Source organism: Gossypium raimondii, chromosome 3 (assembly GCF_025698545.1).
Source record: "Gossypium raimondii isolate GPD5lz chromosome 3, ASM2569854v1, whole genome shotgun sequence".
Classification (NCBI taxonomy): domain Eukaryota; kingdom Viridiplantae; phylum Streptophyta; class Magnoliopsida; order Malvales; family Malvaceae; genus Gossypium; species Gossypium raimondii.
In genome coordinates this window covers 8,583,080-8,727,258 of record NC_068567.1, presented here as the reverse complement: position 1 = coordinate 8,727,258, position 144,179 = coordinate 8,583,080, and the positions used below count along the sequence as shown (strand labels likewise).

The following is a 144,179-nucleotide window of genomic DNA, read 5'->3' as shown; positions in this document are numbered from 1 at the left end:
ATAAATGTCGCAATAACAAATAACAATAATAAATACGACAATTTTATAGAAATAAGATAGACAAATAAATAAACAAAATTTTAAAAAACAATGACATGCAAAGTATCAAATAAATGAGCAAAATAAAAAAATGAAAACATAAATCAACAAACATATAAAAATGAAGAAAAGAAAGTACATAATATATACATTGAAATTATGGAAAAAATATAAAATTTATATAAAAATATATTTATATATAATACATTCATGAGAATAAAGAAAAATATACATATAGAAATTATAAAATATGGATAGAAAGTATAATATATATATACGTACATATATATATATATATATAAGTTAATAAATATATAGATCATAAAGATAATGATTACATATATATATATATAGAAATTATAAAATATGTATAGAAAATATAATATATATATATATACGTACATATATATATATAAGGTAATAAATATATAAATCATAAAAATAATAATTACATATATAAACTTAAAAAAGGAAAAAGAAAATATTTTGAAATTAATTAATTCTAAAAAATGACTAATTTTAAAATGTGATAAAAAAACTAGGGCAAATTCGCAAATAATTGAAGTCTCAAGGACCATATTGAACGCGCAAAGAATGCAGAGGGGCTAGAAAGGAAATTGTCCCTTCTCTTCTAAACGACGCCGTTCAAATTAGACCAAATTGAAATAAAAATAAATAAAAGGGTAAATTAAAAAATAAAAAAATTTAATTACAAAAACATTAAAAGGCGGAGGGGCTAAATAAAATAAATAAATAAAATTCGCAGTGGTATCACCTTCTACTTTTTTTAAAATCATAAATAAGTAAAAAATAATCGAAAGAAAAAAAATAGTAAGCCACCTTTAAAAAACTGCCAATCGTTCTCTTTTTTTATTCCTCCTTTTTTTTTTTACAATGAAGGGAAAGGCCTCTATTTATAGTTGAGCCTCCCCAAATCCAATGGTATAGATCAATTACATCAACGGCTGAGATTAAAGGGTATCTACAAATTAAATCTCTAAGATTACAAAATCATATCTTCTAAGATTGCATATCATATCTAAGATTATATATCATATCTAAGATTGCATATCATACCTAAGATTATATATTATATCTAAGATTGCATATCATATCTAAGATTGCAAATCCCTGAAGATTATGTTTCCATAAGCTTGTAGATGGACCTTCAACCTTTTCAAGTAATGGGCAATTCCGATTGGGTCAAATGATATTACTTTGGGTTTTTTTTTGTGAGCCCGGGCTAAAATTGGGTATTACAGGCCTAATTCAAATTGAAGATGATTGAACCGTTTGGATGATTAAATTATCCCATACTTGGATGCTGCCGGATTTGGCACAACAGTATTGATCCGAGTGTTAGACTTGAGAGTGGACTTAATATCCGCCTTGGTTAAGCGGTGGCGCTCGAAGACCTACACTTTTCATCTGTCGTATGGGGAGTGCACCATCACATTAGAAGACGTCGTGATTTAACTCAGACTCCCAGTTGAGGGGATACAGTCACAAGTCCAAGTAAAGTGACCGGCCCTTCGGCCCTTTGCTACCAGTTGCTTGGACGCTTACCCGGTGATGGGGAAGCAAGATTTACCACTTTGAAATTTTCGTGGTTGAAAGAAAAACTCCAAGCGTTATTGAATAATACCACTGGGTCTAAACTGATGCGCGTTGCTCAAGCTAATAGAGGGTACTAATGTCAGGCACAAATCAAAATAAAATCCACATTATGTCCTTCCCTTTATTGAACGATTTGTACAATGCTCGGTCTTATAGTTAGCTTTTAGTGGTATTGGCGACGATGTATTGTGAGCTTTGTCGAGAGACAAAACATAAGACACGAGATATCAACGGCTACCTGATACTACTGCAGTTTTGGGCTCTGTACAGGATGTCATTTCTAACATCAATGAGTCGCCAACCACACGTATGGCCACTTGTAAATATGTAAAATAAAATCTGAAAACTTATTCAATATAAAGCTTTTTATTTGTGGCCACTTGCTAAAATTTGGGCTTTGTTTTGCAAATGGTTTATGTCCCTGGGTATTGGGAAATCCAAGAGACTCATGGTATACCGCTAGATGATTGAGGCGTACTCTGGGAACAATGTAATATATTTTTTAAATTAGAATAATTTTATTAGACTTAATTAGTTTGAACATGTTATTTGACTTATATAATTATCAAAATTCAAAATATTGTATAGTTCATTTGGATGCCTTATTCTGGTGCAGACGTTGTGGCTGTCATTCCACCACAAATTCATTAGCATACACTTGTGTGGACTATCAAAGCACCAGTGCTGAAATTTTCAATGGTGGAGTGGCACAATGGTGATCGGATTCTAAGACAGTCTGTGTGCATACAACATGTGTCGAATGTTCCACATAGATTCGACAATGCCCACACGATTAACAAAATGGGAAAAGAATGAAAGAATTAGGCAATCGAACATCAACAATATATTGCTTTGTGGAACGCCTAGCACGACAGAAGGCCTCAATTGGTCATGTATGTTTAACTTCATGCCTTTAGTGGAGTACCAGCTTTGGTACATGGAGCATGGGTTGCCATATTTATATGGTGAGCAATTGATGATAGTTTCAGAACACTTGCGTCGATGAGGGTCTCAACAAGTAAGATCGAGTGAACCACACCGTCGCCGAGGTCATTAGTCTCGTGTAGCCTAAATTTTTGGGAAGTCTGAACCACAACCTTTGAGGTCCCAAAGCTACGTATATCATGTGGAGATGGGTGATTGCAATTCAACTTATCAACAACCACAATCATCAATAATAGAGGATATGTTTGGCTCGGTACCCCCGTATTTGCAATACTCCACCCTTTGTTGATCCGACATACAATTTTACTAGTTTCTTGAATTCTCCTCAAGGAACGTCAAATGATGAGTATGCCAGTTTGGGTGAGGATGATATGGACCACGAAGTTGCACCCCGACGCCGGCGGAGGCCACTGCAATGTTTCACCCTACGGGCAAGTCCTGGTTCTCGAGAATTTTGATATTTGTAAATTTTATAAGATAAAATAATTTGTAATACGCCGCAATTATAATTTTTTGTACTTGTTTTTTCTAAATTTTGTGATGAATTTTTCAAAGCATTGAGTATTTACAATATTTTCATATAAAAATCATAGAAAATTATAATTTCATATAAAAATTTCCACATTATCAAATATTACAATATTTTCATATAAGAAATAATAATAAAATTATAATTTCATAGAAAAATTTTCACTTTATCAATTGTTACAATATTTTCATATAAGAAATAATAAAAAAATCATATAAAAAATTATAATGAAAAAATTATAATTTCATATGAAAAATTTCACCTAATGAAAAATTACAATATTCACGAGTATTTAAAAAATTAATTTTTAAATAACAAATTAACGTCAAAGAATGATAAAATTAAAAATATTGGTAGTACGATGGACATTGGGTACATTATTTTAGCTTCCTCCGATCATGAAGATTGACCAGCATGGTAGTTACGATATGGGCAATTGTTTCAACCGTGTATCTGACGTCCATGTCACCACAAATCCTAGTCATTTGTAGTCGTCTTTTGGGTACCCTACGTAGTCTTTGGTCTGGCAGCAACTCGAATACAAGCTGAGGCACTTCCCAAGTTGAGACATCCTGCAGTACGAGAAACTCGTTCCTCCAAATACGCAATGTGTGTTTAGGTGTGTACATCTCATTGATATATTATTCAACATTCAGATTGGCGGACGCATATGCTGCTTGGACATGCGCACACGGATTTCGAAGGGTCTAGAACCTCCTGCACTCATACCACCTACTTTGGAGATCAATTCCATTGGACCTAGTCGGGGGACCTCCACGCAATGACCAATGTACTCTTGCACCTAGAAAGTTTTCATGTTCCGGGAATATATTTCTGCATTCATCAACTTTTCCTTCTGAGTGTTGACTTTCATGACTTTCTAAACCTCCTCCACATACACGTGTCCTGCCTTTATTTGATTCACTTGTTTTAGCCCCATTCTTGGCATCAATGTTACCAGCCTGTAGAATGTAGCTGAAAAAACAATTGAAATTGGCAATGACGTGTACGTTTCAAGACAGAGTTAACTGCCTTTACAAGGTTAGTCGTCATATAACCATATCGATACCCGTCACCGTAACTTTGAGCCTATTGCCATGGCTCCATACTACCTAACCACTACAGTAAACGACCCTCTCCATTTCAGCCTTCAACCTCGTTAGCCTATGCCTGAATCGGTGTGGTTCCAGCTCATACCTTGCGTATGTATTCCAATATGACATGTTACCATTCATTTTAGTAAAGTGGTTCAAAAAATTTTAAAAAATTAAAAACATAATTTTTTACCCATGTTCATGATTTTTTTATGCTATTTTTTATTCTTCTACTTTCGATAGAAGTTGATGGTGATGTGGTGGATGCAGTACATGAACCTCTACGAAATCTCATAACGCCTAATCACAACAACTAGTCCATTTAATCTGTTAGATATGATGCAAATGTTGTCTTATTTGACAACATGCTTCTGCAAGTTCGTAAGGAAAAATTTCCACGATTTGAAGTTCTCCGACTCCACGATGATAAAGTCTATTGGTTGTACATTTCGATTACCATCTTGTGCAACTACAATCAGGAGTATCTGCGTATATTTATCATAAAGTTAGGTACCATTAACTTGCACCAGTGGCTTGAAGTGGGAGAATGCCCTTACACATGGATCGAACATCCAGAACAAGCGGTGGAAAATTCTTTTCCTTGATTGTAGTTCGCCATCCATGCCCTTGCAAGGTAACGTGTGCAAATCAACAACAATACCTGTCATGTACTTCCGCATTGTAGATATCCACCCCTGAAGTTTGTTGTATGATGTATCTCAGTCACAGGACAATTGTTCCACAACCATCTATATTGCCCACCATGCTTTCTTGTACGACACCCTGTACTGGAACCAAGCTTGCATGTCAGCAATAAGAACCGATACAGAAATGATGCGCATGTCTTTTACCAACGACATGATGCAATCGTAGATTGTTTTCGCATCCAGTTTGTGGTGGTCTTGCGTCATACGTGCAGCTTTACATGTATGGGACCCTTCTAGTCTTCAGATTGTCCACATTTGAGTCTTCTATATTAATGCAGTCCGAACCCGCCAATTGCACCCTTCTTTAACCTTTCAACATTCCCAAACATATAAAGTCGGTGTAGACTTCGCCACTTTACAATTCAATGACACCTTCATGTTGTACCACTTAATTGCAAATACACAGTCTGCCTTGTTGTCGAATTGTTGCCCTACGAACAACTCTCTAGAATTTGAATCTGTTACCAAGCGGTGAGTAGGTATTACATTTGGGTACTTGGGGAACTCGGGTGCAAGCATCGCATTAGGTTCTATGCTCAACATGTGGGCCCAAGGGTCTTTCATTATAACTATACCAAGACTCGGGTTCCTAACTAAAAGGGGTGTACATCTCAACCCCCATTCGTGCCTTCATCATCGATATCATTCGGGACCTCATCCAGATCGAGGTTACTGTATTCTTCACCATCATGATAAGAATCATCATTATTATTGGAGCTTTTTTCACCATCTGTGTTGGTGGCCATCACCTCTGGATATCTCTAGACAAAGACCCTGAATAAGGTTGTTATATGAACTTCTACCATAGTTTGGACTTTCGGGCCTTTGCGATGTCTGCCTACATGCTAACTGATCTTTCCATCTGATATTAAGATCAAATTCAAATTGGGCATTTTGACTTATTGGAGTAAAAATTTGAACGGACTCGGGATTGGCTAACTCAGCAAATAACTCAACTGGTATTGGGTTATCTATCCTTATCGAGCAATACATCGAGATCATAGTGCCCAGGTTATCATCATCTACAAGTTCCATCTTCGTCAATTTTGAAGGACTGAGGAAACTGGAAACTTGTAGAATAATCTTGACATCATCTTCTTACAACGGAAAGCTATTTTCGCATTGATCTTTAGTTTCAGTTCTTCTAGTATTATAGTCTTATTGAATCTCAATCCCTACTTTCTGGCGAGCTTGAAATGCACATCCTTCTTCAGTATTTTGTAGAATTGATCCATTGAAAAGAACGTATACAAACAACATTTGGTTATTCATCTTCAACAAAATTTGTTTTCTCTTCAACTAAACACAAATCTTTCCTTCTTTTTTTCTTTCCCTTTTAAACAGCTAGAGCAACCAAAACTGGATCATATATAGCCTGGTGGTGCTGAAAATTAAAAAGCCAACACAAAAGAAATTACCAATTTCTGAACATTGGTGCCGAGAACAAATAAAATTTCAAAATAAAAACATCGGTGCCGCTAAGGAGAAAGCCAACACAAAAAAGACAATTTTTTTCAATTTTTTGACACCGATGCCGATGCCGACAACGAGAACATCGACATCGGAAAAGTGAATGCTAACACCTATTATTTTTTTTTAAATCCTAGAATACGAGTATGTTTTCACATATATGGGGGAAAATACATATCGGTGGCAACGATCACTTGCCAACACCAAAAAATAAATTTTTAATGGACCGGGCAATCATGGGGCAATGATTGGGGGATGATGGGGGTTGGTGCTAGTGGTTAGATGGTCGGCACCTAGGTGCACTATAGAAAATAAGTCATTTTCGTACAAGATTTTGCACCTGAGTCATTTTAATAAATAATCATTATTTTTGAGTCAATTTTGAAAAAAAAGCCTTAAAATTAATATTTGAAGAATTTTGCTTTTGTTTAAAAATTCAATTGATTCTAAAGTTAATAAAATTTAATATAATTATACGATGTGGAAAAAAATCTCAAATAAAGAAATAATATTTACATAAAAGAAGTTTTTATTTACAAAAGAGATGAAAAAAAAATCATTACTTCTAATTACCCTTTTCCACAAACATCAACCAACAGAAATTGGAGGATGCTTGTTGGTGGAGTTTTAAGAAGGACAAGTCCAAATGCCAAGTCTTGCTCCAGTTTTGTTAGATGGTTTGTGTGTTTATTTTTCTCCTTTAGTATGTATCTTACTTTGAGAACCTACCCTTCTTTGATCAATTTCAAGTAGTTTGCATTTAAAGAGTTAAACAAGTGATTGTCGTTAAATGATCAGGTCAAGAAATGTACCACGAGCAGTACATCCATTTCAACTATTAGTTTTCAGATACCTAGATTTTTCGCTAAACGCAACCCCTTCATGAACACCTTAGAGCTTTGATCGTACGCTCTACAACATACTTATTTTTTTAACATAAAGGCTTGAATTCAACTATCCTTTTCATCTCGCACTAAACCTCCAACAAAAGTCAACCTTGAATGAGCTTTTACTACTCTATCCGTTTTCAAAATGCAAACTCCTGCAGGTGGTTTATTCCATTGAACCATTATGGTCTTCTTATGATTTTAGTAATAGATGGATGCATGGCCTTGTGAATATACTTTGCAAATTTAGAAGCATATTCAAATGTCTTTATGGTATTGTTAATTATCTATTAAATATTATCTCATTCATACCCTATGGCAACTAAAGTTGCACCATAACAATCTCCCTACAATTACACATCAACCAAACTTTGAAAGGCATTGAAAAAAAGTCACGTTGTTTATTGTCCACTCGGAGTACCAGCCAAATCTCCCAAGCTACCAAACAAGTTTTAAAAGTTAGTTCTACAAATTCCTCTGTGTGCCTACACAGTTGTATAACTCAATCACACCAAGAGTGGGTGAATTGACTATTAAAAACTTTTCAAGAAAGATGACAAATAAAAATTGACACAATAATTTATAGTGGTTCAATCCCAATTGCCTATATCAACTACCTTAGCTCTTAACAACTAATGATTTCTCAAATCCACTAATATAGAATCTTTTAAGGATAAATACTATCTTTTGAATAGATAAAGTCACCTCCCCTTGAAGTTTTCCACCCAAAACCTTAAGTGACCTCTCAAAAATATGAAAAATGAAATTAAAAAAGGAATGCCTCTCAAAGGCTGATATACAATGATCAAGCTCACTCAAACAAATTACAATGCTTAGAATAATGAATGAGAATTAAACCATAAGTGTGGACAAGAGAAACATGAGAATTACAAATAAAAGATTGGATTTCTGCATCATAAGCTTTGCAAACTTGTTTCTTGTCTTCTTCTTGATTTTATTGAGCTTTATTTATACATTCTCATTGATTTCTAACCTTCTGGAGTAGTTAGAGGGAAAATTAAGTCGTTGCAGACATTTAATCGGGTATGAAATGCAATTGCAAGGGCCTATGGTTTGATACCTATATTACAAGTTTCAATAACTTGCTTAAATAAAATGATCATTAGAGTTGTAGTTACTGGACCCTGAGGTTGTGTTCAATACCTCTTACTTTGGGATCTAATTCTTCTTCATTTGGGGTTTGATACCCCTAAGTGTCCAAAAATCAAATTGGCTTCTTAAGTTTCGGACCACATGAGATCTAGGTCCAATACATAGGCTTATGTATCAACACTTATCCCCAAGGGGTTTGATACCCTTGAAGGTACTGACTTCTTGTGTTCTGATACCCTTAAGTGTTCAAGACCACAACCCAAGTTATACCAAAATGAGCTTTAAAAGGATTTTTAGGAGCTTTTAATCTTCACAATTCTTTTAGGTGTTTAAACAATTTTTGAATTACTTAAAAAAAAACTTCTTAAGGTTTAACATGAGATTTAATAAAATTTGATTAAAGGAATATTTTTTATATCAAAATATTTGAAAATCAAAGCTAATAATCTCCTTTTTGTATAACAAAATATTTGAAAATTTCCTTTTAATTAGTCTCCTAAATCAAATTTATTTTCAAGTTAAAGCTCTCCTTTTCTAAAATAATTTTTGAAGACAAGTAATTTAATGGAATGTGTTGAATTTCAATAATATAGATTTGACTTTTGAAAAGTTAAATGAAATTTAACAAATTTTGTTTTTCATTTAGACAATGATATAAAATGTGAAATTGAAAAACATTGCCTAATCTAATTTTGAAATAAGATTTGCAAATTTTCTTGTGACTTATCCTCATGACTAATGATATATATATATAAATATAACATGTAGAGAAAAACTAAAACATAAAGAGAAGAATTAACCAAGTCTACTAATTTAATATGCATAAATATCCAACCAAAATATCCAAATAAATTAAATATCTACCAAGTAATCTAGCATCCAAGAAAACATGCACAAAAAGAACCATAAAGATTCTAACATAAATAGTCATTGCAAAAATCCATAAAACATATGCTTCAAACTTTTATCAGTCATCTATGTTAGAAAGAGGAAGAGGAGGATCTCATGAAGACAATCGAGCCAATTGCTCCTCCAAGCTCGTAATGCGACCATCAAAGTGAGTAGAGAAGGAATCAAATCGTGCATCAAAATAAGCAGTGATGGAATCCAATTGTGCATCAAAATGAGCAATGATGGAATCTAATTATGCATGAAAATGAGCACTAAGACCCTGCATAGAAGCATGAATTGAATCCAAAATGGTAGCAGTCCTAGGTGAGCATGGTCATTTGCGGACTCGTGATACTAGTATGGGGATAGGATGAATTTTATTAACTTAAATGTATTAAAGTTGTTGTTTTTAAGCTCAAAAGATCAGTTGACTTACAATGATTTTTTGGATGGGATCCAACCATTTTTGGGTTGAAATGTTTTCATAGAGTTCTAAGAGCTATCTCTTAGATTCCAAAATCACTTTAAATCACTCGATTTTGAATTCAAAAGCTCAAGTTATGACCATTTTAGTGAAGACTACACAAGTAAAATTTCTGAATCGAATTATTACGGGAATTGTAAGTTTCAAGCTTTAATTCGAGTTTAAATCATGTTGGATTCAATTTTAAGGCTTAATTTTGATTATATATGAGTTAAATATTGTATTTATTTGACTTTATATTATTATTTATTTATTCTGAATTTTAGGATATTTTTAAGTATTTTAAGTTATTTAAGAGTTTTGTGTTTCTTACATAAAAAGAAAATTTAGTTCCACTAGAACAACTTCTTGTTTAGGTTAATTAAAATTTCATTATACATAAGATTTTTATTTTGATTTAATTATCTAGCCTATATAAATGCCTCTTTAGTATTCATTAAACACACATTCACTAATAAAAGTTTCAACTCTTTGTGTATTCTCTCTTTGTGAGATTTCTCTTTTGCTCTTTTTAAAAGTAGATTTTCTTCTTGGTTTTCTATTTGAAGTCGTGGGAATCTCTTCACCTTCCAATTTATTAGGTGCTTCAACCTAGGGGGTTGGTTAGAGCCATTTGTGAAGCTTGTTGAAGTTTATTCTTCAAAGGGTTCATAGGACATCGACAGATCCCTGTCTTGAGACACAATGTTGAAATTTGACAAAAAGAGTTGGGATTCGAATCCTAACTACATTTGTAACCTCGTATAAGTCGTAAATATTTAGAATATGTTTAAGGTATATTCATTAATTTATTTATATGATTGTTTAAGAATGTATGGAAATATAATTGTGTGAATGTCACATTATATGTTATTTGTGGTGATTTAGTCTAAGTTGCTCTAGCAACGTAGTGTGATGCCACACATTCAGATTCGACGATCGGGTCAAATGTGAAGTGTCACGAACTTTTCATCACCAATGTTGTTTTTATTAAAACTTTGTTCTTCAAGGGGAACAATTTCTCCATCATCCATATTATTTTCATCACTTTTCATCGAATATTTTTCCATCTTCCACCTTTAATTTACATTTTCTTTCTTTGTTTATTGTTTTGAATCTTTATTCTTTGTTCTTGAATTTGTTTTCTTTTAGTTGTTTTATTGCTACTGATTTCATCTACCTCTTCTTGGCTTCCTTGTTGAGTTTCAGGGTGCTTATTTGCAAAGTTAGGGTTTTCCCTTTTTGATTCTGTTTTTCCCTTGTCCAAACAACTTGAATATGATCTTGGTCTGCGATACCTTTATCACCTCGTCATCATCACTACCAACATCTTGTTCTTCCTCTTATTCTCCTTACTATGAAGTGTCCTCTTGATGTGAAGCCTTTGGTTGTCCTTTGGTACACCTAAGTTGTAACACCCCTAACCCGTATCCAACGCCGAAACAGGGTTACAGAGCATTACCAGACTTATAAATCAAACAATCATACATTTCACATTCATTTCTCATTTTGTGCAAAAACCATTCAAATTCATTCTTATAGTCCATAATACGAGCCCTCGAGGCCTAAAATAGCCATTAAAAATGGTTCGAGACTAAACCGAGTACTCAAGGAATCTTTAGGAAAATATTAAATTTTTTTAGTGTAGGGGACACACGCCCGTGTGGCCAGGCTGTGTGTCTCAGGCCGTGTAGGCATTTGAAATGGGGCCATACGCCCGTGTCCCAACTAGTGAGCATTCTGACTTGGGTCACGCGGCCAGATCACACGCCCGTGTGCCAGGCCGTGTACCTTTCAAAATGACCTCACATGCCCGTATGCCAGGCTGTGTGAAAACTGGAGGGTATACTGACTTGTGCCACACGGCCAAGCCACACGCCCGTGTACTAGGCCGTGTGAAGCTACTGACTTGATTTCTAAGGAGGTTATAGGGGACACATGGCCGTGTCACCTAGCCGTGTAGACAAAAATAGGCTATTTTCTAAACCATATTTCTCACCCAAATTGGTACCAACCTACACACATCAATATGCATATAGCCATGGCATAAATAGGCATTCAAAACTAACCAATGTCAAGTTTATAACATGTAATAATATCACATACCATCATGATACATATAGGCACCTCAAATGGCCACTCATAATCATGCAAACTATGTCTCCAAATATACCTAATTGGTTAAACACATATATGCAATATTTGTGCCTAAAACTTAACATGTATGCCACTTATAAATCTCAACCATTTGGTACCCAAAATACCAATACACAACCAAGTCATTCACATAGCAAACATACATCATATACTATAAGGCTATTTACATATTTACATAACCAAATTCAAGCCAAATTAAATGGCTAAAACACAACAAAACATATGGGCTTCCAATAGCCAAAATACTTATAAATGCCATTTAACCTAAAATATAAAGTCAAAAGCACCAAAAATATCGTTTGATAGTGTGATGCGATCTCCGACAACTTCCAATCCGAACGAGCTTTTGAAACACTAAAAAAACATGGAAAAATACACAGTAAGCAATTAAGCTTAGTAAGTTATTATAACACAGAATTAAACTTACCATTTATCACCAATTTAGGTAAGTAACTCAAAGCATAACACAATTCAATTTGGCCAAAGCCTATCACATAATCAATAACCAAGTTAGCCATGTATTCATATAAAAACTGAGAATCATGTATGAATTCAACAATTATTAAATTCCATGTACATGTAACATCTATACCGTGTATCTGTATATCATATACAAATCATTTCCATGTAATACCTGTATTAGTTCGTATCGAACTTGTATAATCTCGTAATAACACTATGCCCGTTGAACCACTTAAAATATCATTAGATACACAGGTGGTACACACGAGGTGTACTGAACTGTAATCCGTCAATTCTTGTAAATCTATGCTCATACGAGCGATAAACGGTAAGCTCCTCCGAGTTGAATATCGATAAGCTCATACGAGTTGAGTATCGGTAAGCTCATAAGAGTTGGAATTGGTAACCCTGATGATATGTCATTTGTATCCTACGAATTCCTAAGGTTCAAACGAGGCTCGGTATTCTTCGCATGTCGTCAGTTAAGCGCTCGATCATTATACATAATGACTAAACCATTCACATACATATATTTCGATTAAAGCATATAAATGCGCAATTTAATTACACGAACTTACCTCAAACTCGTACGGAGAAATACGATCATTTAGTCCACGACTTTATCCTTTCCCCGATTTAATTCCGAATGTTGATTTTCTTGATCTATATAATAAAATTTAACTAATATAAGCATCACTCTATTCAATTCAATCTAAAATTCATATTATAGAAAAATTACCATTTTACCCCTATGCTTTTAACTTCTTTACAATTTAGTCCCTAGGCTCGTAAAATGAAATTCATGCAATTTCATCCACACCTAAGCCTAGACAAACTATATAGGTGCTTATAGTAGCCCATATATTTCCCAAATTCACACATTTACCACATAATTTTCATATTTCTCAAATTAATCCCTAATTGACAATTTCCAAAAAACGCACTTAACAAAAACTGTTTATTTAACAACAAAGATTCATTTTCTTCCATTAAAATACAAGAAAAACTAAAATTCTCTCATGGAAAAACCCTAGACTTTCAATCATTTTGCAAATTAATCCCCTAATTAGCTAGGTTAAGCTACAACGATTTCAAAAACATAAAAATCAACAAAAACGAACACCAAATTCACTTACATGCAAGAGATTTTTGTGGCTGAAATTTTCAAGCTCTCAAATCCCCTTAGTTGCTGAAATTTTTGGTGGAGAGATGCATGAAAGATGATGGCTTTTGTTTTATTTAATTTTTCATTTATTACCTAATTACCATTTTACCCTCACCTAACTTTAAAAATTACTCAATTTCTAAGCCACGTACATCCAATATCACCTTTAATGGTCTAATTATCATCTAAGGACCTCCACTTTAATGTTCTATAGCTATTTAACACTTTTAGCTAATAGAACACCACTTTCGCACTTTACGCGATTTAGTCATTTTTCACAAATTTAGCATACAAAAGGTAAATTTTCTTAACGAAATTTTTATACTATCATATTATCATGCTATATATATTTAAATAATATTAAAATAAATTTTTTGACTTCGGATTTGTGGTCCTGAAACCACTGTTCTAATTTCACTAAAAACGGGTTGTTACATAGGTACACTTAGAAACTCTTTTTTGAATGATAGGTACACCTAGTTAGCTTCCCAAATCCTCGATAATAGGAATGTTACAACTAGCACTCAAGTTATTACCTACCACAGTGTTGATGACTAACCCCGATGTCTCACTGAATTCATTTAAGAAATACTGAATCTTATTGACCGCCTCCAAACGTGCGAATGTTAAGAGTAAAAAATTGTGTAAATAAAATCTATATAATTAAAGTGTGGTATCTACAAGAGAACAAGTCAAATTATCATTAATTTTGTGTTACAACGGCACACCTATAAACATTTCGAGGATTGTATCCAATAGAGGTTGGATTAAATCTTAAAACATTGTCTACAGTAGCATATCCAAATAATAATCACTAAAAGTTATATTACGATGATTAATGCTAATACTTGATGTCATAAAGGAAAAATTAAAGTACTAAAACAAAATTGACAAGTGAAAAACTCTCGAATAACAAGCAAAAGATTAGCTCACTTCAGTGATTGCAATTAACTTCAAATTTTGGGTTTTTATTAGTGAATTAGTTATTAAGTAACCAAGATTACCTCGTGGCCGCTACTAATTGATTAACAAACCATTACTCACTTATCTGTCGACCTCACTTTCTTGACCGAGATAAATCAAGATTTACTCGACAAACTTATCTCTCGACCTTGTTTAACCTAAATTACTTCCTAGGGTTGTCAATCTTAGGGTTTAAGCACACATAAATTTATACCAACTAATTCGTATGAGAAACCTTCATTCTTTCGTTAATCACTCCAACATCCGCTTGTTAATCTCCCTAAAGAACTTAGCCACTCATCACTCAATAACCATCTTCGTTATAATTAAATTAAACATGCAAGAACACAAATTAAATTAAAATAACTAAAGATATAAATTGGTTTGTTTGAGACTTTTAATGTGCTCGGATCTGCGAAATCCTTTAACAGTTTTCGAGATTTTGTCATTTGAAAGAGAAACATAAAGGAAAATTATGAAAATACTAAATAATGAAGACTTGGACTCAAATTAAAATCCTAAATCTACTAATTAAACCCTAAAACGGCTTGGCCAAAAGCTCCCAAGCTTAACCTTTATTTAACTATATAGGAAAAGTTAACAGCCCAATTTACGTCAAATACAAGCCCTAATCACACTAAATATGAGTTGTGCAGACGAAAACAACCTTAATTATTTTTTCACCCGTCAGACCTGTGTCGCATCTCAGGCTTATGCCTGTCACAACACACAACATCGAATGTTAATTCTAGAATTGGCTTGGTTGTATTGCATCCCCGGAAGCTTGTGTTGCAGCTCGAATGTCATTCCTGATGCTTTTGGGCCTAAAATAGGTGTCTTACACTCTTAATGAAGCTCATTAAAACCACTTTAAGGCCGGTATTGGCCCAATAGGTCAATTAAATCGAAATATTGTGCGAAAATGCTTATTTTACAATAATTTAACTCTAAGCGAATAAAACAGAAAATGCAATAAAAGATACTAAAATAACTAGAAAACAAGCTCGTTAAGTGCTGAAAAGTTCCTAAACTGCCACTACGATTTGTGGTAGGTCAAACATCCCAACACTTATGTTGTTGCTTGTCCTCAAGCAAATGGAAAAGAAAACAAAAACAGACAGAATAAAAATCAAACGAAAAGAAAACACACAACTCAAATTAAAGTAGTTGAGCATGCTTCGTACACGAGATTGGATTGAAGCGACGACAGTAGGAGTATAATTCTAGCTAAATGCTTAAACGAATTACAATTTTCACATTCAAACATGCTAGTTCAATATATTACAAAGCAAATAAGTCAAAAGATATGTACGAGTATAACATTTACAGTTGAAGAATACAGATAGTTCGAATTCTAATTACTCAATTTCTTTTAGCAATGCTTTGAACTCTAATACAATATTTATAAGTACTAGGAAATCACAAGCATTTGTGCCAATATGAGCAGATTTTCTCAATTTCTCATATTTTCAATTTAATTGATCACTCTTACTGTCTTGGCTTTTATTTGTTCTATGCTTCTATCACTCGCTTTACTTTTAACCCTTACAATGCTTTTGTTCACACATTAATTTTTATTTTAAGGTACATACTTGCAAGAATTTTATACTTATTATATTGTACCATTTCAACAATCATGGATTTAATTACTAAGTATTCGAATTTAAACAACCTAGAATTCAACAAACATATATACCTACTCGTATATACCTATGTCATTTGGTAAATTTAACTCCTCTTTCTTATTTACAGTTAAACAAATTTAACTAACTAATCTAAACGAAAATAACGTAAAATCGTTCATTCTTAGGCTAAATTTATAGTTTAAGCAAACAACCTATATACATGCTCTTAATCAATCACTTGTATTTCTACAAGCTCAAGCAAAAACAAGATTTAAATTTTTTTAACTAAAAAATATTACAAAAATTAAAAAGAAACAACAATGAAAATTTTAAAAATTAAAAATTCTCTACCACCCCCACACTTTATTTGGCACATTGTCCCTAATGTGCACAAAATAAATTAAGGATCGGAATTACCCATTTTTGCATGACCGTGGCTTGATTTTTGTTGGGTCATCTTATCCTTTCCGGTTCAACTTCAAAATTTTTTGCTATTTGTAATATGGTGTTCCTACACTAAAAAATACATTTTATTCGTTAATTAAAACAAATAAAAATAAAATCTAACTAAAAGCAGAAAAATAAAAATCATCCAAGTCTAAAAAAATTATTCAGTCCCGTAATAAAAAAAATTTTCAATTTAGTTGGAGTCAAGCCTAGACTCCACAACCATCGACTCCTTCCCCTTGCCTCAATCTCAACCCACAGATATCTTGGTAGCCCCCTACCGAAAGATTTAGTTTAGCTTTGTTAGCTCGAACTGTGGATGTGGAGATCGTTTGTGGAAGGGAGTTCAAGCTAAAACATCGTCTCTTAGTCAAAGGTTGGAAAAGGGTTATAATCTTCATCATCTCCATAATTTTCATTATCATCATCAGCCTTCTCTTCCCCCCTCAGTCTTGTCGAATGGTGGGAAGGGTGCATACTTGTTGGGAGGTGGATTTGGCACTCGCGTACCAAATTGATGTGCATAGCCAATGCCAAACGGGGTCATCTCTTACATCCACCGGATTGCCCACTCCATATTCGACAAATCTGTCAATCCCATCAACAGAGGCTCATTAGCTTAACTTTTCCTTTTCTAGGTCGGTGGGATGTCCATCTTTTCCTTTCACTGTTGGTTTCACTCATTCACTTCTTCTCTTTGAAGGTCAATGAATTGACCGTACATATTGTTGTCAAGCACACTCCTCGATGATATGACGAATTTCTCAGTAGGTGCCATGGGAACCTTTGCCCACTTGCATAGGGTTGTCACTAAGTGAAGGATATACATTCCCCGCTTCTAGCCCCTAATGCATGTCAACATTGATTGGTATATCTACTGGCCCACACAAACCAACTTTTTCTGTAAAATCGAATTAAGCAAAACCGCTCTAAAGGCGGTGACATGAGAGACATTTTGAGTAACAGAGATGCGGGTGAAAATGAATTGCACCTATGGCCTGATTAAACTTGACAGGGTGTTGGTATTGGATTGGCGAGTCCACTCGCCATTCTCCTGTTGGATCTGGTGCCCTAAGTGTAGTATTTTTGTCAATACACACTTGTAATTTTTTCGAACAGATTGGTTAGTAAAACAAATTCATTGATTACATTAATATACTTTGTATAATTGTACTCACATGGTTTCTGCATGCAAAACAAAATAAAAGCAAATGTTGCTCATTGGTTGTTTAAATGTTTAATTAATACTAAGCGGTATTACGTGGTCGGGTCGTAGTACAGAAAGACAACTTGTATTAGTAGACGAACCTAAACATGTCCTTAGTCTAATCAGAAATGAGAAAATTGGTTGAAATACTAATAAGTTGACTATCAAGTCCAATTGGGGAGATATCTTATCTTGGGCATCGGAGCATATAACTCCCAAAAAATAGAGACATAGATATGACTAACTAGACTAACAGTACATCAGACAATACTCAAGCAGAATAGATCCTGAATTCGTTTATAGATTTATTCATTTGTGACGTACATAGTGTGACATACCTAAATGCTGAGTGGATAGTGGACTATGTATGCGTGACTCGTACATTTTGATGTAAGTAAAAACCTGAGTTTAAATAGATAAAGAACCAAAAGTTGGTGTGTTGGGTGGACAACTTCTGTAGTATGTAGCGTCATTCACAACAGTGGAATTCACAGCCCAAAACATGGGTAAATGATATCCTCTCTTTGACAATACATGGTTGACGAAAAGTAAACGTGGCCATGGGTCGTCTGTCTTTTTAATGGATGACTTGGTCACTATTTGATAATGGTTGACTTTTCATGAAGGAAGATCTAATGGTTACCATGAGATAAAATAGAATTATATTGGAAGAACGAATATTATCCAAAAGAGATTAAGGATATCCTATAAGGGTAACACACTTATGACTAGGTCATTGGACAAGCATTGAGTAGTTGCTTTCGTAATGGTATGTCGTAGGGGAGAGCTTAGTCACAATACTATAATGGAATAAATTTGTGACTAAATGAGTTTATAATTGATAGGTGAAAAGCATAAAATTAATTATAAATCATTTGAGCATAAACTACATATGTCCAATCAGTTCCTCTACTAGCTCATCGAAACCAGAAATGAATTGCGTGATTGAATAGAAATTGTAACATCTCGTTTTTTAGTGGTGTCAGGAACAGTGGTTTCAATACCAAAATTCTGGCTAGTAAGTCAATGTTTTCTTATTTATTATTGAAAGAGTTTCGACTATGTCTTATTAAAATTTTGGTTAAGAAATTTTATCATTTAGATAGTTAATTAGGTAAAAAGGATTAAATCGTAAAAGTTAAACAAGTTAGTTGTTATTAGTTATTAGTATTAAATGGCTTTAAAAACTTGATTTTATGACATTATATGGTAATTAGACCATAAATAGATATAGTGGACAATTTATGGTTATTAAATCATGAAATTTTAGTTAATTTTTAAGGGTAAAAAGGTAATTAAATTAAAACAAAAGAAAGAGATTGTCATCTTCCTCTTGTAAATTCTGAAATATTAAGGAGAAAAGAAATACCATTTAAGGAGCTTAACTTTTGGCTAGGTTATCTTCATTGCAGGGTGTGCATTTTGCAATCGTTTTTAGTAATTTTTATGTTTTTGATATCATTCCAACTAGGTTTAGCTAACCTGGGTGTTATTTTGAAAAATTGTTGAATGTTTTGATTTGTGCCATTATTGAATTTCTATGATTTTGCAGTTTTATGATGGTTTTGTTAGCTTGATATTTAAAAAATATTAATTTGTTAAGTAGTTTTGGTGATTTTGATGATTAGGGATTGAAATGTTAAATTTGTAAAAGTTCATAGAATTTTTTTTAATTGAGAAATTTATGGGCTGCTACAGAGTTATAGGATATTCAGCTAGCTTAATTTAAGCTTAATTGTGTTCAATTTGATATTTTCGGGTTTATGGACTAAAATGTTTAAAGGGTAAAGTTTGGGGGTAAATTTGTAAATGTGACTACAAGGACATAAATGCATAAATTGATTTCCTATTTGATTTGAATTGATTTAATTAAACTAAACTGTGCTTTATATCAAGAAACTCAGAGAGTGGAGGACGTACGAGGAAAAGGGAAAATCGTCAATTAGTCCCTATTAGTCGAATCAATTGACAGGTAAGTTCATACGGTTATTTTTTGTTAGAATTCCTTATTAAATGTTGCTAATGATATTTATATATTTTTGAAATTGTTGAAATGAATTTGGTTTACGTGAAATATACTGAATTCTTGAAATGATTTCGATGGATCGAGTAAAAGTTTCATACATGAGATTTCTAACTAAATTTCTGCTCTGGACCGAGCTCCTGCATGAGTTGTGAACTCGGATATACATGTGACTCAGATTTAGCCTAGACTGGTAATCCGTTGTTATTTTAAAGTTTAGCCTAGACTAGTAACCTAACATGTATGCATAGCCCTGGCTAAACTAGTTTTTCTGTAATGTCATTAATTTAGCCCGGACGGGTAACTTGACACATTATTTTGCATCTGATAAGCTCTTATGAGAATTATCTATTTTTGGACTTATATATTAAATACTTTTACAAAGATCCATCAGAAGGTAAAAGGCTATTTGATACGGAATTATTTCAATGAAATAAATGAATTATGAATTCTAAATATCCATACGTTTAAATGTTACTGCCTTGAAATCATTGAGATATGTTGTAATAAGGTTTAGGTTTGAATTGTTATGTGCAAATAGCTATTAAATGAATTTGGTAAGTTAATGTGTTAAATTGTGGAAGCTTACTAAGTAATTCACATACCTACTTTTGTTTTTATTTTTCTGTAGATTTTGAACTTTTAGATTGTGTTGAACGGATCATCGGGGCTCACACATATCATTGACTATCATCGGTAGATTTTGAAGTCTTGGTTGGTGGTTATATATGGCATGTTTATAGGTTGTTTATTTTGTGAATGTTTGGACATGTTTTGCACTTAGTTGCAAATGCTTATTTATGTAATGTTATTACATGTATTGTAAGTTTAGTTGCTTTGGAAATGTGTGATAAAGGTCAAGTGATTTGGTACTTAGGTTAATATATGGTATCAAGTTGTGATGATAATGTTGTTGGTTTTTTATGTTTGAATGGATGAAATGTATGAATTTGTTGACATTGAATGCAAATTTACTTGATAATTCAATTATGGTGTCAGTGAGGGCACATTGGTTTGGCACTTAGGCTGTATGATTTTGACATGTTTTAAACTTGTTTAAAGGTGTATTGATAGTATTTAAGGGTTGGTTTTAGGATTGGCTTGGTACCCAAGTGATTTATCAAATTTTCCTTCTTTTAGAAGCAATTTCCCGATCCTTTAGTGAAGAGTAAAATTCGTAAACTATTGCGCTAACTGCCAGTTTTTTCGAGGTTGAGCAAAATTTATGCCAATGGTGGAAATCCACCAACTCCCAAATGCTATCACAATCAGTTAACGCGGGATCAAACCCCTATTCTTGAATGAATGTTCAACCATTCATTTGCAAGTAATATCGTTCAATTTTTCGGGTCGTCGAAAAGGTTGACGTAAAAATTCACCGACGCCTCTTGAGTATGTCTCGCTTTGAAAGGTTCCATGTAACCAAACTTAATCAAGCAAAAATAAAAGAATAATGCCCAAACACATAACAAAGAATGAGATTGGAATGTCTAACCTTGAGTTATGAAGTCATTCGTGTTGGGTTGTTTTCCAATGTGTTGTACCTGTAAAAAGAGAATATGGAAGGAGAAGTGCGATGGCTCTAGGGATGTTAGGTCCTTTGAAAGTGATTGTTCAGGGCTGAAACCCTCTAATATATATAGGAAACCCAATGGGTCGAGCATAGATTCAAGCCAGAAATTGCAGAAAATTGATGTCGTGTCAGACATAGGGGTGTGTGTGTTGCGACATGCAACCCTAATATCCCATATTTTTTGTTCGAAGTGTTGTGTTGCGTCACGAGACTATGCGTGTCGTGACACAAACTTGGGATATTAAAAAAATTTTGGCTCGACATGGCTTGGGATTTACTCGACAAACTTATCTCTCGACCCTATTTAACCTAGATTCCTAGGGTTGTCAATCCTAGGGTTTAAGCACACATATATTTATACCAACTAATTCATATGGGAAACCTTCATTCTTCCATTAATCACTCGCATGTCCGCTCGTTAATCTCCCTGAAGAACTTAGCCACCCATCGATTCAATAACCATCTTCACCATAATTAAATTAACCATGCAAGAACACAAACTAAATTAAAAGTAGAAAAGATATAAATTGGTACATTTGAGACTCTTGATGTACTCAGATCTGTGAAATCCTTTAACTGTTATCGAGATATCGTCATTTGCAAAAGAAATGTAAATTGTTTGCAAGAGAAACATAAAGGAAAATTATGAAAAAACTAAATAAAGAAGTCTTGGACTTAAATCAAATCCAAGTCGAAGAATAAAAAACTAAAATTATTTTTAAAGAAAATAAAACTAAATTAAAATCCTAAATATAATAATTAAACCCTAAAATGGCTTTGCCAAAAGCTCCCAAGCTTAACCTATGTTTAACTATATATAAGCAAAGTTAGCAACCCAATTTAGGTAAAATACAAGCCTTAATCACACTCACTATGGGTTGTGCGAACGAAAACACCCTTAATTAATTTTTGCCTTCCGCCAAACCTGTGTCGTGACACACAACTTCGAATCTTAATTCTTGAATTTGCTCGATTCTGTTGCGACCCCAAAAGCTTGTGTTGCAGCTCGGCTGACATTCTTGATGTTTTTGGGCCTAAAAATAGGTGTCATGCACACTCAATGAAGCTCATTAAAACCACCTTAAGGCCAATATTGGCCCAATAGGTCAACTAACTAGAAAATATAGCCAAAAAAATGCTTATTTTGTAATAATTTAACTCTAAGCTAAGAAAACTGAAAATGTAATAAAAGATACTAAAATAGCTAGAAAATAAACTCGTTAAGTGTTGAAAAGTACCTAAATTGCCATTACGATTTGTGCCAGGTCACTTATCAACTTGGATAACCTAAGCCTTTGCAAATAAAACTAAATCATCAGCAAAAATAAGTGCATGAGTGTTGGGTAGTGGGTCTTCACATGAGATCTTAAAGAGCTTCCAGAGGTCACAGTCTTCTCGTTTTAAGATCATATACGAAATATTTTCCATAACCAAAAGAAAAAAACATAAGGTTATAATGGAACACCTTGGCATAAGCCTTTCTGTTGGAAAAATCGATTAAGAAAACAATGTCTCTAGCAAAACAGAAGTTTAAAGTTTTTTTCTTAAAATTAAGATTTGTGATATTTATTGTAACACCCCCAATCCGTATCCCTCGCCGGAATCGGGTTACGGAGCATTACCGAAGATTACAGATCAAACAGACAGAAATCTCAAACATTTTATGTCATCAAAACAAGTCATCAAAGCATCATTTTAATCCAAATTATAAACTCTCCAAAATAATTCTTATAACTTCATTTACAATCAAACCACAAAATAAATAATATTTAGACACTCTAGGTACATGCCGACACAAAGAAATAAACATCACCATATTTGAGTCCGGGATCGTTGTTGGATGCTGAATCAGCGATCAAACTTAGGTACTTAAATTGCGTACGGAAAATAAAACCGTACGCTGAGTAAAAACTCAATGGTATTTCCATAATCCAAATTTTTTTAAAAATAAAACAATAAAATATTTATAATAAAATGTTAAGCACAATTGAACATTTAAAACCACACAATACTCAATTGTCATCACTTGCTATATAATACCTTTCCATAATTTATTCACGTATCATTTAAATAATGGCACTATCCATTCCACAATCAATTTATGAATATATAACTCGTGTATTCCATTTATTTACAACATATTTCACATTCTATTTTTAGTTTACTGTCTCATATTCTTATCCCAAAGTAGATTTCATAGAACACACCGGATATACGGAACAAATACAGAGGTGGATTATATGCACTAATGAACAAAGAGCACTAAAGTGCTAAACAGAGAGCACAGATATGCTAAACGGAGAGCACTGTCGTGCTAGTAATCAAAGAGCACTAATGTGCTAATAATCAGAAAGCGCGCTAAAGTTCCTTAATGGCATGCCACTAATAAACCAGTAGTTCTAAATTTCGTCTACTTGGGCATTAAAACTGAATTTTATATATATATATAAAATCCAATTATCATATTTGCACAATTTCACATTTCCACATATATATATTCATAATATATATTCCAATTCAATTCAACCAATATAATTTCATCACATATCAAGACAATCTATTTCAATTGTAAAACACAATAATTCTCACCTCAATCACTTACTATAACATTTAATCAAAATACAACAATTAATAATTAGATTCGGATTATAAAAATACAGACTAGGAATTCCGAGCTATTCCTCGTCAACAATATTTTTCCCCTTTTTAGTCGAGAATTCCGGTACAATGCTAGCTTCGGAATTAAAACAATTAAAAATCATCAATACAACACCATTCAATCTCACATTAAATATTTCAATTTTTACTTAATATTTGCCTAAATTCCAATTTAATCCCTAAACCGAGACTAACTTTTATTCTCAAAACTAATTTCATATTTTCATTCCATTCCCACTTTAAACTAATTTAACTCTCTAATTTCACCATAAATCCCTAATTTTGAAATTCTCTCAATTTAGTACCTACTATTCAAAACTTATGTTTTATTTTACAAATCAACCATTTACTAACTCCTAACTTGAAATTCAATCAATTTAACCCCTAATTCATCAGTTAATTCAACATGAACAACATCTAAAATTTACTAACTTTCAAAATTTCAACTTAAATCAAGTAGTATTTTATTCTAGGATTCCAAAACATCAAAATTATAAGAAAATGGACTAATTTAACTTACCAAATTAAGCTTGGAACTTCAAAACCCCAATTTTCCTTTTCTTTCTTTCCTTCTTTCCTTCTCTGTTTTGTTTTTCAATTATGTTTCTTCCTTCTTTTCTATTTGTTTGTTTTTATTATATAATATAATATAATATATATATATATATACTTAACTTTTAAGTAATATTATTATATTATAATATATTTTAACTTTAGATTTTAAATAAATATAGCCTCAAATTTAAGTAATGGCGTAATTGCTTCTTTGATCCCTTTAATTTTTTCTATTTCATAATTAAACTTTCACAATCAATTTAATTTAGTCCTTTTATCTAATTAACCTTAATTAAGTCAAACTCACCTAATCAAAACCTAATTAACTACACAACTAGCTTTGTAAATATTTATAATAAATATTTACGAATCCGATTTATTGGAACGGAGTCCCGGGAATGCATTTTTTTAAAATCACATTTGACTCGTAAATATTAAATAATAATATTTACGAACTTACTCGTTGGATTTAGTGGCCTCGAACCACTATTTCCGACACTACTGAAAATCAGGTTGTTACATTTATAATAATAAACCTTAGATTAAATCAGTACTTGTCCTTTGAGCGACGCGTTCTAGGTCATTTCTTGGATTTCAACCAACAGATCTTGATAACTTTACCATAAATAATCTATGAGAAAATATATTTTTGAACTTCATTTTCAAACCAATTGATTTATTTTCATTTTTGAAATTCATATAATTCAAAAAATATAAATTCATTTTTCAAGTCATTTTGATTTTGGAGAAAACTACATTCATTTTCAAATGTTTCCATTTCTCCATTTTCATTTTCATTTTCATTTTCATTTTGGAGAAAATCATAATCATTTCAAAATGATTATCATTTCTCTATTTTCACCACTTCTATTTATTTTTGTTCATTTGATCCAACATGCAATTCATTTCTGGTTTCAAAGAGCTAGCGAAGGGACCGATTGGATATGTGCAATTATGGCTCAAATGATTTATAATTAAGTTCCAGGTTTTCGCCTACTAATTATAAACTCATTTAGTCACAAAATTATTCCATTATAGTATCGTGATTGAGCTCTCCCTAATGACATACCATTATGAAAACAACTCGATTAGTGCTCGTCCAATGACCTTGTCATAAGTGTGTTACCCTCATAGGATATTCTTAATTTCTTTGAGATAATATTCATTCTTTCAATATGATCCTATTTTATCTCGTGGTAACCATTACAGCTTTCTTCATGAAAAGTCAATTACCATCAAATAGTAATCAAGTCATTCATCACAAAGACGAATGACCTGTGGCCACGTTTACTTTTCATCAACCATGTAATATCAAAGAGAGGATATCATTTACCCATGTCTCGGAATATGAATTCTACTTTTGTGAATGACATTACATACTGCAAAAGTCGCATACCTAATGCACCAGCTTTCGGTTCCTTATCTATTTGAACTCAGGCTTTTACTTACATCAAAGTATACAAGTCGTGCATACATACACCGTCATCCACTTGGGATTTAGATATGTCACACTATGGACGTCACAATTTAATAAATACATAAACAAATCCATGATCTATTCTTCTTAGGTTATATCTGATGTACTGTCAGTCCAGTCAATCACATGTAACGCCCCAAAATTTCTAATTTCGTTATTGTGAAAATATGATACAAATATTTGTCAGCTTTAGTGGTTATGTATTCTGGGAGTGTTTGGGAGGTCCCAAGTTCAAGCCTTCGCTTGGGAAAATTTTGGTATTTTGAATGACTTAGGTCTTACTCTTGTTCAGTAGGCTTTTATTTGATTATTGGTAAAATTTATTAGAATGGGCCTGCTGGTCTAGTGGTTAAGCGGAGTGGTAGTGTGTTGGAGGTCTTGTGTTCGAGTCCTTGTGCAAGCAGGGGAATTAATTTTTGTTTGAGGCATGTGGCGTGGTGGAGTTCAAATTAAACTAGATTACGGAGTAGTTTTGTTTTAGTGGGTTAATAGGGAGTGTTTTTAGAAGATAATTGGGGAGAAGTTATCAAAATAAGATTTTCTTCTAATCAGTTTTCTATTTTCTTTTTTTTCCAACAAATTTTTTAACATTAGACTTTTGTTTCTCTGCTATGTCTTCTACCCTCTTGATCACTTTTGGTTTTTGTTCCCCTTTGCCCGAACCTTGTTTCTTCTCTTTCCCTTCTCTTTTCGTTTCTGTATTTTTTTCGAGTCATCTCTTTGGGTGTAACTTTCGACTTCATCTATTTCGGTGTTGTTCAAAGGTTTTAAGTGGATCTTCCAGTGTGTAGAGACAACTGGTTATCAAATTTGTCACGATTTTTGAAGGCTCGGGTTACTTTGCACAGTGAATCGATACCAGGTGTGTACCTGGAAGGCAGAAAATGAGATTCGGTGAAAAGATGAAATTTCTTGCTATCGAGAAATAAGATAAAATCATACGAAAAATTGTAGAGAAAGGAAATAAGGGTGTTATAAACTTTGAAATCAACATTCTGCACTAAAATAGTTTTAGACAGCAGCAGTAGTCTAAATTTGAAAAATCATCAAAAATAGTGGAAATTGAGTTAGAGGTTCAATAAAATATGAAATTAAATTTTACTGAGTCTAGTTTTTCATGGAAGAAATAGTGTAAGCAATGAAATTGTAAGTTATGAGATATAATGAATTTTATGAGACAATGTCAGAATGGTTTCGGGTTCCCCTATTCTGACTTTGGAAAATTATCAAAAATTGTAAAAAATAAATACTTAGGGGCTTAAATTTATACGTTTAAATCTTTAATGAGTCTATTTTCAAGAGAAACAAACAGAAACATCATTCAAATTTCGTACTATGAGATAAATAAGTTTTAGTAAGGAAAGGTTGAAGCTGTGAAATAGTAGAATAGGGATAACTTTGAAGATTTTACTATACTGATTTGATAAGCTATAAATTCTGAAAATTTTATGGTAGAAAGGTATTTGAGTCTTGTTTCGAAAACATCAAGCGGATCTTAATTTGGAATTCTGTAGATCAAGATATAAATAATTTAGTGACAATGACTGAAGTAGACAGCTCTGAATGATCATATAAGTAAATAGTAAAAACATATATGAATACTTAGCTAGCATGGGTTATATTAAAAATGGATCATACGGCTAAGGCCAATTTGGGTCGAGTGGGCCACACGGGCACACACGAATGTGTGGGCCCATTATTACCGAAATGATTCTAAGGTTGGTAAGCGCTACTTAGACCCCTAAATATGTGAAATTGACTGAATGATATTTGTACTGAGCATGTTAATATCTGAACTGAATATATGTACTGAAATTGCATAATAGCATATCATCTATGTTATGTTGCATTGCATTGGGTTGGGGTTGTTATTTGGAAGAAGTGTACTGAAAGGCTTTAAGCCTAATTTACTGGCAGCTCAGCGACAAACTACTAATTTGTGCCGCATTCGGTACTACTTGGAGTGTAGGGATGGGTGGGTTGATTATATCCCCACATGGAGTGTAGGGTTGGAAGGAGATGGTGTGTAGAGGCTGGATGGGTAGGATTTTGCTACTGCATAACTGTTACTGCTACTGATACTATGATGGGCTAAGGCCCTACTGCATTTTTGACATTGTACTGAGATGGGCTAAGGCCCAAACTGTCACTAATACTGAAAAGGGCTTAGGCCCAAGACTGTTCAACAGTGCACTGTGAACACTGATTGTTTGTTTGTTTCTGTAGGATTACACACTGAGTTTACGTAAACTCACCCTTTTTGTTTAATGTGCACAAGTAATCCCCAAACCTAGACGGTTCAGTGTGACGGAGGACTCAGTGGTGACCACAGTAATTTTTGGACTTCATGGTTTTCAATTTACGTCTTATAATTTAATTATTATTGATTATTTGGGTTGTAATTTAAGGACCCTCTGGGACTTTGGTTTTAAATTTTGAGTTTTTATTTATTTATTTTACTTTATGAATTTATACCTGCTGATCGTAGGAAATTCGGTTTTCAAAAAGTTAAAGTATTTTCTAAACGCATGATCACATAGACTGTTTTACTAAAGCTTTCGCAATGAGGGATGTTTCAAAACAAATGTTTTAAATGAATAAAGAAGTCTTCCTAAGTTCTAATAAAGGTTTACTAAAGATAATAACATGGAAATTTTCAACGTAACAACAAGGTTTCAAAAACACTATCATGTGATATTGCCAGATATGGCTATAACGTCTAGGCTGGGTTTGGGGTGTTACATCATATATATGTCTCTATCTTCTAGGAGTCATCTGCTCCGGTGCCCAAGACAAAGCATTTCCCCAATTGGACTTCATAGAAGGCATATTAGTCTTTCAATCGGTTTTCTCATTTCTGATTAGAATAAGGACATGTTTAAGTTCGTCTACTAATATAAGTTGTCTTTTCCTATTACGATTCGACCATATAAGACCACTTAGCATTAGTTAAACATTAGACAACTAGTGAGAAACATTTGCTTCTATTTTGCTTTGCGTGCAAAAACCATATGAGGAAAATTATACAAAGTATAGTAATGTAGTTAATGAATTTGTTTTATCAACCAATCTGTTCGAAAAAATTACAAGTGTACATAGACGAAAATACTACACTTAAGGCACCAGATCCAACAAGTATCAGTTTTACATGCAATTCGTTTTAGGCTATATCGAGTTAGCGGAGGGACCAATTGGATATATACAAATAATTTGTAATTAAGTACTGAGTTTTCACCTATTAATTACAATATTATTTAATTATAGAGTCATTCTATGAAAGTACCATGATTGAACTCTCCCTTATTCTATACCGTTACGAAAACCACTTAAAAAGTGCTTGTTCAATAACCTTGTCATAAGTGTTTTACCCTTATAGGATATCATTTATCTCTTTGGGTTAAGTATGTTCACCTAATGTGATCCTATTTTATCTCATGATAACTATTACATCTTTTTTCATGAAAAATTTAATTACTAACAAATAGTAATTAAATCATTTTTCCTAGACAAATGACTCGTGACCACGTTACTTTTCCATCTAACATGTAATGTCAATGAGAGGATACCATTTGCCTTTTATTGGGCTATGAATTCCACTATTGTAAATGTAGTTATGTCATGCAGAAGTGGTATACCCAACATACCAACTTTTAGCTTTTTAGTTATTTGAACGCATGCTTTTAATACATCAAAGTATATGAGCCATGCACACATAGACAGTTACTTACTCAGGATTGAGGTAAGCCACACTATGAACGTCACAAGTGAATTAATTCATAAACGGATCCATGATTAATTTAACTTGGGTGCTATCTAATGTATCATTAGTCCGAACAATAGCATCTATGTTTGTATCTTTTGGGAGTAAATCACTTTGATACCAAAGACAAAGTATCTACCCATTTTGACTCGATAGACAACATGATAATCCTTTAATCAATTTGCTCAATTTAGATTCATCGAACTATAGACATTTTATATTACTTACAAATACAAGTTGTCTTCTTACATTACGATTCGACCACGTAATGCAACTTAGTATTAGTTAAACCTTAGGTAACCAATGAGTTGATATTTGCTTGCATTTTACTTTGCGTGCAAAAATCATCAAGGACAAATACAAATGATATTAATGTGATTAACGAAACTTTATTTAAACCAATGTGTTTGAAAATTTTCATATACAAATGACAAATAAACTACACTTAGGGCACTAGATCCTAACACCTAAAGCTTGCAAAGTCCTTAGACAAAGTTCTAACCACCATTTCAATCTAGATGTTATAATCTAGTTCAACCCTATTGTCCTCCATTTCTGCAAAGAACCCGATAAGGAAAAATATATGTTCTTTGATTGGACTTCTAAGATTTTGCTCAATGTTCATCAAACTGGTTATCGCAAACTATTGAGCTAAGGCTACTTAGCCTTTGAATAAGTCCTCCAAATTTTTCACGACCCCTTTAACACTTTTATAGTTTTCATGTTGCTTTTGTAGAGTGATTCTAACAATTGCAAGTATATAGCAACAAGTTATTTCATTTAAGTCCTTCCTATGGGCTTCTGCCTCATGTTGGGCCTTATGAAGGCATGCTTCATCAAGCACAAACTTGTATTTTTTGTAGTTGTGAACAATGTGCAAGTTTTGCTTCCATTCCTTATAATTATTTTCGCTCAACTTGTTTTCAATTAGAATATTATTTAGAGGAGTTGATGTTATTTCGAATTGAAAATAAAATTTACCAAAAATTAATTATCTTTTTATTGAGAAAATATTCCAACCAGTTTTGCAATATACAAGATGCATTAAACATAATGCATGTTTCTTACATTAACCCTTGAAAAATATAAGCCATTGCAACAATAATTCTTGCACCCATTAAATTATGTTATCATGGGGTAATCATAATCAACTAGTAAGAACATGGATTTCATCCAATTAATATGAGAATCTAAACCATTATACACTACCACACATATTAATAATCATTTCACATTTTAAATATATCTTCATGGGAAGTTATTTAATTTAAATAATCTTGAGTGTATAATCGTTAACGCAACACCCATCATAAATATGTTCTCAATATGAGTCATCACGGGATGATCTCAACAAGAATCATATATGACTAGTTATTCTTTTAAAGGAAATCTCACCTAGTGAACCTACATGATAATATTTACCATAGGGTGTGACCAGGGTAAAACTGACTCGAAGTATTATCATGTTATCACTTAGAGACCATTGATAGAGACCATGAATCTTGTTTAGAGACCCTCTCCCACTCAATCTTTTAAAAATATGCAAGGTTTTTGAATTCAAGTTTCATGGATGAATGATTAAATGTAATAATAGGAGCAAGTGGCAGCTTTTCCTAATCTTTATAACATGCTTCATCATATATGCATGGGATGCTTATTGATTTCATTGGAATTTAATCATACAATATATCATCAATATCAAATCCATAATAGAAAATAAAATCGACTCAGACTAACTAAAAGTTTCCATGGTTCCATCCTAAGAAAAAGATGAATTGTAAAAATGTTACAAAGTTTTTCCAAAGCATACTTTGGGTCTTGAACTTTTCTGGATAGTCGACCATGCCACCAATCCTGCACACAAACTCATCTAATCTTGATTATAAATGTGTTTGTCATTATTTACTGAAAGTTTATGAAAAAAAACTTTTTAGTTTCTTTAGTTTTTGAATCTATTTCTCAAAATTTGTTCTTTTTGTGATGTTTGAAACTTTGATCATACAAAAAATCTAAAGTTTCGCAACAAACAGATTTCAAACACTAGACCAAAAACTCGTTAAGCCAAAATCTGAAGTTCCGAGAGAGGTGTGCCAATTTGCTCATTGAATATGTTTGAGGTGCTGGGTCTTTGTTCTAAATTTTGTTACAAGATTCCTAGTCCGTTGGCTCATAAGATTTTCTAATTACTGAAAATTAGAAAACCTACGTGAATATGATAGTCCACGGTATAATTATATATCCGAAAAACAACCTAAATACAATCAATCCAATTCTAAAAACCACAACTTTGGCAAAATTACATAATACAATAATTATATAATTAAGAAACATCCATTAACATATAAATACCTAAAACATGCTTAATATTAAGAATGCCACTTTCCATCAATTTAATCGAACAAGAAAAATATGAAATAATTTGGTAACTATTTATACTAATAGATATAGCACAACTTGACTTTGATACCAATTATTGAAAATATGTTATGAAAAATAGTTTTGTTGCAAATGGAATCCTAAAACTTTTCATAAAATCATACCTTAGTTATGATATTATTATTCACCAAATTTGATAGTTATGTTTTCAAGCTAGGGAGATAAGTTGAATCTTGGACCTAGATCTAAATCCTTCTAGCTTTCAATCAAATGATCTTCTCCGCTATTTTTGAACCCTCAAATGCTTAGAGTGTGGGCTCTATTTAAAGAACCGAACACAAGATGAAAATTGAGGCTTTTCAATAGGGAAAGTGGACTTTCCCTAGAGGAAATCCAAAACTAAAAAATTAAATCTCACAAATTTGAATTATAATTGCCAAGGAAAATACAATTCTAATCTCACAAATTTGAACTAAAAGTACTCACAAAAAATAGAATTTATTTGAGTTCAAAAAAATAACCCAAATAAAATTTTCACTAAAATTCATCAGAGTATCCTCATATATACGTGTTTATATTTCAACAACCCTTAGCCTCTATATATAGGGAAAAAATCACAAAAAGTTCTACTAGAATAGATAGAATGGGAAAATAATATTTCAATAAAAATTAGAGTTCTATTAGAACTCATTGGGAGGGACTAATCCATAAGTTAGGTAAACATGATTAATTACTTACTCAGTATTAGGGTAAGTCACACCATGAACATTAAAAGTGAATAAATTCATAAATGGATCCAAGATAAATTATACTTGGTTCTATTCTAATGTATTGTCAATCTAGACAATCTCGCATATGTTTCTATTTTCTGAAAGTCAACTGCTCTGATACGCAATATAATGTATCTCTCAAGTTAGACTAACCCTATGAGTCAATTGTTCATTTTTATTCCATAAACTATGAACAATTTAGATTACCTACTCATATAAGTTGTCTTCTCGCGTGATGCAACTTAATATTTGTTAAAACCTTAGGTAATCAATTAGCTAATATGTGTTCATTCATTTTTTTTTTCATGCAAAAATCATTTGAGGAAAATCAATCAAAGATATAATAAATTAATTATGGAATTTTATTTATCCAATCAGTTCGAAAATTATAAGTAGAATGATATAATCCTTGCATTAAGGGCATAAAATCCTAATAAAAGAACCTACCCATAAATAAGTTGGCAAGCTCATTTAAAAATGAATGGAGCCCCCCTTGGAGAGGAAAAATACCAATCGCCTGCATGGTCCCTTAAGGTCATCAAGAAGGCAAGACACTTCAATGCATTGAAGGTGCCTAGCATATTCATGTGGTTGTTGTAGTGTGCCAAATGCTCTTAGGGGTCATCTTTGGCAACATCAAAGTTGGAGACATGAACTCTCTTGCCACCTTTAGAGCCAAAGTCTTATTGGAATAGTCTCATTCAAATTCAACGGACTTGGTATTGCGAAAAGCTTCATTTTCTTTTCTGAGGGCTTGTATTTGATCTTAAGAAAAGTGAGCTAGTTATTAAGGATCTTGCATTTGTAACTGATATGGTGGGTTCATCGTTGGATTTCTATCAGACCTTGGTTTCCTCCACTTCCACTTGTTAAGAAAAGATTGTCCCTTTTACCTTTGGTTGGATTTTACTTTTAGAGGTTTTTGTTTACCCTGAGCTCTTTAATGATCTTCTCGTTTCGCAAGTTTACTTCCTGCTGTTGTTGGTAAAAAAGTTGCTATATAGATATATGTTTTTCAAGAATTATCATTTTCTCTTGCACTTTCATAAACTGGTATGAGCTAAAGTTAAGGTTTTGCAAAGTTTATTCACCATGAGGGGTATAAGGCTGGCTTTGTTAATTCAGTAATTAATATAATATCTAGGTGGGGGTATTGTGTATAGCTAACATAATGTGGATAATATAATCATACAGGTTATACGGATCGTAATGACGACTTGGTTGTGTCTTCTATTGGGAGAATTATTGTAGTGCATTAGAGAACTGTTAATCTTAGGTTGTTTGGGGTTGCGGTTGAGCTTGGGGGGCCTTGTTCTTGCTCATCTATATTTGCAAGGATTGTTCATGATGAAAATGTGAGTGAAAAAAGGATAGGGGACGAATTTGAAAAGATAGTTAACCTTAAGGGGGTGACGAGCCATGAAGAGAAGAGAAGGTGGTTGAGATATTGTTGAATTTGAGAGAAAGCTATTAAAGAATAATGAGGAAGAAGAAGAAGAAAACTCCCCTACTATGGAGCCAAAAGATGCATATATAAAGTTGACTCTTCTATGCCACGTGTCCTTCTGTAATAGACATGTTTGACGTTCAGTCATTCCTTGTTAGGGCAATGTCTCATTTGTGTGGTTGGGTTATTAGGGTAGTTAAGTGGCATATCCTTGGTCCCAGACGAAGCATGCACGATGCAAGATAAACCACTGGAAAAGCATGGTAGCAATGATATCTTTAATTGAGTATGTGTAACATATCTAAACATGACATTTTTCTCATTGAAAATTTTAATAAAAAAATCCTTAAATCTAATTTTCGAAAAGCAAAATTATAGTAATTAATCAAATATATATCTGAACTAATATTATACTTGTAATTATAAATATATTATATTTGTGATAGTGAAACTCTAAAAGAAATATAATCAGATATAAATACTATAATTTCGTTATACATGCCATCCAACCCTTATCAGCAATAGAGATCTTCACTTATTCGTCATTAGCCTATCATGTAATTTACATGTGAACAGTTATATTGAATTTTTAAGCTCTTTATATTTATATTGATAGCATAAGCCATGTGGAACAATACATCTATGAAATTTTCCTTCTTCCAATTATTTATTTTAACTAATTTTATTTTAAATATAAAATATTTAATAAAATTCCAAAATCAATCAAAACCCTCACTCAAAATATATTGAACATCTCGACTTTAATCAGTCTAGATAAAATTAAAGCATCCTCAACTAAAACATTTGTAATTTGATGTGATCGTATTCAAAACAATAATGATTGTAGTAAATAGTCAAACCCATCTCGACAAGACTGTGGGCTATCACTGATCACATTTCCAATTATTGCAAAGTATCTGAAGTACATAAAAAAAGCTATTATATTTATGAAAATTTCATTTTAACCCTTAAAAAAGTTTTTAATTTTCCTCTTTTTCTACAGCTTCTTAATCACACAGCATCTCCTTCGATTACAACATGGTAAGGATTCCTTTTAATTATTCAAATAAGAAAGAAAAATCTATCCATGATTCTATATGACATAATATATTAAAATTACTTCTCTCTTTATATTTCTTATTCAACCGGCTTTTGTGCATATTTAATTAATTATGTGGCTGACGATACTAAGCAGATATTTGTAACGGGTGGAATGTATACCTCAACCATAATAAACGTGCCAAACTTGAATTCTGTTTTTTAGTATACGTACCTGACCAGAGTTAGCATTAGCCTAAAGTTTAGAGGATAAATATAACATTAACCTAAAGAAACAACAAAGGTTTTCACCCTAAGATTTGGGTTATATTTGCTAAACCCTCCTCATCTTTTAATTTGTTTAAATTCATGCCATTACGTAGCTTTATATCAGGGTGGTTCTTATCATATCGATAATGGTTGTATCGGTGTATATTATTTTAGTCCTTAAGTAGTACCAAATAATTTAAATTTCATTTTGTTCAACATTTTCGATGTATTTTGACCTTTCATATAGTTATACTTATTTCAATCAATACTAACTTAATAAAGTGCGTAACAAGATTAGTACAAAATTTTATATTTTAAACCTTTTTTATCTTAAATCATTTTAAAACTACATTAAAACTTGAAATTATTAAGTTAATTATTAAACTACGTTATTTAACTTAATTAATAATTTTAAAACATATATTTGTATATAAATATGTATAATATAAATTATATAAATGTAATTGAATTATTTTTGCACATATATACAATATAATTTATTAAGAAACTAAAAATTAAACTATAAATATATATATATATGTGAAAACAAAAATATCAATAAACTTAAAATGATACATTAAAATAAGACACTGGTACATTAAAAACTACCTCGGTTTACATATAAACTTGAAGTGAAACCGGTAATTTAGGCCTGGTTAGGTGTAAGATTCAAGGATTGGTATTCATTTGGAATTTTCCTCAAGGCAGGCAAACAATTAAACCATGATGAGTAAATCCCAATCTCAAAGAACAAACAGTGAAGTAAAAATAATTCTACAGAAAACCCAGATAGATCAGCACGACATTTGATGATCTTTCAAATTTAATATAAATGAATCCTTTCATACTTCCATTTCACAACCAAAAGAAGTACCGGAAAAAGATAAAAATGGCTTATCTTTTATCTTTAAAAGCTTAGGAAAATGTTAGTCATGGCATGTTATACAGAAGATAGCTGAATAAAGAAACATCTAATGGCTAATGTAATGACCTGCCTAAGGTCACCATGTATCTGGTTGAGAGATGCATACAGGCCATAGGTTGCATACATTTATGAAAAACATATTTTCTTTAACGTCACTCGCAGATATTTGCTATATTAAAGCTATAGAAAGACTGTCAACAATACTAAGTTATAGATAATGGTAAAAGTACATTTATATTAAAGTGAATATGTAAGTGGCTCTTTCTTTTTACCATGCAAGAAGTCAAGATTCATGTGACCACTGGTCACTTTTCACACACCAAAAGCAGAGAGATAGAGAATATGGGTTTTTTTTTTTTTTTGACAAAAAGATAGCACCAAAACACATGCATTGACTATATCTCTTTTTACAACACCGAGTTTTTATGAGCTAGAAAAAGCTGTTGGCAGAAGGGAAAATTTATAAAACTTTATTCAGATGCTGAATGCCTACATGCAAACTAAGCTCTGATTTTTATTTGGCATTGTTCTTGAATCTATTTGTGGAACCCCTAGAATTGATGCATTTATACAATGATTGCAATATACAATATGGTAACACAGAAAAAAAAAATGAATGAATCTAAAGTGTAGGAAATATCAAGAGTTATAGGAGCTCTCACCCCTAGCCTCAAAGGCTCAGGAATAGATTAGCATCCCTTCATATCTCTCGGCTAGCCTATCCTGCATCAGAAAGCAAGCCTTTTGTTTAGAGAAATAAACAAAGCATATGTTTACGCAAGTATTGGACCCACTGCTGAAAAGACCCTGGACCCAAGACTTCTCATGGGGATGTGATAAAAATCAGGAAAAATGATTTGTTCTTAATAACCTTTCCCGCATGAGATCACCTAATTCCATGTTCCAATTTTCTATCTATTTCATCCAATCAGAATAGAATTCCATGTCATGACAAATGGTGATAGACGTTAGATAAAACACAGATCTGCTACTAGGGTATTTGATTTAGCATCAATTTCATCTACTTCAAAAAAAAAATCCACTTACCTTCATGTAATCCTCGATGCATGCCACAACACAAGATAGTTTGCAACCACCAAGTGTCTCACGTTAATTTCAGAAAAATCACCTTAAAACTTAATGGGGTTCAAATTCTCAATGGAAATATTAACCACCATTCAACCTATATATACTAATCCATGCTTCTACAAACAGATTCTCATTACTGCAACATAGACTGCTTCTCTTAAAGGCGTTTAATCTTGTTTCCTTACCTTATTCCTAGGTTCTAGTCAACTTCAACCATTCCTCCTCTCACCCTACATCTAGTAACTATGTGCAGCCAGCATTACTTTGTTTCCCTAGTATGCACCATGACATTTACAACTTGTGGTAGAAAGGACATACTTGTATTCCTGGACGAGAAAACATAGCAACCCACTCACCTGATCCAACTAATGGACTCATCCCAACATCAGTAGTCAAAATCCTCTGCTTCAACTTCCTCATTTTCAATTTCAGCATTGGTATAGATGAGTGCACGCTGTAGTTTCTTCGGACAAAATACCTCAACCTCAGCCATATATATGGCAGTAACAGGGCGGTGATCAGAAAGTTTTTGCTCAGTTCTCCTATAACTTAGTTGCCTCATTCCTTTACCACGTGAAAGGATGCGGTCACACCTGAAAGATGAGGTGCATTAAGAAAAAAGAACAAAAGAAATTCATCAGACAAAAAGAAACAACAAAGGATGGATCATGGATCTTATAATTGTCTTTAAGCATACCATGCAGGAATTCGTCTCCCAATCTTGGGATCTTCTCCGTAGTACTTCTTTGAATTTAACTCATATTTGTATGTTGGAGCAAAATTTAAAGCACCCTCAGACCATCCATCAAATGTACGACCTTTTTGCAGTTCTCGTACAAGCTGTCATGATAATATATTTAATAACTACACTAGCATCCTATCAACCTCCTTCAAAAGTTCATACTAAATAAGAAAACTGCAATGACCTAGACTTTGCGTAGGACAAGTAAACTACCTGGTCTCTCTCAATCAACTTGGACCACTCCCTCTTGGAGATGAAATCTCGTGCTTTATCATATGACAGGTTGAGTCGGTAATTTAAATCACCAAACCAAATTATTTTTCTGCTTGAAATGAAAAGGCGTCTCTGTTATATAATTAGGCAAATGATTGATGAGTAATATAAGTGTACACATCCAAAGAATGGTTTTCTGATTCCTGACCAAGCATAACATCTCATTAAATAAAGAAAAAAATAAGCATAAAATATATCTTTTCTTGGGAGGTACATTTAAATTAAGAATTTCTCCTAAGATTCTGCTTATAGGTACTAATATCCAAATTAATCCTTGTACAAGGGGCCCAATTATCAAACATGAATCATTTTTTCAGGGTTTAATATGCCACAAAGACTACATGTTCCAAGCATACAACATCTAAAATGATAGATGAGTAAACAACCACAAATTCACACTGCAAGTAGATATTAAAGCATACTCACTCATGATCATGAATGCTTTTGGGAAGTCCAATTGCAGAACGAGAATGAAAATGAGTTCTTCTAAGTATTTCATGCACATCAGAATTTCTTTTCAGTTCGTCTCCATCTTTTTCACCTGATGTCAGGTGGGTGCATATAAAACAAAAAAGTGTTTGATATATGGACATGCTGACTGATATAGATCCCTGGGGAAAAAAAAGGCCATGATATTAGATAAAGACGGCAGAATTGAATGACACCATGATCAACAGCTTCAAATTTTGACAAAGAATGTAGTAGTATGGTTCTAATAAATTGCTTCAATAATTACCACCGATAAGCAGAATTTACAAGACATGGAAGCAAAAAATCAGTGAGATATTGTAGATGCATGGTTTGGACTTACAGTAACCATAATATCTTATTCTTTGAAACTTTCTTTCAGTTCTTGTAGGGTGAAAGTGCCTACCAGGTCCCTCAAATTACTTACTCTATTAAATAGATCAATTTAATCTTATACTAGTAAAAAGAATAAAATAAGCCTAAATTTTAACCGAGTTAACATTACTATTTAAAAAATGACAAGAAATGGATTTGTCATTGGCAGTTCAACTCCAAATTAAAGTTTTCATTTGCAAACCATAAAAGCTTTAAAAATATCAACTTTGTTGAACAATAAATGATATTTTTTAAACAGTAAATGTTAACTTCGTTAAAATCTAGTCTTATTTTGTTCTTTTTAATAGAACAAGGACTAAATTGATTCATTTAATAGTAAAGGGACTAATTTGAACAGGTCCCTATAATACAGAGACTTGCTAGTTTCTTTCACCATTCTTGCAGGTATCACACTATCACTGCACAAGTAACTAGGTCGGTAAAGACTAGACATTCGATTGGAGTAACCCTGGGTTAAGTAGCAGAAATCTTGCATTGCTATCAGATCTTTGCAATGTCATAGATCATTTAGGTTTTGTAGGCTTCAATCTGAGATTGCTTAACCGTGGGTTCTTGCATTGACCCCTGTGGAGTATCTAAGTACCTACAATGACGAGTCATTTGCTGACACATGGGATTACCTAAATCACTAGTGAAAAAGGGCAGATGTAGCAACCCTATCTTCTACTTCAATTATCACTAAAAATGATTCATCACCAACTCACTGGCTACATGATCTTCCATACTCCCTCAAGGTTCATGTCTCAATCACCTACTTTCAAGTGTCCATGCTTCTAACGTGCCTTAATCTTCTTCTATGCTACGTTCCTCACTCCACTGCAAAGGCTGTCCTGTATATCCAGTTGTAGGATTACCTCATCCCTGACTATAGCCCCAATCAGTGAGTGGCCCTGGGGCAGTAGGGATTCATTCTCAAGGCACCAAGGCCACTTACTGAATCGACCCTATAAGAACTCCCTAAAATTATTAATAAGTGGGGTCTGATCTTCCTTAAAATTTATATTAAATTGCTAAATCCCTCGTACTTATCTCTGCTAGTTAGATCATTTAAAAAACATCTGAAAAAAATGCACAGGATTCTTACCCCAATAACAAAATCGACACTAACTTGCAAAGAAATAAAATTATGCTATTAAACACTACAAATCACATTTTCTGGATGCCATGCACTGAAAAATACCTACACCAATTACCAGCATCAAGAAATAAGAATAGTCTTCACAAGTCAGGCTCAAAGTTATAGTTGAGTTTACTGACATTTGACTTTTGATGCTAAGGGGGAACAATATTTGAGGTAAAAAAGTAATCAATTAGTTAAAAAGAAGTGCATCTGGCCAAGTTATAATCCTCGGATTCAGTTTATGGCACACCCCAGCTTAGCTACAAAGAGCCTAAATATTGAAGTGTATAATCTAAAAAATTACATGGACTACAGCATCACAATATACAAACTAAACTGTTCCATGAGGTGCTAACATGACCCAGAAAAAAACAAACATTCAATTTAAGACAAAAAAGAAAATTCCAAAAACAAGCATTACTGGTAGGAACATACCTTGTTACCAATGTAGCCCATTACACCAACACCAACAGTAGACACCTTCAAATTCTGAATATGCTTGCGCAAACTCCTACGGACCCAAATAGTGAGGAAAATTCCTACCATTTGCTTGCTAACTATTCTTACATATGAAGATCTTCTTTTCCGCTTCATGAGGGATTCAAGGTCAAGTTCTGCAAGCAAAGCTATTCCTGATGCCATGTCATTTATGGACCTGAAGGAACTATATGTTCGAAAAGACTTGGTTGCTCTAAAAGATTTGACTGATTTGAAAGAAGCTGGTCTGTCCAAAACATGCTGAGATAGCAAATTTAGTGGAGGTTCTGGCCAGCTCAAACCAATCCTTTCAGTCCCACTAAGAATTCTGGTTAATTTTCCATTTTGTTGAATCCCACTAAGCATTCTAGTAAATTTTGCATTTTGTTGACTGACTGGGGCTTCTACATTTTCAGCATAACCCTCCATCCGCAAGCAATTCAGTCTATCTAACTTCTTTGGAGAAGAAAATTGCCTTTGTAAATCCTGCTCCACCGGCACATCAAGTTTAGAACCATCATTACACTCTGAAACCCCAGAATTAGTGAACAATGTTTTACTTTCAGCTGCATTATTGAATTCATCAAAACCAAGGGGTTCTTCATCCAATGGATAAATTTCTTCACCAATATCACTATCACTTTCAAGGCTTATCTCCTCATCTAAATTCCGGACATCATCAGATGGCTCAAACTTTGATGGAGATGGAGGATCACTATAGCATTTTACTTTGGTAGCTGCAGGTCGAATTCTATTCAATGCTTCACGAATGATGTTTTCCCACTTTGGAACTGGGCGGCTATCTTCAGCACCAAATATATTCCCAGCATTTAATGGTACTATCTCCTGAAGACTGTAAAAATAAAGCAATTATCATATTTTAAGATGAACATAATAAAAAATCAAAGATAGGAATAACTGCTAAAAGCAAGATACACCAAATTCTGAGTTGACATGAACAAATTACAGGGATTTTCAGGTCAAGCTGATACAAACAACATGAAAGTTACCTAAAAACTTTTCCATGAAAACATTGCCTGTGGTTACAACATGATAAGGAAAGAAAACCAGCTCAAGTGTACAGCTAGAAAATGAAGAGAGTTTAAAATGCATCTCAGGAAAATACTTACCCTAACACATAGATGTCAGCAGGCTCATGGGTATCTATCCAGTCATCAATATCTAGGTCGTCAGGTGGAACCTTACCACCAACATTCCAGGTACCAACGCATATTCTGTTAATTGGATAGGACAAAATACAAGGTTTCGGAAACAACCCTTACAACAACCAAACTCCTTTGAGTTGCAAAAATAACACAACACGTTTAAGATTTATGCGTGAAATCAACAAGGGAGAGGCAGTGCACCTTATTTCCTTTGAGTCTATGTATTGTGCCCTAAAAGTCTCTGACTTTCGTCTCCTTCTCCTTATCCTTGTAATATTATCTGAACTCAAACAGAGGGAAAAGAGAACTTGAGTATGCAAGGAGTAAAGAAATCAAGAGAGCAGTTCATCCAACTCCCTGGATTGGAGATTCGTAAAGCCTCAAAAGATTACATTATAACATTCCAACATTAAGTCTCTGGTTGCAGGGAAATTTGATTAAAACTGAACAAGAGGGTAAAAAGTTCCCTCCTAAAAATTTACGGATAAATAGTAGTACCTGACTAATTAGTTTCACAGCATTTGAAAGGTAATTTGGTTGCAAATAATAAAGTTATGAGGTAAAACTTAAATATTTCTAGTCTTAAAACACTGGCTTAGTCAGATGCTATGAATAATTCCATTTTTATGTGGCCCTCATGTGTCCTTTTAAGTATTGTTAGAAGTGCACATCCGTATAGATAGCAACAAATTGGAAGGAAAAGCAAGAAGATAAACAAATAAATAAAATAAATTCTCCACCATCAATAACAAACCGTCATTAAAAAACTCTATCATGTTGATCAATTCTCTCCCAGCCAAATAAAAATAAATAAATAAAAACTTCCTTCACACATGATTCCATTTTTTGGATGCGCTTGGGTTTGGTTTTCTTTTTTGTACCACATTATAGTATCTAATTTTAGTACTATTGTTGTTTAAACACACCGCCCATTTAAAAGAGCCCCCTGGCTGCACATAAAAACAATGGAAGGGGCTGGTCTCGCGGGCCTGGGCATGGTTGCATTATCTTCTCTCAATTCTAGTTAAACTGAATAAGCTTTGTACTAAATCATCAACCATCTTATGTTGAAAAGAAACGTCAAACCTAATATCAGAAGCATTTCAGTTCGGCTGCTTCACAGACCAGCTGGTAATAAAACTGAATTTTGAATTTCTACGACCCAAATTTTCGGACTAGACGGTCCTCAAGTCTCGAGCGTCAATAAAATAGAAGATAACTTGGACCCAAATGATATAGCAAAATGAGAACTTCGACGTTAGTAATGGATCAAAATCATTACCATTTAGATCAGACGGCGGCTCCTCCTCTCTGCTCTCTTTAAACCTTGATACTCTTCCATGGCTACATTCAAAGAATTCTGCAAAACCCAATTCACATTTAGCCTCAAACCCCCCCCCCCAAAAAAAAGGTATTCCCACAACCAAAAACGAATCCTCAAAAACAACACAACACATAAAAACCACAAAAAAAATCTCATATTTCCTTACAGTCGCTGAGCCAGAGGAGCTGGCAGGGGCCTAAAATGGACAATTTTTCATTCAATAACTTTTAACTTATAAAATTTTAAATTAATAAAGTTAAAATTACACGTTAATTCAAAAATATAAAATTTTAGTTTAATATTTTTTAAAATTATAAAATTTAGAGTATTAAAATGGTGCTATCTTTAAAATATACAATTTAATTTTTCTGCCTCGCACACTGTTTCCTTTTTTAAAAAAAAACTGTGAAAAATCCAAATTTTGAAGAAAACGATGAAAGTTACCTTCGGTTTCAGAATCAGAACCAACGTCATCTTCTTCTTCAGTATCAGCGCTGTAATCGGAGCCTCTGGGAGTGATGTTCAGCAATTTCCTCATGAAAGCACTTGGCCAAAAGTGCTGTATGCAGAAGCAACAAAAACAGCAGATTTCAGCCCAACTTCTCTGTAAATCCTCTCTTAGATATCCCATATTTAAAAAAAAAAAAAAAAAAAAGAGCCTAAGATAAAGAAAAAAAAATACCTCTGAATGGTGTTTTGAACCTTGTCTCATGGCTGTGTATCCAAAAAATAAGTAAAGAAATGAAGAAAGAAGAAGATGAACAAAAAAAAACAACAATGGAAGCCAAAGTCAACTGGAAATAGGAAGAGGGAAAATAAATGAAAAGCAATAGGGGAAGGTCAGCAGTAACTACCTTTGGTGGGAAAATAAAAGTAGTGAGCTGGCCGGCTTTCAACTGATTATTACTACTAAAACTTTAGGTGTCAAATCTGTCAAAACTTCAAATTCTCTCAATCCAATTGGATAGGTTTTAAGCTTATACCAAAAAAAAAAAATTAATTAGCAAATGAATGTTTCTGGAATCTTCCGCGGTTATAGTGTAACGACAAACTACTCTCTTTTTCTTCTTTTTTTTGTAACGAATGACAAAATACTTTGATATTATGTACTTCTTATCCTTTCCTGTTATAAAACAAGTATATTTTTGTTTAATAAAATAATTTTAAGTGTTAAAGAAAATTAAATATATAATATCAATTTTACTGATTCAATTCCTTTTGATATTCAAAATTAAGAATAAAAAATCAGTTTTAAGTAAACATGTCATAGTGGAGATGTCAATAATGCTCAACTATCGATCTATTTCCTTTTTTTTCTTTTAACACTTTTTTTCAAAATAATCTCTCTTTTTCCAACACATAATAAAAAATATTATGAATTTGAATTTTGTAGTCTTTGATTCGTGACGGTGTAAACTAATATTGTGGTTGTGGAATCGGTCAGTTTGATCGATTTAATTTTTTAAAATTGAAGATCGACTTAATTAATCTCTCTTGAAGATTAATCAACAGTATAGCCGTCTCCTACATAAGTATCTTTTCCTCCATTTATATACGTATATATATATATATATACATTTGAAATACAATGTTAGATTTCATTTGCAGAAGAACAAGCAGTGTGTGACTGCTATGTAATGAGTGAATCAAATGTTAAGAAAAATGAAAATAAAGAATCGAAGAGATTCATACCTGTTTTGCTTGATGACTGAATCAACTTTGCTTCTGTAGAAGAAACAGAAAAGGAAAAACTGAAATTTCCAAGAAAATGAAACTTGATCTGCTTAGCACTTGCTCCTTAAAAGAGGCAAGTTTGAAGTTTCCTTAAGTTTCTGGGGAAAGGGGAAAAATATTGGATTTTTTTTACTTTTTCTCTGCAGCCAGAAGCAGAGCGTTTTACTTTCTCTTCGTATTTGGTTTATTCAAAGAGGAAAATTGTTTGGTTCTTCTTTGGCAGATCTGTCATTTATGCATGTTGCAAACACTTAGTAGCGGCTGTAAGCTGATCTCCATTCAATTTTTTTTTATATATCCGTATTTATTTTTTTATAAATAAAAAATAAAAATTTCTTCTTATAAAAATAAGATATAATAAATAATTAAACATATATTTTAAAATTAATTAGTAATAATATATGCAATATGTACCATATTAAAATAAAAATTATATGAAATTATGAGTAAAATAAATTTTAAATACATAAATATATCAAATTAAAAATATTAAATACACTATAATTATTTATCACGATATTATCATCAATCTTGATTTTATGTCGAGTTAACTAGTAACATCAACTCAATCAATAACATTGTCAATATATACATAAAAATATAGAAATAAAGAAAAAGAATTCATTACAAATTTGATCTTATAATTAAGTTAATATTAAAGTATTTAGCATATATTTACATAAAAATATTAAAACATAAAATAAAATAAAAGATAAAAACAAAATAAAATTATTATTAACAATAATTTTAAAAAATAAAATAAAATTAATGGCACATTATATTAATAGCAAGATTAAAGTCTTGAAAGCTTTTAAAATATTAAATTCGAGTCTTGTTTTACATATATTATATGTAAATTCTTAATTTATATTTTTAATTTATGCTTCACGTATTTATAAATTAAAAAATTATAGAATGTGGGTTTGAATAGTTTCTGATTAAAAAAATTTAAAGATATTTACTTGATATATTATTATTTTATCTATTTAAATATATAAAAATTAAACACAAAAATGAAGAACATGAAACAACATTAATTTATAATTTATATAGTTGGCTCTATGTTTATTTTTCTATAGCTTACAATTTTATTGTGGTAGTAAAAATATGTTCTGTAAGATAAATTTTAAAAGAAAAAATGAAAATATGTCTTACAAGATTTGTTTTACTATCACGTCAATAAAAAACTCTTCTCTTTTAAAAACAATATATACGAGTAAATTTTAAAATAACATTATGTATTCTCAAATTAAAAAAAAAATCAGTGATAAATCGCCCCAAGCTTGAACCTCTTTAATTTTAGCTGGATTCAACTCAATTACGTCTTAATCGTACGTCACTGTAGATATCGTGTTAAATATACTCTTTTTTTAAATAATAATAATTTTGCAATGATATTTTGAGAGGTTAAAAATATTTTGGAACCCACATTTCAATTTTCAAAGAGAACACATTAATTACATCAGTTGCTTGCTATGAATGGAAAATGAAAACTTCCAGACCCTTTCTTTGACAACCACAATGCATTTATTCATTATTAAAATAGTGTTAACAAAGACAACAAAATTATTTCTTTTTACAAAATAAAAATATTATTATAAATTTGTTTTATTTTTTATATTTTTATATAAAATTTATAAAATTAATTTAAGAATTCATAAAAGATCTAGAAAAGTACCCAACCGAGCCTCAATTTTACAATTTCAAGCACTCGTTTTTTTTTGTTTTTTATAAATATATTTTTATATAATATTTGGATAAATTACACTTAAGGTCAGTAAATTATTAATAATTTTACGTTTGATCACACAACTTTAAAAGTTATTGAATGATTATTGAATTATTCAAATGTCTTCAATTAAGTCATTGGGTTGTTAAAATTGTTGTTGTATGGTCTTTCTAATCACTTGTACCAATCGAAAGCTCTCATTCCCCTTCTATTCTACAATTAAGTTTTTTTTTTCATGAAATAACTTTGAACATCACAAATCTGCGAACCAAAATCCAAACAATTTCCTTATCCTGTCTCTGACATTGACCGTCAAACCAACATAGATCTAAGATACATTTTTCTACTCATTGATGTGGACTGATCCATCATACCAATCATTGAATCATTGCTTGAAACTTACTAGTCGAACTTTTTTAAAAAGAAACTTAACAGCTCAATGAAATAAATAAAAACTTTCAAATAATTCAATAACTTAAACGAAAACTTTCGAATAGTTTAGTAACCAGTTAAATGATCAAAATATATACTAATAATTTAGTAACCTTAAATGTAATTTACTCTAATATTTTATCTATACCACGATGTGTCATAATCTAATAAATATTGAAAAAAATGGAGTGGTTCATAATTTAAACTAAAATTGAATTTAATAGGAGCCTTATGTTTGAATGAAATATTGTCTTTTTCTTTTACAAATATCATATAATTTTCTATTAAGAGTTTTTTAGTAATTTTATTATAAGTTCGATCATATTTGTTATTTTTAATATAATGCCTAGAATTATCTACACCCACTCTAACCCATAAATAGGAGGATAATACATTTCATTGTACTCAAATTTATATCTTTCTACATTAATAATAATATTAATGTCTATTAAACTAATACTCAAAATATTTATTTTGACTTATCTTAATGCTATTGGACTTTGGAGTAATATTTGAAAGTAATAAAATTAAGCTATCATTGTTATCATTTCAATAAAAATATTATTATAATGAAATCAATCTTAAATTATAGATGGCATAACCATTATGCATATGAATCAAAAGACAAACGCTTCTCAATCCACCTGTATGTTCATGCCACCTGTGTACTCATTAATGACAATGTCCTCGTCATGATTGTCATTTGTCAACAAATATTATGATGTAGTTCTAAGGTTTAGTAAAAGTTTAAATAGTTCGATCATGAGGTGTCCAATCATATTATATAAATATTCACCGAAAACCTTATCTTGTCTTAGCTTATTTTTAAGCTCAAATTCTAGATGAAGTCCTTGTATTATAAATATCGCCTAAATATAAATTTAGTTTTTGTAAATCCGGTACCATTTGAACCGTAATGAACTTTTGGGCTCAGTACTCGTGCGTTCGTGATCATTCTTTTATTTTAGTTTTTATAAGTGGAAATTAGCTAAACTATTAAAACTTTAACGATATTAGCATGATAGCTTTTATGATAATTTATGTGTGTTTTATTGTTAATATAGATCATTTTAAATATTTATATAAATTTTAGATTTTAGTTAATGTTATAATAACTTTTAATAATTTCTTTGAATTTTAAAGGTCCATTGAACTTTTAATCTAAAACCCTGATTCAACTAAAGCTTAAAGGTAATTAAGAGCTAAAGTGATTAAAATAAATAAATTTTAAAGTGATAAAAGAAATAAATGTTAAAAGCTAAATTTATTATTATATATTTTCTTTTATAAATTTAATCCCTCTATTGTAATTTAATTACTTCAAAATTCCTAATTTCCAAAATATGTATTTCCAGTTTTGAGATAAACTTATTTTTCCTGTTAATTTTATCAAATAATTTTATATGATTTAAGAAAAAGGTTATAATTTGTCATGTATATCTGGACACTTTTTTTGTATAATTGAGTACAAGTTTTTGCTTATTGAAAATAATGAGAAAATGTATAATATTGTCCTGTAGTTTCGCAGACAATGTCAATGTATATATATAATATCACCGCATCAAATAAATTTACAACATTCACGAGAAAAAATAGCATAAGAATTGTCTAGAAGTAAGTTTATTCATGGGTCGAATCAAATAGTGGAAGGATTTAGGTAAAAATATAGACTTGAAAAATATGTTTGGATAAAAAATAAAGCTCGTTTTCTAAATAGGTTGGGCCTTGGGTAAGCTTTTTTGCTAGGCCCTGGCCCAACCTAAATTTGAAAAAAAAATGTTATTGTTTTTTCATTGTTTTACTATCATTTCGCTATTATGTTGCTATTGTTTTGTTGTTATTGTTTGAATATTGTATAATTCTTTTTTTTATTGTTATTTTTTGGATAAATATTTGTATTTTATCCAATAAGCAAAAAACCTGTTACAAAAAATAAGGAACAACAATGTTCTGTACAACAAACCAAATAATCAAAGAAAAACAAAAATCAGTTCAAACAAAGTTGCCTATTACAAGGATCCAAAGAATTAATAAGCCTTCCAGTAAGACAGTATCGGACCACTTCTCGAATTCTTGCTAACAGATGATCCACAGAAGTTGCAGGTCTACCAAATAATCTACCATTTCTTTTGCACCAAATAGAATGCACATAAGCATTCCAAGCCACCTTAAAAAGATATGAGATAAGGAACTTACCCTTAAGATGAGATATTGCCCAACATAGTTCTTGATCGCACGAGCCAACCATTCTCCTCATGCCACACAATTCCAAAAGTAACTGCCAAAGTCTGCAAGAATATTCACATTCAAAGAAGATATGATTTCGGGATTCAAGGCCAGAGGAACACAACAGAATACTCTTGTTTATCAAACCACACCACAAAAGGGCAATGGTTTGACACCGGGTTTTTTACATTAATATTATAAAAAAATAAAAAATATCCAAAATGTTATAAATTTTTTTATTTACCAAAATATATATAATTTTTTTATTTACCAAAATATAAAAAAAACAAAAAAAAGGAAAAAAAAACTGGTGATTTGGAGTTCCACAGGTGAAGGAACATCACATGACACCAAACAAGGGAACCCATTGGCGGCACCAAACAAGGGTTCCTCACATGGCACCACCTTGAATTTAAGGGTGGTCGGTTGGTGGGGGGAAGAAGGAGAGGGGAAGAAGAAGAAAGAAAGGAAGAAAGAAAAAGAAGGAAAAGGAAAGGAGAGGAAAGAAAGAAAAGAAGGAAAGAAAAGGAAAGGGAGGAAAGAAAGAAAATAAGGAAAGAAAAGGAAAGGAGAAGAGAAAAAAAGAAAGAAGAAGAAGAGGGAAGGAAGGAAGGAAAAAAAGAAAATAAGGTAATTTTATTATTAATTTAAGATTTTGTAATATTTGAGTGTTAAAAATAATGTTAAGTACATTTAACGTATTTTATTAATTTATTTAGGATATATAATTTTGAGATATATTTAGCATGAAAAAATTCATGTTATGTACATTATATGTTGATTAGAAATTTTTTATGAAATTGACTTAAGATGTTGAAATTAGTTTTGTTAGGAAAATAACATTAAAAGTAAAATGATAAAGAAATATATTTAAGAAAACATAAAATACGAAAAGAAAAACGAAAATTATATATTCACGAAAGTAAGAAAATGCGAAAAAATTATATTTTAATAAATTTTAAATATAATGCATTGAAAAAGTATAAAATTATAAAATTTAAAATGACGATATTTTTAAAATAATAAAATGCGGAGAGAAAAATACGAACAAATGGCCAAAATAATAGTGTATTACTAACTTTTAAAAATTTGAGAAATAGTTAATACAAATATTTTTAAAAAATGTAATGAAATAATATAAAGTAATAAAATAAAAATAAAAATATTTTTATTGAAAGTAATAAAATCGGAAAAAATACGAGCAAATGGCGGGGATAAGGATTTTTTCTTACACCAAATAAAAACCCGTTTTAGTAATTTTTTATTTTGGTAAATAAAATATATATATAATATTTTGGTATTTTTTAATATTTTATTATTTTGTAATGTTTTATTATGGGTTTTATAAAAATTAATATAAACAAATAAAAATTACCAAAATATTATAACTTTTTTTATTTACCAAAATATATATAATTTTTTATTTACCAAAATATATCAAAAAAGTAAAAAACAAAAAGAATAAAAAAGGAAAAAACACACTAAATTTATAAATTAATTTTACACTAAATACACTAAATAATACGAGTAAATGGAAGGGATAATGGTTTTTTTTACAGTAATTTAATTTTAAAAACACACTAACTTAATAAATTTAAAACATTATGTAAAATTATAAAATTAGAAATGAAGATATTTTTTAAAGTAATAAAATGCGGAGAAAAAAATACGAACAAATGGCCGAAGTAAGAGTTTTTTACTAACTTTTTTTTTCAACTTGCAGGCATCGCAATGGCTTCATTGATTAGCAGAAAAAGCCACATATCTGATGCGGTTAATAACGCGGTATGAGTTATTATTTATTAATCACAGGTTCTATTTATTTAAAAAGGATAGACGTACAAAGAAATAATGTTATCGTAAAATTTTTTCTGTAATTTAACACTATCAGGACTTGTACCGGGTTTTAAGGGGCCGTCTGAGTGTTTTGAAGAATACTCCGGATGCACGGTTGATGCCGTACTTAGAGCTAGCCAGATTTGGGTCCGTAACACAGATCCGGTACACCGTATTGCGCTTTGATTTATTATCTACGCTAGTGGAGCGGTGGCGCCCGGAGACCCACACTTTTCATTTTCCGTGCGGGGAGTGCACGGTGACCTTGGAGGATGTAGCGTTGTAGCTTGGGCTCCCAATTGACGGGAGTCCCGTAACGGGATTATCTGCATTTACCGATCCGGATGCACTTTGCTATCAGCTTCTAGGAGACTCGCCAGGGGACGGTGAGTCATATTTTTCGGGCGTATCATTTACATGGCTGAAAGCCAAGTATGGACAATTATCAGCGACAGCCACTGAAGGCGAGTTGATGTGCGCTGCTCGAGCGTACATCATGCATATCATAGGGGGAGAACTGATGCCTGATGCAAGCAACGACAAGGTGCATTTGATGTACTTGCCCCTGTTAGCTGACTTGTCCAGTGTTAGCTCCTATATCTGGGGCTCAGCTGTGCTAGTAGTCTTGTATCGAGAGCTTTGTCGGGCGACAGATCCGAAAGTTCGCGACATTGGCGGATGCCTCTCACTGCTGCTGCGATCTGGCGCCATGATCGATGCCATTTTGGCATCGGTTACACACCAACCGTATGTTTATCCACTGCTGAACAGGTGATAAAATATAACTTCTCGTTATTTGTAGTCATAATATATTGACTAATGTTACCAACCAACTCTAAACGCTATATTTGTTTTTTGTAGGTGGAGTGGTTGTCCGGGTATCGGGCAGTCGTACAATGTCCCGCTATACCGCCTCATGATTAAATAGTATGTCCGGGATGGGGTAAGATACTATTCTAATATTCATGCTATAGTCATATTCATGGCATCTTACTTTCTATATCTTACGCACACGTTATGACTAATTATAACCATGTTATTAATCATGCAGTTTATATGGACGCCATACCGAACGCCAGAAATTACCGCCGTGGTACCCTCGTCTGCGTACGTGCATTCGTACATATGGTGCACTAACGCACCAATTATAAATTTCAACATGGTCGAGTGGTATCACGGGGATCGGGTGCTACGGTAGTTTGGTGCAATCCAACCTATCCCGGATCCGCCGTGTGAGGTGGGAGAAGTGCACGGCAAGAATAAGAGAGGAAAATCGGTGATAGATTGAGGAATTAAGCACCGGAAATTTGTGGCGCTGTGGAATGATCGATTTCGTCGAAGACCTCAGACCGTTATGGCTACCGACTCGTAACCATCAGAAGAGTATATGCAATGGTACATTAGTTGCGGGAAGCCATATTTATACGGAGGCCAGTCGGTTGTAATCCCCCCGCACATGCAGCGACATGGGAGATCGTCCACATCGGCCGAGCATGATGCAGATCCCATGGCATATTATTCTCTGAAACCACCGGAGCCCGAGCAGGAGCCCCAGCCAGATCCGGAACAATCTAGATTTGTCGGTTCAGATAGCTATCATCCGGAATTGTCAGGCACTGACAATTTGCCGAGCTTCTCAGGGCCAGAATATGCATACGACTTTGAACTATTCGGATCCTACTCGTCCGGCCCATATCCGTAGCATTATGGGACTCCCTCAGGTGCATCAAGTTCGTCGCTGCCGAATGAGGGACCTGCTCAAAATGATTTCCTCCCTGTTTTTATTACACCACCACCTGCGCCAAATGATAATGTCGGTCGTCGCGGGCACCCAGAACGTGACCGTCGACCTCCGAATAGGTATACCCTTAGGACTACACCATCGAACCATCAATTTTAGGGGTGTATGGCACATGTTTGTACATTAACACGTTTGTACTTTTTTGTATCAATTAAATTATTCTAATTTAATTATTCTAGTTTCAGTTATTGTGGTTATTGTTCAATTTCTTTTTACCAATTTAATTATTTTAAAGTTGCATTATATTAAAGCTTAATTTAAGGTTATATGCCTCCATTTTCGATATAATATTAATAATTCCAAACGCCATATACTATTTTATAACTTAATTTGGATACAATGTAATCATAATCATTTGTATAGTTTTTTATCATTAAACATAAAAATTTTACAATATTAGGACCTAGTTGGTATACCAGGTCGACAATTGATGCTCTCAGTAACTCGAAATGTTTTCAGTCGTCGTGAATATATTTCTACATTCATTGACCTCTCCAACCGACGGTTTGCGACCATTGTATCCCTGACATGTTCAACAAACACGTGTCCCGCCTCAATCTGGTCGACTTGCTGCTGACCCATTCTTGGTATCAAAGTAGCCAGCCTGTAGAAAGTAGCAGAAAATACAGATGCAATCGGAAGATGACGTGTTTTTAACAAAACAGCGTTGATCCCCTCGACTAAGTTTGTGGTCATTTGGCCATAACGAAAGCCCTCGTCAAAACTTTGAACCCATTGCCACGGCTCCATTATGCCCAACCATTGTCGGAAAGATGTGTTTGTCTGCCCCTCCATGTCACTCTCAAGTCGGATCATTTTTTGCCGGAACATATGTGGTTCTAACTCATACGCTGCATACGTATTAAGAAAAATAAGTTCTAGTTACTCCATAACATGAAACATTACAACTTATATTGAAAATATAAGGTTATCATTTACCCATTGCCACGACTTGTCTCTTCCAGTCTGCGTTCTTATAATCTTTGTGGAAGTTAGCTGCAATGTGACGGATGTAGTAAACGGATCTCCACGGCACACCGAAACGCCTGATTGCTGCAATTAAACCCTTCCCTCTATCAGAGATGATGCAAATGTTATCGTTGCTAATAACATACCTCCGCAGGTTTGTGAGGAAGAATTTTCAAGACTCCATGTTCTCTTTATCTACAATAGCAAATGCTATCGGAGAACGCGTTTACATTGCCGTCTTGAAACCGCAAGAAGTAGGATCGTGTATATTTTCCATACGACCGGTCTCATCCACCGCACAAGTGGCTTTGCGGGGAAATGCCCACACATGGATCGAACGTCCAGAACATCCGATGGAAAATCCTTTTTGTCGGCTGTAACTGGTCATCCGGGCCGTAAAATGGCCTTGTTTGCAACTCAATCACAGTCCCCGGTACATACTCCCGCATAGCAGCTATCCAACCTTGAAGCTCGTTATACGATGAATCGTAATCTCCATACAGTTACTCCATCGCCATCTGTTTAGCAATCCATGCCTTCCGATATGAGACTCGATACTGGAATCGTACTTGCATTTCGGCAATCAGTACCGAAACTTTAATGGTCGGCATGTCCTTCACCATTTGCATTATACAAGTACAGATTGTTTTTGAATCAAGTTTTCCATGATCTTCTGTCATACGTGTTGATGTGCATGTATGAGGACCAACAAATTTTCGTATCTCCCACATCTAATAACTTTTAATGAATGCAGCTCGCATCTGCCAATTGCAGCCTTCCGCTGCCTTCCAACACTCCCCAACATATATTGTCGGAGTAGACACTGTGACTTTATAATCAACTGATATATTCATGCTGTACCGTTTGATGGCATATACGCACTCTTCTTTACAGCTGAATCTCTGGCCTATGAATAACTCCTCATCATCAGATGTTACGGCCAGTCCGTGATTATGAACTATTTCAGGGTACTCTGGAACTCAGCTACATACGCTGCGTCGGGGTCTATGAGTGACATGTGTAGCCCAGGATTATTGTGTATCAAAATATGCTGCATCTGCTCCCCGATCGAAGAAGCGTTAATGTCTTCATCGTCGATATCATCAGGTACATCGTCCACATCGGGATCACCATCACTATCGACCTCTTCATCCTAATGATCACCACCACCTTCTTCTTCGCAACCATAGTTGATTCACTATCAACGTATGATATTGGAGCCACCATCCGCGGTTCTTCAGCCCTGTCTTCTTCATCAGATGCATTTTGCTCCATACTGACTAACTCAGCAAATAAGTGAATCGGTGCATTCTTGTCACTCCCATTCCTACAGTAGAGATCGACCATTGTCTCAACGTCTTTGTCGTCTGCAAGTTCCATTTCGACGAATTTGACTGGATTTGTCGAAACTGGAAACTTGTAGAAAATATTTACTATCCTTCTCCCACAACGTCTTAAAATTTTTGCATTAATCCTTGCCTTCATTTCATCAAACGAGACATTTCTATTAAATCTCATTGCTATTTGTTGCTGACATTCAAATACACATCCAACACTTATTGTCAAGATGACTCCGTCGAAATAAACGCATACAAAAAACTTAGCATCCATCTTCAATATTTAATCTGTCAAAAAATAAACAAAATCTCTTAAAACATCTTGCACGGATAATAAATAACTTAAATAAAAAACTAATGTTTCAATATTCAATTTTGTACATGAAAGCCATTTAACCACTAATCCTAATAACTAACACAATAATAATATTAATAATTTTATATACAAAATAATACTAACTAAAATTATTAATAACTAACTACAAAATTAATACTAATTTTTACTAACAATAATACTAAGTAACATCTTAATAATAATAATAATAATAATAATAATAATAATAATAATAATAATAATAATACTATAAAATTTTTATTTTTTTTGTAATATTTTGATAATAAAACCCTAACTAAAACTATTAATTTGAGTTTTATTGATTTTAATCTTAATAACTAAACTAAAACAAAAAAATACAAATTATACAAAACAATAACAATAACATAATCAATTATTTTTAAAAATACCGATTTTTCCTCTCTCTCTCTCTCTTTTCTCTTTTTTTTCCATGACACCTCTTCTTTCTTTTTTTTTCTTGATTTTTCTTGTTTCAATTTGGATGAGTTCGTGTTTATAACACGAGTGGTGCCGCCAACAGGGAACCCTTGTTTGGTGCCGCCAACAGGGAACCCTTGTTTGGTGCCGCCAACAGGGTTCCCTTGTTTGGTGCCGCCAATAGTGTTCCCTTCACCCAGGGAACTGTTAAATCAGTCCAGGTTTTTTTTTCTGTTTTTTATTTTTTTTGTTTTTTGTTTTTTTTATAAATTTTTGGTAAATAAAAAAATTATATATTTTTTGGTAAATAAAAAAATTTTATAACATTTTGGATATTTTTTATTTTTTTTATAATGTTAATGTAAAAAACCCGTTTGACACCCCTAGAGCCAAAAACTCAGCATAAGAATAACAAAAATCCAACAACCGGGAAAAGTTAACAAGAACCTTATCAAACTTTTTGGCAACGAAATTGCTTTGCTGGAGATTAGATCATATGAAAGTAGGATCTACTGCTCCAAGATCAGCAACTTCAAGCAAGTTAACACTGTCCCTGAATTCTTTCATATTAGAAGTGCAACTCTGTGAACCATCAAACCTAGAACATTCTTTAGGCAAAAGAGTGACATTAAAGCCACCCCTAAGCAACCAAGCAGCATCACCAACAACCCTGCTAACCTCATATAAATGTAGAAGTATTTGATATATATATTTGCAATTGTTGATAAATCTATTTTCGAACTGTGCACAGTTCGACCACAAGGCCTGAACACACGACCGTGTGACCCTTATTTTCAGTTTTTTTATATTTTTCTGTTTGTTTCAAATTAGTCCCTAATTATTGACAAACTGATTTTAGGGTCTCATAAACTTGATTTAAGGCTCATTTTTGTATGAATGCCATGAATGATGATTAATGTATAATTTATATTTAAATTAATATTTGATTGGTTTTGTGATGGTATGAGATTTCTTATTTGACATAATACTCTGTAACCCTAATCCGACGACGTAGACGAGTTAGGGGTGTTACATTGCCATCTTGTAAGCTAGAGGAATCTGAAAGCTATGGTAACAAGTGTTGTTCATGACTAAATAGCTCCAATATCTAGGTGTTTTATTGGTCACTTATGATATTCAAGTAGCTAACATGATATCAATTATTAGTAGTTGATTAAATCAATGGTGCATAAGAAATCAATAATATATAAATAGTCACTTCTTGCCCTCGTTCAGGGGGTCTAGAGCGAATGTTAGATATCAATTATTTATTAATCTTAAACAAAAGTTACCGTGAAATTAAAGAAATGTTATAATAAGCCCCCCGATGGGGGTATGGGGGGTAACGCTCTTAATCGTAGTTAAAATGTTGTTATTACCCTCGTGTTTGCATGGTACATCTGAGTTACTATGAAGTTCCTATAAGCCTCCCCGAGAGAGGTATGGAGGGGTAACGTTCTTATGTGGGAATTGCCTAAGCCAAGTAGGGTTCTACGTTTAGTCCAAATAAAACGCGATTTATCGCGTTTTTACCCCTTTTAAGTAAGGCCTTACATCAAATTATATTAATGTTTTTAGTGTATTTGATGTATTATATTCTTTAAATTTATTTTTATATACCAAAATAATATAAAAAATTTAATACAACTGGGTGGAGTCCAAAACCTAAAAAAAGGGCTTAATTTTTTTATTTGGCCCGATTCAAATCTAATTCGATTCGATCCATGAATAATTTTATTCCACTATATCTTATTATAATAATAATTATTATTATTATTATGGAGTATAGTAGCAGACATAAGCATCCTAGATTCATATTTGACAAGTTGCACCAACCATTTTTAGCCTTCACTTGTTTTGTATTTACATTGGCTGATAAAAATATATATAGTTAAATCATTGGCATATTTATGTGCTCGCATCAAATATTAAAATGATTTAAGTTAATTATAGCCATTTGCACATCACAATCATGTTAGGTAATCAATTTTTAAAAAAAGTCAACCAAAATGTTTGTATATGATGGAAAAGTTATTGTATTGGAAATTCTAGTGGCCTCAAATACATGTTTGAAGTGTTTTAAGTTGATGGTGAATCCCTTATCATTACAATAAATTTAGAACAGAATTCACCCATTTCACTACATTAATTTTATCATATAAGCATATTGGTTCATCAAATGATGGATGCAAAGCCGGGAAATTCATAGGAGAAGCAGGTGTGCAAATTTTAGGTAAAATCGAATTAATTTGGTTAATTGATCTGTTAATCGAATTAATTCAATTGAGAGCCGGTTAATAATTTTTTAAAAGGTCGGTTAACGGTTAATTCGGTTCAAAATTGATCGGTTAATTGAATAAACCGAACTTAATAAATAATATTATAATATATAAGTATTCGGTCGGCGGTCAGCCGGTTTGGTTAATTTTTTGGAAGTATAAATTAATAAGTCGGTTAATTCGGTTAATATTTTATATGTTTTATACTTGTTTAAGCCAAAAAAAAAAACATATAAAATTCAGTTAACTGACCGAATTAACTGAAAAAGTTCGGTTGGGTTAAATTTTTTTAAAAATCTTTCGGTTTGGTTAACTGTTAAGGGTTTAAAAGGGTCGATTAATTCGATTAATGGTAGTTCGGGTCGATTAACCGATTGAATACCCCTGAAGAAAAGTGATAAAAAAAACCTTAAATTCATATCTTCCATTGATATTAATTCAAATTCGAAATAATCTATACTCTTTTATTAAAAATAATGTTAAAATAAAAGATAGATACTTCTTTAAAAAAATAAAAGATACATTTTGTCCATTGAAGAATTTGGTCACTTGTATTTAGGTGGTATCTAAATTTTTTACCTAACCGATACTTAATTTCAATTCTGTCACATGCTTTGATACCTCAACAATAACGTTGTTAAAATATGTTGATGTGACACTAATGGCTAATAGCATGCTAACACATGGCACCCCACATTTTGACACATGGTAAAAAAATCAAAAATAATAATTTTTTTGCACAGTGAATGAACCTAGACGAATGGTTGTCCATGCATTTGAACCTGGACAACCTTTTGTCTAGATTCATTCTGGAAATTTTGAAATTAATTATATATATTGGCTCTGTTTGGCTATTAGTTGATAGTTGATTACTGGTTTGGTTTGACCAACTAATTCTATTAACAGATTTGACAAATTGATTCTATTAACTGTTTATTTAAAAGTGTTTAAAACTTAGCTGATAGCTAAAAGCTGATGTGTAAAATGACAAATAAGGGCATGACATATTTTATTGTTAAATATTTATTTGTTTATAATATTTTAGTCTTTATTGGGTGAAATTATTGAAATAAACCATTATTATCAAAGAATTAAAATATCCATTATGAAAATTAATTAGTGAATATTTTTGAAATTTTAAATAAACAAATTTCTTAAGTTTCTTATTTGCAAATATTAACCTTGTGGAAATCGATAAATATTAATAGTATATCAATATAACTTTAAACTGTATTATTAGTGATAATTATGTCATGTTCTTAATATGTAAATTAGTGATAATTATGTCACACTCTGAATAAAGTTTCCAAGTAGTATATTTTAATTAATATAAAGTTACATAAGAAATCATTTTACACAAGTAAATTAAAAATAAATTAAGAGTACATAAATATTCAAGGATGAATGAGTTCGATTAAAAATTTCTCACGACAATGTTAATTTTTATAGATTTACTTTGAACTTTGGATTGAAATTGAAAATGAAAGAATAGAGACTGCTGATATCTTGGCACCCCTATTAGGTTTTAGAGCATGTGGGAAACGGAGTAATTTTTGAGCAAGCATGGTCATATATGTAATTCCACATATTTCATTCCCAATCAGCTGTTGAAAAAAGTTGCCCATCCCAGCGTTTTTTGTTTTGGAAGTTTTAGCTCAACAAGCTCTTGTAAACCTCCATTTACCAAACACTACAGTTAAAGGGTTTAACAAACCAATCCTTCATTTATGCCCAAATTAGCTAAAAAAAGCTCAATTCTCTATTTACCAAATACCCAAAATAGATATTCATATAATTATGAAAAAAAAATATATATAAAATTTGATATTTATAAAAATATATTGTCCAAATACATAAAATCTAAAACATATATAAAATGTATAAAACATCAAATGTTATGTATTTTTAATTTAATAGTATTATAAAAATATGATAAATTATGCAAAACTAAAATACATATATGTTCATTCCTTATGTGTATTTTTTATTATAAATTTTATATATTTATAAATTTATTGTCACGAATCAAATTGTTGGACTAATATGAGACATCATTTTATTAGTTGTTAAATTTTAGTTATTAATCAGATATAAATAATCAGAGAAAAATATATATTAACTCTAAAAAGTTTATGGTGGTTGGCAATTGCCAGCTTTGTTCTCTTCCGACTAGAAATTAAGAAAAAAAAAACATTCTTGTTTTCAAAGTTCCAACTTGTAATTAATTTTTTAAATTTGAGAATCTTGCTATTATAGAAAAACACTGCCAGAATTACATGATGTATACTACAAATAGCCGTTAAGTTGTTTATATTTTTAGTTTTTAACAAATAAAAATAATATATAGTTTGAAGGATTAACATGTAATTTTGCTATTATATTTTAATAATTTTTTATTTTATATATAATTATCTTGATTGATATTTGTCAATATGCTTTTAAACTAAAATAATACTATATTGAATTTTACTATTTTACTTTTACTTCATTGGATTTCACCACTTAAGTTTGATACTTGATTGAATTTGTTATTCAATTTTGTTTGAAGTTAAAATTAATAAAATATATTTTTAATATTTTGTTTTAATAGTTAACCATCATAAAATTAATATAATAATAAATTAGAAAAATAAACTTAGACTTCTTCTTATACGATGTATATTTTTAATTTTCAAGCCTTTCTTTCGTTAAATACAAAATTTAAGTTAATTTGTTAATATATTATATATTATTTTATTAAATTAAATATTTGAAAATTATTTTCCTTGTTAATTTTCATTTATAGATCATAGTAACTGGTCAAATTTAATTGCACAGTTGGTGGCAATCTATGTATATAATATAATATATAAAAGTACGAGTCTAAAAAATATTTGAATCGACGATAATGTTCTTTATTTTCTATCATATTATTAAATTGACATTTAAAATAAATTATGATAATTTTATTGACTCTAAAATAGAGTTATAACTTCAATAAAAGTCTAAGCATACTCACTATTAGCCGTTCAAATTAACTAATAATTAAGGTTAAAATATTATTTAAAAAATGAATTATTTTATTTTCCTATTTATTAACATAAAAAAATAAAGTTATAACTTGAATAGAAGTCTAAGTGTATAAATAGAAATTGATTTTATCTTTTAATTATCACTTAACTGGTGTTAAAGTTATACATCAATTAAAATTTAAGTTTAGATCTATAAATAGCATCTATTAGTAGCACTTAAGAAAAACCATCCATAAAAAATTAAAATGGTTAGCATTAAAAATAAAAATATCTCAAATTCGAACGATAATAGCATCAAAGAGAATCGAAAGATCATTTTAATTGATGATGACATTATATAATAATATTATTTTAATTATTAGTTGTCTCTTGGACTTTATTATACATGATGTTGCAAACGGATGCGAGAGATTTTCAAAAAAGAAAATTTTAATAATTATTGTATTTATTAATATAACTTACTTATCATAAATCGTTATTATAATTGAAGCATGCGTCTTACATTTTATTTATTATAATTTATTTGTTAATAGAGTTCTAAATTTCTATATTATTTTCAACTCCTTTTTATTTATAAAATATGATTCATTTTAAATATTATTTTACTTTTTATATATTATTTATTATTTATAAATTTATAAAAAATAAACACACCTGTAGGTAATAAAAAATCTAGTTATTATCTAAACTCATGACTAAGGGTTAGTTTAGCATTATTTCGGAGAAATTCTTTTAAAAATGTTGTAAAAAATGATTTTGAGAAGTACTTTTAAAAGAGTTTAGTTTAAGATAGCGTTTAATATTGCTATAAAAAATACTTTTGAGAAATAAAATATCTATTTTAGACATGGTATTATAAAGTAACAAATATACATTTAAATAATGTTCAAATTAATTAATATTATGATATTTTAGTAAGAATATAAAATATAACCTATTATAATTTGTCGTTAATATTTTAATATATAAAATATATATTTTAAGTAATTAATATTAATTATTTATGAAATTTAATTGAATATATAAATTATATTTTAAATATTAAAATATAGCCAATAAAAATTTAAATATATAATATTATATATTTAAAATAAATTTCAATAAGAAACTAATTACATACTCAATATAAATATTATATAAAATATTTTATAAGGGTTAAAATTATCTTTTGCTCTTAAAAGCGATTTTGCCAAAAGTAGAAGTTAAAAAAATAAAAAAACTATTTTTGCTTTTAGGTTCAAAAGCACTTTTGACCCCAAAAATTGTCGGTTTAGTATTGGTTATGGCTCCAAAGGAGTAATGCTAAACTAAGCCTAAGTTAGGGTCAGTTGAGGAAACTATTAAACTATCCTTCCATATTTAAAATAAATTAAATTATTTATAAGGACACTTTTATCTTCTTACATTTTAAATTAAACCAATAAAAATTATAAATAAAGAACATAAGACTTCAACTATAACACTACAACGAATCTTTCATTTTAAATTGTATTTGTACATTTTAATATTATTACACAAATATTTTCACCTCATATTTCATTTCCTAGTTTAAAACCATATTCTATATTAATATTAAAAACATACCTATTCTTTAAAAAGTAATTTTTCCAAATAATTTTAAATATAATGACAAACATAGTGAAAATTTTCAATAATGATGGTGTTTAAATTAACCCTATTTTGATAGGTACAAATTCACACCTCCATCTTGCTGGTCAAACAAGCCATTTTTAAAAATAGCTTGTTGTTGTTTTTTGGGACATAAACAATGCACTGTTTTTTTATAACTCGGTGCTTCCTGCCATTACTGCACAACATTTAACGAATATAGTCAAACATTCACATTCAGAAAGTCTCCGTTCATATTTATACTTAATTTAATATAATTATTTGATAACTCTTATTAATGACATAATATTGTATTATTCATTTGAATTTATAAATTAAAATATAAAAATATAAAATCTTATTTAAGATAAATAAAATAGTTGAAGACATTTTTAATATTTTAATCTATCGTGTGAATACCTATTGTTTTAGTCCTAGACTTGCACTAAATAATTTTATAAAATAAAAAATCATAAAATTAAATTATTTAACTGAATTAATAAACATATTTTTAGATAGGTAATTGAGATATTTTTTATGTTTATTAAGAAGCATATATAAAAAAATATTTCAAAAACACAAAATCCGAAGTTCTAAAATAAAAACAAACACTCGTTCTTTATAATTGGGTTGAAGCTCCATAAAAAGCAGATCCAAGTATGAAATTTAAAATGCCCAGTTCTTGAAAATGGGCCTACGAAAGGCTTGAGTTAATGAAGCGTGGAACCTAAAACAGCCGTGGAATGTCCCGAGTATCCAAAACTTTGCTGACAGAGAGAGAAATTACAAAAGAAAATCGAAGAAAACAGAGAGAGAAAGAGAGCTCACGAGGTGCAAGCAGGATAAGGAGGATGCAAACCCTGCTTCAACCCTGTAAGTCTTTATCCTTTCTCAATTTTTCGAGTCAATACTTTGCTTTTAATGGTGCCCCCAAATGGCAGTACTCTGTTAAAAGAACTTGTTACTCCATTACCGCTGCTGTGACACCAAAAGCTTTGTCTTTTTCGAGGAAATATATGTTTTTGAGAAGTACCCAGATTGTGCTTTGCTCTCAAAATGATACTTTTGATGAGTTTTCAAGCACCCAGTTTCCTGAAAGGTTTGAAAACGATAGTGGAATTGAAGAAAATGAGGAGCTTGAATTGCTTAATAAGCCTAGTCCAGCACCTGTGAATAATGGGTTTGTATCTGATGTTGATAAAGAGTCTGAAAAACCTGATAAAGAAGAGGTTTTGGAGCCTTTTTTGAAATTCTTTAGGCCTAGCGAACCATTGGAAGTAGAAGAGGGAAGTGAATTAGAAGATTCTGAGGAGAAAATTGATGAAGTGAAGAAGGTTGGTGTCGAGTACTATGAGCCAAAACCTGGTGACTTAGTGGTTGGTGTTGTTGTTTCTGGTAATGAGAATAAGCTGGATGTGAATGTTGGGGCTGACATGTTGGGTACAATGTTGACTAAAGATGTGTTGCCTTTGTATGATAAAGAGATGGATTATTTGGTGTGTGATCTGGAAAATAATGCTGAGGAATTTATGGTTTATGGGAAGATGGGAATTGTTAAGGATGATGATGCGATGAGCGGGGGGCCGGGTCCTGGAAGACCAGTGGTTGAGACTGGAACTGTGCTTTTTGCTGAGGTTCTTGGAAGAACACTTAGTGGTCGGCCTTTGCTCTCAACTAGACAGCTTTTCAGGAGGATAGCTTGGCATCGAGTGAGGCAGGTTCTTTTCTCACTTTTTTCTTTCTTTTTTCATAGTAAATTTGTTTATTTGAATGGTTATACTTTAAGATGCTTGGTGGCTTCTGTAGTTGCTTAATGTAACATATTTATCCTTTTATCATGAATTTCTTAAGTTCTAAGACAACATTAGCTCTTGAATATGAACAATTACAGGGGTCAGTTGACAACTCATTAATTACTACAGATTAGCTTCCTGATAACCTTAAAGAGTATCTGATTGTTGAATTTAACTAATGATTTAATCTGAATTTGGCCAGATAAAACACCTGAATGAACCTATAGAGGTTAAATTTACAGAGTGGAATACAGGTGGCCTGCTGACAAGAATTGAGGTTCGTGTGTCCCATTTCTGTTATGTATATTTGTACGCATAATTCAATGTGAAAAATCTTTTTAGACATTGTCTTGCAGGGTTTGCGAGCTTTCCTTCCAAAAGCTGAGTTGATGAAGAGAGTAAATAACTTCTCTGAGTTGAAAGGATATGTAAGTTTCTTGTCATGGAAATTTCAGTAACTGATTTCTGTTTCTGTTTTGTGTAATGGCTTACCTTCATGACATTTGGCCTGAGCATTTCTGAAGTCTAAAACCATCTATTGATAGATTTTGTGACAATACGCTCTAGACTTATTACGTTAGCCAGTTATAGTTAAACCATATGCGTTTAGGTAGTGCTTCTCATAATGGAATACAAGTTTGTCATTGAAATTCTCTTCATATGATAGTATGCAGGCATTTTGGGGAATAATGTCATGGAAGAAATATTTTTCTTTGAAAAAATGATGATATTTGAAGGCCCTATGCATTTTTAATATGTTTATTGTTGAGAGGGACCTACGCAACCTAACCAATCAAGTTCTGCTGCTGCACTGTTTGTGTATTAACTCATCAGTGAACAATCTTTTAATTGGCTGAAAATAAAAGAAGTTTCGTATGCATTATAAAATCCCTTTGATTGGATGATCAATTGTTTTCTTCTATATATTTGCCAAATGGCATGTCTTCTATTACCTCAAATGATCATGTTCGCTTTTGCTTTCTTCCCTCTTATCTTCCCCATGACACTCGAAAAAGTGACCTAGTCATGCAAGTGGCATTAATAAACCATTCTTCAAAGAGACCAGTTTGAGTAGATAAGGTTTATGACCTATGAAGGAATGCATAGAAATCGAAGAATCAGAAACGCAAAACAAATTTGAAACTGGAGTTTCATTTATGTTGTAAGAAGAAGAGAAGCATCATGGTGATAAGAAGGAAATAGATAGTCAATAGGATATATATGTCTGTTCTGTCTATGTTTCTTTGTTTCCTTCACTGATTCTATGCTTCTTAAGACATTTTGTTTCATTTATTGCATAGGTGGGCCGCAGAATGCATGTGAAAGTTACTCGAATAAATGAGGCTAACAATGATTTAATATTGAGCGAGAGGGAAGCTTGGGTTAGTTACTACAATCTCTCTATTTCTCATTGTCCTTCCGTTGATGAAGCAACTTAGTTTATCACTTTATTTTAAAAAGCAGGGGCCTAATGATGATGTTACGGTAAAATGTTGTAGGAAATGATGCATCTTCGAGATGGAACACTTGTAGAAGGAACCGTTGTAAAAATTTTACCATATGGAGCCCAAGTAAGAATAGCGGATTCCAATAGAAGGTGAGTGGAAAGCTACTTTTTATTCTTTTCCCCCTAATATCGAGTTTAATACAAACCAATTGGTTATTGCTGTTATTATCGTATCATGTAAATATAATAAAAATTAATGGAAGGATAATATGAAGAGTTTCTGATAATATTAAGTTAAAGATTTGTGTTTAAAGAAGTGAAAAAGAAAGGGGTGGGGGAGTGCAAGATTTGTAACGGAAATTGGGAGGCAGCGAGCTGGGAAAGAGGGGTTTGAAACAGTGAATGGGTATGACTAGAGCAGACAAGATCGAGGAAATGCAGCATGAATCATGTTTGGAACACTCTTATGGCACTCACTTATCTCCTTTAGGCATTTGTTTTTGATGAAGTAATGCTTTGGCCCCAAAGCATTATTTTTTATTTAAAATCTTTTGTAAAAATAGTAAATATTTTGAAATAATATTTAGCATTAAAAGGAAAATTTGAAAAAAAAAAAAACTGTTAACTTTGATTGGTTACTTTCTTGTGCATCTTAATAATATTTATGCCACTCTATTAATTCTAGTTGTATGTTCATATTTATTTGGTTTATATGTTATGTTTAACATTTTCCTTGTGCCATGAGTCATGACCATAAAAATTGTTCTAAATTTCAACTGTGTTGCAGTGGGTTGCTTCATATCTCAAATATGAGCAAAAGTCGAATTACTTCTGTTGCTGAATTGCTTAAAGAGGATGAGAAGGTCAAGGTTCTTGTTGTGAAGTCACTCTTTCCTGACAAAATATCTCTCAGGTAATCAAGGACCATGTTGATATCCTTGCATTCCGAATGCTTTGGACATAACTTTCATTGAGACTTATCTGATGCAATGTTTGAATTTATGAAATTTCTTGCACTTGGTGAAAAGTCAGAAAATTACTATTAAAGTGGCACATTTATGCTTGTAGAAAAAGATGTACTTTTACTTCCAGTGGCTTGTGACCAAGCTTTTACACTATATTTGAAATGCATGAAAAATGAAATAAAGTGCTGCTGTCATTATTTCGGTATATTTCGTCTCTTGACTCTAATGTAATTTTCTCATGCATCTTGCAGTACTGCTGAACTTGAAAGTGAACCTGGCCTCTTTATATTAAACAAAGAGGTAAAGATTTGATCTGTTTCATGAGGAATGTCTAGCATCGTTTATGATTGGTCATAATTATTAATAATATATGTTACCACAGAGGGTATTTTCTGAGGCTGAAGAGATGGCAAAGAAGTACAGGCAAAGTCTACCTGCAGTTTCTGCACCCCGGAATACCGAACCTCTTCCAGCTGATGCTTTATCTTTTGAGAATGAAGAAAGTCTGTATGCAAATTGGAAGTGGTTCAAGTTTGAAAGAGAGAATGAATCAAGTTGAGTTTTCAAGTTCGGAATGCCAGAATATTAACTTGGAAAAGTGGAGGGCTCGAGTCTTACAACTCGACTGCATGATGATCTCTAGAAGAAAAAAGGTAACATCTTTGACCATTCTGTTGGAACTAGAGAAATATTTTCTTCCCTGCATTCTACTGCTGATCACCACTGCAAAAAAAATCCGCTTCAAAGGAAATCGAAGTAGAAGTATCGTTGCATCAGCATGATCTCTGTTGTACAAATGATCGTATCAAGATTCGTTTTTCTTTGGATTTTATGCTTAATCATAACTTAGATAATGAAAGAAAATGTGTTTGTTTGACTTGGAAGTGATTAATTGATCTAATCTTCAATGGAAGGGAATACATAGGCTTAGTTGCATGATCAAATGAAAAGTTTGAGAGCATGTTTTGGTGTAAGATTGTCTTAAAATATCATGTAGCATAATTATAGGAGGGTTTGTTCAAATCTGCTATCAGGAACCACACGTAGAGGGAGGTCTGCTGATATTGCAGGTCGAAACTGCAACGAATTTTTTTATTTGAGATCAAACACAATCAAGTTGGTATCGACAGACTTTAGCTGAATTCAGAAGCTTAACGAGAGCAATTATAGCATGTGGGAGCTTTCAGACGAAGAGACGGAGGTGGACAGCAAGAGAAGCCCAATCAAAGCAAGATAATGAAGTGGAGAAGAAGACTCCTAGGAATGCTACATTTGCTTGCTTGAGAGTATAGAATAAAAAGAGGTAAAATCAGTTCTAACAAAAATGATAACGAAGAAGAGTGGGACTTTCGTGTCTCCATACATGAACTTGGACTCTCTTCTTCTATTGCATAAGAGGATGCCAACATAATCAAGTATAAACTTGCGATTAAATAGAGCGATTTTGAGAAACATGGTAAGGGCCTCGTGGCAAATGATACAATTGGAGGATTAGTACTCACTTGGTAAGAACATATCCAACCATGTCCAATAAGGAAATGCCCTTAAATTGGGTTCTATGAGGAACAACTTTGACCATTAGAAAGAGTTCAAAAAAAGTTAAAACAATTATTAGGTGTGATTAAAATTAAAATTTTAAATATTTAAAAATATTTTTATTTGAGGATTTTTTTATTTTTATATATTTTATAAAATTTTGGAAATTTTAGTGAAAAATTAATTCTTTTAATTTTTTATTTCCGGAATAAGACTAAATTGACAGGGTGGGTAAAATTTGAGGGTTAAATTTATTAATTTTTTTAGGATTTTTAGGGTTTAAGGTTTGGATGAGAACGGAAAATGGGGATTTTGGATGTGACCCAAAAGGGTTTGCATATGGAGATTTTAAGATTTTCGAACACAGGGAGGTCAGGACTGAGGAAGAAGAAAGTGCAAGGATTAAGGATTCAACGAACCAATAAACCCTAATGCTTTGGGAGATGAACACAGGAGGCCTATGATAAGAATAGGCCTGCTCATCTTGGACCTTAAACCCTATATTCGAATGTTAAATAAAATTTGGCTGTTGTTGTTTAGGTCCAAATCAAAACTTTGCACTCAACAATTTTCGCGCCCAATGGCGAAAGCTGAAATTCTGAAATGTCCCGCCCACCCCCTTAATCGAAAGAAACCAACCCAAGTACAGAACCAGTGTAACAAAAGAGAAGGAAGAACACCGTGAAATCCCGAATTATGCCAACCGCCAATTTTGTAGCTCTGCAATGCTGCCAATGCTTCACAATGCAGGCACATTCGTTCATCCTCTTACTACATTTTTCTCTTTGCATAATTGTTCCTTTCTCCTCTATTTGTTTAAACAGGAGGTTTGCAGGTGAAACAAAGGAAGAAGAGCAGCAACAAATGGACGTGCGTGGTCTGCAATCAAAAGCAATCGGTGCTCAAGGTCTTTGCTCAAGGTCCCATGGCTAAAGACGTTCGCAAATTCGTCCAGTCTTTCAACATGACCCGAAAATTTACCGATCAAAACCAACTCTTCGATCCCACATCGGAATATGACATCGATTTGGAAGATGACGATGGTGGAGATCTGGAAAATCCGAAGAAAAGACACACCGATTGGACCGAGTATCTCGACTCAGAGGATCATCATGAACACAAATTAGTTTTACAAGAAGAGGAACAAGGTCGTTTGTTTTCTTAGAAAATAAACTGTACTGCCATTATTATTATTCTAGTTAAGAATATAAGAAATTCGTGTTTGTTTTATTGATGGTGTAGGGGTCGATTTGGAACCAGAGATTGTGACAGAGTTGCCTGCAAAGGAGAAGTTCAAAAGACCCAAATTGAGGAACTCTGATACTGGGGAAGAAGGCGTTGGTCATCAGCTTTATAAACCACTTTTATACAAGAGAAATTGCAGAAAGGCTACTATGCTCTTTTCACAAGGTAATAATAACAACAACAACATAGGTATGTTATGGTTACAATTAGATGTGTTAATTCAGCATTGGGTTTTAACATTTTGGATTAATATAAACTTAGTTGTCAAGTTTAGATATCAAAGTATATAAAAAAAAAGAGTTAAGGTTGAAGGTGAATCTAATTGTCAATTTCAGGGACCAAAAGTTATAGTAACCCTTTCATATGATCTTAGTTTGAGTTAGTTCATGGTTCAGATCATTTTGGTGACTTGGATTTTAGGGTTTCTTTTTATAATCAAATCAAGTTAGATTGCGTTTGAATTGTAGTTGATTGGATCAAATTTTCGGGATTGGAGTTGCAGATGAGAAGGCAGATAGGCAGCAACAAGCAGATGGAGACATAGGTTCAAAAAAACAAAGCGACTTGACAATAAGAAAAGTAGGGGAAATTTTGGAGTCAATGAGGAACTCTAAGCCAGCAACATCTAAAGTGAATTCAAAGTGGAAAGATTACATAACTGAAGAAGATGAGGGCGACAGCTTGGAACAGTGTTGTCCAAGAAACTCTGCAAATTATATGGACAAATGGGGGAATGCCGACGATGCAGTTTTGAACACTGATTCCATCAAATATCAAATAGTCGAAGATGATATCCATCCTGATTTCATGTGAATATATATCTCATGTTGTTCATCATCCTTCTCATTCCATAATATATGGGAACTAATAAAAATTCCTCTTTAATTATTCTTCTTTCATTGTTTTTTAGTTTTATGAATTAGTTTGATAGGTTGATTTTTTATTTGGTTTTCGGAGCTGCGAGATCTGAAATTACAATTAAAAACTTTCATTTTGGAATTTGTTGTTTTTCTGATTTAGGGGATAGCGTCTCACAAAGCTGTATTGATACCAAGTCAAAATTGGTGGAAGGACCGATACGATTGTTTTTTGTATATGGTCTATTGAGGAACAAACTAGCATGTCCAATTAAGTGATTGGTTGGATCCGTTAAGGGAAATAACAATCGAATTTAAATGATCCACGTAGTTGAGGTTGTTGATTCGAGTTGGGTCTTAGTTTGCAAGATTACTGAAGAGGTAAATCATGGATGCGTATTTCGTGGTTGTTTGTTTGGGAAGGGTTAATTGTTGGGCATTTCCGCAATTAATTTACACACAAAAGGGTTGGTGGTTTAAGGTGATCTCAATCATTATAACCGACTTATCGGTTGAAGAAGAAGACTTGTTATTAAAGTTTGGTTCGAAATTGGAACAAAAATTAAGTTTGAAGATAGAATTTTATCATATCGATTTATTCGATTTAATTTTGTTTATGCTTATTATTACTGTTATTTCGATTTCAATTATCTCTATTATTTTTACTGTTATACATCGTGTGCACATGCACAACCTGATTAAATTAAAATAAAATATTTTAGATATCCCAATCTCAATTTTATTTACTATTTAAACGTAAAAATATTATTTTTGATAGATTTTGCACCGATGGCTCAAAATATCACAAAGATGGGCCCAATCAAATTTTCACAGAAGCTCCAATGGAAGTTTTACCTTAACTTTATAAGGATGCATGAGGCTACTGCTCTATGCGTATAGTTTCACGTTATATTTGTGTTCCTTTGTATAGCTCCATGATTTCTTTACATTCCAAATATATGTTGCCCCTCAACTTATTTATTCCTACTTAGTTGATATCAATTAAATTTATAAAAATCCTATAATATTTATATATTTACATCTCATACGCTTTTTTTGTATATTTTAATTTTATATAAATTTATTTTATATATTTTCAAAATAAAAATAACCTAAAATTGATTTTATAAAAAAATTAAAAATATATAAAATTATTAAAAACTAATATAGAATGAATCTAGATAAATGATTGTTTATATCTAAACAAATATTTGTTCAAGTTCATACTTAATGCGAAAAAAATTATATATTTTTTATTAATTTATATATTTTAAAAGATTTTTTTTGTTTATGTTTGACACATGACATTTTAAGAGGACCATTAGATTGGTCATCTATGTCACGTCAGCACAAATTAGCGGTATTAGTGTAAAGGTACCAACATGTATGATCGAATACAAATTCAGGTATCAATTAGGTACAAATGGACTAGTTTAGGGGCAAATATATTTATTAACCCTTTATTTTTTTGTCATTTTAGCTTTAATTTTTTTATTACTTTTACTTTTTAGCCTTCAAATTTTAGTCATTTTCTATTTGTTTTAAATATAAAAATTGTCTAGACCATCAAATTTAACGGTCCTGACATGACAACTTACATAGTAATTCACAATTATTTCATAAAAATAATAAAAATAATTGAAGTATTTTCAAAAAATTCAAAAAATATTAAATATTATCCATATAAAACAAAGTACACATAGAGGTGTCACTTTAGTACCATTAAAATTTTAAAGTTCAATAAAATTTTCCTTCCAAAACAAAATAATTTGACTAAATTATAAAAGTTTAGGCCAAAATGAATAGATATTAGAAATTAAATTTAGCAGATGATAATAAATGTTAGAAATAATAGATAAGATTTAATTTTAAATATTTATGAAACCCATATAAAATATTTTGTTTGTGAACATAAGTCGTATAAATTTTTTTTCCAGAAACAACAATTTGGTGATTTGTTATAAGAGAAAATACGAAATTGCACATCAACGTTAATGCTAACAGTCTTCCATACGTTTTCCCAAAGAAAAACGATCTTGTTACGCAACTGTATATATCAACTCGGAGCAAATTTCAACGTAAAAGCACAGGCACCGTACCCTAGTGGTCCTCAGGCTGGGACCTAGTGACGCTAATTGTTTTTTAAAATTTTTAAATTTTAAAAATCACGTTGCAAAAAGGGATGACAAAACTAGTGACACTAATTTATTTGGCTCCACTGGAAAATATAAATTTTTTTTAAAGTCCCTCATTTTTTTAGAAATTATAATATTTTTTTAGTATTTATACAGGTGACGCCATTCTACATGGCTCCACAAAAAAATTGATTTTTTTATTCTGAATGTTGACGTGGCATGTTGGTGACGCCAAACTCTTTGGCTCCAGCAACTTTCATTGTAAATTTTAGGTCATTTACATATTTAATAAAAAAAAGTCATTTGCATAAGTAATTAAATTTTTTAGATTAATTTTTTAAAAAGCCAAATATTTTACATGGGTCTACTCTTAACCCGACCGTCCCAGCCTGAGGACCACTAGGCTGGGACCTAGTGACCTAGTAACCTTAAATTTTTTTTAAAAATTTTAAATATATTAAAAAAGTGTTGTAAAAGGAGATAGGTAGCTTTGGAAACTGGTGGCGCCAATTTATTTGGCTCTATCAGAAAATGATTTTTTTTTAGTCTCCTTATTTTTTTAAAATTATAGTATTTTCTTGGTATTTATATAGGTGACACTATTCTACATGGCTCTGCCAAAAAATTGATTTTTAAATTTTTTTAAAATTTTAAATATATTAAAAAAGTGTTGCAAAAGGAGATAGACAGCTTTGGAAATTGGTGGCGCTAATTTATTTAACTCTATCAGAAAATAATTTTTTTAAAAGTCTCCTTATTTTTTAAAAATTACAGTATTTTCTTGATATTTATATAGGTGACGCTATTCTACATGGCTCCGCTAAAAAATTGATTTTTTTAATCCTGATTACTGACGTGGCATGTTGGTGGCGTCAAACTCTTTGGCTCCACAAACTTTTACTTTATATTTTAGGTCATTTACATGTTTAATTAAAAAATAGGTCATTTACGCAATTAATTAAAATTTTGGGTTAGTTTTATAGAAAAAGCTAAAATATTTAGATCAATCTTTTAAGTTTGGATTCGGTCCAAGATAAACAATGGACTTATTTTTTAGATTAGTTTAAAAGTAAACTCGATGCCAACCCGGTCCATCTATATTTGATTTTTTAGATTAATTTTATTTAACAATAATTTTTTAAAATATAATAAAAAGTATTTATTATATTAAAAATTTAAAAACATTAAAAGATACACTAAAAAACATTAAAATAAAAATTCTCTAACACAATAAAAAATATTTATATTAAAAATACTACCATAAATATAATAAATATTTCATTATATTAAAAACCCAAATAAATATAATATATATTTTATTGTATTAAATATAATTTTAAAATTTTATATTTTGGGTTGAGTTATTTAGTTGGGTAAGTTGTTTTTAGGTTTTGGAAGTGGGTTTAATTGTTATTTAGTTAGTGATTTAATATAAATATAAATATAAATATAAATATAAATATATAAATATACATATATAAAAATATAAATATACATATATATAATTATTATTTAACATATATAATTCATATAATATTTTTATAACATAGTATATTCGGGTTGAGATCAGTCCAAAAAATCTTGCCCAAGGCTCGGCCCAAATAGAAAATGGACTTTAAAATTTACCCAAGCCCATTTTTCGAGTCTTATATTTTGTCTAAACCCTTTCATTTTTCGGACAAGCCTTTGAGTTTGGACAGGTGGCCCAACCCATGAGCAGGTCTACCGCACCCCCTCTTGACTCACACCTTCACATTTAATTTAAGGTTAATGCAATTTTTTTGCTTCTAACATGTTTCAATTTTTTTTCAAGATAGTTCTTAAATTCGGTAATTGTTTTTATATCAAGGTTTGGAATAGATAATTGTTCATACATTAAGGCTTGAACTTGTTTAGCCCTTGAATAATTGTTTTCACATTGAGATCTGAACTTTTTTTGTCCAATTTTTTTTTAAGGAATTATCAAGGACTAAATTTGATACAAAAAATAGTTCAAGTCCCAATGTGGGGTCAATTGCTAAGTTTAAGAACTAACTTAGACAAAAAGAAAATTTAAACCTTCAAGAACTAATTTAGACAAAAAGAAAATTTAAACCCTATTTTGAGAATAATTGCCAAGTTGAGGGACTAACTTGAACAAAAAAAGTTCAAAACTCAACTTGGGAACAATTGTCAAGTTTAAGCATTAAAAAGTGCATTAACCTTTTAGCTTAACTTTGTTTTGGTATTTTGCTGTGAAAAAGTGTTTTTCAAAGGTGTTTTTGAAATGTTTGTGTAACACCCCTTACTTGGTTCGGTTGTTGGACCCGAGCTACAGAATGCTACAGTATAACCGGAATAGTACACTTTCAATTCACATTGATTATTTCAAATAAATGTGAAATACTTCATAAATACAAAATTATACTCAAATTAAACATAATTCATACAATCATAGTCAATTCAATTCGTAATCACCAAATACAACATTTCTCAGGCCTTATACGAACTTACGAATGCTCCAGTATTACCCAAAATTTAACTAGGACTAATGTGCAACATTTCCAAAATATCAGATCAAATATATCATAAATAAATCCTTCAAATAATCAATCATGTCATAAACACTCAAATATTATGATATACAATTAGATTCAAGTCTTAATCGAGCTTACGAAAACTCTTAAGTTGACCCGAGTACAACTAAGGATCAAATTGAAACATTTTTAAAATATAAGGGCATTCATGAAAAATAGGGGACACAACCGTGTGTCCAAGCCGTGTCACTCGTTGAAGCCGTGTGGGTTAAAGCACCAAAACTTTCATCCAAGAGTCACACTACCGAAAGGAAAGGGATCATGTAACATATCGAGGCCTCAGATAAAAATAATTGACCAAATCTACAGTACTCACACGATCATGTGGCCTGTGTGGTGTAAGAATAGACCATTTGGTATTTGTTCAAAGTAACCACTCAAGTCATCAAATAGGTGTACCTATCCAACATGTAAACTTGTTCAAAAAAACTTAAAATTCATGCCAAAACATATCATATATCATTTCTTTTAAACACCTAACCAATATTCCACATTTGGCACCAAAACACAACAAGATTAAATGTTCTACTTCAAGTCATTCAAACGACTTATACAATTCCAAGCCATTCATCCATTTCATGCAATCAACTAGTTTAAAATACTTAATTCACTTTGATTATTCTAATCTTATGTAACATGACACCAACTTACAAGCATAACAAGTTAGCATTTCCATAAGAATTCATGCTCAAAATGCCTCAAAATGTAAGTAACATTATAAACGTCTAAACACTCCTAAGTACATGCCATATATAACTAGGTTCAAACGATCAAAAGTCTACTGAATCAGGAGATAGATAGTGTGAGTTCCTCGAGAATTTGATCGATACTTTTCAAACGTCCAAAATCTACAGGAAAAAACAAGTATGACGGAGCAAGTATTACGAATACCTATTAAGCTCATACAATATAAACAATTAACTTACCTTAACCATTCAATAGATATACTAAACATTATGTAAAATCAAGTCCACCTAACATGGCATAACACAACTAATGGAAAAAAAAACTCGTTTCAAAATGGTTTTCTCGCACATCGGAAAATTGAAAATTTGAAAACCAACCCAGTTTGTGATATTTATATTGACAAACCTTAACTGAATACATACCTGTACTTTTGAATAAGTGGATCCTTGATGTTTTTCGGCTTTCAACCAAATGATTTTCTCTATTATTCTCGTACCACAAGCTGCTTCAAGTGTGGGCTCAAACCAATTGAATCAAAACACAGAATTAGAAAAAAGTTTTCTTTTTAGGTGAAAACGGAAATTCTCTCTTCTTAATAGAAACTGATAAAATTATTATTCTGGAAATATATATATATAAAAGTTGAGAATAAATTCTCTTTATTTTTGGCAGAATAACAATATCTCAAAAGTTGTGTTAATAGCTCTACTTACTGGTGCCATCTATTAATGGGAAGAGAAGGTAAAACTCTTGTAAAGTTGTAGAGGTTTATTTTAAAGAGTAGGAGAGGGGTGAACGTCTCACCCTTATATTTCTACTAGGGTTGTCGCACCCTTCATGTTATATGAGGGGTTTTGGGCCTCTCTCACATTGAGTCCAATTACGAGTGCTTCCTAGGCCCTTTTTGATCCAATACTCTGTAATGCAATCCAACCCGATTCAGTTTTCTATTTCTCAAAATAAAATTTAATAATTATATATTAAATATTTTTCTCACGCTAATTTTACCCATTATAAAATTTTAATGATTTTACTCTCAGTAAAATTTTGACGATTTTACTCCCGGTAAAATTTTGAGAAAATTCGTTAAATATGTAACAACTCAACATGTTTACCATGACCGAATGATTTATTTTCATTTTCAAGTTTCAAAACAGTCCAAAAGTATAAGCTTATTCTTCCATCATTTTTTAAGTAATCCAATATAGGATTGCAAATTTTCATTTTGATTTCTATTTCCATTTCCATTTTTGGAAACCTACATTCATTTCCAAATGATTCCATTTAGCCATTTTGGAGAAAGCCATAATAATTCCTGAATTTTTCCAATTTTTTTTTCTATTCAAACACACAATTCATTTCTAGTTTTAACGAGCTAGCGGAGGGACTGATTGGACATATGTAGTTGAAGCTCAAATGATTTATAATTAAGTTTCAATTTTTCGCCTATTAGTTATAAACTCATTTAGTCATGATGTCATTCCACTATAGGCTCTCCCCAATGACATACCATTACGAAAGCAACTACTCAGTGCTCGTCCAATGACCTTATCGTAAGTGTGTTACCCTCATAGGATATCTTTGATCTTTGGGATAAAATTCGTTCTCCCAATATGATCCTATTTTATCTCATGGTAACCATTACGTTTTCCTTCATGAAAAGTTAATCACTATCAAATAGTGGTCAAGTCATCCATCACAAAAATGGACGACCCGTGACCGTGTTTACTTTTCATCAACCATGTAATGCCAATGAGAGGATATTATTTACCCATGTTTTGGGCTATGAATTATACTGTTGTGAATGGCTTTACATACTATAGAAGTCGTACACCCAATGCACCAGCTTTTAATTCCTTATCTAATTGAACTCAAGCTTTTACTTACATCAAAGTGTACGAGTCATACATACATAGTCTGCCACCCACTCATGATTTAGGTATGTCATCCTATGAACGTCACAAGTGAATAAATCTATAAATGAATTCAAGATCTATTCTGTTGGAGTCCTGTCCGATGTACTGTCAATCCAGTCAGTCACATCTATGTCTCTATCCTTTGGGAGTCATCCACTCTGATGCTGAAGACAAGGCATCTCCCAAATTGTACTTGATATGTAACAATCCAATTTTAGTGGTGTCAGAAACTGCGGTTTCGGGACCACAATTCTGATGAGTGAATAAATATTTTAATGTTTATTTAATGCTTATAGAGTTATATTAAGACCGTATTAAATTTTCGTTAATAAAATTTGAGGTTTAAATGGTTAATTAATTAAAAAAGACTAAATTAAAAAAGGAGCAAACATTGATCTCTTTTGTTAAAGGGTTAAATGGATGTGGAATCTTTAATGAAGGGATTTAAATAGTAATAATACCATATGTACAAGTTAGTGGAATTTGGCGGTTTGGTATTTGAGTAAAATTGGATATTTTTAAACGCTAAAATGGTAAATAAATAATTAGTAATAATAATAAAAGATAACTAAAATAGTTTCATCTTCTTTGATACACTCCTCCACCGATTTTTGTGGGAAAGAAAACCGTTTTATTAGCTTAAGTTGGAACAACATTGGAGCTTTGCATATAAGTGTTTTTAATTCTGTTTTTAAGGATTTTTATGTTTTGAGCTCGTTTTAGCTTAATCTACCTAGCCTGAGGGTTAATTTGCAAAACTATTAAAGGTTAAGGGACTTGGCAAGAATGAATTTGATGTGTTGTGATGTTAAGTGTTAGATAATTAATTTTGGTGGTTAAATAAACATGATTTGTTTAATGAATTTTAGGGGTTAAAGACTAAATTGTATAAATGGTAATGTTAATGTTATTTGGGTGAAATGAGTAAAAATATGGGTTGAGATAAATATAGAGAAAAGTAGGCTGGCATATTTTGGTTAAAAAAATGATGAATTTTCATGTCATGGGTTTAAGGACTAGATGGTATAAAGTTAAAATGTTAGGGATAATTTTGTAATTTCATATTAAAGTGAATAAGAAATTAAATTTAATGATTTTAGATTGTTTGAAATATTTAATTGAATTAAATTACTATTTAGATCAAGAAAAGAATCAATTGGACGTGAATCGGGGAAAAACGACAGTTTCAGAGTAGTTCTCGACTTTGTTAATACAACCGTTGTAATTGAGGTAAGTTCGTATGAGATATATGCTTATCAATTATTGATAGATTAATTTATAGTTAATGTTATGTTAAAAATAATTGATTCGGTAATAATATGATGACTTGTATACTCGATGGTTTATAATCCTGTTTGAACCTAAAGAATGCTTAGGATACAAATGACATGTCACTAGAGATTATATGTTTCGGATGCTAGTCTTGAATGTCCTACTGATGGCTAAGGTCTTGCATTTGTTGTTGATTCTCCACAACTCGTGTGAGTAGCATTGTGTAGCTAACGTCTCAACCCACAGCTCGTGTGAGTATGCCCATTTCACAACTCATGTGAGCATTATTGAAAAGGTTATGGTTCCATGAAAAGGTGTTTCCGAGTATCCGATGTTATTCTATACGGCTCAACGGGTAAGTAAAGGAATGAAAAAGCTTATATATGAATTATGGATAACGATGACCGTACGGAACGGTAAGGTGAGCTTTAATAATGCATGGAAAGAGATACTATAATGATGGGAATTCTGGTGTTAGGAAAGGCAAGTGTTATGTGATTTAATAAGTATGATTGAATGGTTTAATGTTAAGGAACAATAAGTTTAAGTTTCTTTATAGGAATTTACTAAGCATTATATGCTTACGTAGTTGTTGTTCCTCTAATTTGTAGGTCAATGGAAAGCTCATTCGGTTGGAATCTTGTTGGAGCCCTATCACACTATCCGTCGAACATTTGGTACTTTTGAACATTTTGGCTACGGTTATAAATGGCATGTATAAGACTCATATGTAATAGGTGTCATGAATATGTTACTTGGCTTACTTGGTTTGGTCATATCTTTTGGCGATTATGTTTTGGGGTGGACTTGTAAAGCTTTGTAAATAAGTATCTTTTGGTCACTTTAAGTGACATGTAAATGTATGTTTTAGACATGTTTATATGTGTGGTTGAAATGATTGAAATGTTTATGGTTGTAGTGCAGTAAGCTTAGGCTATGGAGTGAAAGTAAATTGTTTTAAGTTGATGTGCCTTTGAATGACATATTGGTTAAAACCTATAAGTTGATTGATTTGGCATGTTTGTGTGTGCTCAATGAGTGTTTTGAACCATTGAATGTATATGTAATAGGCGTATTTGTATATGTTTGGATACTTATTACAAATGTTACGTTTTAAACTTGGTATAAGCTTAATTGTGTATGTACCTTTAATCTTGGTGTGAATATGTTCATATAAAATTGTTTTGGTCATTTGATATAAACATTATTTAAGTGTTTGAATCATGGTATGAATGAATGTGAATGATTAAGAAGAAATTATAAGTTTGACATGAGTTTTATATATGAACTTATGAATTTGAATGCAAATTAGTTGATGTGTCATGTGAATTGAGATTGATAATTGAACTGTGGTGTCAATGAGGACACATTGGTTAGACATTTAGGTTGATTGTTTTGGCATGTGTTTTTAACATATAGAAACAATTGGTTTTAATTTGGCTTGGAACCTAAGTGTTGGATGAAAGTTTGCCTTTTTTTAGAAGCTTTTTAAGGTGCATACGGCTTGGGCTATTCCAAATGGCTTGGCCATACGGTCTTGTGACACACACGGCTTGGACACACGACCATGTGTCTTATAAATTTTTAGGTGCAAGATTTTTCACACGGTCACAGTTAGTTACACGGTCTGGCCACAAGGGCGTATGGGGAAGCCACATGACCATGTGTGAAGCGACACGACCTAGGCTATTCCACACGGGTTGGACACACAGCCGTGTGACCCCTGTTTCCAAAATTTTTCAATATTTTGCATATTTTTCTGTTTTGATTCAAATTAGTCTCGGATTGTTCCCAAACCATTTTTAAGGCCTCGTAAGCTCGATTTAAGGTCCGTAAGTGTAATTTACCCTAATTTTTAAGCTATTGAATATTATTATTTATTTTATATTTTTGTTTCTGTTTGATGATAAATTTCCTAATTTGTACTGTAACACTCTGTAACCCTATTCTGGCGACGAAGATGGGTTAGGGGTGTTACATGATAGACAACATATTAGTTTTTCAATCTTTTTGCTCATTTTCAATTAGACTAAGAACATGTTTAGGTTCGTCTACTAATACAAGTTGTATTTTCGTATCACGATTCGACCACGTAATATCACTTAGTATTAGTTAAACATTAAGTAATCAATGAGCAATATTTGTTTCTATTTTGTTTTGCGTGCAAAAACCATTTGAGGAAAACAATATAAAGGTTATTAATTTAATTCATGAATAATTTTATTAAACAATCTATTCGGAAAAAAATTACAAATGTACTTAGACGAAAATACTACACTAAGGGCACCAGATCCAACAACAACAACATCAAGGTGAGTTTGGTTCATACTTGATCACATAACATTTCATTTAAAAACATAAGTTTTATATCATCTATATTCAATTTAACCATCATTCAATCATATGGAAATATACTACTATGCGTGCCCTTAATTTCTCCATTTCACTATTTAGGATCAATAGACATAATTCAAATTGTTCAACTTCCACATTTTTGTATCATTAATGTTACCCAATGAAACGTCGTAAAAGAACTTAAATACACTGGTTCTAATCACATCTAGTGCTCGTCCGAGTTAAACATATCCACTTGTGTCAAGTTACCCGTCCGGGCTAAACCTTTTATCGATACATTAAATAGCTTAGCCAAAGCTGTAAATATACATGTCAAATTACCTGTTCGGGCTAAACCTATAAAATGACATTAGGTTACTCACTCGAGCTAAACCTGTGTCACATGTATCTTCGAGTTCGCAGCAAATGATGGATCTCGGTAATCATCAGTAATTAACCACATATGTTGCTCGTTTGAGCTTAACATATATTCGTGTCAGGTTGCCGTCTGGGCTAAACCTTTATATTGACACATCAAATAGTTTGGTCAGAGTTAAATATACATTTAAGGTTACCCGTCTGGATAAACCTTTGAAATGACATCAGATTACTCATCCGAGCTAAGCCTGCATCACATGTATCTTCGAGTCTGTAAAAAATGTTGGATCTCAGAATCATTGGAGATCAACCTGTAACCATGTGTACGATACATTTACAAAGTTTCATTGGGGTAATTCCATTATGTAAGTTCATGTTATTCCATTTCAAATTAATCATTTCTCACCTTTTTGTACTAAATTGTAAAAAATTCAAAGTTTACTAAAGTATATATTATATATATAACATTTACAATACAATATACATGATGAATCAAAATATAAATACACCATATGAACTTACCTAAAAACGACAACTACAAGGTGTCAAGGACTAATCCGTAATTTCTTTTATTTCTCGATTAACTTGATTGATTTAAATCTTGAGTTATAATAATTCATTGCCAATTATTAGTTTCAATTATATTATAACATCCTATTCAAGGCATATGACAACTTAATTCCATTTTATACAATTTCCATTATATTCTTCTAAGACCGTTTATTGTCCATATTTATAAAAATTTTATATCAATTTCAAAATATTTACACTTTAGTCCCTATGTTTAAAATTAACAAATTTCACTTTACAAATTAGTTTTTTTTCATATCTAAGCTTCAAATCTAACCAAATAACATCAAGAACTTCACGAAATCATCAATGGCAACATTTTGAAACTTTAATAGTTTTGAGAAATAATACTTGTGTTATCTAAATTGAGTTATCATGATCTCAAAATATAAAAATTATGATAAACGAACTTGAAATCTTACCAAATTGAAGGACCAAACTTTAACATTTTTTATTTTACGATTTAATCCTTGTACCTTAATTAGTCACTAATTCAAGAAATTGCCTATCCGTAATTCAATTAACTTATACAATAACTCCGTAAATATTTAATAAACGAGGTCTTGATATCTCATTTTCCAACACCACTGACTTTAGAGTCAAAATACTTGTACCTTAACTAACTATCCAATTAACAAATTCGTCAGACCAAAATTGAATATAATAATACAATTAACTCATAAATATTAATTAATAATATTTACTGACTTGATCATCAGAGAACAAGATTCCAAAACCACTGTTTTCGACACCACTGAAATCGGACTATTACAGTTTAATTTAACATTTAACCGTTCAAAATTGTTGTTAAAAAATATTTTTTAAAAATAAAATATTTATTTTTGACATGATATTATAAAGTAAAAAATATAGATTTAAATGATGTTTAAATTCACTAACATTATAATATTTCAATAAAATATAAAAAATTGTTGTAATGTATTATTAATATTTGGATATATATATATATATATATATATATATATATATATATATATAAAACATATAATTTTGAATATGTTTAAGCTTAATTATTTGTAAAATTTAATTTCAATGTATAAACTATATTTTAAATATTAAAAATGGTCATTATAAATTCAAATATAAAAGGTTATACTAGAAATTTTATCACACATAAATGCGTGTGGAAACTACATACTTAGAACATAGAGTTGTGTTGAAAACAATATATAATAAATTATTAAGTGTATGGTTTGAAACTAATTAATAATAACACACGAAATATGTACTATATTAAAATGAAAAAAATAGATTACAGTGCGAGTAAAACAAAATTTAAACACATAAATACATCAAATTAAGAATACTAAATGCACTACAATTGTTTATCTTGGTATGTCATCAATCGCAGTTGATGTCGAGTTAACTTGTGACACCAACTCAATCAATAACATTATGAATAAAAAATTCTATCACACCTATGTGTGTGAAAACTAACAGCATGTTTCGTTGGGGGGAATAGAATAACATTACCTCCTTATTCATTGAATGGTAAACCATTCCTTTATTTGGTTGAACGTAATACTCATTCAATGAAATGACCATTACTTTCTTATTACTTGTCTTCCCGTAATAGTTATTCTTTGGTATCACCAAAAAATGGCTATTCCATGCAACATTGAATAACAAAAAAAAAATCCAGATTAATCCTTTAAAATTTGGACTTAGAAAATATAAAATAAAATATTTGAAATATTTTAATATAGTTTAATATAAAACAAAAAATATTTTAATATAAATTAATATAAAAATAATTATATTAAAATATTATTATATATATTAATTTATATTAAAATATTATTAAATATTATATTATATTTATTAAATTATATTTAATAATAATTATATTAAAATATGATTAAATTATTTTAATAATAATCCTATTAAAATTTAATAACAATAATTATCTACTTAAAAAAATCGCTAAGGGTACTCTGGTCAATTTAGTTTTTTTTTTTTCCTTATGCTATTATAAAATTATTCCATTCAACCAAGCACAAGAATATTATTACAGTTCTATTCTATTTCATTCAACTAAGCAGTTGAATTACTGATTACAGCTCTATTTCATTACAACTCTATTACATTATAACTCTATTCCATTACAGCGAACCAAACGTAGTGTAAATATTTAAAACACAAATATAATAAAATATGTATAATATAATTATATTTAAATAAAATTTTAATTAAATGAAAAAATTAAAATTTTATTAATGTGAATTGCATTACTGAAATCCATCACATACAAATTTATAATAAAAAAATTAGTATTTAGTACCATGAAAATGTGTTTTTTTTATATAAATAATGGAGAAAAGAAAAGCATTTTAACTTTAAAAAATTTGTATTTAGCATTGTTTGAAAAGTAGTTTTTCTGACAAAAGCAATTTTGACAAAGATGGTACAGTGCAGTGGCGGAGCAAGGTTGGGCCCGGGGGGGGGGGGGGGAGAGGAGGACCGGATCTTAAAGGAAAATTTTCTTTTAATGATAAAATTATATATTGATTGCAAATTAATAAAATTATAACCACACGATGTTTTTTTTTATATTTTTATAGTTTTACAGTAACAAAATACTATATTTATACACACACATGAAATACACGTATATATGAACAATAGTCTCTGTTTTCTCTTTCAAAGAAAGAAACCATGGGTGTTGAGCCAGCATGTCCTGTATTACTTTTGTTTCTCGCTGGGATTATCATTTGGGTAGTTGAAGCTGAAGTTCACTATTATGATTTTGTTGTAAGTAACTTTTAGATCCATCTTTCGTTTCCAATAAATGCATATGTATATGAATATATACTGTGATGATCTTCTGGATCTGAACTGTAGCTGGCTGAGAAGAATTTCACGAGGCTGTGCAAGACCAAGAGTATGCTGGTTGTTAATGGCCAATTCCCAGGACCCACCATTTATGTTCATAAAGGTGATACGGTGTTTGTTAATGTCCATAATCATGGGGATTCTGGTCTCACCGTTCACTGGTAAAGTTTTCTCTCTAGTTCATTTACATATCTGTTACAGACCAAGATTTTATATCAATAATATTTTGGGGGTTTCATTTGCAGGCATGGGGTAAAGCAACCAAGGAATCCATGGTCAGATGGGTCAGCATACATCACGCAATGCCCTATTGAACCTGGCCACAATTTCACATATGAAGTTGTGTTTTCTGAGGAAGAAGGAACCCTCTGGTGGCATGCTAACAGTGATTGGACTAGAAACACTGTTCATGGTGCCATTGTCATTTACCCTCCTCATGGATTTTCCTACCCTTTTCCCACTCCTGCTGGAGAACAAATCCTCATACTCGGTAACCCTTAATTTCTTTGCTTAATTGCATATTTAGGTGTGTATGTATGTGTGTATATGAGAATGAATAAACTTATATATGAATGCATGCAGGGACCTGGTTTACCTATGATGTAAACAAGGTAATCAAAGAGATCCTGAGAACTGGGAAAGATGTCCCTGTATCTGATGCTTATATCATAAATGGCCAGCCAGGAGATTTCTGTGCTTGTTCTAAAGGTATCCTAAACTATAATTGTTGGATCATTTCCTATAGGCTTAAGAGTTTTCATGATTTTAGAGCTTTTGAGCTCAAATTTCTGTTTAAGCTTTCAATTGCAGAAAAATCAATGGATAATTGTGACATCTTATACATGATTATATATTGATCTTGTGTTGCAGAGATGGCATACCGATGGCAAGTCGATTACGGGAAGACGTACTTGATTCGCTTAGTCAATGCATTGATGAATGAAGAGTTCTTCTTTGCAATAGCAGGACATGATCTCATAGTTGTTGGAATCGATGGAAGCTACCTGAAACCTTTTACTACAAGTTATGTCATGTTATCAAATGGTCAGACAATGGATGTTTTAGTCAAAACAAATCGATCTCCTGGTCGTTATTACATGGCCGGTCGACAATATTACACCGATAATCTGTTTTTTACCGGATATGATAAAACAAATGCTTCTGCGATTCTTGAGTATAGAGGGAAATACGACCGACTGTCATCTCCTTTCTTTCCTGAAAAACTTCCTTCGTATACCGACTATGATTCTGCAACACAATTCAGGAAGCGTCTGAAAAGCTTGGCAAGCAAAGAACATCCTATAGATGTTCCGAGAAACGTAACTACCCAAATGTACATAACAGCTTCCATGGATAAAATTGTTCACAACTTTTCTGCGTATATGGACTATACTCTTCTTTCAAGCTTAAACAATATAAGCTGGGTGAACCCCTCAACAGATGTGCTTCAAGCTTATTACAGGTAAAAATTCACCTCCTTTATAGTTTCTCGCGTTTTCTTTTGGTACAAAAGAGACCGTAATTGGTGAATGAGGGAAGGCCTTGCAGATGTCGGGGTTCAAGGATTCAGCAGAGCACTTATGGCTTTCCCTTGTAGAAATATATTTGATATAATGTCACTGGAGATGGTTCCAATATCATAGATTTTTCATCGTAGGAACTTGAGTGGATTCTATACCTTGGATTTTCCGGATGAGCCTCCCTATTACTTCGACTTTGTCGCCGATTTGAGAGATGATAGTACGCATCCATTGAAGGGGACGAAGGTGAAAGTTTTGGAATACGGTGAAGAGGTTGAGATAGTGTTTCAGTCAACAAATCTGTTGAACGCATCGGATGAGCATTCTATGTATATACACGGGCATAAATTTTACGTACTCGGAGAGGGTTATGGGAATTTCAACAGTACAAGAGATACGGAAACCTATAATCTAGTTGATCCACCTTACCTCAGCACTGCTTCACTCCCTGTGAAAGGATGGCTGACGATCAGATTTAAAGCTAACAATCCTGGTAACTTTCTATAATTTTGCCTCTGTGTGTGTACCTTTTCCATTTTTATTGCAGACTCTAAACATGTTATATATAGCCATATGCTGGTGCTATAAAACCCGAATTTTGTTCGAACTTGTGAGCAGGAGTGTGGGCAATGCACTGCCAGGAAGGTAGACATTTGATTTGGGGAATGAACACTGTTCTGATAGTGAAGAATGGCAGCAATCCGGAAACAAGCATTCGTACTCCCCCTCCTAACATGCCTTCTTGTGCAAGTTATCCTTCCATTCACAAAGCTTTGGAAGTTTCGGCTGAATAAACCAGAACAAAGTTAGCTTTGTGCATGAAAAAGATCGACAATGTGAATGTGGTAAACATCGATGGTTCCTGAATCTTTAAAGAGTTCCTCGGTTTATACCGGTGTTTTCTTGATGTTTATTTGCTGGGATAGGTTCCTAATATATATGGTTTAGCTAAGCTGATCTTGCTCATATTCTTCCTCAACTGCACATGCTAAGATTTGAACTTGAAACCAGGGGGCTAGTAAAAATGTCGAAAAACAACTTTCATTTACCAAAATATCAGCAAAACTTAGGAATTTATGCTTTCAAGAATATATTAAAGTCCAATGAAAACATGAACAATCATCATTTCTTGAATGAAAGCTTAACCATATACTAAAATTTGAATATATGACCCTAATAAAAAACTAAAAGCAAAATCACCTGGGGTTGTACAAAATTTTAGTTCTTATACTTTCATCTCTAACAAAAACAATGGTATCACATAATGCTTCAATAAAGGGATTTTAGAATACAAATGTATGTATATATAATGGATAAGAATCATAGGAACCAGCAAATATGGATGCATTGAGCAACAAAAAATAAAATGACGAGTTTGGCTCGTAATCAGCATGCACAGCCACCTCTTTGCTCAGTCTCACTGACAGCATCTGGGATGCCCTGAAAATATCTGCAAATTCATACACAAATGTGATATCAATACTCAGAAATATCGTCCTTTTTCCCCAACTTTTAACTATATAATGTCCCAAAGGCATACGCTAAAGATCACGGCTGTGCAGTGAAAAATGCAAGACAAGATAATGATCATATCCGAATCTCCATTGTTTGATGAAACCATACTGCTTCCTGGGGCAATAACACCAAGTTGGACATGCCAAAATTCACTTAAAAAAACAAAGGGAATATACCTCAAGATAGATGAACTTACATGTCCTGCTCGCGCTCATTCGCGAGAGCAGTTTTGGCAATACAATGGAATGCAGCATCAACGTTGATATCTTCTTTTGCTGATGTTTCAAAGTAAGGTATGTTTTCTTTTGAAGCGCACCAGTCTTTTGCTTTCTTCTCAGAGACCTACATGGCTCAAGACACCACTTATTAAGCTGAGGTAAGGTGAGGATAAAAGAAAATTAGCAAGTATAGAAACTAGACATCCTTACCACTCGAGTATTACCGCCATCTACATCTATCTTGTTTCCAAGCAATATAAAAGGAAATGTCCTGGGGTCAGTAGGATTTGCCTGGCATGAAACCAGATATAGAAACCATATCAGCATGCTAATCACTTTCATATAGAAATTAATATGCAGTTTAGGGTGTGCAGATGGAACCATTAGTAGTTAAAGAAAACGAAAAAGCCTCTGATCAAGGTCAATCAACAAAAGACCATCTTGCAAGAAAGTTTTCCTCATGTAAGGTGTGCTTCAGGTAATTAACCACTGTTTCTCATAAAGAATTTATGTCCTACAAAATTTTCATTGGAAAATTTCACTAGAGTGGCTTCAATCTTTTAGTATATTCACAAGCCATGCCTTAGCACAAGCTTAAAGATTTATCATGGCAGCGGTACTAAAAGCAGTACAAGCCAAAAAAGGCCTAATACATTGCTTGTTCTTGACATGTTTATAACTACGTGGATGCTATAGAGGCATAAAAACAAACAGCTTAAAGTGAAATGAAAGAACAGAGGAAGGGAAAAAATGAAACCTGTTTAAGGAACTCCTCATGCCAATTGTCAAGGCTGTCAAATGATTTCATCACATTAACATCATAAACTAGCACACAACAATCTGCACCTCTATAGAAGGCAACTCCAAGACTTTGAAACCTTTCCTGCCCTGCAGTGTCCCATATCTAACCAATGCAAAAGAAAAAACATCTTCAGATTTGAGCTATAAACAACATAAAAGCACCCAGATAAGAAGAAAAAACTCTACTTGAAGAGTGACATCCCGGTCGTCAATCTGGAGTTCTTTAGTGACAAAATCAGCACCAATAGTTGCTTTATATTGTTGAGTAAACTTCATATGAACATATCTAAATTCAACGAGTTAATCTTGAAAACATTGTAAACTAAGTGAATAAAAAAAAATATTCAAATGATTTTCAATTTACGATTATATCAACAATTACCATCAGAATTAATCATCATTTTAGACATTGAACTTAATAACCATATCAACAAACTAATTCACCCTTGCATGGTTTGCACAGGTGGGACTTGCACAAACTAACTCACCCATGCATTACGCAGCTGGAATTCGAATATGCAATATCAAAGTTTCTAAACTCTCAAGCTAGCCATTAAATCAAAGCCGCATTGGCATTTAGATAAAAATTAACAACCTCTTAAAAAATTTACACAAAAATTTAAAAAAAATAAAATTCAAATACGGATGAAAGGATACTGATTCATCAACGACGTCTTTCCCACTCTGACATTGACACAAAAAGCAATCAAATTTACTAACATTTAACGAATTTACAAAAATTCGTAAATTTTTCATTTGAATGAAGCCATAGGAATTGAAATTAAAATAAACAAGGATCGTACCCGCTATCACCGAGAACAATGACCTTCAGCAAGGTTCGTCTGCGCATTGACATGGCGGTTAATTAACGGCAAAATTCAGCTTTGATTTACGTTTCTTAAAGGGGAAAAAAACCCTTTTAACTTTCACACCCCAGTAATTCATTTGATGCTTTTATATTGCTGTAGATATGGCTTCACTAAAAATATCTCTATAACTATTTATGGAAACCTATTTCTTTCTTCTTTTTTTTTTTTTCTAAATTTCTATTTAATTACTTAATTTAATTAATATAATGAAACGAAATCGATTGAGTATTAGCTCCATTGACATAGGTATTGTCCTATGGACGTGGATTCGAGTGTGTTGAAGCGCATCTATGGAAATTCTAACACTTGTGTCAAAAAGAGTAGATACCATCAAAACTATAATGAGATTAATAAAAAAAATTAACATAAATTAAATGAAATTGCCTAAAAGACCAAACCTGAAAATAAATTGTCATAACAGTCCCTATAATATTTCAAATTACATCTTTATCATATATCTAGACATTATATATAAAATGGTTGACTGAGTTGGTTTCACGAGTCACTCGATATTAACTCAACTATAAAATTACTAAGATACCCTCACTTTAAAGGGTAATTAATATTATTATAATAGTATTTTCATATATTTACATAATTTTGAATAAAAAATGAAAAATATTATTTGAGAATCAAACAGAAAACCAATAAATTCATATAAAAAACCTTTTGCCGCTCCACTGATAATCATTTATTAATACATATTTATGAATATATTATTTTCGTTAACTTAAAATTGTGGGTAACATAAAATCTGGTATATATAAAGTAAGATATTGACACAAATATGAGTAACAATTGCTACAGTATTATTGGTGACAAATTTTATTATCATATAATTCGTATTTTATTTGATTTTTCATATCATTCGTATTTTATATCTAATTATTATATGTTATTTTTATTATCCACACAATTACATTGAAATCTGCATAAGTGGATTAGAATATTAAGCTTTAGATTTATTAATAAATTTATTTTGCTTCAATCATATTAATGTACTAATTTATTTTTGTTTTAATAAAAATATTTTAAATATCGTGTAATATAATGAGTAAATTGATTATGGATATAAGTTTAGGTTTGTAATACTGCAAATTTTCAAGGTTATCTATTTAATTTAATTTATTTACTTATTTACAATAAGTATTCATAAACTTATGATTTATATTTATACAAATTATTTAAAACTTAATTACATCATGATCATAATGTCTGAAACATTGGGCGCATTAGTTAAAAATATATATATTTTCAACAGAATGATTATTTGTTAATTTGGAAAATTTTAGGATGATGCCATTCGACACATTGATGATACTCAAAATACTATAGAAAACATTTCATTTCCGTAAATAGCTTACAACCCAAACCATTTTCGTAATTAAAATTTTTATATTATTTTGATAAAAAACCCTCAATATTTAGAGTAATGAAAATATATATTTAAATTATTTTATGCACAAGTAATCTGTCAAATCCAAATTCAAATATAAGAAAGATGTGATCAAAATAAAATAATAAAATAAAACATTTATATACATATATTACAACTTCAACCTAAATTTTATTTTTATGAGTATTTTATATTCTAGATTTATTTAATTTTATTATTTGATATTTGTAAATACTTTTATATGCATATATTAAATGTTTTACAAAAATAGAGATAAATCTAAAACAATACATCGAAATAGATCGATACTTGTACATACCAATATCAGTAGAAAAACAATACATCCACCAATATGATATTGACTACCTTATGACGTAGTAAAAATCACATTTACTAAATTACTAAAGTCAAAATCTAATTGTTTGAGACCCTAATTGTGTTTTTTTATTTCCTTAACTTGTGAAAAAGTATTTGTGTCAAAAGAAATTTAAATGAATGGTGGTTGAATTTCACCATAGAATCATTAAAATGTGAAAGGAAATTAAATGTGTGACACAAAGGTTATTTGTTGATGAAGTCTTAATTCGATTCACATCGATATTGTTGTCAGTGCAGGAGGATATGGGTTGAAGTACGCTAAAATGCATTATTCTCTTATTTAAGGGTTGGGGAGGGACTATAGATAATTCTAAATATTGTATAAAAAAAACATATATAATCGCCTATAATATCAAAATGATAAACTACAAAATCTTTAAAAATTGCAAACTTTCAACAATTAAAAACATTTAATTAATTAATAAATTGAGCAAAAGTTTAGAATGTATGAATTATTTCTAATAAATCATCTTAACTTTTTTTAAATTTTCAAAAAAAAATTGTATATGTTAGGTTAATTTTAGAACAATAAATTATTTAATGGGTTAATTAAAATAATGACTAAAACATATTTAAAAATTTATATCAAAACAATCTATTATATAATGATTTTATTTCATCATTCAGAAAAAAATTAATGAAATTGTCACTAGAGGATTGAATGCTTGAAATTTTAGTAGTTGCAATCAAATGTCATCTTTTATTTTATTTAGGTTTATTATAAGTTACTTTTTTTATGATACTATAAAATGGATTTTACCGTCCATTCTTTCAAAAATAATTTTTGAGAAAAATTAAATTTATTTTATAAGTAATTGAGAAATCCTTAAACAAAGAAGTAAAATAACTTATCTGTTAAAATTGTAAATTTAATCTGAAAATTTCCCACTAACAACATCTCCCCATTCCTAGAAGCAGCAGAAAGCAACTAAAAAAGAAAGAAATCCCACCAAAATCCAACTAGATTTCGAAGAATACAATATATTTTATGATGAAGAAAATAACACTTCTCCTCAAAATGTTTCCATTTCAATACTATCCAATGAGAAACAGCACTTATGGTAGATTACTCAGGATGAAGTCAGAAATTTTTTGGAGGATCAGAATTAAATTATATATTTTATTATTTTAATAGGCTATATTTTTATAATTTTAAATGATTAAATTAAATTTTATCATTTTTAAAGAGGCTAAAGTGCAATTTTAATATTATTATAGGTAATTATGGTAAGCATTAGACCGGATGCTTGGTTATTTAAATCCCTAAATGATGTTGGAAGTAATGAATAATTGTTTAAAATGACTTTGCTTCAATATGTTAATAATTAATTACTCAATTAATGCTTTAAAGTGGACTGTGGGGATATCTCAACCATTCATTACTTCCTCTCTTCCCTTTATACAAGTATTTCCAATTTAATTAGCTATAGGGATTAGGGTAACTAGTTAGGACTAATCTAAGATCATTCTACTAATTAATTAATTTGTGCAACCAAATAAATTTTGTTCATACTTTTTCCACTTTTAAGATAAACAAAATATAAAACCAATTCCAACATAAAGATAACGTGAATGTTTCAAATAAAATAAAACTCATAATATGGTTTAAGCTTCCAAAGGGAAAAAGAAAAGAAAAAAAACCTCTTTACAATTAGAGGTGCTCATGGGCCGGGCCGGACCGGGCTCAAAATTTTTTTAGTCCATGTCCTATGCCTGGGGCCCGACCCGGCCCGAAAATTTGGGCCTAAAATTTTGTCCTGGCTTGGCCTGGGAAAAAATTCCTAGGCCCGAGCTCGGCCTGGCCCAACCTATTTTTTTAATAAACACTAATTTTTTTAATAAAAAATAAAGTATTTTAAAAATATTTTTAAAATAAAAAAAATAAAAAAAATATTTTTAAAATAAAAAAATAAAAAATAAAAAATTATTATATTCGGGTCGGGTCAAGCCAAGTCCGGGCCAAAAAAGTGGTGCCCAAGGCCCGGCCCATTTTCTAAACGGGCCTCATTTTTTTGCCCAAACCCATATTTTGGGCTGACCGTCGGGCCGAGCCGGGCCAGCCGGCCCATGAGCACCTCTATTTACAATTATTTAAATAAAAATCCTATCATTTAAGAGAGTTTAGAAAAAAATATTAGATAAAAATAATTATTTAAAGTTGAGGTTAAATTTTTGCTTGACATTCAAATCCTGAGCTCAAATCCAACTTGTTCTCTAGTCATGTAAAATTATAATAAAATCATTAAAAATATGTTAAATTATCTATATTTAAAATTTTAAAAAATTAATAAAATATATTAAATTATTAAATACTAAATTATAAATAGCATATTTTTTTTGTAAAAATTAAAAAATAATAATATGGGTGAACTTAACACAAATTTAAATAAATTCTTCACAAATATAGGTAAACATGGATAAAATTTGAAGCACGTATTATGAGTTAGACTGGAGTTAAGCAAATTATTGTAAAAGAAATCAAATAATAAAATTATAGTTTGCCGTACAAATCAAGTCAGATCTTGCTAAACAAAATGAAATAACATAAAAATTGATCTACCTAAATAAATAAGATTAACAAATTATAGGACAACCCAAAAACAAAAATAAAGAAACTGTTCCAGAGTAGCAAGTCCAAGTTCTAGAGTTATTTTTGCACTGAAAATGAGCAGATTCCCGAAGGTCAGCTCTTTCAATGCAATGCAACAAAAATGGGATTCTGAATGTGATAACAATCTCCAACATTCATTTGGTGGAATTTGACATGTTGGGTCTTGGAGTTGAGCAGAAACTGAAGTACCAGGAACATAACTACAGAAGCTGTAATGGCAAAAAAAAAAAAAAATGCTGACTTCAACAATAATGCAGTGTGTGTCAGGCAAATGTTTAAATTTAAGTCAATTCTTAACTTATTCTCTGCAATACCAGGGCACAGCTAGAAGGAACTCAACTTCCCTGTAAACCTACGAGTGATTAATTTTAAGAGTAAAAACAATTGACCATGTCAGCTCTGATAAGAGTGGAATGATCGGGATTAATAAATTAGAATCAAAATTTGCATTCAACCTATGACTCATGCAAACACCTTCAAGACGTGGAATCTGGGATTCAAATCCCAACATCATAACCATTTTATATATCAATGTTATATAAAATGGGGTACAGCAAAGGATGAGAAAACTTACTCGTTATTATTGGCAGGCCCCATTCTCTTTACCGTTTATGGAATTGCCATAATGAAATGATGAATCCAACCATCCGGTAGTCTTTGCTTTTTCAACATATGCTAGAAACTGTTTTCGGGCATCAGGCACATCAAGAGCCAAGTCATCAAGTGATTCTTCTACCCTTGAGAAACCCTTTGTCATCTGGTTCATGGTTATGAGCCCTGAGCCAAAACAATGTGCAAGCAAACCCCAAAGTCTATCATTCTTTTTCTCCATAACCATCACCATTGCTTTCTTTACAACCTCGTGGTGGAAGAATGGCATGCCTAACTCCTTTATGCATCGATAAGCTTCCCTAATGTCTCCTCCGGATTCATATTCCTCTAACAGCTTTCCTATTTTGTGTTTCACATCTTCAACAGCCCATCCCGGCCTACTGCTACCACCACCACCCCAACACCTCAAGATGCGCTCTCCTGAAAGTCGAGCCTTTAGCAATGACTTTGCCATTTGAAGCACTTTGCCCCCAATAGAGTCCGTCCCCAGAAATTGGCTACCGACCTCTTCTAGGTGTTGTGGGGCTAAAACTTCATCTACCACTGCTCTAGCCAAAAACATAGCAAGATCCTCAACAACAACTGGATTATCTAGAGCAGTGTCATCGGCAGATTCTATCAACATCACAAACCCATTTACTACATCATCTGCAGGAAAACATAATGATGATAGCAAAACAGAAGCCATTTCTTTCTCCCTGTTCTTCCGATCCATTGCTAAAGTTATCAACCTTTTAATAAAGATAGCATTCAGTTCACCTGAGGAAGTTCTATTCTCTGCTTCTAGACAACTAAAAACCTCCGAGATATCACCAGTCAAAAAATATTCTTGAACAATTGATTGAGACTTCAACTTGAAAGTTCTAGTAAAATTGTCTTCCAATAATTTTTTTCTGGGCTCCAATGATAAAGACCTTAAAGATGAAGCACACAACCATCCATCAGATGTAGCCTTAGAAATCAAAGACTTCAGTATCCTCTGTGCATTTGGTATGTCAAGGGACAAATCCTCAATTGTGTCAATCATCCTATCAAATCCCTTTGTAATTTGACTTGAGTTTATCAGACCTTCTTCAGCTACTTCCTTGAGTAGATCCAGTAGTCTATCTTCAGCTTGTCGCCTTTCCATTGCCATAACAAGTGCTCGTTTAACTATTTCATGGTGGAAGAAAGGAACTTTCAAATCCTTGATGCATCTATAAGCCTCTTTCTTGTCACCACTCGTTACATACTCTATCAACAAGTTGTTTATCCTTGCCTTTACATCCTCAACTGTTTTCTTGCTAACCCTCCAGCGACGCTCAATAATTTCTGCATGCATAGGAGCTGCTAGATACCCTTTCTCAGCTCTTTCCAAGACTTCCACCCCCTTTGAATCATTAGGTAAGAGTGCTATTTGTTTTTTAAGGAATGCAGGAGGGAGTATGTCATCAACCACAGCTCGAGCTATAAACAATGCAAGAATATCAACTGTATCCGGTATATCTACAATCAGATCATCTGCAGATTCCACCAGTTTACTAAAGCCTCTGTAAACCTGTGGGGCATCAATTACATCAGCATAGAGTGCAGATAATAGAACAGCAGCCATTTCTTTTTCATGGTCATGCCTATCCATAGCCATAGAGACCAGCTTTTTTACAAAGTAATAGTTGTAGCTGGGCATTGCAAGTTCTTTTAATTCATTGGTAGCTGAGTCAACATCATCAGTAGCAAAGTATTCCTCCACTATTATTGTCGCCTTCTTTTTAAACGCATCAAAATCAGGTGCTGATTTTCTTGCATTTGGATGTCCATATTCCTGCATCGAGCATATTTTTCTTCATTTTTTCCAATCAAACTGAAATTGGAATCCCGAAATAGGTCTTAATCATTCTCTAGTAATTTGAAATAACAAAAAGATCGAACAAGAACAAAAATCCAGAGAAAGTAGAAGGAACATATGTGGACTAACAACCTCACTGCTATCGTAGTTTGGGTCATTTGGGTCAAGAGCATAACTGGAATCAGTATCGAGTAACCCTCCCCAAGTTCCTTTACCACCACAACCACCTTCAGAATGAAATTGTTGAACAAGATCAATAACAAACTAAACAAATGTTATAAGATAACAAGCCAGAATCATTTTCTGTTATCACAAATGTTTACAGGATTAGGTTTCAAACATGTTATTGACTTTGGAAGAAAGGAACATGCTGTTATCATTTTCAGAATTGGCATAGAATTATGATGTACAAGGAGAGTCTCCATCATATAAACAGCAGTAAAGATTTGGCACTATGTATGCTAAATGGCATAAGCTTTAACATTAACTTGATCGGGATTCCTTACTGCTCATTTCACTATTGCCTAATAACTGTTTTGGGATGATATTAGTTACCTTTCTTAGGACGACCATCTATTGGGGAACGTGACTGCCTATCATGGTTAACGGGACTTCCTTTGCCATGGACCTGTGTTGACCTTGGAGATTTTGAAGAAATGTCACTCCCTGAAGCAGATTGGACAATCTCCCGGCGTTCATCTGATATAAAACCACCAGTGACGTTCATTTTATCCGATTCTACTCACCACTTTCCACTTATTCCTTCAAGTTTAAGAGCATAACCCACCATTAAACTGCATAGACTAAAAGAGATTGGAAATCAGAGTGCTAGGATCACTGCCTATCACACTTTCATAGGTACCAACCACATCCTACAGCAATATCGATGTTTCATTATCTCACATGCATCTTTTAATATCTCGATCCACTTCATCAAGTTCTGCAGAGCTTAGTGAAGAGAATTATAGAAGTTAGCAGTACATAATTTGAACAATTCTCAATATTCTTTCAAGAAGAGTAATTATTCATTTAAGTTGCAAAAAAGAGTCGATATTTGTTTAAGGCAAGAGTCTTGGACTAATTACTTTATAAAAATGAGAAGCGTAAATTCGCAGAGAAAATACAATGAAATTTATGCACCTGGAATGGAGTATCTCTTATATTATCCGGATTTGAGATGACTATCGAATATGACTACCTGTCAAATATAGATATTTGAGAGATCATATCCAATAAGCATCATAGAATATGTGTCAAACATAAGTATTGGATAACATAGATCGAAACGAAGGTATATTTATTACTGAAAATATGTTTTATTCAACCATACAGTCTTACAAAGACGGAAAAATGAGAAAAATGACACTATAGCACGCACGTAATGTTGAAATCGTATGAAAAATAAACAATAGTAGAGAAAATCCACAAGTAATCTTCATCAAAACCATTAAATTGATTCTTAAAAACATTACTTAGTCAGTTCGAACAACATCACACAAACAATCTAATCTTGAAATATATATTTAGTAACGATTAACATCAATTTCAATAAGCAGGAATTTTGAAATCATTGTAACAAACAATTTAGCCTTTAAAGTATCCAAAATTTGGATTCGATTACGTAAATCGATCAAGAATTTAGATAAAAGAAAAGAATCATTACTTGAAAGCAGAATTCGAAAGGAAAAGCAAATCAAAGGCACTGAAAAAGTACCTTTCGCCGGAGCGACGTATCACACCGGCGGTCCGATTCTCCTTTTTTTTTTTAAAGAATTTTTTTTGTTAAGTAATTTTAATTCTCGTGTGTGTGCTTTTTTTTTAAGTGATTTTTCAGGTTTTAGTTCAAAAAGAAGAGAATCGGTTGCAAAAAAGACGTTGAAGTTCCGTTATGGACGGACGGAGATCTTAAAAAGTGTTTGGGGTTCAACCTGTCGAAACGGGATGAATTACAGCGGTTAACTCGCCGCTCTATTTGCTCAAATTTCATGGTTTTTACTTTTTATTTTTACCCAATGCGACACGTCAAATAGTAAAAGGTCTAGTTGTAGAATCAACCCTAGTACTTGAGTACATTTATGAATTTAGTCCCTCTCCATATCAAATATGGTTTACTTTATTTATGGATTCAACTAGACTTGTCCATGGCCTGACCCGAAGGCCTGTTCAAAAAAATAAGAGAATTTAGGTAAAAACATAAGGCCGAAAGATGGATTTGGATAAAAAAAATAAGGCTCGTTTAAAAAATAGATTGAAGCTCATGTAAGGTTTTTTGGCCCAGCCTAAATTTGAAAAAAATATTGATGTTTTTCCACTGTTTTCTTATTGTTTTTCATTTTTTGCTATCATTTTACTATTATGTAGCTCCTATTTTGTTGATATCATTTGGATATTGTATAACTCTTGTTTTATTATTAATTTTGCGACTATTTTAGAGATATTTGTTTGTTAACTTGCACTTATCTTAGTGTTATTTAAGTATATAGACTTTTTTTAGTTTATTTTCAATTTGTCAGGAAACATTTATTTTAATGTTTTTAGTTTTTTTATGAATTATATTTAAAAAATTATATAAAAAATAAAATAAAGAATTTTAATATGAGCGGGCTAGGCCCGAATTTTAGCATTTTTATCTGAGTCAGGCTTGAGCAAAAATTTAAGCCTGTTTTTCAGGTTGAGCCAAGCTCGAGCCTATCAATCGGACCTATAATTTTATTAGGACCCAAACCCAATCCGACCTGATCCATGAACAACTCTAGATTCAACATGTAAATCTAATTAATAATGATGTTATAATTTTTTAATATTAGTTTTTTCGATTATTCTAGCTAAATTGATTTCTTATACTTTTACTATATCAAAATAAATTATTATTTGTATCTATTTAAATTCTTTATTTCAAATAAAATGTTAGTTTATTTAAAGATTTATTACGCACTTGAAATTTTATTACACGCGTATGTATGTGAAACTAACCATTTAAAATGAAAATACTTAAAATAACATATAATGAATAAAATACGATAATTTGTAACTAATAATAATAACAACATATATGCAATTTGTGTGAAATAAAAAAAGTAATTTAAATCATGAGTAAAAAATTTAAATAATATATCATATTAAGAATAGTAAATGCACTTTAATGTTTATAATGATATTTTTAATTTTCTATAACACGTTAAAATATTATCATGTTGGTGAAAGAAAATTCAGTGTAAAAATTTAATTATAAAAACATGATATTTCGTTGTCTTGTGACACAAACTCACTCAAATGCATTATCAATATACTAACAATGTGGGTGAAAACTTTAGTGTCATAGTATTAAAATGTACAAAATAATCAAAATGAGCTTTTGTGGTAGGTTTTATGTATGTTGATAGCATGGGTTTAAATCTCATCATTTGTGATTTTTTATTGATTTTATTTAAAATGTAAAAGACAAATGGGTCTTTGTAAAAATATAACTTATTTTAAATGTATAAAGATAATTTAGTATTTTTTTCAACCGAGTTGATGTTTAGTTGACTCGTACAAACTAAAGAATGCCCAATACCTACGATTTCTTGATCAAATTAGTCCTTCTAGTATTAGATGGATCAATTTAGTCCTTATATTATTAAAAAATATCAAATAAAGTCAAATCATAATAGAGTTTACATTTATTGTTTAAAAAAAAGTTTAATTCACAATTTGGGCCTAGTATACTCATTTTACCACTTTGATACCTAAACTTTTTTTTACCCAATTTGGTACCTAAAGTGTCCCTCTGTCATGGTTTTTAGTCCAAAAAGTGATCTAAGGTTAAAAAATTTCAACCAATTAGAGAATGCAATGTAATGAGCTTTATATTTTCATAAAAATATATTACTTAAATTATTTTTTGTTTAAAAATATATTTATTAAAATTAAATTGAATTAATAACATTTTTATTCAAAACTATATTTATTAAAATTAACTTGAATCAATAACATTATATTTTTTTGATTAATTGGTTTCTCACGTTCTCTTTTCCTCTCTTTCTCTCTCTCCTTTGTATTTTTATTCATTCCTTCTTCCCAATACAAATAACCATAGCTAAAATCTTTCTCTTCATTACCACGTACACATATTCTTATCATAAGTACTATCACTATACATAAAAAAAAAAACATAAAGTAAGAAAGGATTTTTTAGGCATTGTTTGGTCAATCTAAACATGGAAAGAGAATCTTATAAAGAGGGGAAGAATATACTGAAATTTTAAGATAATTTGACGATGAAAAATACCTAGTTTTAGTATTGAAGTTCGAGATTTATTTGTAGATATCTATAAAAATTTAGTGCTCTTTTGAAAAAAAAATAAATGTTTAAAATGAAAAGAGGGGTTGAAAACAAGAGAATGATTAAATTTGAACTTACGTGACTATCGGTGAGCGGTAGTTGACGGTGGAGCATGGTAGCCGACAGTAGCCATTGATGTTGGAAATTTGAAATTTTTTGGATTTAACTAGAGTTTTAAAAGAGGATGATTTGAATTTTAAATATTTTAAATTAATTAAAGTAAATGTAAGTAATAAAATTTTAATTAAAGGAAAATGTAAATAATTTTGGGTTTGTTTTTGTTTAGATGACTGTGAACAAAAATATTAGAGAACCTAGTTCTTCTCTTTTCTCACAAGAAGAATAGGATGAAAACCCAAAAAATTTGTTACATTTTTTTGGGTTAAAAACATTTAGTTATTTTATGAAATTAATGAATATTTTTTTTATACTTTAATATATATTATGATCTTTTTATATATATTTTTTCTATTCTTTATAATTTTTTAAAATTGAATATAAATATATCATAAAAACACATTTTTAACACCACGTGGCACTCCATGACATGTTGCCAAATTTGCTTGGAAAAGTAGCCTCTGGTTTCCTTTCATTCCTACAAAGCACAAACTCTTATGAGATTAATTTGCCGCTGAATATTTAGTTCCCCATGATAGGCCAACAACCATCACCACTCACGACTTGATGAGCAACATGTCTAAGTTGCAAGAGTTTCCACACTTGATGATCAAAACATTAACACCTGCAAACTATGCTATAAGATTAAAGCAACCAACATGTTTTAAATATAGAGATGACTCTATCAATGCCAGCCTTTGTCAATGAATCAGTCCATCAATCGTGGAACATGACAGAATTGAAGATTAGAAAAGAAAAAGATTCCATGGGAACAACTCTATCAGTTCCACCAAATTAGGATTTACCTATTCTTACAAGAATATGGAGGAACTTTCTGGAAAAAGGAAATTATAATCAAAATCATTAGAGTGTACCAGCATTTCATGGATAGATCATTAATTTGTAGCAACACAAATAGTTTGATGACATTTCCAATGTTTGTTATATGTTCAAAGATGTAGGCAACATGGTCTTAATAAAGCAAAAACATAAGAACAATTGAATCTTAATAACATGTTAGTTGCCAAAAGCTGACATTGTTAAGGAATGTTAAATGGGTTATTATATTTCTTTGTTGTTGAAGATGATCGAAAGATTGAACAATCACAAACAACGGAGATTGCTACAAGTAAACAACCAAAACAAAATTCCTAGTATGATCAAAATCAAGCAACAACAGGGGCTCAAGTTCACAACAAATAATCAACAACATCAGGAAAGAAAATCAATCTTTCATTCCAAGAATACAAACAGAAGCCAAAAAGAAAAGAAGAAAATCACATGACTTTGGACAAGTTCAAAGACACAACATGCTAGAAATTTTGTGGTACAAGAAAGGAAGTTATGGTGCAAGGAAAGAAAATTAAAATAAAAGAAATAGGTTTGACTCGTGATTCACTGTCCTTAATATTTTAATTTTGCCTCTAGGATATGACAAGTCTTAAAACAACAAAACAAAATAGTGAAAATAGCATGATTGAGTTTTATATTTAGGCACATTGTGTTTTTTAATCAAAGAATATATCACTTGGTACATAACTTGTCCCACAAGTTACATTTTTCCACAACATTACAATTTTTCATAAAAGATATGTTTATTCATTATAAGTCTTTTTGGAAGTTATATTTATTCGAATAAATTTGTTTAGATTCAAATGAAAATAATAATTATATAAAATATTTATTCGCACCATCTTTTGGGCTTATGCATGTGTACATAAAGTCTAATTAGTTAGCTCACTTAGGCACTCAACTCAATTATCCAAGTTATAATGAATTCAATATTTAAATTCTTTATATTTTTTATATGTTAGCAATGTGTGATTACTAACATTGCAAACTACTAACACAACAGTCAATTCCTACAACCGTAAGCAAAACTAACAAAAACCCAAAAAGCAAACTCGTACAATAAGGTAAAAAAAAAGAAAGAGAAAGAGGGAAAAGCACCTTAAAGTGGAGACGAGTCCCGGTGTTAGGGCCAATGCCTTATTCATCAGTGCAAAGAGCAATGAAACCTTCAGATGTATATTCAAAGCACACCCATTTTTAAAAGAAAACAAAATCTAATCTTGGAGAAGGCGAGAAACTTGCCTGTGGTGGAGTCATGACAATGATGACGAAAGTGTAGCGTGGTTAGAGTAGAGGAGGTGGTGCCAGTGAGAAAGGGAAGATTTTATAAAAGGGAAGTGTTGATGCAAAGTTCAACAAGGGAGGAAGGAGTGGTGGCTATGTTGAGGCCGGTTCACCTAAAGAGATGGAGAGATGGAACATGAACAAGAGGACAAGCTAACTATTTGAGAGAGTAATTGCTCAAAGTAACTTCAGGGTCTCGAGAGTTGATCCCTTCTTCATCGTTAGAAAACTATTTATAAGAGGGATCCTCTTGTCCACTGACATGACGTGATTGGATAAGTATTCAATCCCGCAAAATGTGTAAAGGATATTCATGAGCATAAAGGATTGTATCTTGGGATCTAATCTGTTATGCCTCCAAATAGTACAAGGTAGTTATGCCTAAATAGACTATAGACTCCCTACCACATCGAGAATGTGCTCACACTTGAGAAATGTTCCCACCTAGTGCCCAAGCTTGATAATGGAAGGATGTTGCTCCTGTAGCCTAAACAAGTGGTCAACTAGGGTATTGTGTCAAGTGGAGTCAAAGGGGAAGTCAATCCCTTCTACCTTGCTAACATATTTCCAAGTAACGGAGAGGTATAACAGGAAGATTAGAGGAAGGGAAGGAGTTTCACGCATAACATGACTTATAGAAAAAAAAAAGATAAGTAATTTTATAGAAAAAACAAGCCCTTTTCAATTAACTAAGAAAACATTTTCCTTCGACCCATTTCATTTTACTGAACCAAACATTAAAAAATTACAAAAAAGTTTTCTAGAAAATAAAGTTAATCATTCAAACAGACCATTATTTTCAAAATTTGATGCGTCTAACATATTATCCCATATGTAATGCCATGTCAGTTTGCCATTTTCACATACTCACAAAAAAACCAATTAATAGATTCAACCACGATAATTTATATTAAGACTAAAATTTCGAAATTAAAAACATAAAATGACTAAGAATGATCTAGTTGGAGAACAATGGCTAAGTCTCTAACTTTACCCATAATATAGAGCTAATAGCAGAATTTAACCAAATAGATTTAACTGCTACTTTTTTTTCATGACTATATTTTCAAAATTTGAGAAGTACAGGGACAATAATTGATCAAATTAAAGCACAAGTACTAAATCTACAACTTATGCAAAGTACATGGTCTAATGGCAGAATTTGACCTAAATAAAAACCCTTATGACATATTTAAAAGGAAACTGAAGTCCAATACGTCGTAGTTTTAGGGCTGCTGTAATTCACTTAGAACAAAATATCTATTGAGGGAGAAATAAACGGAGCAAAACAGCAACGATCCAGCGGCGGGTATTTTGAAAATGTTAAACGGAATAAGCGAGTCCGGCAGTGATGTCGTGGGTAGCTTCATATCCCAACTACAGGCTCTCCAAAATAGAGTGAAGGTTCTTCTTGCGTTTCCTTTTAATTTTTTTTTCCTTTGCTCGTCAATTTTATTATCATCAATTTTTTTAAATAATTAATTTATTAATCAGGAATTAGAGGCTGAGAATTCAAAGCTATCTTCTCAAATCTCCAAATGTTGTTGCCATAAGGTCCGTTACGAACTTTGAAATTCTTTTTTTCTATTTTGTTTTATTATAATTATTATCTGTAATTTGTGCTTCTTCTGCCATTCTGTATATTGAAGAATTTGCATATTTGCTATTTTTTAACAAAATTTATTTTATTAGTTAAATAATCAATTTGGTGCTATACTAAGGGTAATGCCTGCATAGTCTTGTCCAGGAAAGTTCAACTTTTACTACTTTTTAAGTGGAGCTTTTTTTTTTTGGGGGGCATAAAAACAAGTATTAGAAGTAATCGAGTGGTAATTTACGATTAAGCTGCCTTTGATATGCTTGTAAAAGCTTCCTGGCAATTGGGAGTGTGGCATGAGATATATATGCCATATTTGCTTTATGATTCCCTACACCTTGCTGTGCACATTTCGTAATTTTTAGCTGATCAAAAGGGGGGGGGGGGGAAGAGGTTTTTGTTCTAATACTTTTGATTGGTTACCTATGAGACTATAAGTATTGGTTGGTATAATGCAGACAGAGGAGATGCAAAATGGTTCTGATGTTGAAAGCTTTAAACAGGGTGTGGAAAGTCAGAGAAAAAACGCTGGAGGTGATAAGACCAGAAAAAAGAAAACAATAGAAAGAAATCCAGGTTTTTATTGACTGATCTTAAATATCATTCTAGTTTGTTGAGAGTGGGAAAATCCTCAATGGATTGCTCATTGTGATTTAAGTAAAAGTGCAATGTCTTTGTGTCAAAAGTTTCTACTTTATCTCAAATGTTACTTATTTCGTTTAACAAACAAGCTTCCAATTTGTATAAAACCACAGCAAGAAAATTGTGGCTTTTCAATTTATGAAAAATTTTCTTTGTGGTCCAATAGATGTCCACCATACATGCTTGTATTCATGTTAAATGTGAGATTCATAATTAAACCATCTAACTAGTTTATTAGAGAAGATACTCCATAAGTGGTGCTGTTTCAGTGGTCAAGTTTAGTATGCTGATAAATGAAATGATATAGCAGAAAAGGCGGGAGTACATATCTACATTTCCACCTATGGGTTGATGCGTTGTTAATAAAGGATATGAAAGAAAATAATGAGGGACTTACCAAAGACCACAGAAAATAAATAATCCCCTATACATCATGTAACCTGCAGATTCAGACAGGGCACATCACTTTGTTATGCCATCTGGATCTGGTCATTATTCATGTTATTTCTGACAAGGATTTTAATGCAATTTAGCTATTTTGAATTAATCTTCCTGGTGTTTACTTCTTCGTTGTATTTGTCTGGTTCCTATGATTGCTCTATAGTTACTTCCAGTTTGAAGTTTCCTATGCAGCTATCTGAAAATAAATAGCAGTTGCAGATTTGATGTATGCATTGGATTTGAAAAGAATAAAACTGTACATGTCCGAGATCTTATATTCACAGATCCATATGTGATTATTGCAAATATATATGCCATAGTTCCTTTACTTTTGCTTGCCAATCATCATCAGTTTGATTCCTGAGATATGAAATTGGAGACATGCTGCATTAGCACGCCATATTTCATGAAAATGCTGCATAGCTAGTCTGCTATAGAGCAATAGTTACTCACCTCCTCTTCAATTGCACCATTTTAACTATGAAGTATATTACGCCACTATCCTATTAAAAAGTTTCCTTGATTATGTAATTTTCTTTTGCTTAACCTTGCATATTTTCTTAAGAAGTATGACATTTTCATTAGAAATCTTCTCATGTATCAAATTCTATCATCTCTCTTTCTTAACAGGTTATGATTTGAAAATTATGACTCACCATTCCAAGAGATATGTTGCTTTAAAAGTCATGTATTTTGGTCAGAGGTATGCAATTTAACCATAATCCGTTGTAATGTTGCTTGCTGTCAATAGCAGATTTCCTCTTCTGTTACAAGTTTATTGTCAAAGGAGAGGAAAAGGATAATAGAAAATAGCAATCGTGTATTTATGGTAGAAGAACTAGTTTTATTAGCTGCACTGTTATTTCATGTAACTTAGTTCAGCCTTCATACCAACCAGACATGGTCACCCACAGTGATGATTTTATGCTTTACCTTCTTACTAGGGCAGCATTCGTTCAAGAACTGTAAAAACATCTAGACTTAGGTCCCCTACATAGTATGTATTTCTTTAGTAAATATTGCTACTTAGGTTTATCACCTGCTGGCATTTTGACAAGATTGAGACTTCGAATCTTGGACCGAGTATCTTCTAGGATCAACATGGCCTCAGTTTCATTATGTAAGATTTTTATTAAATAGCAACCAAAGGTTAATTTAAGATAGTATGAAAACTAAGCCCTTCTGATACATAGCCTCTGTAGGCTAAGTGAGATTTAATTTTTGGATCACTGGGGACTCTTTTCTTTTCCTTAAAAGTCTTCTCCATTTTCTCATTTGATTCTATAACCCATGATATTTTAAAAAGAAATTAAAATTTATAAATTGTAAAGACTATAGAAAGCAACAAAGCCTTATAGTTCCAGGTGCTATATGACAGGTTTTATGGTTTTGCTTCAGAAGCACAAATGGATCCCACTGTTGAGGTATGGTTCTTAAATGTCTTTTTGAAATTTACAGATGATGAATGACAAGTCCAAGATTTATTTGAATCTTTAAAAAAAAATTTCTTGAGAAAAACAGAAATTAACTCATAGTATACTTGACCTTGTATCAGATGTGCCTTATACAATTGTTTTTGTTGAATGATTCTGTTAGTTTCTTTCTTGGATGTACTTTCATAATTCTAGTGTTCATACAGTCTGAAATTTTCAAAGCACTTGAGAAAACAAGGCTTTTAGTTGGTGACAAGAAGGAATCACAGTACTCAAGGTGTGGCAGAACAGATAAGGGGGTGTCCTCTGTTGGCCAAGTAAGTTGATCACTAGAAGAACTTCTTTTAATCTAACTGTGATTTTGAACCATGGTTTACCGTTTAACCATTTGAATGCTAAGAACATGGAAAATGCTTGGTGCAGGTGATTGCATTGTTTTTAAGGTCAAACCTCAAAGAAACTGATGGAAACCACAAAATTTCAGGAGAATTAATTCCTGAGGCACAAATTGGTTAGCCACTTATTCTATATCTATCCTGGAGACTCTAAGTTCTAGGAAAAGCTTTATCTGTAATTATCATTTGATATTGGTGATTCATGGATTTTTCTTGTTCCATATCCTTGAATTCTATTATTTTCTGGGTCCTATTACAAATTTGCAACTGAACGTGAAAAGATTTTATTTTAACTAAAAAGGCTAGCAACATATAGAATTTTAGGATGAACAATTTTGGTTTGAGGATAAATCAAACTGTTTAAAGAGCTTTGAGTTTTTAATTTGTCACCAAATGTCTTAACCAGTCTCTCTTGTTCATAGAGAGAACTGGTTAAACATTTGGGGAAACTAGAAGGAAAAATGTGGGACAAAGTAGTGCTGAGATGGAATAAAATCCTTGTATGTAAAATACTTCTGGTCAATGAGAGGGCTAAATTATGGAGTAATAAAGTTCTGATACCATAACCATCCACATATTCTCACTTGTGCTGTCAAATTCTCCCGAGTAATTTCAGTAATGTAGGGTATGATGCACATGCATAATAAGGGCAAGCTGGTAGAAAACTCACAAGCTTCAGGAAATAAAATTTCTGATTGAGATTAGAAACTAAGTTTGAATAATTCTTTAGTTTCTGCTTGCCTGATAATCAGATCGGTATTATATGTTGGTGAGTGATTGCCTAATCTGGATAGCACATCATCTGATGATTAATAAGCCTTTCCCCATCTTACTGGAACTTATTTCAAACTTCAAAGTTAGAAGGTATGCGAGCTTGGTCTCTTCAAGAAAAACCAAGCAGACATGAAGAACAGCACGATGCATTTTCTAAATGGTTTTAGCAATTTATTAGCTTCAGCTTCGTTTAAAAAATTGTGAACACAATGACAATGAAGTTTAAAGGAACAAAATGCATCTTTGATTGTAACTTATGCTGTTACTTTTTGATTTTTTGTCAGAAGGAGAAATTGATTATGTCAGAGTACTGAACCGAGTCCTTCCAAGTGATATTCGAATTTTAGGATGGAGTCCTGTTTCAATTGATTTCAGTGCAAGGTCTTTCTAAAATTTTAAAAAGTTCATTACTTTTTTACATTTTGAAGATGATTTAGTTTACAGAGGATATTTAAAATCTAATTCATCCTTGATGGATTTATAGCATCCAGAACTATTGGCTCAGTGTTATCATTAAAATTTTCTTTTTGAACTGGTTGTATTAGTTATCTACTTATGGGTTAAGATGATGCAATATTGTCTGTCACTGCAGGTTTAGTTGTTTGGCTAGAGAATATAAGTACTTCTTTTGGAGAGGAAATTTGAATCTCTCCGTAAGTAACTTTTTTACATGGATCCTGAGTTCTGACCATCTATTGACTTTATGGGTTCTCACCAGAAATATGAGACGGTAATGCAATATTTTTATGTATCTCCAGGCTATGGAGAATGCAGGAAAGAAATTTCTTGGAGAACATGACTTCAGAAACTTTTGTAAGATGGATGCAGCAAATGTACACAACTACAGGCGTCGTATTACACAGTTTGAAATTTCTTCTTCTAATATGAGGTGACTATCTATTTGTTCTGGTTGATTCAAGTGAGATTATATATGCTTATTTATTAGGCAGAATGGTAGATTCTAAGTGTCAATTTTAAAGTGCCATGAATATGTATGAAGAAGTGGATAATCGTCTGTTACTACTTGCAGCTTTGAAGGCGGTCAGCTTTGTGCTATTAAAGTTAAAGGTAGTGCCTTCCTGTGGCATCAGGTGCGGTGCATGGTTGCTGTGCTATTTATGATAGGCCAAGGTCTTGAATCAGTTGATGTGCGTGACAGTTATTCTCTTCAACTCTTTGTTTTCAGTCTTTGATAAATTGCTTTGCTAGGTCAGAGGTGGAATTAAACAGACACTGGAACTAAATAGCCTTCCATCAAGCCGGTCCTTTTTCCTGAAATTGACCAGCATGATACCTGATGCCGAACCCTAATAAATATGCTTATTTGTTTATTTTTTACATCTTTCTAGAGTGTTATGCATGCATCTTAACCTTTTGGCTTGAGTTGTATTCACATCAAGTGACCTATCAATCAATTTTGTGTAGGTGATAGATATATTACTGGACATTGAGAAGACACCGAGAAAACCTCAGTATGCCATGGCTCCAGAGACTCCATTGATCCTTCAATCCTGTGAATTCGAAGATGTCAAGTTTATTTGCTCCTCAGGTGCATGATACACAAAACAAAGCACCTCATTTCTTTGACTCACGCTGAATATAGGATATTGATTTCTATGCTACAATTTGCTGTGACCTAGAAGAAAAGAAGAATGTTTGCAAATTGCATCCATACATCACTTGCACATTTGCTAGGCAACCATTTATGTTTGAAATATTTGAACTATCCTGCGGTTTTATTTGTAGATTCTGGGCAAGCACTTCGTATACACTTGGAAAATGAGGGTCGAGCATACCTGCTTCAGTCTGCAATTTTTCAAGAAGCTGCTCTGAGTTGCTTGCCTTTAGCAAAAGGTGCAGAAACCAAGTTCTACCATATCATCTCTATCTAGGTCTTACTTTTCTATTTGTCTGTGTTGATATATCTTGCTGAAAGAGCTTTGACTTTTTTCAGACCAGAGCTTATTGAATGATGGAACAATCAAGAAGGTCACTTCCCATATTTCTCTCTTGTCTCGGCCAACTGAGCGTAAGTGCTGCTACACTTTGAGCTTTCATTAAAAATGCCCATCACTGCTAGAAAATGAAGTTACCCTGTCATTGTTCATATCCATCAGGATGTTTAGAAAGATGTCATTTGATGCATTTATTACCAACAAAGTGAAACTTTTGTAGGAATTTTCAAAAGTTTGCTTGTAGATGATGACAGTTCAAATTGTGCCTCATCTAGAAATTCGAGATGTGCATGATGCTCATTACGAAAAGTTCGATCAATGCCCGAGGGTTCGCACCCATAGGCATGCTGAGACACTTTCCATGTTGAAAACTGTTTTATTAGAAAGGCAATTATCCCTGTAGTAGACATGTTAGTCATTAAAGAAATGTCTGTTTTGGAAGAAATGAATGGCTTCTACTGTAGGAGTCTCTATAATCTTAAATACAATCTCTTCGTTGATAGCTTTGGGTGGCCCTCTATTCTTTTTATCTGCCTTTGGTCTTTCCTTACATTTGAAAATAAATGCTTGACGGTCAGTTCTGTAACGAGGAGTAGAATATAGAAATTTGATGGCTTAATTATTTGAGGTTTTTTATGGTAGATGTGTTGTGACTGACTCCAAAGTATTAACTGAACCAAATTTTGGGGTGTCGAATAGTAAAATTGATTTAAGCTTTCAGCAATTAGCAACCGATAACTCCCATGCATTTTCAAGAGATTGTGGTAGTCTGTATTTGTACTTGCCTTCTTTACGCTTTATAGAATGCAACTTGCATTCTGTATGTTTTTCTTCAACTTTTGCTAGTTAATTTTGACCTAAACCTAACTAATTGTTTCCAGCATCATACGAAGAACGACGTGGCAAACTGAATTCAAGAAGATGAAAATGGAAAAGCATTTTGGCTAATCATGTGGAGTTGAAGCCCTGCATTGTCAACTCAGGTACCCTTCCCAGTTCACATGGAAGTTTTGTACGTGTATTAATGAAATGAGTGGAGACTTTATAGTTTTAGTTGTCTGTACTTGTGTCAGGGAATATCTTATTTTACAGATGAGTGAATTTTGGTCGTTATATAGCTTTTCCTATTGAGTTATTTTATCGAATAAGCGTGCATGTATGCATATACACGCTCGTGTTTAGATGCATGTGTACTCAACGTCTTCAATTGATCATTATCTTAATAGATTTACCTTGGCTCCATAACCATTGAAATAGTCAACAGGGTCAGGTTATCCTTTGGTCTGTTCCTTTTAAGTTAAAATATTTAATAGTCCAAAGAAATATTCAGAAATTCTAATTTTCTGCAGCATTTCAAATCTAAGAATGTTTCTTCTTGACCGTTTTTTGTGCAAATTATAAGCCACCCCAACAGGTATTTTGCCTCTCACACCCACACGCCTGTGCATGCATACATGTGGTACGTGCATGCTCACCGAGATTGTCTATCTCAACATCATGTGCCTTTACTGAGCATACATTAGTATAGCTTCAGCTTATCCCTTCCACGAATAACAATACGTTACATTCAGGCTCAAAAGTCAAAGTCCTAATGGTCATGCATGCTATTGATGGGGAAAATGTTGATGTTTATCATGTAATCAATTTCAATGATATTCACATGAAATAAGCTAATTATTTGGTACACGTGGGAAGTTTTTCTATTCCACAAGCAAACGAATTGAGATTTTGTCACATATCTTATTCATATATATATTTAATTTTTAAATATAACTTAAAAATACCTTGTGGAATTAAAATTTTCTACCTTTAATGTATCAAATAATTGTTTATAAACGTAAAACTCATTCCCTCAGTCTACTTTATATAACTTGAATGTGTGGATATTTTATATAATATAACTTAACATTTTATTCAACAATAAATGATGTTAAAATTATTATTTTAACCCAACATTTTTTTTAATTTTAAAGCATACATTCCAACAATGCCATTATTTATAAGGTCTTTTGCTAATTAATATTTTTAACATTTGACTATTGATAAAAAGAATACATATAAATGATGTCAACATCAAGAAGGACACTGACTTTTGGACATGCGTCAAATTGGATATATAGCAACCACAAATGCAACACGCAATCTTATAATGCATGTACTAAAAAAAGAGAGTTGTTGGAACTGGGTTGAACAGATTAAAGAAAAAATTAATTAATATATTGATTTGAATAAAAGAGTTAATTTGATTTATGAGTGAATCACTTTGAACTCATTAAATCGCAATAAAAAAAGTTACTTGGCTTGAAGGTTGAATCAATTTTCATAAATATTTTTTTTATGAATTTTCAATATTTATTTGATTGAAACTAAATTGAAGATTGAACTGAGAACTAGAAACCTGGTTTGATTACAAAACTATGGAAACTGAACTTAAATAAATATGAATGCTTCCGAGATCCTTGAAAACTAACTGTAAGTCATTGCAATTTTGTCACTTAAATTTTAAGATGTTTTTATTTTAGTTATACAAACGTTAAGTTGATTATACAAGTCATTTTAATCATTCAAGCACTAAATCTCTAATTTCGGTTGATTATACACGTTACATTATGCTTGCACCTAACTTCTAGGTTGCTTTCATTTTGGTTGCTCAAAAAATATTTTTAAGTATTGATTGAGGTAAAAAAATTAAAGATTAAGGATTAAAGTAAAAGGTAGTAGTAACTGAAATAATGCATTAAAAATTTGTCAAATTGTGATTGTTTACCCCTACAGAAAGTTTTATTTTTTCAATATTGAAATTTTAAATTTCAAAACATAAAAATCAATTAAATAAAATATTCAAAAAATTATCCCTTAATAATGTCAGTTGATTTGTTATTATAATATTGATATTATAAAATTTTATTTTATGTTTTCAAGTTAAAATCAACTTATCTTTAATAATTATCTCTGAAACTCAAATTTTTTAGATTATACCTAAGCTAAAAGCAAAGAGGAATCTTTACAATTAATTAAATTAATTAATTATATCTTTCATGTCAAACAAAATCCAAAATATTTTCATCACTTTTTACCCAATCATTGAATAAACAATTAATTTAATTAATTTCAAGGATTTTTTCTTTGTTTTAGTTTAGCATGTTAAATTCGAGACTATATAATCAAAAGAGTTTAAGTTTCATAGACAATTATTAAATATGAGTTATTTAAGCTGATTTAGTTAAGGAAAATTTGGAAAAATAAAATAAAATTTTAAAATTTAGAAAGGGATTAAATTAATTAACTGAATTAATTTTAATATTATAGTAACAAATCAATTGATGTTATTGAGTGATAAAAGTTAACAATTTATTTAATTGATTTTGATGGTTTGAAATTTAAAATTTCAATATTGAAAGAAAAATAAATTTAGAATTTTGACAATGAGATAACTAAGTACAATTTGACAATTTTTAAATATATTGTTTTAGTTACTTTAACCCTTAATGTTTTTTTACCCTTATCAATAATATATATATTGAGTGGTCAAAATAAAAGCGGCCTAGAAATTAGGTGATCGCAACGAAAGCGTAAACATAATATGTACAATTAATCACCATTAGAGATTCAACACTTGAGAGACTAAAATAAAAACATCCTAAAAGTTGAGTGACGAACTAGTAGTTTACCCAAAACTAATTTATATGAATTTATCTTTGCCATGCCTCCAAATTTACATTATCTTTCAAATTGTCACTCTTAGGAAGGAGTTAAATACGATGGTGTTGATCATGTCATTGGGGGTTCTTGAGCTTAGTTACAAAAGCCTTTTGCTCCATTGCAAGCGTTTTCTTTGTTTTTATCAAATTCTTTGATTTTTGTTCAAATTTCTTTCCAATGGCATTTTCCCTCTTCTCCTTTTTTTTTTTTCCGTAAAAAGTTGAAAGGTGTAGGAAACACTAGGATGTAAGTGAGACATTGCCCCATTGTTGCTGGTAAGTTGTTTGATTCGAACTAGATTCAGTAATTATCAAGTTGAGATCGAACTTGAGCAGCTCGAGCTATCAGACAAGTCGAATTCAAGTTTAATAATACTTGACTTAAACGGTTCATGAGTCTTATCTAGTTTTTTTTTTTTTTATATTTTTATATTATTAAATTATTATATTACCCGTAACATATATTATTAACCCTAAACTTAATTCTAGAGCCGAATTTGAGCTCAAGTTCAAGCTTAAGTACAAAAATTGGTAAACGTGTTAATTGAGCTTGAGCTCAAGTAACTCTATTATATATCAAGTCGAGCTCCAACTTAAAAATAAATCGTTCATCAAGCTTGAATTGCATATTGGGCTCCAAATTCCGAGTCTAACTTGAACTCAAGCTGTTAGAGCTCTACTCGATTACATTGAATTTTTAATTAATAATTCATGTGCTTTTAATTAATAATAGTGCAAATTAGTATACATAACTTTAAACTATAAGGTTTGTCTCATGAATTTATTCAAATGAATACACTCTAAAGAGTTTACGTGAATAATGAAGAAATTGACATTTATTTATTTATAGTGTAAGTATGAGTTATATGAACATTCTCTAGTCAATGTAAGATTTATAGTATAAATGCTTGAATGGAGACGGACATATGTCAAAAACTTGCAATGTGAACATAAAATTTATTTCTTTATTTAGTCGGAACCATATAATAAAATATATATATAAATGAAAAGTGTGAGATATGATATTGTTGTCTAGCCAATGTGAAAAGAATAGTACAAGGGCTTGAAATGGAGACTAACATGTGTCAGAAAATTATAATGTCAACATAATTTTTATTTTCCTATTTAGCCAAAACATTGTAATATAAAACATATAATATATTTATATTATATATAAATAACTTTAAATTATAAGTCATCTCTCGGTAATTGCTTCAAACAAAGAAACTCCAAATAACTTAACAACCAAGAAATTGACACTTTGTTTATAGTGTAAGTGTAAGTGTAAGTTATGAGAGTGTTCTCAAGTCAATGTGAATTTATAGTCTATGTGCTGTTAAAAATATCATGGAGGCCCTTGTATTGCGAGTTGGATTGCCTTTTACTTCCTCTACTCAAAAAATGGGTAAATTAGTCATTCTACGTTAGATCAAAGAGCAAATTGATCATTTTGTTAAAAATTTCAACCATTTTTACTGTTAAAAATTGATCCCTATACATCAGTAAGAGGTACATGTGGCACTACATGTATTATTGTTCGGTTATTCCGTCAGCCATACTAGTTTTTAATAGTAGAATTGGATGAAAGTTTTAATAGAAAGGATCAGTTTCCTCTTTGACTTAACATGCATGGACTAATTTTCTCAATTTTTAAATAAAAAGAACAAAATACAATCTAATTCCTAATATACATGATATTTATTTCCTTATTTAACTATAACCTTGTAATATAATATATATTATATAAAGTAAGCTACACTAACAATACTAAGAAATATCTTATTGTCTTATCTGATTCACACATCATAATTTTATTATTAATAAAAGATGTGGATCCACTTATTAAAAAATAATTTACTTAAAATATTTAAAAATCTGTTTAAAAATAAAATATCAATTTCTTTTAAAAATATATTTTAACAAATAAAATAAAATTTAAAAACTATTTAAAATTTTAATAATTTTAAGTCATAATTAAATTATTTTTAAAAAATTAGTCCATACATATTTTTAAACAATTTTTAAAAACATTTGTAAAATCATTTTATAAATATTAAAATTTTAAGCAAAATTGTTTTTAAACAATTTTTTCCATATACAATTTACTACCAACAAATTATTAATTTTTAAAAATAATTAAAGATGTTTAAAAACATAGTTAATAGAATTTAAAAATAATTAAATAACATTAAAACTACTTAAAAAATACTAATAATTTTTTCAATAACAATAAAAAAATTTTGTTTCAATAAATATTTTGAATACTAATAAAATTTCTCTATCTCAGTTAATAAAAATAAAGTGTTAAAAATAATAAATCACCTATAAAATTTACGACATTTAAAGAAACCGTTTTTATTTTTGTTATTATATTAAATTCGTTTTATATATAAATTTAATCAAGTTATTGTTTTTAAATAATATTTATTTAAAGCTTTATTTTTGTTTAAAACATAAAGAAAAAACCTATACTGATGAATAACTTTAAAAATGAAATATGAACAATATAAAAACAAATATGATATTAATGTGTAATTAAATAAATATTATGATAATTTTAGGTAATATTATTTTTAAAATTCTACTAAAATTAAAAATAAGATTAAATACAAAAAATATTTAAAATTATTTTGATACGGTTTAAAATTTATTTTAATATCATAAATTGAATGATTATTTGTCAAATACTTTATTTTAATTTTTTTTATTTATACCATTTGTGAATCCATTGAATTTAATAAATAATATTCATTAATTTAATCTAATATAATTATTTGTCAAATTCTATGTTACTATTTCTATATACTTTAGTCATTTTTTTCTCGAAGTTGCAGATCAAATAATAAAATGTGCGTTTAATGGTGGCGTAAGGTTGACTTCCTTTGAAGAACCACCGATTTCGGTCCGTGTGTAATTTATTGTTGGTGGATAGAATTAATCTTACATGAGTTAATTATGTGCTTTTTAATATAATCGCTTAACGATGTCTTTTTCTACCGAAAAAAGCCCGTAGGCATCACATAATCAGTATCAATACATCCCTCCACCGCACCAGTATAATTCGGTAATACGCAACAAATGTTGGATTCTGTTATAATCAATAATATCTTCGTACCAACACATACATCCCGTACAACGTGCAAATAACCTTATTGGCATGTCAATTGTATCCTATTCTTTAATACATTCACTCAGACATTTTTAACATATACAGTTCGTTACAATCCCAACAACCATATACACAGTTTTCACTTTTCAAATAGCAATCCACTTACAATTTTAACCTTGTAACGTCATCATAAACATACTATCCAATTATATAACAATGTCACATCCATTCGATATCATGTATTTATTCATATATGCCATTTAATTTATATTTTACGATTCAGTCAATTTAATGCCAAATGACAATAATTACATAACAATTCAAACTATAAGTAAAACAATATAATACAAACATATTATGAATTAATAAAATAAGTCTCATATGAACTTACCTAACCAAAACAACCACAAACATGACTTGAAGGACTAATCCGCAAATTTTCCCTTTTGGACTTATTTATCTATTGGTTCAAATCCCAATCTATAATATAATTTTTTCCTAAAATAAATTTATAATTTTGTTTTAAAAATAAATGTATTGTTTTAGAAACGTTAAGAAATGATAATATTGAATATTTAGATTCATTTGACTGAGGCAGGTCACACTTATTTTTCAAAAGGAAGGAAGGAAATTTCCAGGCAAAACAATTTAAGATTTTAAAATATTTTATTACCAAAGAAAGAGAGAAAAAACCGGTCCAAACCGGTTCGGTTTTTAAAATAAATCTATTATAAAACTCCCTAATCCACCCACTCACTTCCGCTTTACTTTTCCACCAATTTTTTTTTCTTTGACTGCGATTTTTTCTCTTCTATTCCTAAAAAAAAAAAAAAAACTTTTCGTATAATGTGAGATTAAATTTCTTGTTTTGAAGTTTGGGTTTTGATCAGTTTTTAGCTCTCTTGATTGGGTAGTTTTCTGTTTTTTCTTTGTGTAGAAAAAAAAACCAAAAAAAGTCTCTTTTTTTTACTATCAAGAGAGATGAAGGTGACTGCGACGGCTGTGACGGTTGATTCCGGTTTTGGGGACGACCAAGTGTGGCCACCGGGGTTTCGGTTTCACCCAACTGATGAAGAGCTGGTTCTTTATTATCTAAAGAGGAAGATCTGTAAAAAAAGGCTTAAGCTTGATATCATTAGGGAAACTGATGTTTACAAGAGGGATCCTGAGGAATTACCTGGTAATTTTTCTTTTTCCTTTTAAACCCTGAATTTTTTTCCAGGGGGGATGGTTGATTATCTGATTCTTGATACGAGTTTATTTTAGGGTATATGAGGGTTTGTTTTGGTGCTTTGACTTCATGTAAGTTTTGATTAAATTACCTTTTAAGGGAATCGTATTGATTTGATCTCTTATTTGATTTGTGTTTTCTTTATGCAATCTTTTTTTTTTTTGAGTAATATGTGGCTATTGATTCTTTCATATACTAATTGTTAGTTTTCATCCATTCATTCTAAGACATATTTGGGTTCCGTTGACTTTGGTTGCACATTAATTTGACTGTTCCTTTGGTTATAGTTTTTTTGGCTAGTAATTGATTAGATGACTATAATTGTGCAATGGTAATGAAGTTTTCGATATGGTTTGTTTTTGCTCCTATTTGATGCTGTTTGTTTAATTGATGGATTGGTTGTCTGAAAAAAAGTTAATCAGTAGATAATGTTTGCTGGTTAGGAGATTTAGGTTTCGCTTTGTTTGTTCGTATTATCGGTCTTCTAATAAACTAAACAAATGTTATTCAGGGCAATCGGTACTGAAGAATGGGGATCGACAGTGGTTCTTTTTCTGTCCAAGAGACAGGAAATACCCTAATGGAGCAAGGTCAAACAGGGCTACCATACATGGGTATTGGAAGGCAACGGGAAAGGATCGTTCTATTACTTGCAATTCTCGAGTTGTTGGAATCAAGAAAACTTTAGTTTTCTACAGAGGGCGAGCACCTAATGGCGAGCGAACTGACTGGGTGATGCATGAATACACCCTTGATGAAGAGGAACTAAAGAGGTGCCAGAACGTAAAGGTATGTAAGTGAGTTAATTTTGTTAACGAGCTTCTTGTTTTCATTTTGTATATGAGCTGTTTATTAATTCAGTGTTTCTCTTTTGTATTTCAGGATTATTATGCTCTCTATAAGTTGTATAAAAAAAGTGGACCTGGCCCTAAAAATGGTGAGCAGTATGGAGCTCCATTTAAAGAAGAAGCGTGGGATGATGAGGAATATTCTAGTATCCCTTTAGATACAATCACTCCTGTGAAGCCACCTAATGAGGTCATTCCTGATGATAATGTAAAAGCTAATGTTCAATCTGAGTCTCCATTGAGTGATATTGAGGAGTTTATGAGACAGTTTGCTGATGAGCCTGCACTTCCACAGCCGCAAGCTTATCATAGCCATGTATTGCCTCAGGTTGTCAGTGCAGAAGACACACAAAGTACTTTGCTGGATCCTTCTCCAAGGGGTGTCCTCTTTCCTGAGCAACTTACAGTTCTCCATGGTCAAGCAAGCTTTGAATTTCCAGAGTCGCCTATTTCTCAATTGCTGTTGCAGGAGGCACCTGAGGTCACACCTGTCACCGACCACCTTGATCAGGTACCTCAATTATGTGAGGAGGATTTCTTGGAGATTGATGATCTCCTTGGTCCTGAACCTTTGATCTCCAATATCGAGAAACCTGTGGAGAACAAGCAGTTCAATGAGTTGGATGGGCTGAGTGAATTTGACCTGTACCATGATGCAGCCATGTTTCTACAGGACATGGGGTCTATTGATCAAGGAACAGTTCCATTCTTGTATGATAATATGATAAATCAGGTAAGTTACCAGTTGGAACCCCAATCTAATATAAGCCTGATGAATCAGCAGTATCTGCCCCATTCTAATCTAAACCTGATTGATAAGCAGTGGCAAAACCAAGCAAATGCAAATATGATGGAACAACATTTGCAGCCTCAACTGAATGCGTCAGGGGGTAATATGTTGAACCAGATGGTTTATCAATCTGGTCCAAATATAAACTCAATGGATCAGCAATTGGTGCTTCATTCAAGTGTGGACCAGGTGGATTACCATGGGCAGAATCAACAGCTGCAAATGGATCAGATTAATGGTGCACTTTGGACACATGATCAAAATGGTGATGTTTTCATTCCATCAGGATCAAATCTTGGGAATGCTTCTCCAACTTCAGGTAGAACAAGTGTGGAAACCAATATGGATTTATTTGCGAACTTATTATCTTACTATCCACTGAGCCATGCTTTTGTTTTGCACAAGCTGTCTTAGCCCATCCTGGCAGAGCTCTTGATGAGACTGATGGTTGGGTAGACATGCCAAAGTCGACATGGCAAAAAGTCTCTGTAAAAAAAGGGAATTTGACCCTGCTTCAAGAGCTCTTGTGATACAAGTATTTCATTTATAATCACTATAAGTGATTAGAATGCAAATATTCAACTTGTATTTTTTTCATGGGAAAAACTACTCTGAAATACTGCTAAACTGTAAACTTTTGCTTATACATGGTTATTTTTGTTTTATCGTGTTTAGGTTTTGTAAACAATGGCCCTAAGCAAGACCAAGGTAACAAAAATGATGGCAGTGGTGGTGGAAGCTGGTTTTCATCTTCTTTGTGGTCGTTTGTGGATTCAATACCTACGGCTCCTGCTTCTGCAGCTGAGAGTCCATTGGTAAATCGGGCATTGGAGCGTATGTCTAGCTTTAGTAAATTGAGAATACATGCAATGAATACTGCAGTGAATGGTTCTGCTAGTGCTAGGAGGAGAAGCAGGAATAGGGGATTCTTTTTCATTTCTATTTTAGGTGCATTGTGTGCTGTCTTATGGTTCTTGATAGGAACAGTTAGGGTCCTAGGGAGATCTATCTCCTCCTGAATATATATATGTATAAGTTGGAAGTGAAGTGAAGTGAAATTATTGCATGGACAACATATATGCATAGTTTTAATATCTAACTAATTTTGAATGTAAAGGAAGAAAGTGATAGCTGATGAAGTAAGGCAATGAATGTTGAACCCCTATTCGTTTTGTAGAGATCCTTTTTCTTAACTAAATATGTAATCTGTTTATGTGTCCAATGTTCCATTTTTACGAGTCTAAGCCTCTGTATTTCAACGCTGATAATGTGAACGGAAGGGGATGGTATCTTCATTCATTGTCTATATTTATCAAAATATGTAAGTTTTGCTTGAAAATTATGTATAGGAAGAATAAGGAAAGAAACCTTGTTGTAGGGCCAACGGGAAACATGGGTGGGTGTGTGTAGAGGGAAGAAGCGAAGGAAATAATAGTTCATTTAAGTCAAGGGTCTGCACTTCACTGTTATGGCAGGGCTACGCACACACACATACACTCGTGAACTCGCTCATTTCTGATGTGTCCTACTACCCCATTTCAATGTTTTTGCACACTGGGAGTAATATTTTTTGCTTTCTGTCTTACTGGACTGGTAGTTCTTGTGATCTTTGTCACTAATAGAATTACTTCACTGTCATTGTTGCAATTTGAAGGTCATGTGTTTGAATGCCTCTATGTATTAATTTTAATTTAATATTTTTGAGAGATTTATGACTAGTCTAGGATTTATGTAAAATTTATTCTTCAATTCCTTCAGAATTTACGTAAAAAGTATATAAAAGAAAGGGTTACTAAAAGAACAAAAAAAAAAAGCATTCTATTCTTTGTTAGGATGGTTAAAAACATCTGCAAATTTATTTTTTTAAAAATGTGTAAGTTGGTTTTGTATAAATGCATTCTTCAATTGATATTAAAGATTGATGGCATTTTCTGTCACCAAATTCTGTAGAAATCACGGATTTGCACGCTTAGTTTCAATAAAATTTTTAGACTGAATTTCTATGATAAAATTAAAGCTATGTTCTTTGAATGACAATTCTTGAAAATAAAAAATTTATTTGTTTTCATTTATCACACTAACTAAAATGGAGCCCCTTTTTTTTGTATTCTAAAACAGGGACCAATTCAGAGATTGACAAATGTCTTAACCTGGTAAATTCCATTTTTCATTAATAATTTAATACATAGAATAAATGAAATTTAATCCCTTCTAAAATTAAGTTACCTTAAACCCCTTCAAAATCGTATAATTTTTGTTCCCTGCCCTGCACAAAAGGTCTACCTTGGTAGGGGTTAGAGTGCATAATCTCCTTTTTTAGTCTCTTTGAAATTTAATTATTCAGTATAATCCTGTTTAACTTTTTAATTATATTTTTTCTGTCACTTTGGATATTAATAATTCAATTTAAACCATTTTAATACAAATAATTTAGCTTTAGTCCTCCAAAATTTTTTATTTTTATTTTGATCCCTCCAATACAAATTTCCTGGGTTCCCCCTGTGCCTTAAGATTTGTAGTACAGAGGGTATATATAACTTGGGGAATCATGTGAAAGCCTTTGAAAAGATAGTCGTGCATCATGTGAATCTGAATCTGCTGTACCCCCCCTTCACCATTTAAAACCACCATTCCCTCCCTCCTTGTTTCTCACTTATATAAACACTGCTCGCCCCATCACCAAACTTGGCATCTTCCTTTCATCTTCTGCATGTCTATCCCATACGAGCAATAAACATGAAGAACTTCTCTTTTGGAGTTGGTGGTTTACTGCTAGTTTCCTTTTTCGTGCTGCTTTGTTTATCCACCGAAACCCTCCTTGTGCCCCTTCATCATCACCATGGTAATCATCTTCGGTGCCAAAAATCTAATCATCCATGCCATTTCATGCATTGCTTATATTCTCTACATGCATGTGTGCAGCAAACAACCATGGGAAAGCTACAACATTGGGAGATTTAAAGCTACAACAAGTGAACCCTGAGGTTTGTTTCTCGTTTAACTCGTAATTTAAATCGTGGGTTGGGTATGAGTTGATTTGTTAATGCATGCATGCATGCAGGAAGGGAGAGGGATGGAGTTGTACACAACAGGATCGAGCTTGCCTGACTGTACACACGCCTGTGGGACATGTTTTCCCTGTAAGAGGGTGATGGTGAGCTTCAAGTGCTCCATGGCTGAGTCTTGTCCCATTGTTTATAAGTGCATGTGTAAAGGAAAATACTACCATGTTCCTTCCAAATGATATTTATTTGCACCTCTTATCCCTGCAATTTAGTTAGTAATATTGAGGAGACTGGATTGAAAGATCAGTGTTTATGAGAATGCTTGTAAATAGTAGAATTTATTTGCATTTTTGGTACTTGTATTAGATTTTAGTGTGTGTTTTTTTTTTCAGTTAGTAGAATGTGAAATTTCAAAATGTTTTAGCAATGAATTTTATCTGCTTTTTTTTTTCTAGTCACTCCTCTTTGTTTTTCCCTTTAATTTTTACCTTACATTATCTTCTTAGCATCCACTGCACAAGATACTAACAACAAATAAATTTAAGATATATTATCCCTAATATTTGTATAAATAAAATAAAAAATATGCATATTTGTATAAATAAATATTAATAAGAAGACTAGAATATGAAATTAAAAAAATTAAAAAGGTCCACTGCCTCTGTTGAATGCAAACAACATAGTCAGGTCTTTTCAGCTCTGCTGTGCCAATAAAATTCAATTTTAGCAAAGCCTCCATTTATTACTCACTGATTCAATATCAATGTCCAACCAGATTGCCCAATCCAATATTTAGATTATTTTGTATATCATTTTCAAAAGCCATAATCCTGAAAATAGCCCCTAATATTTTACCTGATTATTCATTTTGGCCCTTATTTTTTTAAGCACTTCACCCTTCATTGTTCCAATTTTTATCGAATTGATCTTTTTTTTTTTTTTGACAGAATTAGTGATGTAGCTGTTAGTTGGGGTGAACCGAATGTGTTTAATTACTAACATGACAATTGAAATATAGGATAATTTTTCTTGGTCAAGGATGTAAATTTAATATTTGTGGGATGTGCTTCATATTTATCGAAAAGTTTGTAAGTCCTTAAGACAACAAGTAACGAACAATTGAAGAAGAGCTCACGACATCACAACGTGTTCTCTTATTTGACAGCCACATTTTAGACTTCAAGCAGGGTTGCTTTTTTCAGTTGGATTCTGATTATTTCAGGGATATTTTAGTATTGTTAAAACTCCAATCTAAGTCTATTTAAAGGGGTCATTGTATCCCTATTTTGACATGCCAATCAGCAAAGACATTTCTTTGTGAGGGACAAGATGTAGTCACGTATGAGTTTGGTGAGAGTTTTCGTGATAATTATGGAGAGAATTTTGTTTTGAGCTATGGTTTTGTTTTTGGGGTTTGATTTCTCTAGATTGTACTATCCTTTGTTTATTCATTTAGTGAAGAGCCAATATCTCTTTTGCCCGTGATTTTTTCCTCTTGGAGAGTTTTTCATGTAAAATATTTGTATTCGTTACTCTCTATTTTTATTATCTCGTTGTTTATACGGGTCAATTCTTGATAATCTTTTATCGAAAATAATCAACCATAAGGTTAAAGCATCCACCGTTCGCAATCCTCAGAACTTATAAAATGCCAAACTCTAAAGGAATGACAAAACCTAAGCCGTGGGAAAGAATATGAAAAGTACAAACGATACCATAGGAAACGAATTTGATTCTCCTCCTAACTTCAACAAAGAATCAAATTCTCCTTCCCAACATTGCCCTACTATATACATATATATATATATATATATATATATATATAACTTAATTATTATTTTCAAACATTATCAACTGTTGTTGTTGGTAAATGGCAGACACGATCACCCACGATCTAACCGAAACCTTACAACTGACCAACAACAATGAATATTATCAGTACCTTAAAGAAGACGATGCAGACGAAACCAATTTCATTTACATCATCAACGCAATCCTCAGTGGAACCGCAAGGCTCAATGTCCTTTTACCCACAGCAACCATTCTCGGTTTCACCATTTTCGCTCCCCTCTTAAGCAACGACGGCCAATGCACCACCCTCGACAGATGGCTGCTGGGTTGTTTTTTAATGTTCTTAGCAGCGTCTTGTGTGTTCTTTACGTTCACGGACAGCTTTAGAACAGCCAAAGGAAGGTTGTATTATGGGGTAGCGACGTTGAGTGGAATTTGGACGTTCAATGCTGGAAGGAAGAAACCTTGTGTGCCATCGGATTATAGGCTGAGGTGGTGTGATATGTTCCATGCAGGGCTGTCTTTGGTTGCGTTTTTGGCGTTTGCAGGGTCACATGGCGATGTTGTGGCGTGCTATTATCCGGGGATTCCGAGAAAAGTGACCAACACTGTTCCACTTGTGGTTGGGTTTGTTGTGAGTGTTTTGTTTGTGGTGTTTCCTTCGAGGAGAAGGGGAATTGGGTATCCATTCTTGTTGCAGGGTGAAGCTAGGAGCTCTAGATTTTGAAACATATATACTTCATATATTTGTATTAATGTAAGAATGCATAGTTGATGGTGTCTTAACTATTGGTAAAAATATTATTGTAAATGTAGGAGGGTGTAAGTTTAAGTGCGTTGAAACGTATTATCTTCTTATTATGAGTTTAAGAGTGGTTACGGGTAAGTTTAAACATTATGTAAACAAAAAAAAGAAGATATGTTCATTATTTGGGATCATTTCTTATTTCTTTTCTTTTTTAAAAAGATTTTGATAATTAGTCAATTGAATTGTGACCGTATTCAAAATTAATGTGTCCCAAGTTTAAATCCCATCATATGGTTATTTTATCATAAAACCTGAAAAGATAAAAATATCGTCAGTATTAATATTTTTTATTTTGTATATAAAATAATATTTTAATAAATTTTCAATTGAATTGGCGTCCGGTTGATTCGTGTATATATATATTAAAGTTTAGATAAAAGCTAATATTACGAAGAATTTACCACTAATAATTGACATTAACATTTTAAAAAAATAGATTTTAGAAAGGTTAAATTTTGCTATTAGTTTTTATATTATGCGAGGTCGTAGATTTGATTTCTAGATTTTAATTTAGTCAATTTAGCGTTTTTATTTTTGAATTTTGAAATTTCAATCTTGACTCAAAAAGTGGCAGTTAAATATGTTAGATCAAATTTTACTATTAGTCTCATACTGTATGTAACTTGTAGATTTAGTCCAAGTCTTATAATTTGATTATTTTTATTCTTTATATCTTTTGAATTTTAAAATTTTAGTTCTAATGTAAATGATAATCGTGAAATTCACTAACTAAAATAATTTGAGTTTTTTTGTAGTATCGTATGAAATTAACAAAACAACATTATATTACACATGTGACAATATATTTGTTATAAAAATTCTAAAAATAGTAAAATTTAACTCAACAAATTTAGTAGTCACTCTTTAGGTCAAAATTAAAATTTCAAAATTTGATAAATATATGAACTAAAAATCAATTAACCAATTAGGTGAAACAAAATTGATTTCCAAGCATGAGGTGAGCAAAACTCATAGATTAAAAGAATTTGAGTTAATTGAATTGAGTTATTCGAATTAACTCAAATGAATTATTCGATTTTCAAATTTAAGTGGAGAGGAATTTTAAAATTGAAAAACCAAATAGATAAGAAAGTAAATGGTGTAAATATCCTCATGTCTCTATCAATTTTAAAAATAATAACAAATTCATCCCTAAAAAATAAAAATCAAAATAATTACTTTTTTCAAAACTTTATAAAATTTATAAAAAATAAAATTGTTATGAAATGTGAAATTAATTTTTTTCAAAATGATAAAATTGTGGCCAATAAGTAAATCATTAAATCTAATTTATGATGCTAATATATCTTATTTTCTCTTATTTTGTTTTATTTTTTCAAATATATATAATCTCAAAATTATATTATTTAACTTAAAATTTAGTTATTCAATAAAGTTTTTAATTTGATCTCATTAAATTTTTTTTTTAAATTTAGTTCAAACAAATTTATTGGTAAAAGTATTAGAAAGTTCTTCTACTCAAGGGGCGGATTGTATTTCGAACCCTCTACTGAAAAATGGACAAACTAACCATTATACATTTTGAGACGTGCAAGTTAGCACATTGGTTAAATTTTATTTGTTGAAAATGATTTTTTATGAGTAAACTGTAAAAATGGTCACCCAACTATGCCTTTCGTTCAATTTTGATCACCCAACTATTAATTTTTTCAACTTAGTCACTAAATTTTTGGAAATTAAATATTTTAGTCACTCTAGTTGATGTGGGCTTTTTTATTGGTCTAGTAATAAATTTAGTGCTCAATGTTTACAATTTTTTTTTTATTTTAGTTCTAATTCTAAAAACAATCAATAAATTTGGCCCTCAATTTTTACAACATCTGTCAATTTAATTCTAACTCTAAAATTTAAAACAACATTTAAAAAATTATTTTTAGCCTTTATAACCTATCGACTAACCCATGTGAGATATTAAAATAAGAAAAAAACTACCCTTTTTCAAGCCACTTGCAACAATTTCTTTTACTATAATTTAAGCTTCACACTAGACTATACCAAACCAATTGATTTGGAATTTATCTAGAATAGTTGATTACATTACTATCCAAATAGATAATGTTTTTAATGCCTTTATTTTGTTTTGGATCTTAAAATTTTTTGTGTTTTATCCCAACTTTTTAGAGTTCTTTTACAAATGACTTGAACGAGGTAAATCTGCTCATGGGTTGGGCCACCCACACAAGTCCAAAGGCCCACCCGAAAAATGAGAGGATTTTGATAAAATACGAGGCTAAAAAAATGAACTTAGGTAAAATTTATGCCCATTTTCTATATGGGCTGAGACTTGGGCAAAATTTTTTTGGCCCGAGCTTGACACAGACCGAATATATTATGTTATAAAAAATATTATATTAATTATATATATTTATATTTATATTAAATCACTAACCCAATAAAAGTTAAACCCATTGCCCAAAGCCTAAAAAAAACCTTATCCAACTAAATAACCCAACCCAAAATATAAAATTTTAAAAAATGTATTTAATACAATAAAATATTTATTATATATTTTTTAATATAATAAAACATTTATTATATTTATGGTAGTGTTTTTTAATATAAGTACTTTTTAATGTATTTTTAATGTTAGAAAACTTTTATTTTAGCACTTTTTAGTGCATTTAGTGTATTATACTTTTTTAGAAAATATTTTTAAATAAAAAACTAATCTAAAAAAATAAAATATGGTCGGGCTGGGTCTAGGTTTACCTTTCTTCAATTAGGTCGAGCTTGAGCAAAAAGTAAACCCATTTTTCGGCCAGGTTAGGCCCAAACTTGAAAAATTGGTCTAGATATCTTGCATGAGTCTAGCCTAAAGTCGGCCTGATCCAAGCCATGAGAACCTCTAGAAAGATGGTACTATTTTTTTATTTTAATATTTCACATAGGTTAGCTGATAGGTTATACAGGGCTAAAAATGATTTTAAAAAAAAAAATATTTTTAATTTTTAGAGTTAGGACTAAATTGATAGATTTTGTAAATATTGAGGGCTAAATTTATTAAATTTTTATATTTAAGATCATATTAATAGAATGTGTAAATATTAGAGGGCTAATTTTGTTACTAGACTAATAAAAAACAACATCACTTAGAGTGACAAAAATATTTAATTTCTAAAAGTTTAGTAACTAAATCGAAAAATGATAGTTGTATAATAAAAATAGAATGAAAAGCATAGTTAGGTAACTATTTTTATAATTTACCCATAAAAAATAATTTTCAACATGTTCGCATAAACACGGAAATAATAATTTACACATTTAAATTATATAAAATTAATTTACATATTTTTAATAGAAGACAAAATACAATCCACCCTTAAATACAATACTTCTTCGTACTGTTACTCAAATTTCATTTTACGTTCCAGATTAAATTAAAATAACAAAATAAAACTATCAGTTTAAATAACTCAAAATATTTTAGGGTAAATTACACTAACAGCCACTCCACATTGGGGTAGCTAACAAAATAGTCACCTAGGTTTAATTTCAGTCACTTAACTTTTGAAAAATAACAAAACAATCACTAACGTTATAAAAAAGTGACAAAATAGTCACTGATTAACAGTTTTCGTTAGTGTCTTAATGGGACTGCTGATGTGGCAAGTTAACTGCTGATGTGGGCTGTTAACTTGCCACATTGGATGTCCACATGGAAACCTACCCAATTTAAGAAGAAATTGAAAAAAAAAACCTTAATAACAGAAGAGGAGAAGAAGAAGAGACTGTAAAAAAAAAGTCTTCTTTGCTTAATTTGGCGGGGTCTGATTCTTTGCCATTGAAACACCATGTCTTTGCTCTTCTTCTTCTTCTTGGCTCTCTTCCCCTGTAACCTTCCACCATTGAAACACCATGTCTTTCCAAGATGTAATGCAACCACTAAATAGATAAATCTCAGCTTCACTAAAACACCCAAAAACAAAAACAGATAAAATTTTTTCCAGACCTGAATCAGTGAAAAAGAAAAAAAATTAACCCATCGATTGAACTAGCAAGGGAGTTGAATAAATTTGAAAAAGACCCAGAAAAGAAAATCTTGCAAAAATTGGGTCATTTATTCAAAATTTAAAGATTTGAACATTACTTGTCATGATCAGAAGTGAGGAGAAGCTTGGGTAAATTGCTTTCTCCTTGTATTACTGTGGCCCTTAAAGCAACAACATCCTGGTTTGAAGTTGCTACAGCCATGCCTGAGTAATTGCAGAGATGCAGTATGGGATTGATTTGAAAACTGGAGGCATCTCTATTTTTTTCTCTTCTCTTTCTTTTTCTTCTTTTTCTCTTCTTAAACTCTAAATTGGTACTGATAGGGTTGTTAAATTGGTGGTAACTGACTAGTAGAAGGTTTTTTGACACCAAACACGTTGTCATTTGCCATATCACTTTTCTAAAAGTGAGTGACTAAAATGAAACTAAGATGACTGTTTTATCAACTACCCCAAAGTTAAGTGATTGTCAGTGTAATTTATCAATATTTTATTTGAGAGTCCAGGTGACCCTAATTAGGCATATCCCGTGGGGGAAGATCATTGCTTGTTTTAGTATATATATTTTTTTCCGGGAAAACTTGTCTCCAGTCTCTACCTAAGACTTTCTTTCCAAACAAGCAACTACTCATAGTCTGACCGAAATACCCTTTGGTGCACTCACCATTCCAACTTGTAAGCACCGACTTCAAATTTTAATCGGTTTCACATTCAAAGCTCCACATTCAAATTGAATGAAACGCAGAACTTAGAAGGAAACTAAAGAGCAAAGCAAAAAAGCCCAATAAAAATGGCAATCAAAGGTAGCACAGCAACAAAAACGGCAAAATCTCTGTTTCTCACATTCACTGTCCTTCTTTCCCTTTCTTTCTTCATCTTCTTTTTCTTCTTCACTTCTCCTGTTACTGAACCCACAAATTCCCTTCCCCAAACCTCCTTCCTTTCCTCCCAAAACTCCATCAAGGTCTACGTAGCCAACCTTCCCAGATCCCTCAACTATGGCTTACTCCAACAGTACTGGGATTCTAATCACCCTGATTCTCGGATCCCTTCCGATCCTGACCATCAGATCTCAACTACCCATTTCTCCAAACCCACCAGATACCCTCCTTATCCCGAGAATCCATTGATCAAGCAATACAGTGCGGAGTACTGGATCATGGGTGACTTGGAAACCCCTCAAGGAATAAGGACGGCTTCTTTTGCTAAAAGGGTTTTTGATGTTAACGAGGCTGATGTTGTTTTTGTTCCCTTTTTTGCTACCCTGAGTGCTGAGATGGAGTTGGGATCTGGAAGCGGCGCGTTTAAGAAGAAAGCTGGGAATGGGGATTACTTGAGGCAAAAGAAAGTGCTGGATTTTGTGAGGAATACTGATGCTTGGAAACGATCGGGTGGACGAGACCATGTTTTTGTTCTCACTGGTAATGTGCCTAATTTTGTGTGTATTGAAATTCATTTGCTTATTGCTTACCCCATTTAGCTTTTTCGGAATGCTATTGGGATCTAGTTATTTAGGATGTTTAGTTGTTGCTTTTTTACTATATATATATATATATATATATATATAAATATATTCCTTTAAATGAATCCTTCCTTACTGTGTTTCTGTTAACTCTTCACTTTGAAACTATTTTCTTAGGATCATGTATACTTAAATATGTCAAGCCCTTGGTATCAGCTGTTCTTTTAAGAATATACTGCATTTATTGGTATTTTACCATCAGTGCCAAAAGAAAGAAGGAAGTGGGAACTTAATTTGCGTACTTTACAGCTTATGATTTAGTTTCTGGGTTGTCAGGTTATGTTAAACCTTGAAGTATTCTTTGACAGACCCTGTTGCAATGTGGCATTTCAGAGAGGAGATAGCCCCGGCTGTTCTACTAGTTGTGGATTTTGGTGGGTGGTATAGGCTTGATACAAAATCATCCGGTGGAATCTCATCAGACACGATACGTCACACCCAAGTTTCATTGCTTAAAGATGTGATTGTTCCATATACCCATCTGCTTCCTAGGTTGCAGCTGTCGGAAAACCAGAAACGACACACCCTCCTTTATTTTAAGGGAGCTAAACATAGGCACCGGGTTAGTATCAGACAACTCAACTTTGAATCTAGCTGCACTATGTGGTTTGCCAGTATATCACCCTATAAATGAAGGATCGATGACATTTTTTTCTCTCTTGAATGGATACAATTCAACATTGAGCTTCATTTTTTGAGTTGTTGAGGGGTTCATGTTGGGCTTTATCTCGAACTCTTACTGTGTTGGTGATGTTATTAAAATTTTCAGGGTGGCTTGGTTCGAGAAAAATTATGGGACTTGTTGGTTAATGAACCAGGAGTCATCATGGAAGAAGGGTTCCCAAATGCCACTGGAAGAGAGCAGTCAATTAAGGGGATGAGATCATCTGAGTTCTGCTTGCACCCAGCCGGTGATACTCCCACTTCATGCCGACTTTTCGATGCAATCCAAAGCCTTTGTATACCCGTGATTGTCAGTGACAATGTTGAGCTTCCCTTTGAAGGGATGGTGGATTACTCTACATTCTCAGTTTTCGTAGCAGTGAGTGATGCATTGAGACCGAATTGGCTTGTTTCTCATCTTAGAAGCATTTCTGAAAAACTTAAGAATGAATTCCGTCAAACCATGGCTAAGGTTCAGCCTGTGTTTGTGTATGATAATGGCCATCCTGATGGTATTGGACCAATCCCTCCCGATGGTGCCGTAAACCACATTTGGAGAAAGGTTCATCAAAAATTACCAGCGATTAAGGAAGCCATTGTTCGAGGGAAAAGAAAACCGGCGAATACATCAATTCCTTTACGTTGCCATTGCACCTAAATGTAAGATTAAGACTCTTTTCATGTTTTTACGTTTACTTGATTCATTTTTTGTTCAGCTTACATGCACTTGATTCTTTTATCAGCTTGCATAAATGATAAATGCAATGTAGTTTTAGTTTTTGTCGTTAGTTGTCATTAAGAGTATGCATGTAATGTAGTTATTGACACAATGAAAAGTTAAAAGCTACACGGTTCCAATGAAATTATTTTCTAAGACATCTGTCTCAAATTTTTTATTTTTACATTCAACCTCCGCATAGAACTACAAAATCAATATTTTAATTATGGTCTGTTTATTTCACTGAAAATGATTTATTTTCATGTAAAAGTTAATATTTTCGGTGTTTGGATGAATCATGTAAAATATTTTCTGTTGTTTTCATAGATTTCTTAAAATATTTCATAAAACTACTTTCAATAAAACATACATTTGAGATTTTCTTATCTTTTCTTTATTTAATTAAGTTTATTATATATATATAAATTTATATTTTACATTGACTTTGCATATATTAAAAATATTTTTTAAATTCGGGTTCATTACAATGTCATTTTTAGTTATATGGCTATCAAGTGAGTTTTTATTTAAAATGTGACATCAACAAAATTGATAAAAAAGAAAACAATATAAACAATTGAATTTGATTTTCAAATCGAATAGTGGAGTCACTAAATTTTTAAAGTTAAAAATACAGAGACTAAATTATAAATTTGTGAAGAGTACATAGATTTATAACATATTTTAACCTTTATACTACAAGATATTTATTATTAATATATTTATAATTGTAATAAATATTTATTATTAAAAGATTAATATTAAATATTTTTGATAATATGTGAAGAATGTTATTTAAAATTATTAAAATAAAATTGAAATATTAAATAATTTATTAAAATAATAAATCATATTAATTATATTAATAATTTATTATATGACTAAATATAAATAATTGAACAGGTATGTTTAATAATATTGAAGAATATAATATTTTATATTAATGTTTTAATAATTTTAAATATTTTAAAACAAAAATAAAAATTATTATCAATATAATAATATTAAACATGATTTAATTTAATTTTTATATAAAAATAAAATTACTTATAGAGAGCTTTTCCGGAGAAAAATGACTTATTTTGCGTTGATATGTAAGTTATTTTCCGTTGACCAAACTGATTTTTGTGATACAAACACAAAAAAATGCATAAAATATTTTTTATAAAACTTTTTACATGTAAACAAATGGACTATTAATGTTGTTTTTGCATCAACATTATTATCGGTTCATGAGAATGTGGGTTCTGTCTTTATCCTCCAATTAGAATTATAGATAATTTAAGTATGGTAATAATAGATAGTTTTAGTGGTGGTATAGTTAATGACACTCACAGCCAAAAATGATGAAAAGAAATGGTTAAAATATGCTATAGTCCTTATGTTTTGATAAAATTTGACATTTTGTCTTTATATTTAAAAAGTTAAAGATTAAGTTTTTTTATATAAGAATTTCAGTTCAATTATTAAAATTGTAAGTATTTTCTGTTAAAATTTGTCAACTTAAAGTTTTGATTAAGCTGTTCTCATATGACAGTATATGATTGATATAAAATAAATACAATAAGTTCATAAATTTTGACAGAAATTACCAACAATAATAATGATTGGATTAGAATTTTAAATTGAAAATTTAAAGTAAATTTAAATTTCATACGAAGACCAATCATTATTTATGACATTCTGAAGTAGAAATTTATCACCGCCTTACTTGTTGGTATTGCGTTGTGGTAGTTGAGAAGTAGTTTTTTGAGAAGTTCCATTCAAAATTACGGTGAAAAGATGTGATTTTCATTAACTAGATTAATATTTAATGTATAAGTTTCATGATACAATGTAAAATAAAAAAATTATTGAAGAACTTGAAATTAATTATTTTATTTCTCTTTAGAGTTTTTGGTTTCAGTTTTGAGATTCAGATTTGAAGTTTAAGGTTTGAGTTTCACATTGATATTTTTATATTTATTTATGTTTAATAATTATAATCAATATTTATTTTAAATCATTCTATATTTTTGTTTTACACCAATGACGATGTTATTAGTTGAAGTGTCCGACATTACTATCAAAAGTGTTATGATAAGTTAAAATATCTATTTTAGACTAGCTGATGTTAACAAGTAAAAAGATTAAGTTTAACTTATATTTAAATAATTTAATATCAATATATAATTTACATAACCAATATAAACTATTTATAAAATTAAAATTAAACATGCAAACCATATTAAATAATAAGAAGGTTCAAGGTTAAGTGCTAAATTAAAACTTAAAAATTATTTGATTAGTACAAATTTATTTAATTGTAAAATAAATGTTATATGAGAATCAATTACTCTAAAATTTTGCTTGAAACTTATTAATATGAAATAAACATATGTTATTGGTTTCCTAAAAAATAATTGTGGAGAAGTATTTGGATAAATTTATATCCAAAAGCCAAAACACTCCTATTCATAGTGCATTAAAATGCTTATCCTCAAGTCGAATAATTTTCTGTTTACAAACATAAAACTTCATATATTATCTTCCATTAAATCATTGAAAAAGGCCTTGCATATTGTTTAATGCAAAGATATTTATTTGTTTGTTCACCAACCTACTATTAGGCATTTAGCGTCCATTGATATTACATTATTGTTAATATAGGAAATCGTGGGTTCGAGTATGCTGAAGCGCATTACCTTCCTATTTAAGGGTTACAGAGGGGTTATGGGTAATTTTAGGCATTGTATCAGAAAGAGCAGATATGATAAGAACTCATAATGAAATTAATGTTAAAAAATACTAAAAATTTAGCACCTATGGATGTTGAGATTGTAACAGCCCGTTTTTGAGTTTGATCGGAACTGTGGTTTCGGGACCACTTAACCGAGTAAAAATATTTATTTTATTATTTTAATAAGTTTTACAACATGAAAGAATTATCGTGTAAAAATTTCGTAAAGAAATTTTACTGATTAAATGGTTAATTCGGTAAAAAGAACTAAATCGCATAACAGATAAAATATGAGTTCTATTAGTAGTAAAATGGCTTAAATGATTATGGAATTAATTATATGAGTTCTTGCATGGTAAGTATATCATTAGTTGCATGGGTGGACAAATATGGGCTTAGTGGAAATTATTTTTATGGTTTATAATAAAGGTTAATTTTGTAAAATGGTTATTAATATAAGAATTAAAGTAAAAGCAAAACAAAATTTGGAGTGTTCATCTTTACTCCACCGATTTTGAAGCTTAGAAAGCCAAAGTTAGGGCTTTTACATTCGGCCAAGCTTAGATCCTCAATTAAGGTACGATTTTTATTTCGTTTTTAATGATTTCTACGTTTTTGAGCTCATTGCAGCTCAATCTAGCTAACCCATGCTTTAAATTCTAAAATTATTGATGATATTGAGTTAAGCCATTGTTTAATGCTTGGTTGTTTGGATGTTTAATGGTAGAATATTGATACAAGTTTTATAAAGTGATTTTTGACAAAAATGTAAAAAAAGAGATTAATTTGTAAAAGATAGAAATATGGTGGTTAGAAATGTGAATAAAATGAAAATATGGGCTGTTATTGGGTTAAGTGAAATTCGTCTATAATGGGTTTTGGTTTAATTGTGTAAAATTGCCATTTTGTGTGAAAAGGACTAAATTGCATAGTAGTTAAAAGTATAGGGACAAATGTGTAATTTTCCAAATATTTGTGAATTGGGCTAAATTGAATTGAATAATTACTGAAAATATTGAATTGATATTATATAGATCAAGATAAGCAAATATCGGAACTTGATCGGGGAAAACAAAAGTTAGACGGGTAGACGAAAGTATTGAGCAAATACGAGGTAAGTCCGTATAGCTAGGATCGAACTATTAAACAATTGCAATAGTATTTAAATGTATATGTTTAATTGAATTGATTATATGAATGTGATTTGAGAAGGTATGCGAATTGAGTAATTAAATGTATGTATTTAATTAAATTGATGGTATGTATATGATTTGAGAAAGTATGCGAATTGAGTATTTAAATGTATGTATTTAATTAAATCGATTATATGTATGTAATTTGAGAAAGTATGCGAATTGAGTAATTAAATGTATGTATTTAATTGAATTGATTATATGTATATGATTTGAGAAAGTATGCGAATTGAGTATTTAAATGTATGTATTTAATTAAATCGATTATATATATGTGATTTGAGAAGGTATGCGGATTGAGTATTTAAATGTATGTATTTAATTGAATAGATATATATATATATATATATATATGTGATTTGAGAAATTGAATTATTGATCATTGAATGCTTAAATGATGAATTTGAATAGCTACTGAGTCCTGTTTGGACCGTAGGAAGTTGTTAGATACGAGTGACATGTCACTAGGGTTACCGATTTGGTCGAGCTCCTGCATTTGTTGCGGACTCACCACAGCTCGTATGAGCTTACCGATATTTCAGCTCGTAAGAGCCTACTATTTTCAGCTCATTAGAGCTTACTGTTTTAGCTTGTATGAGCTTACTGTTCAGCTCGTCAGAGCTTACCGTTTCAGCTCAATAGAGCCTACTGTTTATCAGCTCAGGAGGAGTTTATTCATTCATGGTTCGAAAGAACGGAAAGGATAATGGGTTGACGGATTACCGATAAATACACTTAGTGTGTATCACTCGAGTATCTATCAATATTCTACGAAGTTCAACGGGCATAATTACTGTTAATGATCATATGAATAAGATATGTGTTTATACGGATGAACTACTGGTTATATGAATGAATTACAGTTTATACGAATAGAAATGAATTGCTATAATGTTATGTGAATTACATGGTATGGATGATTTTATATGCTTATGCATTTGGCAAGAAAAAAAATTTGGTTGGATTGTACTGAAATGGTAATATAGGTTATAATAACGTACGAACGAATGTCATATATGTGAACAGGCTTTGTGGACAAATGAGTTGGTTTTAATTGCTTTAGTGCTTTATGCTATATTGATAAGTTTAATTTTACATTATATGGGCTTACTAAGCTTAATGCTTACTTCGTTCTTTTCTTATGTCCTATAGATTTCAAAAGCTAGCTCGATTTTGGACGAGGTCGGAGATTTGCTATCACACTATCTAGACGATATTCGGTACTTTTGGATCTTATGTAAATAATGTAAATAAGACATATATAAGCTAGTTTATTGATTGAATTATATGGTCACTTATGTTGGTATAAATTTTGGGGTTTGATCAAATTATATGATATGGCTTGAGTTGGAAATGTTTGGTTTGGTATGTGTTACTTGTGAATTTGGTAAGATTTTGATATGGTTTAACAAGGTTTTTGATATGCTTTATAAGGTATTGAAATGAGATATGAACATATGTTTGGATATGGAATTATTATATGAAATTGACAATGAATTTGGTATGTTTGAGATGATATTTAGTAAATATTTAATGTTTTACTGTTCTGAATTGAAATAAAGGTCTTGTAATTCCCCTTACCTATTCCGGCGACGGTTACGGGATAGAGGTATTATAGAGGTATTTGCCTATAAATTCTTTATCACTTTCTCTTTTATTTCCACAAAACTCGAACTCTCAGACTCTCCCACTTTGCCAAATAACTTGTCATTTTCATAACCATTTTTTAGGAAAAATGGTTATGTTTGAAGAATATGTAGCTCACCATGTCATCAATATGGTAAAAGTTTCCACTCAATTTTTTTTATTTTTTTATTGTGATGCTTTTTTTTTTGATTTTGTGAGATTAAAAATTGATTTTCGTAATATTTTAAATAACAAATAGATCAAGTTGTTCATGCTCAAAATGATGTAAGCTTTTCTACGAGAGAAACCTTTAAAATGATACCAGAGTTGCTCTCTACCTTGTTGGAAAGGTGGCCGGAAACACAAAAGTTCCATTTTCCCTACGGGGAAGCAGCTATAAGGATACAAGATGTCACTTTAATAATTGCCCTTCCAGTTGATGGGCATGTGGTAACTGAAGCTAGTGACATTGACATGAAGTTTGTGTAGAATCATTTTTTGGGTGTTGCGCCATTTATGGATGATAAAGAATTAGACGAGAATTTGGTGAAATGTACATGGTTAAAAAGGCTTATCATTCCATTCCCTCATCACTACGTGCATCAAAATTTCCCTAATAGGCTTTGTCTCTTAGAATGTAAGAAGTACTCTTGAAAACATGAAAATAGCTCACTGTTGGCTTCCTTCCTTTCCCCATTGTCCTCGTTTTTTCCTCAACAACACTTTGTTAATACATGAATAATTATGCTAACAGCTTTTCTCCAAAACCAGTGTGATGGGATTATACACTTATCCATAGGGAAATTATAGGTTTTATCATTGTATTTTATTTCTTTAACAAGTGATGAAATTCAGGTCACATAACTCTAATAATCTCCACCTTGGCACAAATTCTCAACGAATAAGTTCTTCACCATGAACTCTTAACGAACAAGTTCTTCACCTCTTCCACGAAATCCTTTAAGGGGTATTCTTCAACAATGAACACCAACCAAGTCCAAGCAATGCTTAAACTTAGTTATAGTAAGTGACTTAGTCATCATATCCATATGATTATCATGAGTACTAACTTTGCTCATAACAATATCACCACGAGCAATAATATCTTGCACAAAATGATACCGAACATCAACGTACTTTGTTCTCTCAGGAAACATTTGATCCTTCGTAAGGAATATGACATTCTGACTATCAAAAAACACTGTATTGATCTAGAGGTCTTTACTGAGTTCACCAAAGAGTCCTTTTAACTAAATAACTTCTTTATAAGCCCCAGTAATCATCATGTACTCAAATTCAGAAGTAGACAAAACAACTATGGTTTGCAAAGTGACTTTCCAACTGATTGCGCAACCCCCAATAGTAAAGACATACCGTGTGAGAGATCTTCTTTTATCAAGGTTTTCAACAAAATCAGAATCAACATACCCAATGAATCCATATTTAGTTCTTCCAAACTGTAAGCAAACATTAGTAGTACTTCGCAAGTATCTAAAAATCCATTGAACTGCTTTCCAGTGTTCTTTACCGGGATTTGTCATGTGTCTACTAACTGCATATGATAAATTTAGACGTAAGGAAACCATAACATACATGAGAGATCTCACTGCACTAGAATATGGAACACGTGATATGTAGTCAATCTCATTATCTGATTGCAGAGACAAAGCCGATGAAAGTCTAAAGTGGGCTGCTAATGGAGTACTAACAACCTTGGCACTCTGCATATTGAACCTACAAAGAACTTTATCAATGTACCTTTTCTAACTTAGGTACAGTTTACATGCTTTTCTATCTCTAAGAATTTCCATCCTGAGTATCTTCTTTATTGCTCCCAAATCTATCATCTCAAATTCTTTACTAAGCTGGGCTTTGACTTTTCTTATCTCTCATTTATCTTTGGTTGTTATGAACATGTCATCAACATAAAGGAGCAGATATACAGATGAACCATCACAATTTTTCTTAAAATAAACAAAACTGTCAAAGCTGCTTCTTTTGAAATCATAAGTAGTCATAAATGAATCAAACCTCTTGTATCACTATCTAGGTGACTGTTTCAAGCCATAAAGGGACTTTTTCAGCAAGAAAACATAGTCCTACTTTTCTGAGACTATAAAGCTCTCCGGTTGTTGCATGTAAATATCTTTCTCAAGTTTTTTATGCAAGAATGTTGTTTTCATATTTAACTGCTCAAGCTCCAAATCATATATGACCACAATACCTAGTAAGGATCGAATCGAACTATGCTTAAAAACTGGAGAAATACATCTGTGAAGTCTACACCTGGAACCTGATTGTAACTTTTTGCAACTAGCCTTGTTTTATACTTGAGTTCTTCAACTTTTGAAGCCTTTTTTCTTCTTCTTAAACACCCATTTAAAACGAACAACCTTTTTACCCTTAAGAAGCTTCACTAAGTCCCATATTCTATTCTTATGGAGTGATTCCATCTCTTCTTGCATAGAAATCATTCACTTTCCTGAATCTTTACAGCTAACTGCCTCAGAATAAGTAGATGGCTCTTGATTTGCATCTATATCTTTAGTCACATTTAAAGCATAAGCAACTAGATCAGCCTCGGTGAACCTTTTTAGAGGTTTAATTTCTCTTTTAGGTCTGTTCTTGGCAATAAAATATTGTGATGCTGATTGTGGTAAAGAAGTAACTCTTCTCTGTGTTTCTATACTAACCTTAGTATTAAACTCTGTTGTAGATCCTGGATCAATCTGAAGCTCCTCCTGCTTCACATGTGTGTTTGATTTCTATTGGTTTTTATTTGAAGAGTCTTTAAGAGATAAGTTAGACAGCACAGTAGTTTCATCAAAAACAACATTTCTGCTAATCACAAGTTTTCTATTTTCAGGACACCATAACTTATACCCTTAAACACCAGCCTTATATTCAAGAAAAACACACTTAATAGATCTAGGTTCCAATTTACCATTATCAACATGAGCATACGCAAGACACCCAAAAATCTTTAAATTTACCATTATCAACATGGTCTGATACTCCTACTAATTACTCTAATTTAAAGACAGTTCCAACAACGAAGGTATCTTATCTAACCCTAGTAGGGCATCCTCCAAATCCATCTGTGTAGGAACTGTCTGCATCTTTACCTGCCACAACGAAATATCGTACTTCATTATTTCCATTATTGTGATCGAGACAAGCAACCCGAAAAGCTCTGATACCAATTTGTTATAATAGAGGTCGATAATGGCAATAGAATGATCACAAAAAAAAGAATACATATTTTATGTGGAAACCTTGTGGGGAAAAAAAACACAGGTAAAGGATAAGAAATTTATTAATGTTGAAAAACAAATAATACAAGAGGAGTTTCAACTACATATATTTAAAGGTGGAAAAACCCTATTCTAATCAATGTCAAATAGAAGAAGTGTAGTTTTATACGGATTCTACTTGTGCGGCCCTCAGCCTTTTGCCCCCGCAGATCCCCTTATTTTGCCACCATATTTTATTTCTTTAAAAAGTGATAGGATTCGGGTCACACAACTCTACACAACACTCTTGCTTTGTGAATAGGCTACCAATTTAGGCACTTGAGTTTTTGTTAGAGTTGGGAGATAAAATCTCCATCAAAGGCAATACGAACTTGTTGAAGGGTCTGTGGTCCTAGATAACGACACTTTCTAGACTTCTCTTAGAAGAGTAAAAAATCCCTCAACAAAATTATTATTCTGAATTAATTTAAACTAAAATAATTTTAAATATAATTTATTTATCTCAAAATCAAAACCAAATTTCATAACAATATTTGCCATTTAGGCCTTGGTTCAATTGCAAGTTTGAGGCTCGAGGAATTTTGAGATCTCAAGTTCTAGTCACACCTTACGTAAATGTGTGGATTCTCTCCTAGATTTATTCTAGTTAGTTAGTTAGAGTAAATTATTGAATTAATTCAATTCAATGCTTATAATGTTTGATTCATAGGGAGAATAGAGGCAAAAATTAGAAAAAAAATCATTTGATTCGTTGATCCTCAAAAAAAAAAAAACCTCAAAGTTACGTTGTTGAGTGAGAAATGGAAAATTCATGAAAAGTTATAATTCTCACTGCAAAATAGTGCACCCACACGTCTTCATCGATGTTGGTTTTTGACCGAAAGAGAACTAATTATCAAAACTTTGAATTATCCAAACACATACTTGATGAAATGGTTCAAACATGTTTGTTGTCGAGGGTAACAAGATCAAGTTTGTAAGAATTAAAATATCTCTTCCTTTTTCTATTTATTTCTACGATTGATGGTCATAGGGGATCCCTTTACCATTATGTATAAATAGGTTATTCTATTTGTACATATACGGAAGAGGGGCACATTCAATCTTACTCCAAATTTGGGAGTCCCAGAAATTTATAAAACGCTCTTGATGGGAAAAAATGTGAATGAAAGATCTCATTGAATTAAGTTTGTCTGAATTCAAAAATCCAAAATTTAAATTGATGTATTGATTGGTCGATTTATCATACAAAGTACCGTAACTTAAAAAAGGAAAATCATAATAACATGTGGCCACATATTTATGTCTTGGGCGTTGGGTTAATACATTAAATGAAGACAAGGTATATAAGAAGAATAATCAAAGGTAGGTCGTCTTCCACCATTATAGGCTGGAAAAATAAAAATCGTAGAAGCTCAATGATTGAAGACTAAATTTCATATTGATACGAAATTGAATAAAATCAATTTATTCGAAAATTCAAAGAACAAATGAAAAAATCTTGAAGAAAAAATGTCTGCATCTAACAAATCAAAATATAAAATAAAACATCGTTGGGACATTACACATCACAAATGTTATAACTTTCAAAGTAATATAAGATACAAAATTATAATAAAACCCATC

At 31.6% G+C, this 144,179-nt stretch overlaps 11 protein-coding genes across 25 annotated transcripts; 8 read left to right on the top strand and 3 right to left on the bottom strand.

Moving 5' to 3' along the window:
• Positions 1–37,025: 37,025 nt before the first annotated feature.
• On the bottom strand, positions 37,026–45,662 carry LOC105797018 (type IV inositol polyphosphate 5-phosphatase 3). 7 transcript variants are annotated; one of them, XM_052628091.1, is made up of 13 exons: positions 45,401–45,662; positions 44,563–44,684; positions 44,391–44,422; positions 44,153–44,312; positions 43,667–43,744; positions 42,586–42,664; positions 42,349–42,453; positions 41,177–42,071; positions 39,184–39,368; positions 38,698–38,806; positions 38,440–38,582; positions 38,099–38,335; positions 37,026–37,371 (listed from the first exon to the last, which is right to left on the bottom strand). In XM_052628091.1, exons 3-12 carry the CDS (start codon positions 44,418–44,420, stop codon positions 38,128–38,130), a joined length of 1,992 nt encoding a protein of 663 aa, XP_052484051.1. In that variant the 5' UTR covers positions 44,421–44,422; positions 44,563–44,684; positions 45,401–45,662; the 3' UTR covers positions 37,026–37,371; positions 38,099–38,127. The 7 variants fall into 7 exon arrangements, with proteins under 7 accessions (XP_052484051.1, XP_052484050.1, XP_012482385.1 ...); XM_052628090.1 differs by having other exon boundaries at positions 37,026–37,376; positions 45,401–45,661; XM_012626931.2 differs by having other exon boundaries at positions 37,026–37,376; positions 44,563–44,638; positions 45,401–45,661.
• Positions 45,663–64,170: 18,508 nt separating this feature from the next.
• On the top strand, positions 64,171–69,101 carry LOC105797016 (protein PIGMENT DEFECTIVE 338, chloroplastic). 2 transcript variants are annotated; one of them, XR_001134595.2, is made up of 9 exons: positions 64,171–65,160; positions 65,438–65,512; positions 65,592–65,663; positions 66,537–66,617; positions 66,735–66,832; positions 67,470–67,595; positions 67,899–67,947; positions 68,030–68,300; positions 68,682–69,101. XR_001134595.2 is itself a non-coding variant. In XM_012626926.2 (8 exons), exons 1-8 carry the CDS (start codon positions 64,186–64,188, stop codon positions 68,204–68,206), a joined length of 1,653 nt encoding a protein of 550 aa, XP_012482380.1. In that variant the 5' UTR covers positions 64,171–64,185; the 3' UTR covers positions 68,207–68,524. The 2 variants fall into 2 exon arrangements, 1 of the variants encoding a protein (XP_012482380.1); XM_012626926.2 differs by lacking the exon at positions 68,682–69,101 and having other exon boundaries at positions 68,030–68,524.
• Positions 69,102–69,799: 698 nt separating this feature from the next.
• On the top strand, positions 69,800–71,427 carry LOC105797017 (uncharacterized). Of its 2 annotated transcripts, none has more exons than XM_012626930.2 (4): positions 69,800–69,933; positions 70,019–70,331; positions 70,426–70,593; positions 70,931–71,427. In XM_012626930.2, exons 1-4 carry the CDS (start codon positions 69,880–69,882, stop codon positions 71,239–71,241), a joined length of 846 nt encoding a protein of 281 aa, XP_012482384.1. In that variant the 5' UTR covers positions 69,800–69,879; the 3' UTR covers positions 71,242–71,427. The 2 variants fall into 2 exon arrangements, with proteins under 2 accessions (XP_012482384.1, XP_012482383.1); XM_012626929.2 differs by having other exon boundaries at positions 70,426–70,617.
• Positions 71,428–85,757: 14,330 nt separating this feature from the next.
• Positions 85,758–88,478, top strand: LOC105797013 (laccase-21). The gene is made up of 7 exons (XM_012626922.2): positions 85,758–85,925; positions 86,016–86,167; positions 86,252–86,496; positions 86,589–86,714; positions 86,877–87,468; positions 87,664–88,019; positions 88,145–88,478. The coding sequence occupies exons 1-7, from the start codon at positions 85,830–85,832 to the stop codon at positions 88,318–88,320; spliced, it is 1,743 nt and encodes a 580-aa protein (XP_012482376.1). The 5' UTR covers positions 85,758–85,829; the 3' UTR covers positions 88,321–88,478.
• Positions 88,479–88,734: 256 nt separating this feature from the next.
• Positions 88,735–90,994, bottom strand: LOC105797015 (ras-related protein Rab7). Of its 2 annotated transcripts, XM_052628088.1 has the most exons (8): positions 90,864–90,994; positions 90,718–90,744; positions 90,247–90,346; positions 90,017–90,163; positions 89,470–89,550; positions 89,238–89,383; positions 89,067–89,155; positions 88,735–88,976 (listed from the first exon to the last, which is right to left on the bottom strand). In XM_052628088.1, exons 1-7 carry the CDS (start codon positions 90,914–90,916, stop codon positions 89,068–89,070), a joined length of 642 nt encoding a protein of 213 aa, XP_052484048.1. In that variant the 5' UTR covers positions 90,917–90,994; the 3' UTR covers positions 88,735–88,976; position 89,067. The 2 variants fall into 2 exon arrangements, with proteins under 2 accessions (XP_052484048.1, XP_012482378.1); XM_012626924.2 differs by lacking the exon at positions 89,067–89,155.
• Positions 90,995–95,166: 4,172 nt separating this feature from the next.
• LOC105797012 (MA3 DOMAIN-CONTAINING TRANSLATION REGULATORY FACTOR 2) lies at positions 95,167–99,632 on the bottom strand. 4 transcript variants are annotated; one of them, XR_008194249.1, is made up of 7 exons: positions 99,466–99,632; positions 98,892–98,949; positions 98,307–98,691; positions 97,884–97,978; positions 95,889–97,727; positions 95,613–95,666; positions 95,167–95,523 (listed from the first exon to the last, which is right to left on the bottom strand). XR_008194249.1 is itself a non-coding variant. In XM_012626920.2 (6 exons), the coding sequence occupies exons 3-5, from the start codon at positions 98,476–98,478 to the stop codon at positions 95,895–95,897; spliced, it is 2,100 nt and encodes a 699-aa protein (XP_012482374.1). In that variant the 5' UTR covers positions 98,479–98,691; positions 98,892–98,949; positions 99,466–99,632; the 3' UTR covers positions 95,167–95,523; positions 95,889–95,894. The 4 variants fall into 4 exon arrangements, 3 of the variants coding, with proteins under 3 accessions (XP_012482374.1, XP_012482365.1, XP_052484047.1); XM_012626920.2 differs by lacking the exon at positions 95,613–95,666; XM_012626911.2 differs by lacking the exon at positions 95,167–95,523 and having other exon boundaries at positions 95,536–95,666.
• Positions 99,633–105,564: 5,932 nt separating this feature from the next.
• LOC105797010 (uncharacterized) lies at positions 105,565–112,821 on the top strand. Of its 2 annotated transcripts, none has more exons than XM_012626910.2 (15): positions 105,565–105,732; positions 105,823–105,882; positions 106,384–106,459; positions 107,639–107,711; positions 108,387–108,432; positions 108,648–108,758; positions 108,865–108,952; positions 109,895–109,991; positions 110,203–110,263; positions 110,369–110,499; positions 110,641–110,758; positions 111,036–111,159; positions 111,357–111,464; positions 111,565–111,639; positions 112,447–112,821. In XM_012626910.2, exons 1-15 carry the CDS (start codon positions 105,649–105,651, stop codon positions 112,488–112,490), a joined length of 1,296 nt encoding a protein of 431 aa, XP_012482364.1. In that variant the 5' UTR covers positions 105,565–105,648; the 3' UTR covers positions 112,491–112,821. The 2 variants fall into 2 exon arrangements, with proteins under 2 accessions (XP_012482364.1, XP_012482363.1); XM_012626909.2 differs by having other exon boundaries at positions 106,384–106,501.
• A 6,336-nt stretch (positions 112,822–119,157) lies between these two features.
• On the top strand, positions 119,158–122,466 carry LOC105797008 (NAC domain-containing protein 17). 2 transcript variants are annotated; one of them, XM_012626905.2, is made up of 5 exons: positions 119,161–119,555; positions 120,118–120,395; positions 120,489–121,187; positions 121,278–121,563; positions 121,920–122,466. In XM_012626905.2, the coding sequence occupies exons 1-5, from the start codon at positions 119,357–119,359 to the stop codon at positions 122,261–122,263; spliced, it is 1,806 nt and encodes a 601-aa protein (XP_012482359.1). In that variant the 5' UTR covers positions 119,161–119,356; the 3' UTR covers positions 122,264–122,466. The 2 variants fall into 2 exon arrangements, with proteins under 2 accessions (XP_012482358.1, XP_012482359.1); XM_012626904.2 differs by having other exon boundaries at positions 119,158–119,555; positions 120,489–121,563.
• A 153-nt stretch (positions 122,467–122,619) lies between these two features.
• LOC105797009 (protein EPIDERMAL PATTERNING FACTOR 2) lies at positions 122,620–124,703 on the top strand. The gene is made up of 3 exons (XM_012626908.2): positions 122,620–124,086; positions 124,167–124,228; positions 124,306–124,703. Exons 1-3 carry the CDS (start codon positions 123,981–123,983, stop codon positions 124,486–124,488), a joined length of 351 nt encoding a protein of 116 aa, XP_012482362.1. The 5' UTR covers positions 122,620–123,980; the 3' UTR covers positions 124,489–124,703.
• A 1,391-nt stretch (positions 124,704–126,094) lies between these two features.
• On the top strand, positions 126,095–127,048 carry LOC105796103 (hypothetical protein). Its single transcript, XM_012625730.2, has one exon. The coding sequence runs from the start codon at positions 126,120–126,122 to the stop codon at positions 126,765–126,767; it is 648 nt and encodes a 215-aa protein (XP_012481184.1). The 5' UTR covers positions 126,095–126,119; the 3' UTR covers positions 126,768–127,048.
• Positions 127,049–131,455: 4,407 nt separating this feature from the next.
• On the top strand, positions 131,456–133,919 carry LOC105797007 (probable arabinosyltransferase ARAD1). Its single transcript, XM_012626903.2, has 3 exons — positions 131,456–132,279; positions 132,689–132,942; positions 133,150–133,919. The coding sequence occupies exons 1-3, from the start codon at positions 131,649–131,651 to the stop codon at positions 133,699–133,701; spliced, it is 1,437 nt and encodes a 478-aa protein (XP_012482357.1). The 5' UTR covers positions 131,456–131,648; the 3' UTR covers positions 133,702–133,919.
• Positions 133,920–144,179: the final 10,260 nt, after the last annotated feature.

Excerpts from the sequence above, each read along its gene's own strand:
- LOC105797018 (XM_052628091.1), bottom strand. The coding sequence starts at position 44,420 with ATGAGACAAGGTTCAAAACACCATTCAGAG. Across the intron at positions 38,583-38,697 it reads AGTTGATTGAGAGAGACCAG|CTTGTACGAGAACTGCAAAA; the intron begins GTAGTTTACTTG and ends TTATCATGACAG. Across the intron at positions 38,336-38,439 it reads GGGAGACGAATTCCTGCATG|GTGTGACCGCATCCTTTCAC; the intron begins GTATGCTTAAAG and ends CTCATCTTTCAG.
- LOC105797016 (XM_012626926.2), top strand. The coding sequence starts at position 64,186 with ATGTCCCGAGTATCCAAAACTTTGCTGACAGAGAGAGAAATTACAAAA. Across the intron at positions 65,513-65,591 it reads GCCTGCTGACAAGAATTGAG|GGTTTGCGAGCTTTCCTTCC; the intron begins GTTCGTGTGTCC and ends ATTGTCTTGCAG. Across the intron at positions 65,664-66,536 it reads TCTCTGAGTTGAAAGGATAT|GTGGGCCGCAGAATGCATGT; the intron begins GTAAGTTTCTTG and ends TTTATTGCATAG.
- LOC105797017 (XM_012626929.2), top strand. The coding sequence starts at position 69,880 with ATGCCAACCGCCAATTTTGTAGCTCTGCAATGCTGCCAATGCTTCACA. Across the intron at positions 69,934-70,018 it reads GCCAATGCTTCACAATGCAG|GTGAAACAAAGGAAGAAGAG; the intron begins GCACATTCGTTC and ends GGAGGTTTGCAG. Across the intron at positions 70,332-70,425 it reads TTTACAAGAAGAGGAACAAG|GGGTCGATTTGGAACCAGAG; the intron begins GTCGTTTGTTTT and ends TTGATGGTGTAG.
- LOC105797013 (XM_012626922.2), top strand. The coding sequence starts at position 85,830 with ATGGGTGTTGAGCCAGCATGTCCTGTATTACTTTTGTTTCTCGCTGGG. Across the intron at positions 85,926-86,015 it reads TTCACTATTATGATTTTGTT|CTGGCTGAGAAGAATTTCAC; the intron begins GTAAGTAACTTT and ends TCTGAACTGTAG. Across the intron at positions 88,020-88,144 it reads ATTTAAAGCTAACAATCCTG|GAGTGTGGGCAATGCACTGC; the intron begins GTAACTTTCTAT and ends ACTTGTGAGCAG.
- LOC105797015 (XM_052628088.1), bottom strand. The coding sequence starts at position 90,916 with ATGTCAATGCGCAGACGAACCTTGCTGAAGGTCATTGTTCTCGGTGAT. Across the intron at positions 90,347-90,717 it reads AAGACGTCGTTGATGAATCA|ATATGTTCATATGAAGTTTA; the intron begins GTATCCTTTCAT and ends CGTTGAATTTAG. Across the intron at positions 90,164-90,246 it reads ACCGGGATGTCACTCTTCAA|ATATGGGACACTGCAGGGCA; the intron begins GTAGAGTTTTTT and ends TGCATTGGTTAG.
- LOC105797012 (XM_012626920.2), bottom strand. The coding sequence starts at position 98,478 with ATGAACGTCACTGGTGGTTTTATATCAGATGAACGCCGGGAGATTGTC. Across the intron at positions 97,979-98,306 it reads AGATGGTCGTCCTAAGAAAG|GTGGTTGTGGTGGTAAAGGA; the intron begins GTAACTAATATC and ends TTCATTCTGAAG. Across the intron at positions 97,728-97,883 it reads CAAACTACGATAGCAGTGAG|GAATATGGACATCCAAATGC; the intron begins GTTGTTAGTCCA and ends TGCTCGATGCAG.
- LOC105797010 (XM_012626909.2), top strand. The coding sequence starts at position 105,649 with ATGTTAAACGGAATAAGCGAGTCCGGCAGTGATGTCGTGGGTAGCTTC. Across the intron at positions 106,502-107,638 it reads AACAATAGAAAGAAATCCAG|GTTATGATTTGAAAATTATG; the intron begins GTTTTTATTGAC and ends CTTTCTTAACAG. Across the intron at positions 110,500-110,640 it reads ATTTCTTCTTCTAATATGAG|CTTTGAAGGCGGTCAGCTTT; the intron begins GTGACTATCTAT and ends TACTACTTGCAG.
- LOC105797008 (XM_012626904.2), top strand. The coding sequence starts at position 119,357 with ATGAAGGTGACTGCGACGGCTGTGACGGTTGATTCCGGTTTTGGGGAC. Across the intron at positions 120,396-120,488 it reads AGAGGTGCCAGAACGTAAAG|GATTATTATGCTCTCTATAA; the intron begins GTATGTAAGTGA and ends TTTGTATTTCAG. Across the intron at positions 121,564-121,919 it reads GAATGCTTCTCCAACTTCAG|GTTTTGTAAACAATGGCCCT; the intron begins GTAGAACAAGTG and ends TATCGTGTTTAG.
- LOC105797009 (XM_012626908.2), top strand. The coding sequence starts at position 123,981 with ATGAAGAACTTCTCTTTTGGAGTTGGTGGTTTACTGCTAGTTTCCTTT. Across the intron at positions 124,087-124,166 it reads GCCCCTTCATCATCACCATG|CAAACAACCATGGGAAAGCT; the intron begins GTAATCATCTTC and ends GCATGTGTGCAG. Across the intron at positions 124,229-124,305 it reads TACAACAAGTGAACCCTGAG|GAAGGGAGAGGGATGGAGTT; the intron begins GTTTGTTTCTCG and ends GCATGCATGCAG.
- LOC105796103 (XM_012625730.2), top strand. The coding sequence starts at position 126,120 with ATGGCAGACACGATCACCCACGATCTAACCGAAACCTTACAACTGACC.
- LOC105797007 (XM_012626903.2), top strand. The coding sequence starts at position 131,649 with ATGGCAATCAAAGGTAGCACAGCAACAAAAACGGCAAAATCTCTGTTT. Across the intron at positions 132,280-132,688 it reads CCATGTTTTTGTTCTCACTG|ACCCTGTTGCAATGTGGCAT; the intron begins GTAATGTGCCTA and ends ATTCTTTGACAG. Across the intron at positions 132,943-133,149 it reads GAGCTAAACATAGGCACCGG|GGTGGCTTGGTTCGAGAAAA; the intron begins GTTAGTATCAGA and ends TAAAATTTTCAG.